Source organism: Aristolochia californica, unplaced genomic scaffold (genome assembly GCF_029961685.1).
Source record: "Aristolochia californica isolate CCGP_79_NKW_82.1479 unplaced genomic scaffold, dmAriCali1.0.hap1 SCAF_13, whole genome shotgun sequence".
NCBI lineage: Eukaryota > Viridiplantae > Streptophyta > Magnoliopsida > Piperales > Aristolochiaceae > Aristolochia > Aristolochia californica.
Window position 1 is genome coordinate 25,315,564 of NW_027181804.1, and position 124,370 is coordinate 25,439,933.

Below are 124,370 nucleotides of genomic sequence, written 5' to 3' on the forward strand. Positions count from 1 at the left end.
CATATTCATGAAGGTAAGTGGAAGAAACAATGTACAAGGACCAATAAAAAGTGCACCTCCCCCCCTCTCAATTCGATATACACTAGAAAGGTACCTTGTGAAACAAGAATCGTTGGATATATATGTGACAATATTATGATGCCAATTATATGTGATAGGAAAGAGAATCTAGATAGAGTTGTCAATCTCCCTACTAGGCTAGGTTTCCTAATGTAGGTTGGACTTCGTGGAAAATTTTAGAGAGACTTGAAGTTGTGACTCGATGATGGCAGAGGAGTGGCTTGAGTGTAATAAAGGGAAGAGAAGACGGAGTGGCTTGAGTGCGATAGAGGGAAGAGAAGAGGAAGTGCCTTACTGATAAAAGATTTAATAGAAACTAAGGAACAAAGAGGAGTGGCTTGAGTGTAATAAAGGGAAGAGAAGACGGAGTGGCTTGAGTGCGATAGAGGGAAAAGAAGAGGAAGTGCCTTACTGATAAAAGATTTAATAGAAACTAAGGAACAAAGAGGACATCATAAAGGTGAAGTGTAGGTGTAGCAGTGGTGGATCCCATTTCTTGGACTTTGGTTTGGGACCAATCTGCTATAAATACAAATTTATCAGTTAGGCATGGAGATAAAGAACTCAAAAGATGGACATTACCTATCAAATGTTTTGGAAGCTCCAGAGTCAATGATCAAAGATGAAGAAAAAGAAGTAGCAGAGACCATACCTGATATAGTGGTAGCAGCAACAGTAGTAGAGGAAGCCTTGGGGGTGGGTACCATCATAGTTTTCAACTTTTGAAGTAATTCAAAGTCATCATCGGATATTGTCTTCTTGCACTTTTGTGACTTAGATTTTTCTTCATTTTTGTCTCCATTAATTGTTGATACTTGATTAGCCATTACCCAATCAAGTTTTCCATTGAGTTTCCAGTTATTAGGGTTTAGGGTTTATGATACATGGCGGATGAAATATCAACATGGGGTGTGGAAGATGGATTTGGAATCCATATCTATGTAGCACATATATCATACAAAAAAGGGAAGAACAATTGAGCTAAGGAGTTGAGTTTTGGCCACCTCTAGATATGGTTTAATATTAGCAAGACAAATAGATATTGCTAATGTTTCCCTTTGTTTCTCTTGAATCAAAATATTAGTTGAATAAGGCTGAATAATTTTCCATTCTTGAATAAGTCCTCTAAATCGGGCGAGATAATCATGCAAGTTCTCCCTCTATTTGGTATTATACATTATTCGAAAAACATCGTATGATTTTTGCAAGGTGTTAGAACTAGAATATAACTTTTGCACATGTATCCCAATTTGTTTAACTGTCTCAAGATCAACTACATTATTTGTAATATGTTCTTCCATGTTTTTAATCAACCAACTAAAGACAAGAGTATCTTCTTTAAGCCACTTGGTGTAAATATTATCTTCCTCATCTACAAGTAGGGGTGGTTTATTCAAGTGTCCTAACAAGCCTCGAGTGATAAGAAAACGCTTAACTGATTGAGACCAACTCAAATAGATTGACAGTACTCTTAAAAGAATAGTAGTAATCTTGAATAAATCACTCTTTCTAGCAATATTCAAACATAAATCTTCAGCCATGAATTATTTTACTAATCAATCAACAAGGTATAGCAGCACTCAGCTAACATGTACGTGTAAAGGTGTTGAGCTCGTGTGGAACTAAGTTAGCAATACACGAATGAGTTCAGTAGGAACTCAATGTCTAGAAGGAATGTAATGATATGCTGGACTATGCAAGGCTTCAATGTTCCATTCATAGAAAGTCTCAATCAAAGAAAAAACAATTCCACTTTCAACAACCAAAACTATCCAAAATTTAGATTAGTCTAAAGAACGAAATTTTCCTCCTTATGCACGTGTTTCACGTGCATCCTAAAGGTAATTTCCATAGCCTTTTCTTGTTCTGAGATTGTTTCCTTATTGTGAACTAAAGTCCTTTGCTTACTACTCAGAACATAAAGTTTCCAACGAGAGGTTGCTTAATTCCAACAACCTTCTTACCAAAAAAAAAAAACAAAGCAACGTGAGCACACCTCTTCTCATTTCAATTGTTTTGTGTTTGAGTGCCAAAACTAGAGAGCATACCAACTACTATAATGTCAATTGTAAGTAAAAGAGGAGCCACACGGAGGCAAACCAAGCATGATCAAGAGCAATTTCTCATTGAGAGGAAGAAAACAAAACCAGAGATAAAAAAATTGTTGTAGTCTTCAAGTCTTACTAAATCAAATAACTCAAGTTTGTAGTAAATTTTGCCATAAACTTATTCTCAAACTTCAGGCACTATAAAATAATCCAACTTAGCTTCTTTTCAACTCAATCTTTGAATGATAAACAACAAAAACACGCATCAATTATGCTATAGTTCAATGCTTGCATTGACAAGGAAAAAACCAAACTTTTTCCATACAATCGCTATGTTGTTTTATATGAGATAACAACATATAAAATTCATGCATAACATGGACATACCAGCATCTTCTAGGCTTCTACATAAACTTAATAATCAGTAATTAACTCATAAAGAAAAACTTATCTTGAACAAGGATGAAGTTGCTTCTGCCAAATTCATCCAAACTTGTAATAGTAGTTGATAAAAAAAAAAGCATAACCTTGTGACATGGAATCCTTAAAGCATCACTCTGATACCATGTTGTTTTCAGGATTCCATGTTATTAGGTTAGACGTGAGGTGATAAGCTAAAGGAAGGAATAAGAAGAAGAGAAAAGGGTAAAGGAAAGACAAAGATGGAGAAGAATAGGACGACTGGTTATGGAGGAAGAGAGAGCATGTTGGAGAGAAAAGCAAGGGGGATTAGGGTTATGAGAATAATGCCTAATCTTCCCCCTCAAGATTTATTTATACAGGTCAAAGAGCAAGAATTATAACCATACCCTTCACCATAATAAGTGAGGATAAAAAGGCAAGAAACTTAAATTTTTACATTCATGTCACTCATGACTATTTATATTTTCTAACAATGATGATTACCATAGGAGAACACTGCAAATAAAAAAATTGCATGTTGGTGGTGTGTGCATATTTACTTGACTTCTTTAATTCACCTTGCATATTTTCACTCAATTTTTTTTCATATTCTCAATTCATTCACCTCTTTAGAAATCATTAGGGCCAACAATTGGTATCAGAACATACCTAAATGCTTTGAAATCCAAACTCTAATTTGATTCCATTCAACAGATTTCACGTCATATCAAGATAAGAAGCTCCTTTTCGAAGGGCAATCCACTAACCATCCCCAATGTTCAAAGGAAGAAACTATGCTTATTTGAAGGTAAAAATGGAGCTCTTCCTTGAATTTGTGGATTGAGGCATTTGGCATGTTATAAAGAATGGACTCTTAAGGTCTCCAAAGAATTTGGAGAGCTCACTAGGGAAGACAAAGAGCAACTCAGGATAAATTCCAAGGTCATTCTCCTATGTGGCTTATGACCAAATGAGTTTAATTGGGTCTCAACTTGCAAAATAACAAAAGTGATTTGGGACTAGTTGGAAGTGACCCACGAAGGAACAAAATGAAATTAGGTTAATCAATTACTCATATGAACTCTAGGTTCACTCATATCATCAATGAGGTCAACAAGCTTCTCAAAGCACTTTCAAAGTGATGGGACATAAGGAAGACCACCATTTGTAGAATACTAACTTTAGGAGTTTGAGCTTGAAAGAGTTGTTAGGTATACTTCTAACATATGAAATGGAACCGAAATAAAAGAAAGAAGAACAACCTAAGAGGAAAAACCTTGCTCTTAAGGTAAAAGGTATTGTGAATGAGTGTACTAGTAAATATAGCTCTAATGTGGTGAGCTTCATTACAAGACACTTACAAAAGATGTATAGGAAGAAGAAACACTTTAGGAAGGGAAAACACAAAATAAAAAAAGATAAATCTTTTAAAAAACTGACATTTGTTTTGACTGTGGTAAGGCAAGATATAGAAGGAATAAATGCCCAAATCTAGAAAAGAAGATCTCCATCTTGAAGAAAGATGAGTAAATCGATAATATCAAGGGAGAGGAGATGACTGGACTTGCTAAGAACCATATAAGTATATCTTTTAGGAGCACATCGAGTTGAAATGCCATAATTATATGCAACCAATTATCAATTGGAGAGCTATCTTAAGCATTCAGAACTCTTATATGGTTTTGGTAGGTGATGAAACTAATTGAACATATCAAATGCAATCAAATGAGAAAATAAATCAAAATATGATAAATCATCTCCAGTGCAAGAACATTAGCAAATACAATCAAAACCTAAAAAATCTTCTTCAATGCAAGCACACGAGCAAATAAAATCTAAATCTAAAGAATTATTCAGAGAAATTCAGATACTTGCTTACACAGTGCATCTCATTGCATCGTATCTCTATAATATCTGAGTCAAGCACATGGATGCCCAAGAATGGTTCCAGGCCATAACTCGTCCTTTTAGTTGCATAAATCAGTTTTAGATTCATGGAAGAGTTTAGATTGTTCGTCTTCTATGCAACTTCCCAGAAATCTGGAAGTTTAGTGCATTAAAAAGAATAACGAATTACTCCATTTTATTGATGTGGATTTGCAGAGGGTTAAGATGAACTATGTAGAATCTAATTAAAATTTTCATTTGTGGCTTGTACGATGCTCTCAATCAAACCTGTTTAGCTTATTAAATGCATCGACATCTACTCCAAGTTAAACTCTTTTTGGAGCATAATGGAAAAAGACACCATACAAAAAAGGAAGAGAAAAATCCGAGCCAATGTAGATTGCTTCTGGTGGCAAAGAAAATTTCTTATGGTGAAGCATTCTCGTTCCAATATTTCATTTGGGTCTTATATAATAGAGTAGATATCTTCACTCAATTCATAAAAAGGACTTTCAATTTAACCACCAACATGAACAATCAATTTAAAAGGCAAACAAAAAAGTCAAAACATCTTGGACCAATTGACATGAGGGGGGGGGGGGGGGGGGGGAGTTGGTTAGTCAACGTTGAAGTTGAAGTTGAAGTTGAAGTTAGACTTCAAATTAAAAGCAATGATTTGATTCTACTTCAACTATTCCTTAGGTGTTAGTGTAAATGAGTTCAAGTGCACTGGAAAACAGATTCTAGTGTTAGTGCCCCAAAATGAAAAATATGATATAAACAAGAGAATGAGTAACTTTTTATTAATATATTAATATACTAAATAATAAAATACTATATTATATTAATTAATTATTACAATTTATAATAAATTAATATAATAATTATGTGTGACTAGAATAAATTTTAAAAAAGTAACAAATAATAGAAGCGAATATAATAATTAAATAAATTATTTTTTAATAATATATTAACATTAAAAATCACTAATTTAATTATAGTAATAAAAAATAAATATAATAAATAAATATTATTTTATCAATAATATAATATATATTTTTACGTATTATTAATTAATAATATATTGCCCCAAAATTTAAAACCATTAGTGTAATTATTTATAGCAATGGGATAATTAAACCAAAATAATTGATCAAATGTTTACTTTAACAATATTTTAATTATTAAATTACTAATTAAAAATAATTAAAAATGAATATACCTAGTAAATAAAAATAATTACTTTATTATTAACAAAAGATAAATTATTTTTAAAAAATAAATATAATGAAGTTATAACGCTGGTTTATTTTTCCTTACTTAGGAAAAATTAAATCACAGTGTCGTCTTCCTCATGGCGTCGATAATGGCAGGCCAACAAGTAACAACGATGAAGGCGGCGCTCCGACAGTACACCAAGATGGAGAAGAGAGCGGGAAATTTTTTTTTTGGGAGAGGAACGTCGAGAGGGAGAACAGGGAGGTAAAGACATGTCCCGTACAAGGCTTCAAGCAAAAGATTTGGAAAATTAGGCTGAAACCCAATTCCACCGTTTTAGCTTGAGTAGATGACCTTCTTTTTTCAAATGAGCACCAACATCATTCACCACTAACAACCTAATCGAATGAACTGTGTAATACGCGTGAACTTCATTTCAAGTTCATTATTGACTAACCCCCCATAACAAATTGATGTACAAAAAATATAAGAAAGACACATGTACATGGCAATTGATGAGGCTACTCTGCATCAATGATCTATCCTACCCAACCTGTCATTTAAAAAAAATAGAAAAATGGAAAGCATTTCAAGCTTGAGATCCATACTTCTCCTTGAAATTTTGTTTTATGCCACTGAAAGAAAGGATTGTAGCATATAAGGTACACAAGTGGTTGGTACTGAAAACATCATCTACTGGTAGAGGTGCCTTGAAACACAAGAGAGAAAGAACATCCATAGAAGAAAATGTAAAAAGAAAGAGAAGAAAAGAAAAGTATTTAGAACTTTATGATAAAAACAATAAAAATTGATGTTGAAAACTTTTTCCTTATCAACCGGGAGAGACTCATGTGTGTTGTAAAAAGGAAATGGAAACAAGATTAATAAATGAAAAATGAAAGAAAATACAAAATATAAACATCATCAAAAGGCTCTTACCATGGCTTCTTGAGCGTCTGCTTCTCTCTTATCTCCACAATTGGTGAGACAACCTAGACCTTTTTTTAAGAGGAGGGGTTGTAAAAGTTGATCCTCATCTCCAAAGAAGGAAGGGACAATTGACCTCCTTTCGGGATTCAACTTTTAAGACTTTCTGCGTGCTTTATCTCTCTTCTTGTTTTTTTTTTTAAGACAAAAAACTATTGTGCCCTTCCGCTCAATGTCCCTACAAAAAGATCCCAACAATGCAAAAGTAATTTTGATTGCTTTGATAAAAACTGTCTTACACAATTACTATACATAATTTTTCTTGTTTAAGAATTTCTTTAAAAAGAAGACTCCATCCCAAAAGAGAGAAATCATTTTGCATTCACCAAATGTTGATAAGATCTAGCGTGGAATCTGACGAACTGTTGGATCCTCCAACCAATGGGAGCTCACCGCCTTCTCCACCCGAATTTGAACAACTTGCATTACCTTTATGAGTCGGTACTTAGCTCCATTTTTTTTCAAAGTTGCTCAATTTAATAATTTTTAAATACATTTTTTTACGTATTTTATATTTGATGAAGATAATGAACATAAAAAATTGCATAGAATAAGTAAAATGTTGTTTGTGATACAATTCATAAGATCTGACTTGGATTCCTAAAATTCTGAATCAATGTCGTGAGAACTCGAGTCAAACTCTGGGCCATTCAGGATAGACTCACCTAGAATAGATGAGGTGAGTCTCACTCAAATCCTTTGTATTGTTTTCTTTCAGGTTACAGTCTTTCGACAATTATCCATGTCATCGGCCATCAAGAAGCCTGTTCTCATTCTATGGTGATTCTTCAATTGGCACAAATCCCATTCTGATGATGTTGGCGACCTTCCTAGGTCTCCAAGGTCTAAGTCTCTCCTGAAAGACCAACTGGCTCTATACCGGTAAGAGAAGACGATTCTTTATTATCCTTTTTTCACTTCTGATGGTTTTTTCTCATATTTAACGTTTTTACATTGTTTTCTTTTAAATTTTGTGATCTCCCTTGATTATGAGTGATCATTTATGATATCTAATGAGTTTAGGTTGAGTGGGAATGCTCCACACCTAGTTGAATTAGATTGTAGTTATGGTTCACTCATCCAATATAGTAATCGATACCATAGCCAATTTGTTCAATGTTGGTTTTTTTTGTGCTTCTGGTCTTTAGCTTTTGGTATTGGATACCTTTTGTCAAATGCAAGAATAAGATTATGTCATTTGATCTAATGACATGATCTAATCTTGAAAATTAATAACCTTACTAATAAAGTTGACTAGTTTTTTTCCATTAAAAGGAACAAACAAGAATGGACAAACCTGATTGATTCTTTTGAGATTGTTGATTTTCAGGACTCCATGGATTTAGCTCATGGAGAAAAAGAGAAAGAGACCCATTGAGAGAAAACAAGAGGAAGAAGAGGTTATGGACTTATGTCCTAACCCTCCCTCTAAGCTCAATTTAAAGGCTGATAAACCTACAAAATTATAATAATACCCCTAGAACTTAAACTAATTACATATGCCATTTCTATGAGATGACTCTTTATTTACCACACTGCCATCACTGTGGTACTTCTTATTGATTTGTTGGCCTTGAGCTCATCTTCCACATCTCTTGGATGTGTGAGCCTTCCATAGTCGTGTGAGCTTGGACCCCTCTTCCAACACTTCCCCTCTGTTGGAAAATGGGCCCAAGCCGACATGACCAAGGAATGCCCACATATCCAAGTGTGTTGGATGATGGGCCTAAGCCCATAAGACCAAGGAAGACCCGCATATCTAATAGTGTTGGAAGATGGGCCCAAGCCCATAAGATATGGGACCCACCATGCTCACGTGAGGTAGCATAAGAAGTCTTACACAATAAGAAGACTTACAGAGCCAGAATTATTGTGGAAGTACTTCTCACAGAGGAGTTTCAGTTTAAATGAGTTTTAGTCATGTTAGTCTTCTATTTATATTGGGTTATTTAATTATGCTAGGATTTATCTTTAAGTGTTAGAGTTTGGGTGTAATTGGAACAAAGGTAGTTTTATTATAATGGGACTTTACTACCTTCCTCTATTGTAAATAGAGGTTCATGTACTTTGATTACAAAAAGTCAATGAAGTATTTCTCTTTTCCATAAATTCAACATGGTATCGGAGCAAACACTCAGTATGTGGGGCTCCACCCAAATTATCCATGTGCCTACACGTGAAGGGGAGTGTTAAGGAATAATCCCACATGAATTAGTGAGATAAAAGATCTTGAGTTTATTAGTTAGCAGAAGAGGTTTCCTAAGATGACTAGTCATTATGGGATGGGCCTTAGACCCAATTTCACATTACAAGGAGAATGTTCTCTTCGACACTTTTCTTTCACTCAATGGAAGGGGGAAGAAGACGATCGACTATACAAAGACGGATCGATCAAATTTTGTTATTCTATTCCATTTCCTCTTTCTACATTTCATGATTATCCTTTCTCTCATAAGATTCCAAGTTGGGAACCTTTTTGATTGCCCTGGTATTCAGGGGGACTATTAATATCTTGCCTCTGTGTTCCTTCTTTTAGGGTTTCCTTTTTGAATTCACATATGTTACCCTGACTCAACATCAATTTTCTGGGACGAGCTGGAGTTTCTTTCACCAGCCATTCTCAGAAGTCCTTTCTTATTTCGTTTGTTCGATTAGATTCTTCGATTTTTCTTCTTCTGAAGAGTAAGTTCTATGAGTTGACTTGGTCAACCCATGAAGATAATGTGATCATTTTCTGATCTATTATCTCTAGCAGTTTAGGTTCTTATTTATCCTTTTTTCTATCCCTATACCCATTATTTGCTTTACATTTTTCACCTCTATACTGCTATTCTATTTCTGAGAGTTTCTGATCGGCGACCGTGACGATCCCTCAATCTGAAGTTTCATTTCAGCTCCGTTCAGTGTCAGGGAAGAAAACGACTATGTTCAAAAATATTTCTCTCATTTATGCTTTACGATCACTTGGACAGTGTTGCTCTAGTTGGAGAGATTTCATATGACTCAGCTGATTTTTTTCTGGGTGCTATTGCGAGCTGATTATACACTTATTTCGAGCTAATTATACCAATATGTTTGTGATCTTTGGTTCTGAAAGACTAGCGCCTCCTCCAACGTTGAAGTCACACCGCTTATGTGCCTACACTATAGGACCCATTAGCGCCATTGTGCAAAGGACGACTTTGGTGTGTTTCTATTTTCTTCTCGTCGGGAAGAGAGGTTTCTATTTCTGACTCGTAGGCTACTTTGGTTTTCTGACTGTTTTCGAACGTTGCAGAAGATGACTGTTGTTTGCTATTGTGGAGTTTTACACAAGTTGTGGAATTGATGATTATCAGCAGACCATTATAAAGAGACTTTTGATTTGTCAGTTCATTGATGTTTCCATCTGAAGCATGAAACCAGCTCATTCTCCCGCTTTATCATCCGAGTTTGATTTTAATCTAGTGAAATTTTGGAAGAAAGTACGATGACTCTACTGATTTCGGAAAGTTCCTTTTCTGATTGATTTTTTGTCTGTTGCTTCTTCGAAGATGTCGTGACTGTCGTATGAAGTCTTGGTGGTTCTCTAGTTTTTAGAACTATTCGAAAGCTAGCATCGCCAGAGAAGACGACTCTGCTTCCGAGACTTTGAGAAAATCCCGTTGCTGCTACTGGGGACGACAACCCTAGACTCTATCGAGTCATCTTGTTGCGATGATACCTCCCCAAAGCAACTTGTGGCTGCCTTTTTTCTAGAATTTTGATCTTGATCATGCTACTGCTTTTTCGGAAACTCCTCCTTGGTGTATCGTCGTCCCGTGCTTTTTAGAAGAGTTTTGGGGAGGAAGATGAAGGCATATTTCTGGATTTAATTCCCAAAGTTAGGTAGCCTGGTTTAATCAAGCGCTTCTGATCGAGACTCAGACCGGGCAGAGTTAACCCAACGTGCTTGCCGACCCAAGCGTTGCCTTTGCTCTACCGATTTAACTCGAGCCAACTCAAACTGAGTCAACTCAGACCGTGTCAACCCAACTTGGCCCACTTATTTTTCTTCCTTGGTATACGTGTCTGGTCCCAAGGTTTATACATATTTTTTCCATGACTCGGCTATATTAGTGATACCTGACTCAGCTTGACTCGATTCTATTTCTCCGACTGGATTATTATTTTGAGGTATTTGAAACATTCTTTGGTCAACATATTATTTGGTGCAAATACTCGCATCGAATTATTTCATGTATCCTTTACAAGGTTTTTTATTATTTTGGTTCGTGTTATATAGGCCTAGACCCATTTCAACGATTACTATTGTGTCTCTTTGGATGAGATGTTATTATTGAAGAAGTGGTGGCCTCAATATCCTATCTTCCTTTTTACCCATTACCTTTTTGTTATTTGGTAGTATTTCTCCTACCATCCTTCATTTGACTCTCACACACCTTTGGCCCAACCCTACATGAAAATATGACTTGGACACTTGTTGCCCTCTTATCTGGGAAACAACCAGTGGACTGTAAATGAGTTTTCACTGTTAAACACAACCCGGATGGCTCCATGGCCCATCTTAAAGCTTGCCTTGGAGCAAAAGGGTACACTCAATGCTATGGTGTCGACTATGAAGAAACCTTCTCTCCCGTCACGAAACTCAACTTGGTATGCCTTTTATTATCTCATGTTGCTAACTCTCGTTGGTTGGTGTTTCAACTTGATGTGGAAAATGCTTTTCTTATTGGAGATATTAAAGAGGAGATTTATATACAATAATCACCTGACTATGTGGTTGAGGGGCAGTTGGTATGCCGTTTATAGAAATCCCTATATGGGTTAAAGCAGTCTCTACGAGGTTGGATTGACAAGTTCAGTCAAGCCATGCTTCGATTCGAATTCACTAGGTGTTTTGTGGACTATTTAGTGTTTGTCAAGCACACTAAGAAGGGTGTAGTCCTACTTGTTGTTTATGTAGATGACATTATTCTGATGGGAAGTGATACACAGAGCATATATCAAATTAAATAGAATATATGCAGTGAATTCAAGAAAAAAAAACTTGGGACTCCTCAAGTACTTCTTGGGTATTAAAGTTCTTCAATCGAGGCATGGAATTATCCTATCACAAAGAAAGTATGTTATTGACTTGTTCAAAGACAAGAATGATGGGATGTCGCCTTGTCGACACTCCAATGGATACAAATGTAAAATTATGTTTAAGCTTTGGTAAAGAAGTTGACGTGGGCAAATACCAAAGGCTAGTCGAAAAACTAATTTATCTTACAGTGACTAGACCAACTATCTCATTTGTAGTTAGTGTTGTTAGCCAATACATGCACAAATTTTAGGTCTCTCACTGGCAGACACTAGAAAGAATCCTCATGTACTTGAAGAAAACCCCAAGACAAGGGCTTTTATATAAGTACCACAATTATCTCAACGTTGAAAGCTTAGATGATGAAGATTGGGCTAGATATCTGAATGACAAAAAATTCACCTCAGGGTATTGTACCCTAGTTGGAAGCAACCTTGTGACATGGAAAAGTTAAAAAAAAAATTGTTGTGGTGAGATCCGGTGCCAAGGTGTTAAGCACCTAGCCAATACTACCCAAAAGACCGGCCTGTTAGGAGCGGAAGACATAGGTACTTAACCCAGGACCATAACATCACACCCCTCCTTCGCGGGCCGACGTCCACGACGGCCCACTTGCGATGGCCCACTCTAGCGACGGCCCACTCCGCCAAGGTCGCCCCCTTCGCACGTGCGGTGGCCTACTCCGTCAAGGTCGCCCCCTTCGCATAGGTCGCCCCCTTCGCAGTCGCCCCCTCCGGGATTCGAACACGCGACGAGGGAGCTAGCTCTGATACCAAATGTTAAGCACCTAGCCAATACTACCCAAAAGACCGGCCTGTTAGGAGCGGAAGACATAGGTACTTAACCCAGGACCATAACACAAGGCAGAATATCAAGCTATGACACATGAGGTAAGCAAACTTTTATGGATCAGATCCCTCATAGTAGAAATGGAATTTAACAAAAATGGCCCGATAGAACTCCACTTCGATAATTAAGCTACAATTCACATTGCCTTCAACCTAGTTTTTCATGAAAGAACTTAGCATATTGAAGTAGACTATCACTTTGTCAGAGAAAAGCTGCAAGTAGGCATTATAAGTCTTAAACAAGTCTCATCTCACAACCAAATTGCGGATGTACTTACAAAATCGATTAGCTCGAAAGTTCTTTCCACTATGACCACCTAGTTGGTGTTATATGACATCTTCTCACCACCAGCTTGAGGGGGAGTGTTAGAACGCACCCGTGAAAGGGTGGCACAATGGGTAAAAAGAAAGAGAACTCCTCCCCCACATCTAGAGGTGGTAAATGGGGTAAATAAAGGGATTTTCATAAGGATGACATAAGGGTGTAATTATGTAAGATGATGTATGTCCATTTATGTCTTTTCTTTCATAAAGTTTGAAGCCCTAATGGCATTGTAGTCATTGTAAACCTCCTCCCACAAATATAAATAAGAGCATGAAGGCATGGGGTAGAGCATCAAGCCTCTCCTCTTCTCATAATTCATCCCTAGCCTATTCTCTCTTTTACTCTCCCTCTTTCTCTACAAGCCATCCCTCTCTCTCTCCTCTCTTCTCCCTTTTCTTCTTTTATTCTTCCTCCATTACCTGGATTGAGGTCTTCCACCATGGAATCCTAAATTCTACAAAACATACTACTAGAACCATTGTTAGCCACCATAGTAGTTTCTTGGGCACAAATTCCAGTGGAAACAAATAATCCTCTCTTTGGTGTATTGTGGTTTGATTAGTTGACCTAGAATAAGATTGAGTATACCTGAAAAATGATCAAATTGACCTAAAAAATTGACCGAGTCAACATGAAAAACTAATTGGGTTGACTTGATCTATCAAGGTACCTTTTTTCATCTTTGCTATAGCGATCAAGTTGATTCAATATACAATGAAGTGACTTGATGTTCATCTTCAACCTCCAATCCATGATTAGGGTTGTCGATTTTGTTTTAGTTGCCTCTAAAACTTCTTCATTTTTTAAAGAGTCATCTTATTTAGGACTTGGGCTTCAAAACGATCAAGAACAAAGTGCTATAGTTCTACTACCATACGTTTGAAATGAACTTTCTCAGCGGAAACTATATATCTTGAGATCTCTCTAATTTCATCTTTTAGTTCGAAAAACAAATCTATATTTATCGACAACTACCCTTACATGAATTAGAAACTAACTCAAATTAAAATTAGCTTAGTTATAAAGCCATTAAGTTAGCTGACTTCTACCTAAACTAAGAGATTCGAACTCTAACAAAGAGACCCATGTAAAGTAGAGTTTGGTTTTTTTCATGTCCTACTAATGAATGATTGGTTGAGTGCATGGACTTGTTGGATCGCACAATTTAACAAATCCAATTTGTGCGTGCCACACAAATTTATAGAGTTTTCAAGGAACAAGTGGTATCATGTTATGAGGGTAATTTCTAAGATATCCCATATTTTCAAATGCAACCACCACTTAGTTGTAGGACTTTAGAGTGGCCAAGTCAAACTGATAAAACAAATTCACAACCAGAGTGTGTGGTGTATAATTGTCTTTTTTGCCTAATCATTCAAAAACCATAGTTTAAGAAAAGTAAAAAATTGTCTACCAAATCTCTTCTCTTATCATTTGGACCTATCTTTATCATGAATCACCAACCCTTTCTCCTTTAGGGGGAGGTTAGTGTGTGTAGAATTAAAATTCAATTCCAGATGAAAGTTGATTCTATAGTTAGTGTGTGCATAATTGGTTGTGATTTTTTTTTTTCAAGCACCAACTTATCCAATAACTCTTAAAAAGGAATTCCAAGTGGGAAGAAAAATATGAAAATTTTAGTTTAGTTATTCTTGATTTTTAATTAAATAAATAAATTGTATTTAAATAAAAAGCAAAAATTTATAATTAATTTAATTTTAACTATTAAATAGTCAAATTATCAAAAAAAAATTATTATAATATATTTTTTATATTTATTTAATGATATTTTAACTTTATTTAAATTAGAACATTCATTTAACTTATTATAATCTCAATATTATAATTCTAATCCCCTCATTTAACTAATATAATGCAATAATTATACTTTTAGTTTTTTAAATTATATAACTTATATAACTACATTGGACTAAATGAATAAATAATATAAAATAAAATTTTAAATATGTTTACTTAAAACTATTTTTTTAAGTAATATAATAAAATAATCTATATGATAAAAATTGTAAGAGTTCTTTTGTTATTATTTTATAAATAAATATAATAAGTGAAAATAAAATTTAAATACATTTATATTATGAAAAATTTAAACTATTTTACTTAAATTATTATTAAAATTTAAATTGTTTAAATAATAATAACTTCTTCATGAGACTATAATAAATTTTTACTATAAATGATATGATAAAAGATTAATAACTATATAAATTATTTATTTTAATTAAATAATATTTATGTCAATTATTTTGATATATCTAATTAATTATAAAAAAAGATTAACACACTAACACCCTCTTAATCCACTTTAGGAGTGTCCTTTTGTTAATTTTAGATGGTTTTAAATGCTAACACATGGAAGCTTCGTTGCAATGTTATCTAGAGCAATAAGTGTTACATTATAAATTGGGTAAGCTTGTTTTACCTTCAACAAGAAGTCCGGCCACCAGTCCGAAGACCTGGTCACGAAGCTATAGATCCTTTTGCTCCTCCGGCCTCATGAATTTTCTAATGGCGAGCGTGTTCGTGGTTTTGTTTAAACAATGAAATGCGTACCTTTCGATCCAACCAAAGCAGTAGTTCTTGGGATTTCCTTCTCAACTCGATCTAAAAGCCGCACAGCACAAGCTTCTCGCCGGCTTATGATACTTGTCTTCCTCATATTGCCATTTCCTGTTCCTGACTTGTGATAATGGTACCGAAGGTAAGTAGTCTCCATCTCCTTCTTGGTGGCTCTGATGATATCTTTCCTTCTTAACTCTTAATGCAGTGATCCGTTTATGATTCCAATCTCAGGCTGCTTGTTGCAGCGCAAAGGCAGTTAAAGTGTCTGTATACGTCGAGAAGCTGCCGCGACGATCGAGTCCCAGTCGTCGCCGCCATCATAACCACCACCTCTACCGTCGTCTCCGTCTCAGTGAAAGACCAAGTTATTACAGGAGAGGTCATGGGTATGATAGAAAGGCAGAGCTCCTACTGTACTCGAGACACCTCAGAGAAGCCGCACGAAGTCAATTCACAGCCAGTACGCCTACTCGACATCCCGCCTCTGCAACCAATGACCCAGAACGTATAATCAAGGTACGGATCCTGTCATCAGCAGTCTGGTGGTTGGAATTGTGCTTATATAACGTCCTCCGCAGATTGTTTCTGCGCAGAGAAAGCAACCGCTGACTTGCTTTGGCGACTTGAAGAGGGTGTTAGTTCCTAGTTCCCTGAGGTCGTACTTGGCCGGCTTCAAAGGGAGGAAGGATGGTAACAGGAGGAAGAAGCAGAACCAGAGTGGATCCACAACTGATAAGATGAACACTATTGTTAAAAGTCCAGAAGTAAGTTCCGGTACTTTCTCGAATTAATTATCCAGTTCTTCCAAAATCGCTAATTCTTGGTACATGTATCAGATGAAGAAGAAGTGTGGATTCGTTTCAAAGATCGTTTCCAGTCTTCAAAAGCAAAGGTTACGATTTAACCCTCGTTCTGAAGCCTGAAAGCCTGGTTAAGTATCGGATAATTAACATTCATTTATATATGTAAGATCTTGTAATCTTTTCGGAGTTTGATAGATTCATTTCTCTTGTTCCAAAGCGACTGATCATTGTTCTTCTGCATTGATGCGATCGATCAGTTTTAATGGTGGTCAAGAGCCTCAAGAACCAAAAAAAGTTTATTCTAATCGAGGGCCTCAAGAGCGTTGATTCCCGAAGTTATAATACCGGTGAGAGCCCTAACAAGATGGTTTCTCTGACCTGCCATCACCATCTCTCCGAATATGTAGCTATTGGTCAAGGACCTGATCACATCCGAACTCTACCTGAAGTCCGAAAGACTAACAAAAACATGACATGTAGTCATGCTTTTCCTCGAGAGATCCAAAGCCACTGAGTAGATGTTATGCATTTTTACCTTGTTTCCATCTTATTTCAAACAATTGTCTGATTATTTCGCAAGTGACTTCTACCTACTCAAAAACATCCTGCCAAATGAGAATGAGTGTAGACAATGTTAAGAAACACCCACGTGTGTAGGGGTGACATGGATATAAATAAAGAGAACTTTCATAGAGATAACATAAAATTGTAATTATGCAAGCTAGTGAATACCCTCTTATGTTTTTTTTTTTTTTTCCTTTTGAAACATGTAGCCCTAAGGGCATTGTAATAATTGTAAACACCTTTACACAACTATAAATACAACCTCAAGGCATGGGATAGGGCATTTAAACATTTTCTTCTTGGCTGAAATTCATCCTTAAACTTCTTTTTGTTTTCCTTTTCTTTCTCTCCTTTGGTTTCTTCTTTCCTCTCTCGCAAGAGCTAGAGTTCATTTCTTCTCTTGTTCCCATAAGATCTCTTGTGTTTATGTGTTGGCCTTAGAAATCAACATGGTATCAGAGTGGGCAAAGATCTAAGATGGAAAAGGAGAAGAAGATGGAGAAGAAAGGGAGGAGGAAGAAGAAGAAGAAGAAAAAAAGAAGAAAAAAAAGGACTTTCTCATTTTTTCTTTATTTTTTCCCGCTTTCTATTTTTCATCGATGTTTCTCTCTCTTACCTCATGTTTCATATAAAAAATTATATACCGTTGGAAAGATCTTTGAGTCTAATTTAAACTAAAAAAGAATCATTGAAATCAGATTTTCCTAGAAAGAGAAATTGATATATGAAGTAACATAGGTCAAACAGCAGAAAAGTTTCGTGTAGCAGCAAAATACCTCATCTTCCAGAACTGTTTGTACCAACATTACTGAGGATTTATATTGAGAACTATATCTCAAAATAAAGCTATGTGAGCCAACTTTCTATCCCAATAAATTGTTTCTCATCCTTCATACTTTCTCCTTCATACCAATTGGGCTTTTATCACTGTCTTTTGAATTACCTGTATTACCCTCTTTAGTGATTAATATCACTATTTTGTTTGAAACCCTTTAATGTTGGTTTTGACTTCTGCTTTATTACCCATATTTTAATTTTTTTGAGAGTCTGTTAAAAGACAATTATTACAACTATTTTTTTTGTTTCCAGCTGGTATCATTGCCATTGCTTTCCAGCTTGAGGGGAGAGAATAGAAGGAGAAATATGAAGGATGAGATTGGAAGTTGAGAGTTGCAGTGGTTGCACCTCCTTCCAAATTGAAATATGGATGTTGTTATCATTTAAGAAGAAGTATAATCTACAATGAAGAATTCCATGTGTTGTGGTAATCAAATTTTATGTCACTCAAATATTCAAGGGAGAGAACAAGATGATAATAAGATGAAGATTATAAGAAAGATGTCAACAAAAACAAGATGAGTCAAAACAAGGCAATCAAAATTTATTTTTCAAGCACACAAGTTTCTTGATGAAGATTATTTGCAAGTGAAGTTACAAACACCAACCTGAAGGAGAGTGTTAAGAGACACCCACATGTGTAGGGGTGGCATGGATAGTAAATAAGAAAAACTTTAATAGAGATGACATGAAATTGTAATTATGCAAGCTAGAGTATGTCCTCCTTTGTCTTTGTTCTTTTGAGGCATGTAGGCTTACATGCAATGTAGTCATTGTAAAAACCTTCACACAACTATAAATACAACATCAAGGCATGTGGTAGAGCATTCAAACATCTTCCTCTTTGCTCAAATTCGCCCTTACACTTCTCTCTCTTTTCATCTTATTTTTCTCATTTGATTTCTTCTCCCATCTCTTCCAAGAGCTAGAGTTCATCTCTTCTCTCATTCCCACCAGATCTCTTATGTTTATGTGTTGGCCCTAGAAATCAATAAATAATAACGAGAGTAGAGGAAAAAATCTCTATACTTGCAACAAAGAAAAAGAGAGTAGTGGAAAAAATAAAGTTTTACTGAGGTACTCCAAATTTCTTTGTTCTTATTATTTTTCTCAAATACATAGTCATTATAAGAAGAGGAATGAAGAGAACACCGGAAGAAAATGGACTTCTAACGGTATTTCGCTAGCGAAAGCTCAAAATTCATTTTTATAGTGAAAAACCATTTGCAGAATTATCTTGCACGGTTCCACTAGAAGAACTTCTACTAATTTTTTTTTAAATTCGTTGGCAAAAATTAAAATCTCTGACAATGAATTTAGAAATTCGCTGGTAGAGAGGCAATTCTTGGCTAGGAATTTTCTAGAGAGGGAGCTCTCTACCAGCGAATTTTCATATTGCTAGCAGAGGGTATTTTATTAAGTTTATAATATTTAAAAAATTGAATTTTGTTGGGAAAGCATAAAAATATAATTTTATTTTTTTTATTAAAATTGATTTTTCCATGTTTAATATAAATATAATAAAATATAAAAATACATACATTCAATTGAATTATAAAATAAAATGTATATAATAACAAAAATATGCAATAAAATCCCAATTGTTTTATAAAATATAAAAAAATAAAAATTATATGAAAATTAAAAATTATATAAAAATAGAAAAAACTATACACCATCTATGAAGGATCTAGAAAGGATGATTCCGAATCTACATCTGTTAAAAGAACCAATGCATATTATCCTCGATGGACTTCATCTTAATTTCATAATCATTAGTAGATTATTCAGCTGCTCTTCAATACGACACCTAGATTCTTGAGCACAACACTCAAACTCATCAACACACATTGTAGATTTCTTAGCTACTCTTGAATTTGCACCATCGCCTTTTTAGTCTACTAGAACTCCTCCTCCATATGTGCAATCGATTGAGACAAAGATGATGGCACCATCTTGAGTATATGCAGTTGAGTTAAACCCAGTCCTTTAATGTACCTAGACGTAACTTGATGAACACTACACTCAATGACACACTCATCAACTTTCTCACTAGCCTCATGTACCTCTCATACCAACTAGCCTTTGCACGTCCTGGGATTCGAACTCGCAACGTGGGAGCCCACTCTGATACCAAATGTTAAGCACTTAGCCAATAATACCCAAAAGACCGACCTGTTAGGAGGGAAGACATAGGTACTTAACCCAGGACCATAACAGATCTCCTCTTCATTTGAATCATGTAAGGTAATTTACTCAGGCAAAATTTCCTCCAGAATTTTTTTTCTCCCGCTCGGCCTTCCTCCCTCGATTTTTTCCCCTCTATCTTCTCCCTCTAGGCCTCCCTTTCTTCTCCCTCTCGACATCCGTCGCAGAGCATGGGAGGCAGAGCCTCTGTCGCAAAGCCTCTCGATCTCCCTCTATTCTCCCTCTCGGCGTACCATCAAAGCGCCGTCATTGCCCGCTGGCCCGCCGTAGTCTCCCGCCATTATCGGTGCTAAGGAAGACAACACACTCAAGGAAGGCGAAGTGGTTTAAAACTTAGAAAAAATTAAACCAGCGTCATAAAAATAATAATTTATATTTTTTATTTATAAAATAATTATTTTTATTTATTCAACATATTCATTTTATAATTACTATATAAAATTAGTGATTTAATAGTCATAATTAAAATATTGTTAAAATAAATATTTGATAAATTGTTTTGGTTTAATTATCCCATTGCTATAATTTATTAAACCAATGGTTTTAAATTTTGTGATAATATATTATTAATTAATAATACGTAAAAATATATATTATGTAATTAATGAAATAATATATATATATATATATATTTATTACTTTATTAAATTAGTGATTTTTAATGTTAAAATATATCTTATGTTATTAAAAAATAATCCATATTTTTTATTTATAAATAACTATTTTTATTTATTCAATATATTCATTTTATAACCACTGTATTACATTAGTGATTTAATAGTCATAATTAAAATATTATTACAATAAATATTTGATAAATTATTTTGGTTTAATTATCCCATTTCTATAATTAATTAAACCAATGGTTTTAAATTTTGTGACAATATATTGTTAATTAATAATAAGTAAAAATATATATTATGTTATTAAAAAATAATATATTTATTTATTTATTATATTAATTTTTTATTACCATATTAAATTAGTGGTTTTTAATGTTAAAATAAATCTTACGTTATTAAAAAATAATTTATTTCTTTATTATATTCCCTTATGTTATTTTTTATGTTTATTAATTATTTATAATTTATTTTAATCACTTGTACTTATGATATTAATTTATAATAAACTGTAATCATTAAGTAATAAAATATGGTCTATCATTAATTAGTTTATTAAAATAGTTTAATACAACACATTAAATCACTTATAAGTGTAGTAACCCTGCTTATTTTGGTTAATTATATGTTTAAGCATATGTTCTATTTAAGTATATTACAAAAAGTTACTCATTCTCTTGTTTATATCATATTTTTCATTTTGGGGCACTAACACTGGAATTTGTTTTCCAGTGCACTTGAACTCTTCTATACTAACACCTAAGGATGAGTTGAAGTTGAATTAATTCATTTAAGATGAATTGTAATTTTCACTTCATTTCAAGTTCATTGTGGAATAACCCCCCCTAAGTCTTTTTACTTCACTCATGTACTAGAGTTTTACACCCTCAAGTCTATAAATAAAGGTGTTAAGGGGAGGGCAAACATTATGTGCCTCTAATCACCCTTGCTCTCTCTCTTGCTTGATCTCTCTCCTTTCCTCTCTTTTTCACTCTTCTCTTCTTCTTCCACCTTCTACCTACAAACCCTAACTTTCCTAAACATGGATCCCTAGACTCTTAACACAGTATCACAGCAGGGATTCTAGGATTGTGAGTTAAAATGTGCTCAAAATAGTTTGAGTATGCAAGGAGAAAAAACTTGCTCCAATGTGTGAAGCAAAGGTGGTATTTTGTAAGGAAAAGATGGTGTTTTTTAAGGAAAAATGTATTGTTTTTCACAAATTTTAATAAGATCTCTTCAGATAAGTGTGTTCCATCCTTGAATACATGTCTTAAACCATCTCAATTCATGTTTTCAACTATACAAAAAATCGTTTTAACACCCATATATGCTTCCTCTGAAAATCGAGTTCCTTTTGCTTCAAAATATGATTGAATTTTGTGTTTTAAGGAAGTTGCTTATTCCTAATGCTTTTGGCTATAATTTTATGCCAAAAATTAAAATTTTCAATTTTGAATAAGTCTTGAAAATTTAGTTCCAAACTCGTTTTGATCAAAGTTGTGTTAACTCTTCAAGTTGATGAAACCTTGAGTTAGGGTTTGAAGGGTTTATGTAGAGGAACCATTGTTCATGATTGATGATCAAGTTACTCTCAAGTATGGTGTGAGTTCATTGCCTAATACTCATTTTTTTCCTGCACCAAGTTGTGGTTTAAGTGCTGGAATTTATAATTCCTATTTGAAGCTTTTTGAGTTGCTCATAGTCTCCACACATACCATGCTCATCCTCTTATTATGCATGCATTATCTTGTGTTTTTGAATGAAAATATGCAGCACAAGTCTATGAGTAATTGACATCTGAAGTCACTCTATATACCAGCAACATCCATTGTTCACCAACTGAAATTTTGCTGATTTTTTTTTTTGAGTCCAAGCATGTTGAATGATTCCTCTCTTTACTAGCTAGTTGTGTAATTTGTTCCTTCAATTTCAGCCATTGTTTGTGTGTTTGTTTTGAAATAAATCCTTGAAATTTTAAAAAACTGTGAAAATTATAATTTCAGCATTGAAAATTGTTTCAAACTTGGCTGATTTCTCAAGTCACTCATCCACCTCTTCATCATATGCTGATTTTGGTAAACATCATCCCTTGAGAATCACTACAATTCCTCTCAAGGGCCTAAGCAACTATGTGCCGTGGTCACAATCCGTTAAACATTTTTTAATGACTAGATCCCTTGCTAGCCATCTAAATCATCCATTAATGTATGAAGACGAGGCTCACAAGTAGCTAAAATAAGATACCTTGATAGCAAGTTGGATGATCAATATTATGGAAGAGGTGGTAGCAAACAATTTCATGCACTTCAACTCAGCCAAGGATATTTGGAACACATGCTCACAATTATGCTCCACTGCTGATGGTCTACAAAAAATTTATGATATATATCAGAAATTATCTAAAACAAAGCATGAAAGCTCCCATCATGAGTATTTTTCCAGGCTGCATGACTTACTTGGATTGTAGTTCGACCTTATTCAATCGATATTGCCACCCAAGCTAAGAGAAGAGGAGATTTTATTTCAGCTATCTTGCACATATGTAACCTTATTTAGAGGTTGCAAAGACTAGTATTGAGCTCCTCAGCCGAACCCTCCCTTACTGATGTATGTGTAGCAATGTTACGTGTACCTGCAAAAGTACCTTCCTCACAATAAGAACAAATTGAAAATTCTGTAATGTACACCCAAGAAAGAAGGAAGAGAGGGGAGAGGGGGTGGGGGATTGAGGGGTGAATATCAAGGAAGAGGCCAAGGAAGAGGTGGTAAAATATATGGCTGAGGTAAAGGAAGAAGTGGAAGTGATTCCAACTTTAATTCCTCTCAAAATCCAGGTCAAAATACCTTTTTGTGGACTTATTAATCACCTGGTTGATAAATTCTAGAAATGACATGGTAGACTAGATTATTTTAAAGCAAATCAAGCAAATCAAGTGTCCACCGCCACATCTGCAAGCAATGAAGTGCCTAGTGAATCCACCAAATGAAAGATCCTTTCAGAAAAAGACTATATACTTTTTCAGAAATTCAAAAGCTCTATGCCAACTCCTTAGAAAGCAACTACAACCATTGTTGCCACCTCAATTGCATTCTCATTAATCTCATATTCTAGGTGTAGTTCTTCATCTTGGATAATTGATTTAAGTGCCTTTGACCAACTCATTGGTCACATACATAACCTATCAAATGTGTCACCATGTACTACAAATCAATTTGTATCCATTGCAGATGGATCTCAAACAAAAATTCAAGGCACCATTACTTCTACCTTATTCTCCTCTCTCTCACTTATTGATGTTATATTTGTACATTAGTTTCCTCTTAGTCTTATGTCTGTTAGTCAATTATTGAAAAGACTCAATTGTTTTGTTACCTTTTTTTTATCTTATTGTGTATTTCAGGACATCAAGACAAAGCATGTGATGGGTGGATGCTGTGAGAAAGGGGGTCTTTACTTCTTACATACTACAAATATGGCAGTTGTTGTAGTTATTGACAAAGAGGTAACACAATGGGAAAGGGGGTCTTTACTTCTTATGTGTTGTTACCATCCTTCTTTACCCAAGTTAATGTCTCTAGTTCCTTCTCTTAGTTCAATTTCTACATTATCATATGGATTTTGTAAACCTGGGAAACATCATTAATCCACTTTTTATCCTTAGGAAAATAGTGTTGTTTCAAAACCACTGCTTTAGTTCATTCAGATGTGTATGGACCTACCAATGTCCCAAATAGCTCTCAATATAAGTATTTCATAATTTTTGTGGATGATCATACTAGAGTAACATGTTTATATTTGATAAAAGAAAGGTCAGAGCTGCTATCCATATTCAATGCCATTTGTGCTATGGTAGAAACTGTTTCATACCAAAATTCAGACACTTCGATTTGATCAAGCCAAAGAGTACTTTTCTACTCAATTTCAGATTCTCTATCAAGAACAAGGCATTATTCATCAAACCTCATGTGTCTACACTCCAAAATAGAATGGTGTGTCTGAAAGAAAAAAAGGCATCTAGTTGAGGTTGTCAGGACAATCATGCTCTCTATGAATGTCCCTCAATTTTATTGGTGGTATGTTTTTCTTACAACTTGTTTGTTAACTAATCGGATGCCATCTAGTGTCTTACATGGTCAGACACCTTTTTCAAAATTATTTTCTGATGTAGCACCGTTTTTGTTGCCCACACGTGTGTTTGGATGCACCGTCTTCGTTCATAATATGGAGACACATCAAAAAAAAAAATTCTCCCAAAACCATTAAGTGTATATTTTTGGGGTACTCGAAAACTCAAAAGCTATGTATGTTACTTTGTTGTTCTTAAGAAGACATTTGTTTTAGCTGATGTTACCTTTTTTGAGGACTAGTCGTACTTCTCGGCTAGCTCTCCTCGTAGTTTTTTCCTTCTGCAAGTATGCCCAAGCCAAGTAAGCCAATCGATCATCACATTCATCATGAGGAGCCACCAAATGAGATTCTTCTCTCTCCTCCTACGAACCACTCATTGTGCAATCTCTCGATTCTCCTGAGGTAAGTTCTCCTCCATCTTCTACAGTTGTGTTTGGCCCACCATATGATACTCATCCTATTGCCCTTCGTAAAGGACCACATGCCACCACTCGTCAACCATCCACTTCACATCCCATTTCTAATTTGTTTCTATTCATTGCTTGTCCTCCGGTTGTGTTTCTTTTATCTTCTATATCATCTTCTCAGGTTTTGAGTAATAATGAAGAAGCATCAATAGATCCAAGATGGAAAGCTGTAATGGATAAAGAAATTCAGGTCATATATCAAAATTCTACCTAAAAATTGGTTCCCCTTCCCCCCGATAAGAAAACAGTCGGTTGCAAGTGGGTTTTTACACTTACATATAATCCAGATGGAATTGTTGCCATATATAAAGGTTATACTCAATCATATGTCATTAATTATGATGAGATATTTTCATTGGTGGCCAAAATGAATTCTAGTCAGGTTCTTGTTTCTCTTGCTGCTAATTTTGAAAGGAAACTATATCAATTGGATGTCTATATTGCTTTCCTAAATGGTGATCTTGAAGAGGAGGTTTATATGGTTCAACCATCTAAGTATGTGGTTGAGGAGGAGCAAGTATGTTGGTTAAAAAGACAATCTATGGGCTCAAACAATCCCCACGAGCCCAATTTGATATGTTTACTATGGATGTCACTCAACTCGGGTTTAAGAGTGTTGGTTTTCAAGATTCCATGAATTTAGCTCATGGAGAAAAAGGGAGAGGGACCCATTGGGAGAAAACCAGAGGAATAAGGGTTATGGACTTGATGTCCTAACCCTCCCCCTGAAGCTTAATTTATAGATTAATTAAACTACTGTATTATCATAATCTTCTGAACTTAGGGTTTAGGGTTTAGGGTTTTAACCCTGAAACTTTAACCTAATTACAACAATGCTATCTCTATGAGATGACCCTTTATTTACCATCCTGCCATCATTGTATGGGCCTGTGAGCCTTCTCCTTGGTCTATAGGCCTTGAACCCATCTTCTACATCTCTTGGATATGTGGGTCTTTCTTGGGCCCATCTTCTAACACACTTGGATATGTGAGTCTTCCTTGGTCATGTGGGCTTGTGCCCTGTCTTCCAACAAAGAGATGTGAGAGTGATCACTCGGTATTTCTCAAAAATACCACTTGAGGGAAGATTCTCATGGAAATATATGTTGATGATATTGTTATCACTGGTAGTAACCTTAGGGGGGTTAGTGCACCACAAGTTTAAGTTCAAGTTCATGTGATTATATGGTTCATTCTCTTGAACCCATTAGTGCTACACCCAGAGCCGGGTTCAAGTGAGTGAACTTGTTCATTCACTTGAACGGGCTCCGGGGTAAAGAGGGTGAACTCATCGGGTTCGAAAATTTTTCTCACGACCTCTCTCTCATTCTTCCTTTTCACTTCTCCCTCTTGCACCCGCTCTCACTCTCTGCTCTCCCTTCTCCTTCTCACTTTCCCTCTCAGCCTCCCATCTCCATCTCCATCTCCGTCACGCTCTTGGCTTACAACAACGCTGCCTCACCCCCTCCAACCTTCCTCCCTCTACATCGTCTCCGACATTCGTCCCCTCTACGTCGTCTTCGACATTCCTCCCCTCTAGCCTCTACCTCTTATTTTCCCCCTTTCGCTTGCTTCTCACTCTTTTTTCCCAAAACAATCCTCCCGATTTCCTTCGATTTCCCAATAAGCGGTTCATCACGTGTTTACAAAGTCTTTGTTGCAAGAAGTTCTCAACATATGTGTCTTTAATTTTTGGCAGGCAAGAACGGCCAAAGAAAAGTTGCTTTAATGTTTAATCCACAAATTCAAAGAAATCACAGATAAGTACACCCCTCGCCTTCATTGTCCATAGAATTTCTTTACTATTAGATTGTTTTGCATCTATATTTGCTTCTGTAGTCTTGTTAATTTTTATTCTTCTTCCTCCATTTTTTCATTTTCTTCTTCTTCTTTCTTTATGGATTCTCAGTGCTCAATCTCTTGTCTTCGGATTTGCCCTATCATTTTAATTTGGCTAAAGATAATGATAAACATACTCGACATGCAACATACTTTTCACACTATTGAAACAGATTGAGGGTGGTTCCTGTTCAAACTGTCGCTGATTTTTCAGAAAACAGATTAACAGGTAGAGTTGAGATTCATACTATCCCCTTTGTTGTTTATTATTTTTCTGAATCAATTTCTTATGTACCCTTTTGGTTTTTAGTGATGGATGTTTCTCAAACCGATTGGGAGTAAGAGCATTGAATTTGTATCAATTGTGTCTGATGCATATTACATGGCCTTCCAACAGTCAAAAAGAGGTATTATGTTCTAGCACTTCATCCTTATTCTTTTTTACCTCCTTCATCATTTGTGGTTTCGCTATCTTGGTGGTTGTATTGGGCTTTTGAGTTGTTGTCTTGAGTGATTGCTTTAGACTCCTGTAGTTTGTATGATAATTAAATGATATCTCATTTTCACTTGTAGTTACTAAATGGGTGAAGGGAAGGCCTATGGAGGAAGTATTCATTATAAAAAACACGTAAGCTGTATTTTTTAAATGTACTATGTTCTTCAAAAAACTAGTACATAAGGCATCTCTTAACATCGATTACATGGTGGTTTTTTCATTTAGAACAATTTTACTCCATGAACTAATAGAAAATTTATATGAAGAAAGTGAACTTTGTGGATGTTTGAGGATGAGAGCGAGGTGAATAAATGTGTTCTTGGGATACTTTATCTAATCACATTTACTACAAGTTCTAGTAAGTTAAGCTATTTTTTTTTCCAAATTTTCTCTGTCTATTGCTGAACTTTATTGTTCACCATATAAATGGTTTTTCTCTTTGCCATAAAATAGAGGAGCATCTACCTTTTTTGAACTCTCTTCACTTCAATTTTTGAAAATGTTGTAGCAGCTATATTTCCATTCATCTGGACTTTCATTTCAATCTCGAAGAGTAATGTGTTTTGGTTGCTGGCAGCACTGGGGATCCAATGCAGTATTTAGGGCACCTTGAATCTAGTTCCTCTTGAAATTTTGTTTCTAAGTTAATGTCTACAACCCTTCAATGTACGAGGAGATGCAAGAACAAAAGCTATTTGAAATTTTTTTTTTTTTCTCATGTTATGTAAATTATGAAGCCAAGCAAATATTCAAATGTTTTTTCAACAACGAGTAACAGAGGTGAAATTGAAGCTATTCTTCCAAGTATATACTGTTCTTTTGGTTTTTGGTATAGTTGGGTGGGTGAAATGACTGCTACTGAGTGGCAGGCGAGACGAAGAGATCAAGATCATACTAGTGCCCGAGAAGACAAAATTGTCAAATGGTGATTCAGTTGACTCAATACAAAAGGTATTGGTCTCCTACATCGATGTAACAGTATTTGATGGCTTTGAAGGTTAGGATAACATGAAGAGCCAGGGAGGTTTGGAGATAGAAATGTCTCCTTAGGTCAATAAAGCAAATACAGCCCCTGCAATATTAGGCTATTTACCTTCTGATGTTCTTTATTGGGCTCCTAAAAATCAATATTAGACAATAAATGTTGAGGAATATGAACAAATAGAATTGGTTGAGGAAACAAAGGAAAATTAAGTTTCCTAGAATTTGGGGTGGAGTGTAGCTAAGCTAAGCTTGTGTATCTTATATTATTAATAAAATAGTATATTTATTTATTATATATATTTTTTATTTATCTATTTTTTTTAAAATTAATTAGAGCACTGTTAATTGTCACACGTAATTATTGTATTAATTTACAATAAATGGCAATCATTTATTAATAAAATATATTAATTAATTAATTAATTAATATTTTAAAATTTATATTAAATTACTTATTAGTGTAGCAACTATGTTTGTTTTAGTTAATTATTTGTTTAGGTATATGTTCTATTTAAGTATATGATAAAAAGTTACTCATTCTTTTGTTTACATCATATTTTTCATTTTGGACACTAACACTGGAAATTATTTTCTAGTGCACTTGAACTCGTCCACACTAACACCAATAAGTACTTGAACTTGAACTAGTTCATTCACTTTTACTTGAACCCAAAGTGCACTAATCTTTCATGGAATTCAGCAAGTCAAAGACGACTTGAAAAGAAAATTCCAAACCAAAGACTTGGGGTTTCTCAAATACTTCTTGGGCATAGAAGTTCTACGATTGAAATATGGCATAGTTATATCACAAATGAAGTATGTTCTTGATTTGTTATAAGAAATCGGTTAGGTGCAAGCCGATCAATATGCCTATGGAGCCCAAAGTTAAATTGTGTTGAAGAGGGTGGTGATGTTGATATTGGACGGTTCCAATGATTGGTTTGGAAATTAATCTCTCTCTCGGCTACAAGACCTACTATATCTTATTCAGTTCGTATCATCAGTCACTTTATGCATCGACCTCAGCAAGCTCATTGGGAAGCATTGGAAAGGATTCTTCGATACTTGAAGAAAAATCTTGATCAAGGGTTATTATTCAAGAGCTATGGACATACCAACATAGAAGGCTTTGCAAATGCAGACTGGGTAGGTTCACCAAATGATAGAAAATCCACTTCTAGTTATTGTACAACTATTGAAGGTAATCTAGTCACCTGGAGAAGCAAAAAGCAAAATATGGTCGTAAGGTCAAGTGTAGAAGCCAAATATAGATCAATAGCATATGCAATAAGTGAACTATTATGGCTCAAATCCTTCATGTTTAAGATGGGGTTCCAAGTCAATAAACTGATGCAACTTCATTGTGATAATCAGACAACCATTCATATAGCAAACAACCCAGTATTTTATTAAGAATAAAACATATTGAGATAGACTATCATTTTGTTCGTGTGCAAACTGCGGTAATATCTATGCTATATGTTAATTTCTATGGCCTACACATAAAAACCCGAGATTTCAAGGGAATGAGAGAAGAAAAAAACTCTAGCTCTTGGAAGAGAGGAGAGGAGAAACGAAGGGAGAGAAAGAGGAGGAAAAGAGAGAGATGTGTAAGCACAAATTTGAGCCAAAAAGAAGAGGCTCGAATTTTCTACCTCATGCCTTGAGGATGTATTTATATATGTGTAAAGGTGTTTACAATGACTATAATGACCTTAGGGCTACATATTTCAAAAGAAAAAAGACATAAGAGGACACAACAACTTGCATAATTACAATTCTAGGTCATCTCTATGAAAGTTCTCTTTATTAACTAGCCATGCCACCCCTATACATGTGAGTATCTTTAATAGCCCCCCTCTAGTTAGTGTTTATAACTCCACTTTGCAAATAATATTGGTCAAGAAACTTATGTGCTTGAAAAGAAATTCTAAATCTTATGTGGCTTGAAAAAGAATTTTTGATTGCCTTGCCTTGATTCATCTTCTTCTTGTTCGCATCTTGTTTGTAGTCTTCATTTGTTCTCATCTTGTTCTCCCCCTTAGATATTTCGTCATATAAAATTTGATTCCCACAAGATGAGGAATTCTTCATTGTAGATTATAATACTTCTCAAACGTTGAATTCAGAAGGAGGTGCAACTACTACAACACTCAAACTTCCAATTACAATTCTTACACAAAAAAAAAAAGAGGACATACATCAAATCAATAGGGTAATAAATGTGTCCCGACTTGATTTAGCTTGTGAAATCATTCAAGAGTCTAAATTTAAAGGTGTTTTAGTCATGTTAATCTTCTATTTATGTTTAGTTGTTCCAAAACTTATTTGTTAATGTTTAACTTTGGATGGAACTCGGATATGGGTAATTTAATTGTAATATAATTGTACTTGTTTCATTTATTATAAATGGAGGCTCATTGTACTCAGTTATAATAAAATTAGTAAATTATTATTTTTCTCAAAAAATTTAACACATGTAGGTAAACTCAATCAATAAGTAAGAAGGGACTTGTAGCAGATAAACTCTTTTTCATTGTCGAATCACCTCTTCTTGATTCTTGAATAATTTCAAATGCACTACCAATATATGAACAATGCTTGTTATTGTTTTGATTGATCGAGTTCACCTTGGTCAGGATCTTCCACCACCGGCGAAATAGACAAAAGAGACATAAAACTGCTTGATAGTCTACTACTTTTTCAATAAAAACACTAATTTTTAATGAAAAGTATTGTTTTGTCATAGAAATAATAGTGTAGGAGTTCTAAATATTTACTATTTTACCGCATGAATTGACAATAGAATGTACGTACAATCTATTTGCTTGAGCTTGCTAGACAAAAAAAAAAAAAGTAAGAAAAAAATAGTGATTGTCAAATAAAAAATTAAAATTTTTAAAAAAATATAGCATTATGAAGAAAACATAAAAACATGAAGATTACAACACAATGTGAAGATGAGAACATGAAACAATAATTATTTTCATAAAATAAAATCTAATTATGTCTGGTTGTTTTCTTCCACAGAGATTGAACTTTCAAAGAACAACAATACAATATCATAGATGCAAAACACAACAAAGGTAAAAGCCCTAATTCTTGTAAAGGTAAAAGTTTAAATGTTCTTGTTTTCAGATATTTGATAATTCTGGCAAGTTGAAGGAGTGGTTACTGTGTTAAGTCTCAGGTTTCTCACCTTGATTGCTTCTTCCCCACTCGGACCACTTTCCTGGACCCAATCAAGTTGGAAATCGTCACGCTGGAAGTGTTCAAATCTGAGCACCAGGGTGACTCAAGGATGAAGTCAAGGCACCCTACACCTGTCGCCCGCCGGACAAATTCGATGCCGGAGCTGGTGTCAGAACATAGGAACTAGATGTAGTGCAGGAATTTGGCGTGAAACACCTCACCCGGGTCCATGGCTCTGGTTGGGTTGGCAAACTAGGAGCTGTAGTCAAAGAGGAGGTTGCTAGTGTGAGTTAGTTTTTACTGATCAGGGCTAAGATGAGTCGTGGTGGTGGTTCTTCATGTTGGCATTAGAGGCATTACTAGATGAGAGCTGTCTCTGACTAGTGTGCGTGCTTCTGCTTGATTAAGTCTCTGCTGCGTTGGCGAAGTGAAGGGTCGCCATGCTAGTCACAGACAAAAGCGCAAAAGCCTCATGCAGAAAGATGAAACAGAACAATTGCCCATACAAGGAGGTTATAGTACACGAAGAGAAAATGAAAAAGAATAGGACTGAAATGCCTGTAATGGAAGGACGGCATTTGCTGTGGAGCTACGAGTGGGTATTGAATGAGTTTAACAGGGAAAATGATCCGACCTGCCCGAAAAACCCCAAGTTTGGGTTTCAGGTTTCACCCTGTGGGTGGGAAATGTGATTAGGAAAAACCCTTTTAGATTTTGTATAAAGGATAGGTTTTCCCAAACCGACCTGCAAGGATGGAACCAGGTTAGAGACGGGTCGGAGATGAGTCAAGTTTAAGTCAAGTTCACAGATATCGTCAAGGTCGGATTTGATATTTCAGGTTTTTTCGGGTTTGGGTTGTGAAGTAGGGAGTTTAGGGTCAGGTTCGTGTTTTAATACCCAGCTCCAACCTGACCAATGCCGAGCTCCAAGAAGCCAGTGGAGGCCTGGGAGATGTTGGTTTGACAAAGACATTTTGCAGAAGACCATTAAATAAACACTTTTAAGGCATAAACTATCCTATAAACCCAGATACCTTCATTAACTATCCTGTAATCTCAACGACCACAGCAGTAAGTATCCTCCACAAATACTCCAAAAAATTGACCTCCATAGTCACTTCCTACTCGGCATAAACTCATTCTTCTTCAACCTCACTCTATCGTCACTGTAGCTAAGAAATCTTTCTCCCACGACTTTCAAACTGTCTCTAATCTATACCTTCAACTAAACAAGAAAGAACATCTTTGAAAGCAAAAACTGAGGAAAAGCACTAACCTTTCTCCATTGAAGAGTTTCCGAGGAGCTTACAAGACTTAAGATTCCAGGATAACTTCCATTTGAGTATACAGAATACCTTCAATAACTTCTCAGCACATAAAATTCAGTTCCCACTCTAATACCATAAAGATTTTCAGGATCTAAACCAAGTTGAGATTGAATAAAGAGAGAAACAAAAGAGAAAGAAGATCCAGAGAGGAAGAATAGGTATTTATGGAAAGACAGGAATATTGCCCCCCTCACGTTCTCATTATTATAAGTGAGTTTAATGATAATTACATGTACATCCTTCAAAAAACTGAAAGTTACATAGAAGGACAATAGTACTTCACACACTAAACTCTCAATGTAGAATTAATTATAGAGTGATTCACATTCTTCTGCAAAATTGAAAATCCACAGCAGCAATATCACATTATAGACATACACAATGTACATGCTTCTGTATTAGATAGTTAAAGCATTCTCTGCTGAACATTTTACTGCTCCATGCCAATTTATTTCATTTATATCAAAACATAAATAATACCAAAATGCTAAACTGATCACACCCCTGATTCATATAAAGATGGAATAACTATGAATAATGAAATATGGATATAATGTAATAAAACTTATGTTACAATTTAATGATTTATCAACAATTACCAACCAAACTTGGAACATGAGAAGCCTTTTAGGTGTTCATACAAGATATTTGTACATCAATGATGAAATAACAAGCAAAAGAAAACATTCTTTAACATTTACACCTGAAGCTTGTCTTCTTTCTCTTCAGTATTCTCCTCCAGATCTCAATTCAAGTGTCTGCATAATCTTCTATATATCTAAACAGAAGTACTACTAGATACTATTTCTTTCATAATATTGCAGATATGATTCCAAAATTTAAGAACTTCTACCTCATAATGTACAAGTGTGGAGTAACTTTTTGCTTATGCTGGTCTTAGGTCTTCCAACTAGACGAATCTTGCCACGTCTTTTGTTATGCTTTGGATGTTTTCCAAAATTTAAGGATAAGATGTATGGCAAGCATTTTGCTTATGCAAGTCATTGGCCTTTCAACAAGACCTAATCCAGCCCTTGTTCCCCACAGGGACCTTCAGAACCTCCTATTTGGCAAATCTTCTTTATGTTAGGATCTCAAGACTAAGAAAACAGATAAATATCTAAACAAGAAAGGCTTAGCACTTTCTACTTGACTATAAACCCAACCTGGCGATATTCATCCCTGCTTTGATCTTTGTTGTCGCGTATATTCCCAGAGAGCAATGGCCCCACTGACATGAACATTTAGTGATCTAACAACCCCCAACTGGGGAATCTCGATGCAAGCATCTAAAATGTGGATTATGTCTACTGGAATACCCTCTTTTTCCCGACCAAGAACCAGAACCTAGACACAGATTATCTTAGTTGGTCATGCTTACACACAGCTGAATAAAACATAAACCAAATTATGAGTGCTTACAGTTTTTGTTGGGAAGGAGTATTTGTCAAGAGGTGTACTGTTTGCTGTTTGTTCTAGACCCAGTATAGAGAAACCTTCTTGCTTCTTCTTCTCTAAGAAAATTTTCATGCTGGATACTGGAACCTCAATGATTGGCACCCACTTCTCAGCAGTGACACTGGCAAAAAAAAAAAAAAAAAACAATGATATTAATATATGATTACATGCAAATATTTAAGACATGTATATTGTTAGCATGCATAGAAGATAAGCACCACACCGGACATGTCTGTGAATTCTGTTGTGTTGTAAATTTGGTAACTACACATCCTTAATCGATAGCTACTTTGGGAGGAACCAGACCCAACTTAACATAGTATCAAAGCTAGGCCCAAGCTTAGTCAATGCCTCATCTATACAGTCCGCATCTCCCCAACCCATTCACCTAACTGTTCCATTGGGTGTGGACATGAGAGTAGGTTTAGCATGGGTAAAAACAAGCCCCACTTCTGAAAGGACTTCAGATTTCTGTCTGGTCATAAGTTTGGACAAGCTCCCAAGTGGCTAGCACGGTGAGATGAAACTAAGCCCAACTTCTTGATATGTTTATGTCTTAGAGGTGATTAAGTCATGAGGTAAATAGTTCTGCTTTGCTATTCTGGTGAAGTCCTTTTTTTGGTAGAGTACTTTGAGTGTGTATTGTGGCATATGTTGATATAGAAAAGCTTCTCTTTTGTTTTTCCTCTCCTTTCCTTAATTCTCCATCCTGTACCACGGGAATCCTCCTCAACAAAGGAAATAACTCTAAACGATTTTCCAAAACTGGCTAATTTAAAGTTCTAAGCAATAGGCCAAGCTACCTGATGAGTTGGAACTGTTTATCATGCACCATACTTGCATCTGCAATGGCTAAACCAGCTGCTTTGAATACCTGCACAGATAGCTAGTGTATATCAATAAAGAAGGTAAACCAGAGAAGATAGAAAATGGAAATCTCTAATGAAGCAGAAGACAAGGACATAAAGTGATAGGCATAAATCATGGCTATTTATCAAGTACAACAATGGCATCTCTGTACTTCTTAGTAACAGACCTCACAGGTCCGAGCCAATCCAGCAAGGTTTGGTATGCGCTCAAGCAGTGATGCAACAAGGATGAGAGGTTGCTGACTCTCTCTTAACTTTTCCATTACTAAACTTCTTGATTGCACCATTGAACAGAGGAGCAAATCTTCTTTTTCCACTTCTGCAGCCAATTTAAAGATCCACTTGGTCAAACCCAGATATGGCTTTCTATGTTGTGATCCAGAACTTGACTATATTTACCATCTCAGAGAAGGAAAATAGGCATCATAAACGACTGACTAAATGGTATGTAACAAGCATTTAAAATTTTTTATTAGTTTTTACTTTTTGAAGAAAACCTGCAAAACCATTTTTACCTCGAAGTGAATCATAAAATTTTTCATTGCCAAGATGATAACTGGTATCTATACTTTGCTTCTCATGCTTATTCAGGGTGATTTTCTTCTGAAAATCCAAATGCAGATCAACTTGGGCAGAACTTTCTCCACTGGCCTTAAATGAGAAAGCTTTCTTCTGAGAAGTAGCTTGAGCTGCTATACTCTCATTCTTAATGGTCATTATATCCTTTGACATAGAACTTCGAAGGTCTTCTCTGACATCCTGCAACATAGGATGACTTGGTAAAGATCATATTAAAAAACAACCAGAATAAAGGAATCATTACTTCCTTTTCTTCTCTAATTGGCACTAGAAGAAAAGAAATAAGCAAGTAACTTACATTTAAAAATGTATTCACATGGTCCACGAGAGATGTTGGAACACATTCGAATGCCGTCTTCTTCAACAAAGAAAAATTAATCCAGACAGTTGCAAAAAGAGGAATCAACCAACAAAAGAAAATTTTCACCTACAATGCGATGGTTACAATAGTAAGGATGATTATACTAACCTCATCCTTGGCAGTAAAAATTCCAGAAGGAGTAGCTGACGTTTTTGGATTGAATTGATCAAGAAAGCCTTCCATTGATGTTCTCAACCTTGTAGAGGCAAGATGAATAAGTATGCAGGCTAAGAACCATCAGAACAGGTACAACCCAGCTCCTAATATCTAGAAAACAATCCAGCAACCTAATATGCAAGTCAATAACAAAGACAGAAGGCCCTTGATAGAAGTTGCAGAATGTGGGTCTGAGTCAAAGCACTCTGAATTAAAGCAATTCAAGTAAAAAAATAACTCCTCAGGCAGAGGTCAAGTGCAATGAGAGCACAATTGCCTGTGATCAATCTTAATTGACACAAGAATTGAGTCTAGCTGTAGCGTTGCTTGCAACTAGTATGCCAAGAATATTTACTGCATAATTCAACATTTGTCTTAAGCAAAAAAAGCTCAAGAAGTTTAAAAACAATGGGAGCATGAGCCAAGTGAATCTTCAACAGTTTAGCTGGAGTTGGATCAAGTTTAAATCAAACTCTGTAAAAGTGGGTCAATGGACTATCATGCCAGAAGACTTGGCTCCTCATGTATCCTCATACACTTAACAATGACAATTTCTATTTTTTCTACCAAATTGGAAAACTTTACTTTCATAGCATTGAGATAAATGTGTACCTCGTGCAGTCTGGGTTTTGTGCCAAATATGATTTCAAATCCATCAAGCAACTTTTTTCCAAAGATTTAGCTTCAGAGTTTTTTAGATCCAACACAGGCAACAGTTTGGAAAGGACTTGATGAACCAACAGCTGTAGCATAATTTATCATGCCAGAGAAACTCATTATACCAGTATAGAAAATCAAAGCAAACATTTAACATATAGGCTACTGACAAAAAATTATACCTGGGTAAAAGCACGTAAACTATGGTGGTGAGAAGTTAAGAATGGAATGATGGGAGGAAGCAACTCATCCAGGTGTTTTAGCTGAAGGGCTACCTCGGGAGCATGAAGGATAACATTGGCTGCTATAAAGACATAGGAAGAGAGTGCCTGCAGACAATGGTAAGCTTAGTGAAGCTCAAAGAAACTTTCCAAGATAAGGTCATCCTTCAAAGAAAGCTTGGTCAGGATCACGTTATCATTTATCAGGTTTACTTCCGTTTTCTATTTCCAAGTATCTCCAAGTTTATTACATACACAGTGATGAACATATCTGCGACTTTTCTCCTTAAGTTGTTTTAATAGAAGACATGGGTTCAAGCCAAGTAACTCAAAATCCTCCATCTTTCAGTTTCTCCATCTTTCTTCTTTTCTCCTCTTCTAGTTACCCTTTTCTCCCCTTACTCTAGCCTCCCTTCTCCCTTCTCCACACAAACATTTCTTTTTTTTTTGTTTTGAAAGGCAAACCTTTCTTATACTGATCTCTCTTTTTCTAAATTACGAAGCTCTAAACATAATAAGTTTAACAAACAAAAAGGCTAACCTGAGGTCTCATTTTATAGTCATGAAAAATAGGAATTAACTGCTCAGATATCTGTCAACAGAAAACAAAACTTAGTCAAACTCAGGATGAAAGAGATATAGTTCTATTTCTATATAAACAAAAAGGGAAGACTAGACAAGCAGTGCGACAGACAAAGTTCATATTTCAACAGTTACAACTAATATAAGATAAGAACTTTTTATTTTATTTGGGATGGATATAAGATAAGACATTCAACACAGAAGTGCAATTGAAATGCTCACCAGTGATGGAAATTTCAAGTAAAATTGCATTGCAAATGTTTCAAGGTATTGTCGAACAGCTGGCAAGTTGTTTCTCTACAAGACAAAGAACAAAATTTGAGATTTTTCTTTAAGTTTATGCATAAGAATAAAAAAATCAAAAGCATAATAACCCAAGTCTCGGTATAACATTCACAGAGTATTAGCTTTTATTAAGAAGAAGCGAGCAGTAACTCCAATGTAATACTGTGCCCAAACTTGATTTTGAACATTTTGTTCCTTGTCTAACATTGATCTAAAGCAGTTAAAATAATTGACAGTGAAATCATTGCTGCTTTACTTGGTTAATCTAACTATGTATTGGCAGTTACTTGCCTACCGCCAATTTACCATAATTATCTAACAGTTCTGTTAGAATTCATGTAAGGGTATTTTGGTCATTTTACCCTCCCAGTATATCTCTCTAGAAGCAGCAGTAAGTTAGGTATTGGGTTCAAAGCATAAGGTTCAATTTTCATAATGTTCTGAGAAGAGAGTTTTAAATAAATAGAAAGGGAGATGATTTTTTTCTCCATTGAGTGCTCGAGAGATGCACTCTTCTCCTCTCCATTCTCTATATTCTTCTTCATTTTTTCTCTTTTTCTCCTACAAGTTCCATTATTAAGTCAACATATCTTGCATTATTATGTTCTCTCATGTTCCTTTGTGCACAAATAACATTATGTGAACAGTTTACTTAGATTTTAATAAACAACTGGTAGGTACTTTCTTCATAAAATGAAAACCATTCACGTTAGTCACTTTGCTATTTCAGAAAAAAAACAGAGGAAAAAGAAAATGGAAAAATATCTAAACTACCCCTCTATAAAATTTCTATACCTAAAAACCCTATTGACTGAATTTCATTTCACCAAAACCCACTAAATGACAAAACTATTTCTCTTAACCTTTTGTTAACGGAATCCACTAACCCAATTCCATTAATCCACTAACCCCTCGAAAAAATTTCTATACCTAAAATGCCTTCTAAAAATTCTAAAGACTAATTTTATATGGTCTCCATTGACTAATAACAACATACTTTACCTAGTTACAATTTTGTCTATTTATTTATTAAGGGTAAAATAACTAAGTATTTATTAGATATGGAAATTGGTTAACGGAATTTTTAGATTTTCTAAAATAAAAATGTTTAGATTTTTTAAAAAATGAGAATTTTTAGATATGTTAATATATAGGTATTTTCTCCTATTAAGTAAACAGTGTAAGTGGATTCCGTTAAAAAAAGGGGTTAAAAGAAATTCAGCCAATAGGGCTTTCAGATGTAATTTTTTTATAGAGGTAGTTTTAGATATTTTCTAAAAGAAAATAAAGCAGAAACTTCATCATGTCAAGAGGTAAGAACTATGAGAATAAACTGACAGGTTACTTTAGGTAGGACAAATAGATGTGTTTGAGTGTAGGAAAATCAGATTTCTACTTCGATTACAAGTCCTAGATAAGATAGAAGAGTGCATTATATTAGTTCTTTTGAATTGTACTCAGACTGGGATTTCCATATGTACAGAAGTTATAAATAAAGCAGTGCTACGTCAAGAGAATCATTGACGTCTATTCTGAAATCTCTTCTTCATCCTCTTCTCTGTTTCTAACTGTTCTTTTCTCTCACTTAAGTCTTCTCTATAATGGGACTTCAGATGTTAACAGAAGGAAGATAAAAAAAAAAAAGAAGCAAATCAAGCTTTAAGCTTACATAGAGACATATATGCAAGCTAGATGTAACTTGGGGAATAATATCCTCCGAAATAAATTGGGACAATATGCATATCATCTGCCAGACACGAACTTTGCGCCTATGGATCTGGTAGGAAATCACAGTTTGGTTAAATGCATAACAAAACGAGCTAGTGAAAACAAAGTCTGGAGGAATATAACAAAGATTCAGACAAACATCATAGAACATATGAACTCACTGCGCTATATTTTTTGTACAACTCCTTTGAGAGGTCCCTGTCGTTGACCTATTTTTTGTTGGAGAAAAAAGCTAGGTCAAATGCTGAGAAAATAGAAATCAAGCCACTACCAGAACCAAATGGACTTCTTCACAACTAATAAAAAATATTGTAAACAACATCACTAAGAGTTCTTACAGCAGCATGAAGAAGCTCTAGAAGAAATAGTTTTCCAGAGAGGACAGCAGCCTCGGCATCTTCATTTCCCTTCTCACACTTAAACTTATCAGCCAAGTCAGCCAGATTGTTGAATAGGACTGCAACAGAAACACGGGCGTACAACTCTGTATTGATAAATACCTGATGCAATACATCAATGAGAAAATTATGTAAAAGCAGAATAGATGCCGCCAAACAATTGATAGGAGCACACAACTTGGACACCAGGGAAGACAGCTTAGCCAAGTAAAGCCCATAAAGTTAGAATGTTATTTAGATATTTTAGAAGTTAATTTTTTAAGAAAGTCTGAAGTTAGCAAGCCTAGTAGTTAGTGAGTTCGTTTCTTCACTAGCTGCTGGAATTCTTTCTATGGCTAGTTTAGAAAGTCTAATTTGAATTGCAATTAGGTAGTAAATCTTAGGAAAGTCTTTATGTTACTTAATTAAGCAAGGTTCTGGCTGAAAGTTAATAGGAAACCATCTAAATCTTGATCTTTGCTTCCAATAGAGAGCAATGATAACACAAAGTTCTTCCATTCCATTGTCTTGGCACACAGAAGAAACCAAACATCCTCTGTCAAGATCAAAGGAAACCTTTCATATGATAAAAATGGGATTATTAATATCTTTTGTCAACTTTTTTACAGATTTGAGATATTCGTAATTTGTTAGATAGTGTTAGATCACATGCTGTGCATAATGCAAACTGTGTAGCCGATTCTTAGCTAGAACAGGAGTTACCCCTCATGACCTTGTAGTAATTGTTTTTTTTTTTTGTTTTTTTGTTTTGTTTTATGAAGGGATGTAAAATTTATAAAAGAGAGAAATATACAAACCTAACTAAGCAGTCCTTCCTTCACAACAAGTGTTGGAGGGAAACACCCTGCTTAGCTTGAGAATCTGCCAAGTGATTGGTAGACCTAGGGATGTGGGTCCAAGTACAATTCAAATGAGATGTTATATTACATATTTCAAAGTAAATTTCCCAATGCCGCCAAGGAGGATAGTTTGCCTTTTCCTTTGCGCACCACTCAATGACAATCTTGGAATCGCCTTCGATAAGGAGGGGACCCACAAGATGGCCAACATCTAAATAGAGGAGTTCTTGCTTAGATCTTACCCACGGTTTTGTAGTCTTTTCGATATGGGCTTGAACGGAGTTGAGTAACACCATTGAACGCATTCTAGGTTCGTTACTTGGTTGCTCAACGACTTCATCTGTTTTGATGGCATTCAATTGCCTCTTTTTCGGACAATCTCATGCCATATTAGAAGTACTTTGTCTGCAAAGTTCTTCTTCTCTCTGTTTTTGGAGTTCGGGTTTCATGATCACTTCTTCTTGTAATTCTCTTTGTGCCCATTTTTATCAAATTTTGTGGATTTGGAGGTGCTTTCGTCAGATTTCCTCTCAAATTCCTTTAGCTTTTCGGCAGTAGCTAGAGTGGTAGCAAGCGTCTTTACATCTGACGCCTCAATTCTTGCTTGGCCCATGGATGAAGTCCCACCAAAAACAAAAATAACCGATCTTTGTCGGTCATAATAGGAATACTTAGCAACAATGAAGTAAAGGATTGGAAGTACTCATAGATAGTTCCTTTTTGTCGTAATGCCCGTAATTCTTTTTGTGCTAGGTTGTTGACATCTTTCGGAAAGAAGTGGCGCCTCAATTCGCTCTTCAAAACTTCCCAACTGTCTACCACGTCTTCTCCATCCTTGGCATCACCCTTTCTCTTCCTCCACTATAAAATAGCATCATCAACAAGAAAAATGGAAGTGGTACTAACCTTTACTTCTTTGTTTGAGAGTTTAGAAGCTTCGAAGTATTATTCCACTTGCCACAAGAAGTTTTGGATCACTTTTGGATCACGTACGCCATTGTACAATTTCGGTTCAGGTCTTTTAATCTTCATTGGAGAAAGAATACCTTCTCCATTTAGAACGGCTCGTTCGAGAATCGCCATTCTCATTTGGATCTCAGTTATTGCTTGTGTCCGCTTTTAGCACAACAATGGTAATATGAACATCGTCCTCTAGCCCTTGAATTGCCTCAAGCCTATATTGTCAGACATCCACCACCTCTTGAATTTTCTCCTCCCAACTCGAGCATTGGAATTCCACCTTCTCGAGCCTAGATTCAATAGAAGTTAACAAGATTCGTTTTTAGAGACTTTCTTCTTACCTTTGTTTGGAACAATTTCCATAGTCGGTTCCGAGGAAACCATGGCTGAAACATTTCTACTCTGATGCCAGTTGTCATGCCACTATATCAGGCTAGGATTCAATTCTAAAGCTACGGTGTGTGGCCTAGCTTACTTTGGGTGAAAAGTAGGTTGATAAGCCTTTGTTTGGAAAGGAAACTAAGCAAAATGAAGAGCAATGAGTTTTGCTAAAAATTGGGTATTCTTGGTACGAATTTCAAGATGAAAGCATCAAATTTATAAGGCCTGTTCATAGGCAAATTAAGGATAATCCACCCTTAACCCAATCTTAAGTCGGTGAGAATTCATCACATAAGCAAGGCAAATGCCCTCTTATTCAAATTCAAAGGAGTCAAATTCCATGTGCCCTTATTTATCTCAAACTACCCTATCCCAATCCCATTTGGGTAGGAGAAACTCAAATTTCGGATTTGAAGCAAAACTGCCATTTTAGCCAGCCAGCCAGCCAGCTACTGGCCACATGGAAGGCTGGTGCTAGCCGCCTGCACGCGCGGGCCTGGGCAACAGCAGCTGCCTACGTGCACCCCAGCTGCTGCAGCCTAGGCTGTTTCATGCCAGATTTGTGTTTTTGGGCCCTGTGAGGGTGATGTTGCCCCCAAGTGGACTTTTTGAGGGCTTGGGGTTGCCATACATTTTTGGTAAACCCTTTCTGATGGTATTTTCAATGCACGCATATTTGGCCTTGCTGTGCATGTCTCCATCCATGGCACTTCCAACTGCGTATTACTGATGCTGTAAAGCAGTCAATGGGCCACCTGTTCACCCATGGTTCATTCAGCCACAAGGTCCTGGGTGCTGTCTTAAGTATGTTTGAAATCCATGATGGGGCAGGTGACAAATATAATGAATCATGATGGAAGCATCCTAGTTGTGTACACAGGCCCCATTAGAACATGTAACTCAAATAAAGCTGAAGCAAGTGCCCAGCTCCAAGGATTGAAACTCTACAACAAGACATTACCTCCCCTCTCATAGTGGATGGGTACTCAGCAAGTGTATTGAGTTGGTCAAGAAAAACTTCCCATCCTCACCGGAAGCTTGCTTATGTTCTTTATGAAATTCTTAATTTGTCAAGGCATCTAGATGTCTCATGGCAGATAACTCCTAGGACTGCAAATGGTGTAGCAGACTCTCTTGATGAGGGCATCTCCTACCAATCCCTTGTTGTATGGATTTCTGTCCCCTTTATATTATAAGGTCTTTCATGCTTTATCCAAAGCAATAAAAGCCACTTTTTTCAGGAAAAAACAAAAAAGGAAACTCAAATCTACAAAGTTTCTATAAATAAGTTGTTATAACTTTGGATTCAAATCGAAATAAATAAAATTCCTTGCCCCTTTGGCTCAGATTTTCTCTTCTTCTCCGTTTCCTTGGTTTAGGTTAGTGATCTCTTTTTTCTTTTTGAAAAAGTATTTATCTCATTGAAAATCCAACTCAAACCTCTTGACTGCATCACAGGTCAAGGAAATGCATTAGTTTACCTCAGTCAGCTCATGATCTGGACTGTGAATGAGCAAGGAGACTTCCTCTCTGGCATCATGGTTTTCAGTTAATTCAGCTTCAAAGTCCTCATCAAAAGCAACTGAAAGTAGAATTTTTGCCAATTATGCTTGAGGTAATGATGAATAATGAACGATGAAATTGCTTGAAATTTCAAAGAAGCACTATGGTTATAAAGCTAAAGGAACTGAAAATTACAAACAATGAAGAAGCCCTATGATAATAAAAGTCTAATACCAGATCCATAAAGTGACAGCAACTTCAACTCTTGTATGTAATACTTGATAGTACTTGGATACAAAAACCACAACCCTGTTAAATGCAGAGCTGCCAGACGAATAGTACGTGGACTTTTTGTACCTTCCTCAAGAATTTTTTCAACAAACTGCAAAACGAAAAAAAGCTTCAGCAAAGCTGAATATTGAAAGAAAGACACAATTGAAACTAAATTATATTATACTAGCAGTAGATATTGACAACAGCTAACAACATATTAATATTTTAAGAAGAAAAGTAAAAAAAGGAAAAAACAATCACCAACCCATTTCAAAGGGCCAGGCTGACCATCTGTTCTTTCATGCATGCTTGGGTAACTGAACAGAGAAAAATGCAAAATTGATGATAAAAGTGCCGCAATAGGTGCAACTCTGCGTTTGTTGCAGCTAACATGCAGTATCCATGATGATTGCACCAACCTCAACATCATCTGTACATAAACAAGACAAGTCATCAAGCAGAAATTGCATGTAGAAACATGTGCTGAAATTCTTTTGCATCAGAATGATTATAAAGGCACCAACAGTGGCATTTATAGACCTAAAACTGGTATTCTATGCATATCACATTACGTGGACAGGGACTGGACAAACCTCAGTACTGATACTGCAACTTGAAGAGGCATTGGAATTCGCATTTCCAGAGCTCAGCAGCCCAATAGCCAATCTCACACATCTTAACATGGGCAAAACTGAAGCTTCACCAGCATTCTCTAGGCTGAAAATCCATTTGAGAGATGAATTAGAATGAACAAGAACATAGAGGATTCATTATCAACCTTGATTGAATATGTTAGTTTTGAAGATTTTAAACTCCATGAGTCCAAAAATAATGGCAAAGTTCACAGACTATAATACCATTCCAAATCTAAGTAAGTTTATCAGAAATAGAAAGTTCAAATGTACTGTTAATTTTCAAATTTCTTACCTCTCAACAATATCAAATAAAATACTTCTGAGAGTTGCATCAGAAAAGAAGGATTTCATACTCTCCAGACAAACTCCATTCTGAATAGCGGAGGAAGGGATAGATAAAAGAGAATCTAAACAGAGCCACTAGATCAATAAACAACAGAGCTTTTAGTTTCAGTTGCAGAATTGAAGGTTATCTATAGTAAATTAAAAAAAAAGTACCTCAGTACAAGAGAAAAAGAAAAAAAATAAAATAAACCTTACAAAATGTGTCAAACAGATTAATCACCTTCCAATTCATCAAAACTGCTCGTCTACTTCGTGTCAATACTCCTGCATCTAAAAGATCATTGATATTTTGAAGAAAACAAAAAACAAAAGAATCCAGAAGTGCTCTGTTTTCTCCATTCACAGGGACTGAATTATTGTTGATTACTATCAGCTCGAAGTCCAATGAGGACAAAGTGATAGAAATTGCTTTCAAAACAGGTGCTAGAGCTTCATAAGCTGCCAAACAAATCTCTGCAGAGGTCTACTCAGGGACAAAGTAAAAAAATCAACAGTTAAAAAAGAATCTGTTTCAAAAAAAGAATCACATAAAAAACTCATTAAAGAAAGGAGTTTTAATTGTGTAGTTCAAAGGTTGGATGCTTCAAGAATTCATGTTCTTAAAGATTCTACTATCCCATATAAACAACATGCTAAAGATAATCATAGGAATTGATGAACACTTAAGACTCACCTCCAAGTCGCATTTTGGAGATGAAACAACTCTCCAACAGAAATTCCACAAGAACGAAATGGCAGATACAGGTACAACACTACCCTTACACCATGATGAGAGACAGGCAATAGTCTTCATGGACAAAATCTGTTTAACAAAGTGACACAGGAATCTTACCAGGAAATCAAAGAAGAACCAAATGCACATTACAGAAAGTGCTAATGAGATAATGATAAGCAAAATAAACCCCCATGATACACAAGGATAAAGGATATCGATAAGCATGTTGAGACCTAAAATAAGTCTACATAATTTGCTTACAACAAAGAAAGGACATCCAAAGTTTGTCATCTGCTCTTCATGAGATAAACTTAAAAGCCTTTAAGGAAACCTAGGGCAGTACAGAACATGTAATTGAAACAGTAGCTTTGAAAGTTTTATGACAATTCACTTCATGAGTGTGTTCCCTTCTGTTTAAAGGTGTGTCTATTTAGTTAGCAACACGGAGTTGTACATGACAGTTCACCGCATCAAAAGCCAATACTGTGATGAGCATGCACCTGTTTAGGTGGCAGATTAATCATATACGTTTCACATGCATAGTTTCGTGCATGAGAGGATTTGATAGTGGATAACAAGTTCCACATCCGATCTAGGCATAAGTTACCATTTCAATGGGATAAATACCCATTAAAACGTATATGATTATCTGCAAGGGAATTTGCCGATCTTGGTGCATTTGACCAAGTACAAGAAATAACAGAAGCAATGTAAAAAATAGAGTACAAATTGTCCCAATGCCTCCAAGGACGAGAAGTCAAGTCGGAGCACCAACCTATGACAACTTTAGAATCTCCTTCAATAAGTGAAGGCCTCAAAACGTGATCCAGCAATACCAGGCAGCCCAGACCTCAGCCGATGTGGAGTTACCAATGCCCATGGGGCCCGAGTATGTAATGAGAGTCATACCAGTGGAGTCTCTGAAAGTACAACGAAATCCAGCAATACCAGGCAGCCCAGACCACTTCCATCAAAGTTGAGCTTAATGACTCCCGAAGGGGGGGGGGGGGGGGGGAACAAACCAGTTAATCCTGAGGGGGACCTCGACGAGGGTTGCAAACTCCTTCCTGGTATGAAGCCAAGAGGAGACGAGGTTGATAGTGTTGTTGACAGTGTCATCAACGCTGCTAGATTTGCCATTGAAGCACCTGCAATTTCTCTCCAGCCAAATACACCGAGGGACATGGGCTAGGCAGGAGGAGATGAGGAGCTTGCCAAGCTGGGGGAGGGAGGTCCCTGGTGCAAGTCGAGTAGTGCCAATGAGGTCATGGTGATTTGGATATTGTAAGGACTATGGGCACTACCTTTCTCCACACTGGTATGATATTGTCGACTTTGGGCCTAAACCCTCATGGATTTGCTCTTGGGTTTTACCCCAAAAGGCCTCATTCCAATGGAGATAGTGTCCACACTTATATATCCATGATCCTCCCCACTTCTAGCCAATGTGGGACTTTGGTCATATACCCAAAAATCCTCCCCTCGAAAGGACCACCGAGCCTCCCCTCAAACAATCATCCATCCGTCCACTCTCTACCAACCCAGATTCTCCGCTCCAATGCGTTAGAAGCACATGCCTTATATGGAGTACTACCTGTCTCGAGAGCTTGCTCTATCCAGATCAACTCCTCTTCACCGTGTTGGGACCAGGACACGTCCATGAAGAATCCAGAGCACACCACCTGTCCAATAGAGCTCATCCACGGATCCCATCGCGATCTAATTGAGGCCCCCCACCTTTGTTCGGCATTCAGAGGATTCATCCACCATGACTAACTCCGGGGCATAGGCTCTGATACCATTTGTAAGGATTGTGGACACTACTTTTTTTCCCATTGGTATGATATTGTCCACTTTGGGCCTAAGCCCTCATGGATTTGCTCTGGGGTTTTACCCCAAAAGGCCTCATTCCAATGGAGATAGTGTCCACACTTATATATCCATGATCCTCCCCACTTCTAGCCAATGTGGGACTTTGGTCGTATACCCAACAAATACCAATGCGATAGAAGATAGCCATCCAAACCTGCCAAGCGTAGTCACAATGGAGGAGGAGATGATCAACAGATTCATCCACCGAGTTGCATAGGGGGCATAGGGGGGATAGGTTGCAAGGATTGAAATTTCCTCTCCTGCGCAAGTTATTCGTGGTTAGGATCTTTTTCCGAATTGCAGTCCAAATGAAGAAGCGGATTTTGGGAGAAGCCAATAATTTCTAGGCAATGGCCGCATCATGGTCAACACCAGAATGGGTCCATCCACCCAAGAGATAAGCTACCGAGGAAACAGAAAAGTCACCATTCTCAGCTGGAAGCTAGATCAATCTATCAGGTAAGTGCAGCCTGATTTTGGTGGAGTTGAGGTCAGCCAAAATGCGGCAAAGGTCAGCAGCTTCAGTGTCGTTGAGACCATGCCTAAGGTGGAGATGCCAGGAATTGGAGCTTCGGGCATCAGAAACAAGCGCATCATATCGAAGAGTGATAGAGAAGAGATGATTGTAGGCTTCCATGACTGGTTTTCCCCCACACCACCAGTCCTGCCAAAATCTAACATTACTCCCATTGCCAACAAAGAAGCGAAATGCCGATTCAAAGATCAGAAGGAGAGTCGGGAGAGATCTCCAAATGGTGGACAGCCTATGCCGGGCACCCTCTTTGAGCTACCAATGGCTGCGCCAACAGAGCTTTGAGGCAACCATGGGGGGGAAGCCCAAGTCCTTGGCTGGATAGAGTATGGTAGAGAAGTACTCAACAATGATGTTAAATAATAGAGGGAGAGGGGGTCGCCCTATTGGATGCCATGAGAGCCCTTGAAGAAGTTGCAGGTGGAGCCATTTACAAGGATGGAGTAAGAAGCAAACGATATGTAGTTGTTGATCTAGGATCTCCATTTTGGGCCAAATCCCATTTTTCCAAGGAGGGAGTCAATCAGGTTCCAAATGACCTTGTCAAAGGCCTTCTCGAAGTCGAGTTTGAGAGCAAATCGGGGCAAGTTGGATCGCTTGAAGTGGTCGATGAGCTCGTTGGCTGCCACTGTAGAGTCAAGGATGTTTCCTCCTTTGATGAAAGCACATTAGCTATGCCGGATTACCAAGGGTAGGAGAACTTGAGGCTATGGGCAAGGAGGCGAACAATAATTATGTACGTGCTGGTAACGAGACTGATAGGCCGGAAATCAGTTGGCTGCTCCCCATTGGTCTTTTGGGGAATCGGTGTGATGAATGAAGCCCCGATATTCTGCTCTATTGGGGAGAAAAAATGTCACTTGGTAAAATGGGAAGAGGTCTGTAAGCCAAAATCTCATGGCACACTGGGTACCCGAGACACTGCCACTGCAAATTCTGCTCTTCTCCTTAAATGGAATTGGAAATTCAATCTTTTTCATAATCTAATTTGGAGAGCCCTAGTTGCTACAAAAGCCAACAAGGTCTTGGGATGGTGGACCGAGGGGGTAAGATACAACCGTTTGTCGCCAACTTGGAAAAAAATATCCTTGCTACTGCCAGATTTTAAGAAAGATGTTAAGTGCTACATTGGCAATGAAACCACCACAAAATTTTGGTCCGATTGGTGGACTGGCCAATCCAGCCTCAACATTAACTAAGAGTCTATCTATGTCCTGGCTAGAAATATTGATGCCTCTATCTCAGATCGCTGGTCTAAAACAGGGGGCTGGTTTGAACCTCCGGAGAGACCTCTCGAACTCTGAAGTCATCCTGGCATCCAATCTCCTTTCGAATATCTCCACAGCCAAACCCAAATTCAATCCTAATACTCTGATCTGGACACATTGTACAAAAGGCACTTTTTCAACTGCTTCAGCCTACAATTTCCTCAGTAACCCCACATCAAATCAGCCAAACCACCCAAACAGCCTCCGTCTGGAACCTCCTTGCCCCGCCTCGTGCAAAATTCTTTATCTGGAGAGTCTGTAAAAATAAAATCCTCACATCAGACTCCCTAATCTAATGGGGAACCCCCATCCCCAATCCTTTTTGCCCTTTTTGCCAAATTACCCTAGAAACGGCCAATCACACACTTTTATCTTGCCACTATGCCCATTTTGTTTGGACCAACCTTTTAAATAAAATTGGGTTTCAATATTGCGCTGCACAAAATCTCCCTTCCACTATCCTCTCAATCATTGGTGCTAGTCTCCCAAAGCTAGGAAAAATGCTTCTCTCATGCTGCATTGGGCACATTATATGTGGTTTATGGAAAGAAAGAAACAGGAGAAAATTCAAATTTAAAACTTCTTCCACTGAAATGTTGTCTGATAACATTATGGGCCAAGTTTCTATATGGCTCCTGACCCGAAAAGAATTCAAAAACCTCAGCAGCTCTAACCTCAAAGGAAATTGGCAGCTAGTCGTTGGGTTGTCTCAGCCTTCCCGCCCACTGATCATGGCTACCTAGGCCCCTCCACCAACGGGCCATTTCAAGTTAAACTTTGATGGTAGCACACTGGGTTGCCTAGGCCCTTTTGGTTATGGAGGGGTCATTCACGATGCAAATGGTTATCTCCTTTTCTCCTTCGCGAGCCGTCTTGGCATCTCCGACTCCACAACTTCAAAACTCTCTGGATTGCTGAACGGAATCAAAGTATTCACTAGCAGGCTCGCAGGGCCCCTCTGCATCGAAGGGGACTCAAAGACTGTCATTTGCTGGTGTGCAAAATCTATCAAACCTTCGTGGCGTCATTGGGATATGTATTTAGAAATATGTAATTTAATTTCTTCTTTAAATTGTAATTAGAAGCACATTCCTCGCTCTGCCAATCATTTGGCAGACATTCAGGCTAAGACGGGTATTTCATTCAAATACCTTGTTGTGGAGGAAGGCCCTCCTAGCTAGGTTTGTTTGTTTCTTTTCCCTCTCTTTTATAGTATATACACCTCATTTAAAAAAAAAATGAAGCCCCAATATTCCTATAAGATATGCCATTGCGGTAGAATTCCCGAGCCATGGAAATGACATCTTCACGGATGATAGGTCAGCACCTCCTATAAAACTCCCCATTGTATCCACCTGGGCCTGGGGCACCATCACAAGGGAAGCTGAGAGTGGCGCTCAATTTTGATTTCTGAGAAAGGCAGCTCAATAAAGGCAGCAGTAGTCGGTGAAATTTTAGCCATTCTGATATTCTGAACTCTAGTGTGATTCTGGCAGTCCTTAGTGTACAAGTCTGAAAGAAGTTCACCAATGCATTAGTAACGGAGGGCTGATCCAAAGTTACCTCATTGCCAACAGATGGCAAAGTAATTCGGTTGGCTCTCCATCTTGTCAAGGCGACAACATGAAAAAACTGTGTTCGCAAAGCCTTAAGTCGGCCACTTGAATCGGGCACGTTGCTTCCAATGAGTTTGGTCACAAAGAGCAAAGGATTGGAGCTGGTTTTGAATGGAAATGCAATTAAAGAATTTAGTGGGGGTAAGACACCTATGCTCTTCAATAGTATCCAGGTCGTCAAGTTGATGGAGGATGGAGGCACGAGCAATAGCATTGGCAAATCACCGACCTGAGGACCAGCTCTTCAAGTGGCTTTTGAGAAGCTTAAGTTTCAAAGGAAGCATCCAGCCAACCGGGCCATGCACTGTGAAGCTACACTATCCATCAAAGAAGATTGCATCAAATTCTTCTTCATTTAGCCAGGTATTATCAAATCTAAAGAGGGAAGGCTCCCAACGCCCAAAGTGGGTGTCAAGGAGGGTGGGCTAGTGGTCGAAGGTCGCTCGATTGAGGACTCTTCTCGTAGCGTTCTCATAGAGCTGAAGCCAGTCGTTGGTGGCAAGAAACCTGTCCAATTTGGACGGGATGAGAGGTCGTTGACTGTTCGACCAGGTAAAGGATTTTTCGGATAATGTGGTTTCTTCTAGTTCGCAGCATCCAATGAAATCGGTAAAGCTCTTCATTGTAGGCGTGATTCGGGTAGCAGGGAGGACTTTTCGCTACAGAACCGATTGACGTTGAAGTATCCCGCAAGGAGGGGAAGGGAGCAGAGCTGATTGAGGTCGAGAAGTTCATCCTAGAATGTCTGGAGGTCACGGTACCTAGTAGGACCATAGACCCCCACAAGGCCCCGAGTGGCAAGAATTTTTATCCACTCTCTAAACAAAAGATAGTGATTCATTGGCAAGTGTAACATGCTTAACTAGAGAAGAGTCCCTCAAAATCAGTAAATAAAGACGACATACTTGACATATGAGTAGAAACTCCTAAGTCAATTACCTAAGAAGACACTGAACGCACAAGTAAGGTGTTCACCTAAGCTAGCAAGGGTAGTTGTAGGAAGTTGAGGCTGAGCAACAAATGCTGACGAGGAAGGAGCTAAAATAGAGACAAATGAGCAATTTACTCAACAAGTTGCTACAAGTCATCTGGGGCTCCTATTAAAATGCCAACCATGTGTCAGGCCAAGGGCCCAATGTTGTCATGAACCAATGAGTTTGCCCAAATGGGCTTGCCAAACTTAATCCAACATTTATTAGAGAAATGATTAGTGTGTCCATAGCGAACACACTTTTTTTTACATTTACCATCACTTCGGCCTCGTCCTCTACCAAAACCATCTCTGCCTCTACCTCAAACATTTCCACCACGGCCTCTAATAGACTCTAACTAACAAAAAGAATTAAATGCAGATGCATTAATACTTCAATTATCTTTGTTTCCTTTAGAAATAAAGGCAATCTCTGTTTGCATAACTGTTCAAGAGCGCACCCATCAATATTGAGCTTGAAGAGGCCAATCGGGGAGGGAGGGGGATGGGGGGACCCTTGCAACCATCCGAAGGGATAGGGTGGAAGTAGAAATCTCAATAATCACCTTGCAGTTGGTGCGGAGGGGGGCACAAGAAAGGCACTAAAATCCCTTCGTAGAGTGCATCTAGGCGGAAATGAGACCCGTGGTAGTACAAGAGACATCCGTAGCCGTGAGATAGGTGTGTTCAAATCTCCTAGCATTCCTCTCCTTCCAGAGGCACCAAGGGATGTGTGCCACACAAGCAAAAAATAGGAGTTTGCCCAATTTGGAAAGGCGCGTCCCAAAGGGAAAGAGACACATAGTGCACAAGTCCTAAGGAATACAAAACTGGAGTCCCAAGTTGCAGAGTAGCGACGACCATACTTGCCAGGCGAAGAAGCAACATAGGAGTAAGTGACAAATAGATTCCTCCTCAGTCCCGCAAAAAGAACAAAGAGGATCCGGCGATGAGTTGTTGTGTTGAAGTAGATAATCATCTATGAGGATCCAGTTGCGGCATGTACTTCAAAGGAAGAATCTAACACGGAACAAGGGGGGGGAGGGAGGGGGGATGAGGCGCCAGGCTGTTGCAGCTGAATGAGCAGTAGGGGTTCTGGTCCAACCCATGAGATTCCAATAGATTGAAGAGACTGAAAAATAGCCATTGTCATCGAGGTGCCAAATTATTCGGTTAGTCACATGGGTCCAGATGGTGATGGCAACAAGATCATCGATCAAGTTGTAAATGGCAATGGCCTCCTCATCAAAGAGATTACGTCTCAGGGGGAAATCCCAAGAACCATTAACCAAAGCATCTACAACATACAGGTTGTGGCATGTAGAAGCTAAAGAAGTGGGGGGAAGGAGGAGGCAAGAGACCCAGCTCCTGCCCACCAATCAGTCCAAAAATTGAGACTTGATCGGTTTCTGTTAAGGAATAGTCCCACATAAATTAGTGAGTACAAAGATCTTGAGTTTATTAGTTGGGCAAGAGGTTTCCTAAGTTGGCTACTCATTTTGGGATAGGGCCTTGAACCCAACTTAACATGGTATCAGAGCAGGTACTCATATGTGGGCCTACACCTAAAAACTATTTACTTGTAGAGACACAAAAGAGGGCCTACACCTAAAACTATTCACTTGTAGAGCCACAAAAGAGGGTCTACACATAAAACTGCCTACTCCTAAATTATCCACTTGTAGAGCCACAAAAGATGGTCTACACATGAGGGGGAGTGTTAAGGAATAGTCCCACATAGATTAGTGAGTACAAAGATCTTGCGTTTATTAGTTGGGAAAGAGGTTTCCTAAGCTAACTAGTCATTTTGGGATAGGGCCTTGGACCCAATTTAACAGTTTCCAACAAAAAACCTGACGATCCCAGGAGCAGATGATGAAATGCTCTCCAAAGAGGAGAGAGATTACGCCTGTTGCCATCAAGAATCCACTTAGCCCCAATAAGACGAAGCTTCGAGGCCACCATCAGTTTCCAGAAAGTCACAGAGCTAGAATTGAGTTTCCAAAACCACTTGAGGAAGAGAGCATCTCCCATATCCTTAGTGCATCTAATTCCCATACCACCCATAGCCTTCGACATACAAACATCGTCCTAACTTACTAGATGATAATAAAACTCATTGCTAGTTTCGCGCCATAAGAAACGCCTTTTGATCATGTCAATACGTCGGTAAATAGAGTTGGCTACATTCTAGGAAGGAGATTGCTTCTCTATCGGGTGTCTCCCTTCGGGAAAATTGGGGTTTGATCGGGCACATGGCGGGCCACTATAGGAATCCGGTTATGGCCACTTGGGATCCTCCCCCTTACGACTGCACCAAACTCAATTTTGATGGCAGTGCTTTAGGCTGTTCTGGGCCGACTGGAGCTGGTGGTGTTTTCAAAGACAACAGTGGAGACCCTATTCTATCCTATGCAGGGCCGGTGGGTATTGCTGGTTCAAATACTGTTGAAGTGAGTGCTCTTCTATTCGGCCTCCAAATCTTTAAAGAGAGGCTTCATGGCAAGCTAATTATCGAAGGCAACTCAAAGACTGTCATCAACTGGTGTTCAAAAGATAGCTCCCCTCCTAGGTGTCACTAGCCAATCACTGATTGTATTGCTGACATTGTGTCATCCATTCATTGTAATTGGAACCTCGTTCCTAGATCAGCCAATTCTTTGGCTGATAAATTGGCAAAATTTGGAACCTCCCAACAATCTCTCATTGTTTGGAAAGGCTTCCCCTCTTGTAATCTGCTCGTTTGGGCTCTCATAATAAAATAAAAAATCATTTCATAAAAATAAAATAAAATACAGCATCATTTAAAAAAAAAATACATCGGCAAATAGGGACAGGGCAATTCTTTCCTTTGTAGATCATTGTTATAATCAGTGACAATACTTTCCCCTCGCTTAAGACTAAAGAGTCTAGCACGTTAGCTCATAGACACGAGACAAATTGCTTTCTTGTGCATATAATAATTGCAAGGACACTGAAGGGCAGACAGTTCGCCCCTTTTTTTGACGGATTAATCTTATGGCCATACCTGTTGTAGGTGCTGGTCTTATTGAGCTCCCCTTTTCTAGCAGAGAAATTGCGAAAGCTACAATGGGGCTCCCTCTGGATCATGCTCTAGGCCCGGACAATTTCAATGGTGAATTCTACCGGCACTGTTGGCCACTCATCGGTGAAGACATAGCTCGCATGGCCCACTCGTTCTACCACAAGGGCATTGCTTTCAAGAGTATTGGGGCTTCATTCATCACCCTTATACCCAAAAAAGTCAGGGCTGAGCTTCCTTCAGAATTCAGGCCTATCAGTCTCACCACCAGCACCAATAAAATCATTGTGCGTCTTCTTGCCCATCATCTCAGAGCGGTTCTTCCGATTGCAATTCACCAAGGGCAGAATGCCTTCACCAAAGGGAGGAACATCCTTGATTCCGCCATGGGCTGTCATGAGCTTTTGCACCACTTCAAGACCTTGAAGCTCCCCAGATTTGTTCTCAAGCTAGATTTTGAGAAGACATTCAACAAAGTCAATTGGAAGCTTCTTGATATTCTTTTTTGGATAGAATAGATTTTGGTGTTAAGTGGAGATTCTGGATTCAAAGTTGCATCTCCTGGGCCAGCTACTCGGTGCTTCTAAATGGTACAGTGTGTGGATTTTTTAAAGGCACTCGGGGCATTTATCAAGGGGACCCCCTGTCCCCTTTGCTTTTTAATGTGGTGGCGGAATATCTCTCTTCTCTGATTTATTCCTCCAAGGATTTGGGGTGGCTTCTACCCACAACGGATATTGCGGATTTTGACATACCAATTCTTCAGTTTGCAGATGACACTATTTGCTTCGGAGTGGGCACCATGGATCATATCAAGAAGTTGAGGGTTGTTCTTGGTCTATTCGAGTTGGCTTCAGGTCAAAAAATCAATTGGAGGAAAACCACTCTATTGGGATATTATATAGATGGAGTTGAGCTCAAAGGTATGGCTGATTTCTTGGGATGCTCTCTGGAGAGTAAGCTTGCTACATATTTGGGCCTCCCCCTCTTTGATTCTCGCCCCACAAGTGGGCTTTGTCCCCCCTTATTGAGAAATTTGAGAAGCGTCTTGCAACTTGGTGCGACAAGCTCCTATCCATAGCGCGCAGACTTACTCTACTAAAGTCTTGCTTGGCTGGCTTGCCAAATTATCTCCAATCTTTTATTAAGTGTCCAGCCGATGTGTGCTCAAAGATAGATGCTATTCGTTGTCGCTTCCTATGGAGAGGATCGGAAGACACATTCCGATATCATTTGGTCAATTGGAAAGAAATCTATATGCCTCATAATAGAGGTGAGTTAGGCATTCAGCCCACAAAGGATATGAATAATGCCCTCCTGCTTAAGTGGATTTGGATCCTCAATGCCAACCATAGAAATTTGTGGAGAAATATAGTGTGCTACTATCTTCAGATTCCAGGGCACTGGTGGAGAGAGGGAGGCACGCCTCGCCGTCTTTCCCCGATTTGGAAATCCGCTTCTAAGTTGCTTCCAGCCTTCAAGGCCGCGACCTCCTTCTACCCAAGAAACAGGAGGACTCTTTTATTCTAGACCGACGGGTGGCGCGGCCCACGCGCTCTATGAGGTATACCCAAGACTATATAGGATTGCTATGGACCTTTCATTCTCAGTAGCCAAATCTTGGAGTAATCATTCTTGGAGTCTTCTCTTCTGTCGGAGCTTGAATGATGATGAAGTTGTTGCCTTCTGCTTGCTTCTTTCCAATCTCAGTGGTACCATCCTCCGGAAGAGTGTGAGATAAGTTGATTTGGAAGCCTAGTATCAATGGAACATTCACAGTGGCTATAGCCTATTCCCACATCAGGAAAGTTGTCCTCAGTCAATTAGAGCACAAAGCAAACCTTGCTTGGAGACTTTCATTGCCTAACAAAGTTAAATTCTTTATTTGGACAGTCATCAGAGAGCAAATCCTCACGGCGGACAATCTCCATAGAAGAGGCTTCACCGCCCGGATGCAACCTGCCCCTTATGTGGCATTTGTGAGGAGTCAGTACAACATATCCTTCTGCATTGTGGCTTCCTCGTGCACAAAATGGAATTCAAATGCACGTGGAGGAAGGAAAGTAATATAGTTGCATATCCTAGGCATCATTACCAATTCTCATAAATGACCCAGTGAAAGAATTTTTAAAAGGCTCCTGTGGCCTTGCAAAGATCCCTTCTTCCCACTATTGCTTAACATAATATAAGAAGTTCTTTGCTCTTTATTCTCGGTGGGATAGCACCATAATTGGTTTTCCCCCTTGATGTTCATCTGTAAATAACTGTTCACCAATTTGTAGATGTAACCTGCTATAGTAAAGGCTCAAATGAGCAGATTATCAATACCAAGGCACTTCTCAACGTCAATGAAGACATGTTAGAGCAAATGTGGAATTATTGAAGTAAATATTAATCAATCAAAGATTACATGAGACGCAGAAGATCTTAAATTGTTTTGTAACTGATCTACCCTCCTCATACTTAGGACTTCCCAAATTTATTGACAGGCCAAGTAGTCAGCTACGAAACCCAATTATTGAAAGATTTGAAAGAAGATAAGCAGCATGGAAGGGGAGATTGCTCTCTATTCTGGGACAACAACTGTAAAAAGGACATCTTTAGTCATCTCCCAAGACTATTTCCTTAATATTAATCCCTTTCTTGCAAGAGCCATCTGGAAGTTGGAAGCTTTGCACCAACATTCTCTGTGGTAGGGAGCCACTGACAAATTCTGATATCCATTAATTAACGGGGAGAAGTTTATCAAAAGAGGGAGGATGGTGGTTTAGGGGTTAAGAGATTAAAGGCAATTAATATCGCCTTCTAAGTATATATAGGGATTTGCATTTGAACAACAAGCATTGTGGAGATAGTTAGTAGCTTCGAGAAAACAGCTAGCTACCCTCAAACATTCCCTTATGCAGAGGAGAGGTTCCAGGATCTGAACAACTATCTATGAGCAGCATGCTATGATCAACACCAAGATCCAAATTAATGTTAAGGATGGGGCAAATGTGAAATTCTGGTCAGGCACACGATTGAGAATTAACCTATTTCTTTTGTTTTCCCAAGACTTGACAGACTTGCTCGAGACCAAGACATCATTGAGCAGAAGTCTTGAAGACCTGAAAGGGAACTCAGTTGGCTGGGATTTGAACCTCAAAAGGGCTCTAATGATGCTGAAGTTGAAGAGATAACTCAATTTCTCAAATTACTAAATATAGCCAATACATCTCATGAGGAAATAGACAAGCCTATATGGTCCAGCATCAAGTATGAGTTTGAAAGACTTTCGACCATGGTTTTTCGACCCAGCGAGTCGACCTGGATTTTTATGGGAGCAGGTCAGGTGATGGGTTGGACTTGCTCCTTCTGTTTTGAGTGAGTCTCAAGCCGACCCAACGCAGCCCACCCAACCCAAGTTAGGTCCCCATTCATGGTAACAAAACCCTGCTCCATACTCATAAGGCATCCTAACTTTGGCCAGTCATGTTGTTGTGAAGCTTGTCCCAATTAGCCGGTGCAAGCCCAATTATGAATTTTTTCTACGGCTTTCTACATATGCTCCATGTCTCAGGTTGATTTGACTAAGAATGGAGCAGAAGTGATGGAGGGCAAATTTCTCATAACTTCGTCGTTTCTATGTGTACTCCAGGTCTGAGTCTGCTTGCCTGGGCCAGAGAGTTGGTTGTTAATGGATGGACGGTTCCACATTGGTTATGGTTCAGAGGGACTTGAGCTGGCAAAAAACCTCCTAAATTCAGCTAGTAACTTTTGGGAAAAAATCCACCTAATTCAGTAGTCTCAAAATCCTGTAGCCTCGTCATTAGCCTGAGAGCAAGTGTTAGAACCAGAATGCAGCTTCTGCTGACCAGAGCAGAAAAAAGGTCAAGAGGTATTAATTTCTCTCAGATTTTCATAAAACAGTAAATGAAGAGAAAATAGATATCGGGGTGATATGGTCAGGTACTATCTTCAACCTTCGGGTGCCTGGTGGAGGGAGGATGGTGCTACTCGGCTCATATCCCCGATATGGAAATCAATTCAAAAGTTCCTCCCAATATTCAGAGATGCAACTTCCTTTCACACAGGCAATGAAGGACCCTCCTCTTTTGGTCGGATGAATGGTGTAGTCCCCCGCCCCTTCTCCGAGGATTTCCCGGGACTCTCTAGGGTGATGAGGGACCTCTTTTGCTCAATAGCTGATTCTTGGAGAGATCGCTCATGGAGTCTTACGTTTTGTTGAGGATTAAATGATGAGGAAACTACTGCTTTTTGCTCTCCTCTCCAGACTCAGCAGCACTACTATTCGTGAGCATGCAATTGATAAACTGACATGGAAGCCCAGCATTAATGGCCGATTCACAGTTGCATCCGCCTACTCTCACATTAGAAAATAAGATTACAGCATACATGAGCACAAGGCAAACCTGGCATGGAAGCTCTCAGCGCCTAATAAAATCAAATTCTTCGTGTGGACGGCCATCAGGGAACAAATCCTCACCTCTAACAACCTCCATAAAAGACGTTACACTACCCCCGATCGCACTTGTCCCCTTTGTGATGTGTGCGATGAGACAGTCCAACATGTTCTCTTACATTGCGGTTTTTTGTGGCAAGTCTGGATGAAGATATTTCAGAAGATTGGTCTCCAAATGGGGCTACATCAGGACCTTTTTGGCACCTTTGAGATGGTTATGGGGATACGCCTTCCTAAGCTGGGCAAGATAATTCTCTTGGCATGCCTTGCACATGTCCCGTAGTGTACATGGCTAGAGCGAAACAACCAGAGATTCAACTCCAAGGTTAGCAACCCGGATAATATAGCTTCTCAGGCAGTGAGCCTTATCTCAAGCTAGCTACATTCTAGGAAGGAGTTTGCTTCTATATCAGGCATCGCCCTTTGAGAAAATTGGGGTTTGATAGCGCACATGGCGGGCCCCCGTAGGAATCCGGTTATGGCCACCTAGGATCCTCCCCCTTACGACTGCATCAAACTCAATTTTGACAGCAGTGCTTTAGGTTGTCCTGGGCCGGCTGGAGCTGGTGGTGTTTTCAGAGACAGTAGTGGAGACCCTATTCTATCCTATGCAGAGCTGGTGAGTATTGCTGATTCAAATACTGTTGAAGTGAGTACTCTTCTGTTCGGCCTCCAAATCTTTAAAGAGCGGCTCCATGGCAAGCTGATTATTGAAGGCGATTCAAAAACTGTCATCAGCTGGTGTTCAAAAGAAAGCTCCCCTCCTTTGCGCCACTGGCCAATCACTGATTGTATTGCTGACATTGTGTCATCCATTCATTGCAATTGGAACTTCATTCTTAGATCAGCCAATTCTTTGGCAGATAAATTGGCAAAATCCGGAACTTCCCAGCAATCCCTCATTGTTTGGGAAGGTTTCCCCTCGTGTAATCTGCTCGTTTGAGCTCTCATAATAAAATTCAGCATCATTTCAAAAAAAAAAAAAAAAAATAGATATCACACATTATATGGGATAAACATGCATACAGCTTGTAATACAGAAGTCGTTATTGAAGAAGGCAAACGTCGCTGGCTTGGACCCCCAAGTTTTCCTCGCATGGAGCTTGGTAAGAGTCTGTCTTCTATTACAGGGCAGGACCAAAATGCTGAACAAGATGACTTCGCAAATGACAAGAGCTCCTCCTGCAAGTCAGGGAAAAGAAGAAAACATGAAGGGATTTATATGATGTTTGTTGGTTTGTTATAAAGTAACCCTTACAATATCCATTGTGGTTAAATTAAACATTAAAAGGTAAAAAATAAAAAATAAAAACAACTACAAAGCAGATCCAGAAAATGCTGCAGAACTTCATACCAGTAAAACAAGAAAAGATGGTGTAAACTTTTCAAACTGATCAAGGGACACTTGCAAACTTGATTGATCAGGTTTACAATTAGCACCAGTTTCCACCTTTCCACCATCAGCAGTATAACAGGCGACTCTATCCCTTTCAATTTGAAGCTCATGAACAAGGTTTAATATAAGAATTAAAAACTTAAGGGGAACTGAGTCCGCAGTACTGCTCTGTGTGCAGAAGTTGAAACCGAAGTGCTGGATAAACTGTAAATGTAAGTGTCATCCGTCAAGCAAAATGAAGCAAAATAGTTGATCAAAGCGTACTGCTAAGATAAATGATAACAAAATATATTTCTAGAACAAAAAAATATATGAAAGAGTTGGACATGAAAGAAAAAGACCGATATGCAATGAGAGAGCACAAGAAAAGAAATAACAAATGACGAGAGAGTCAGAATGCGCACTTCAATTACTGATTCCACGTGATACTCCTTTTCATTTACAAGAAAAAGCAACCTGGCCCACCTCTGTGCCTCAAATCCCCACATTTCCAAGTCCTCATCATCATAACACATCACAGCATCAGAGACACAATCATTCTTTACAAATCTGCCGGGGAAATCATGAACTATCTCCAGACCCAGCAATTCAACACTAAGTGAATCTGTACTGCAATGTTTGGTTTTACTCCTAGCAACCCACTGCTTAACTTTTCTTCTCAAGGGACCTAACACAAATAGTACAAAAAAAAGGATGAAGACATACACAAAGCTACAGCATAGTAAATTAACTGGATTTGAATTCAAAAGAGCCATATTTAAGAAGTTAGAAGGAAGATGTTTAGTGTTTGTTTTTCTTTTTAAATTTCAAAACCAAAAAATCATTCCTCACTGGTTTGTAATGCTGACAGACAGTCCATGACTTACGAGAAGAGAAAGTATCAGTTTTCATGACAAGCAAACACATAGCAATAAACCCTGTTTCCCTAAGTGCCTGTAGAAATTTTACCTCCATAATCAGTAAATTCACGTGGCAGAGCAGAAACAAAATGCAAAAGACCATCAACCTTCACATCTAATACGCAAGTTACAGAAGCAGCAGCCTCCACAACCTGCTCACAAACTGAAAATAATGACACTGATCAAAAAAATTTGCCAAGAGAAAGACCTAAACTCCACCATGAAACTGGATATTAAAATTACAAAGACTAATAAGCTCGTAATGAGAGACCTAGGAGACGATAATTTGGATTAAAATGATGTTTGCATCTCTCAACAATAATCCTCAGTGCATCCAACAAATCTGAGCTATCATTGTGCAGATGAACTTGGTTCGATTTTGGTGATGAACAATTTTCCACGCACTGTGATTCAATTTCATAGTGAATGTCACTTCCTCCAGAAGCAGAAGCAATGCAAACAGCAAGGGTCATCAGTCCAACTCTTCCAAAGGATTCCTGCTTAGCAAGTGAAGCCAATCTGCAGAGAAATCCTAGTCGTTCTCTGTAACCACCATGAAATGAGTGGCAAGGTTAATTTTAGCTGCGAATATCTTTTTATGATGAAAGAATTTTCACCAAATTTATGACTAATAACAGAACATAGAGGAAATATAAAGAACATTAGAGGTACCATCATCTATTCCATTTTTTTTTTTTTTTTTTTTTTTTTTGAGTACTGATTACACAAGCACACCACACCCAAACCCCTTAGCAAGACTTGAACCTAATACCTCATAAAGTCATACTCTAAACCCTCCATGTGGCCACTGAGCCAAAAGGCTCAATCTACATCAGCAGCCAAAAGACTTGAACCTAATATTTCTTGACAATCTAAAAATAAAAGTTCTAAGAGAAACAAACATGTGTAAGATCTGAAATATCATAAATTTTCAGAATTATGTTTTGTAGTAACTGGGTAATTGCATGGCCTTCTCAAACATACCTGAAAATAAACCAGAAATCTTTAGCCTAATTAACAAAATAAAGAGTGATCCATTAACAACATGTACAATGCCGGAAGCAATTTTTGTCAGATTTAAGTTTCATTAGCCTGCAAGTGTCACACCATGGCTTCAGGCCTGATTATCCCAACTTGTTATGTCACCCATCTGCTGTCTGCTGTCTTCCCTTCTTATTCAGAATCCTCCTTTGGAGATGCATGAACACAGAGACAGGCTTTTCTACACCATTGTAAGAACTAAAACTCCAAACCCCCTGATACTTCACTTGAACTTGATAATCTCTCCACCATTAACACAAAATTCTCTCTTTTAATGTCATTTTAGAAGCTTCTGAAGTTTGTCATTAAAATACTACAAAAAGCCACCTGAGAATCGGGGGAGGGACTTCCTCTCCTATTGGAGAGAGGAAGGGGAAGACCAGTTAGGCTGACCAAACCTGCTTGCATAGGTGGTTAAACTGCACATACCAGCTGTTTATTTCCCTTCCCCAGGTCATTCAATTTCACACCAGGAGAAGAGCAGGTCGAGATAAACCCGGTTCAACCAGCCAGTCTGGCCTGACTGTTATAACAATTATGAAAGAAGGCTTCCTCTTGAAACTTAACTATTTCCTCTTCTTTCCAAAAAGATGCTTACTGTCTCCAATCATTTAGAAGGGAATATTTTGCAACAGTATAAGTGGCTGGAACCTTCTAGATCTTTCAGTTCTTGGATAGTGTTGCTAAATTTTTACCACAAACTGTGGTCACATTAAATATGAAGATCATGTTGTTCCTCTAAATTACGACAAAAATTTCATTTTCAAGCTTGTTATAATCAATTTGAAACTCTTGCTGACAAAAATTGCTCTTTCAAAAAGCTGGGTGTCAACTAGTTCCATACCCAATCAAACTTTTGAAGTTCTACCTGCACAGAACCTAAGTCTTTGGCACCAGAGACTAGTGGTAGAATAGATGGATCTTGACATTATTCGTGTTGATGATTCAGTGGACCCCAATCAGATTGTAATTTGAGAACTGTGACCTAAAGTACTCTTATTTAGAGAGAATTACGGGATTGTGTTCATGAACTGCAACATTTGTTTATTTCTTATGGAGCTTGAATGACTGTAAAGCAAGAGACAGTGAAGATTTTATTTCAAAGCAAAGCAAGAGAATACATCAAGAGAGACCTCCCCTAACAACAAGAAATTGAAAGGAAGGATTTAGCACACAAATCAGCAGCCAAATTGGCTGATCTAAGTACATGAGACTAAGTACAAGTTATAGTGGAAACAATATCCATAATATCAAGGAAAAGTTGTCAGTGAAGCCACGGGGGGAAGGAGCAAGTGGAGCACCATCCGATGATGACTTTGGAGTCTCCTTCCACAATAAGCGGACCTCTGAAACAATCCTAAAATATGCAAAGGCTGTGGAGGATCCCAGAGAGCTCAGTAGTAGTCAAGTCCACAATGCCAAGAGGACCAGAATAAGAAATAATAGCTGAGCCTTCGGGGTCAAAAATCACCCCACCAAAGCCAGCTGAACTCGGGTTCCCAAAGACGTTACTATCAAAGTTAAGTTTATAATAACCGGTGGGAAGAGGCGCCCAAACAACAACCCGACAAGGTGCAGAGGGAACAAACATCTGAGCAATAATCTTCCAGTCGGTGCGGGTAGAGACACAAGAGAGGCAAGCAAATTCTATCCGAGTATGGATCCAGGTAGAGATGAAGCCCGTAGCAGTGCAAATCACCTCAGCAGCAGAGTGAGAAGCACAGCCAAACCGTCTGGAGTTTCTCTCCTTTTAGAGAGGCACCACGGGATGTAAGCAATGCATGTAGCTAACAGGAGCTTGCCAAGGCTGGGGAGGCAAACCCTAGAGGAGGAGTGGCACATGGTGCTCAGATCGTGTGTGTGTGGGGGGGGGGGGGGGGGGGGGGGGGGGGGGGGAGGGGGGAGGAGAAAGCACAGTGAGGGAGAAGGTGGCTAATAGTCTCAGGTTCCATCCCGCAGAAGGAGTAGAGAGGATCAGGTGCAGTGTTGCCACGCCTAATAAGGTTGTCAACAATGAGGATCCTGTTGCGACAGGCACTCTAGAGGAAAATTTTCACCTTGGGAGAAGCCAATAGGCGCCAAGCAATGGCGGTCGATTGAGGAGCAGGAGGCCGGGTCCAGCCCATAAGATGGCGATAGACTGAGGAGATCAAGAAATGCCCGTTGTCGTCAAGAAGCCAAATCAACCGTCTAGGGACGGACCTTAACACTACTAAGACAATCAATCAGACCACAAACATACAAGTTTTCTAGATGGTGGACAGAAGGAGGAAGGTATAACAGATTATCTCCTGTCCAGAAAAAGATAGCAAGTTTGTTACCTGTTTTCAAAAACGCTGTCAAGTGTTACATTGAATCTGGCAGTAGGACAAGATTTTGGACAGATTGGTGGGTAGGCCCGGCTAGTTTAAATTCTAGCTATGGTCAACTTTTTTCTCTTGCCAGAAACAAGGAGGCAAATATTTCAATGGTTGGGCAGAATTCTAGTGAGTGGAATTTAAACCTCCACAGAGCGTTAACAGAAGCAGAAACCCTAGAAGCCGCTGAACCCATCACGAAATTATCTTCAATTCGTATCAGAAATGCTCCAGACACCCTGATATGGACTCCATGTCCCAAAGGTACGTTTTCTACTTCAACTGCCTATAACTCTCTTCTCTCTCCCCCCGCTGCTCAATCCTGTCACCCATCTGCTATTGCGTGGTCCTTACACGTGCCTCCAAGAGCAAAAAAAAATTATCTGGACAGCATGCCAAAACAAAATTTTGACCTCTAATTCGCTAATGCACCGGGGAACGCATGTTTTGGATCCCCTGTGCCCGTTTTGCCAGACCTTTACTGAAACTACAGACCATATATGACTGCATTGTAATTATGCTCACTCTGTTTGGACTACACTCATCAGCAAAATTGGTCTACAATATTGCTGATGAGTGGAGTGGTGGTCACTCCGTATATTAAATTTACTGATCAGTTTGGTAATGTTTTTTACTAAGGCCTTGGGAAAGCAAGAGTTTGAGAATTGTTATAACAAGTCAAGGTTTCTTGATATATATGCTTCAATTTGAGGAGTGTTGAATTATACGAATTTTGGTCTTTTTACACTTATCAAACTGTCCCTCAAGAATAGCAGTAAGTTGATCTTTGTATAGGAGTTATAAGTTTCCAGTTTTGTTTTATTATGAGATGTAATTTTTCGTGTAGAAAGATATTTATGTACTATTAACTTATTTTCACTTAATTAAGTATTTAATAGAAGAGATGTCGATTTCTAACCTCTCAACCAGTGCTGGAAATTGTCACTCTTCTCCTCTCTCATGCTCTCTTCTCTCTCTCTTCTTTCTCTTTCTTCTTAATTTTTCACTTTTACATTACAAAAGAAGCTTATCGTTTTTTTTAAATGATGCTGATTTTTATTAAGGCAAAAGCTCAAGAAAGCATATTACAAAGGAGGACAGCCTTCCCAAACAATGAGAGATTACTAGGAAGTTTCGAATTTTGCCAATTTATCAGCCAAAGAGTTGGCTGATCTAGGAATGAGATTTCAATTACAATGAGTAGAAGATACAATGTCAGCAATACTATCAGTGATGGGCCAGTGGCGCCAAGGGGGGAAGTTGTCTTTTGAACACCAACTAATAACCATCTTTAAGTCGCTTTCAATGATTAACTTGCCATGGAGACGATCCCTGAAGATTTGGAGGCCGAACAGCAGAGCACTAACTTCAGCAGTATTAGAATCGGCAATGCCCACCGGACCAGCATAAGAAAGAATAGGGTCTCCATTGTGACCTCTAAACACACCACCTGTTCCTGCTTGTCCAGGACATCCAATAGCACTATCATCAAAATTCAGTTTTATGTAGTCGCAAGGGGGAGGATCCCAGATAGCCATACTCGGAGCTCTGCTAGGGCCAAACATATGAGCGATCAAAGAAGAAACTTACGTTAACAATTACTTCAACTAGAACTCTTCTTTTCATTCTTCCCTTTCATTCTAGTCCATGAATGAGAAGGGTCTTCACAATGTCACAATTTTAGACGCACAAAGAATAGGGGAACTTCAACAATGGCATGAATGGAAGTGATATGGCAAAACTTGAAGAAGGGTAATCTAATGACAGAGTAGAATACTAGAGGCTTCATTTACCCAACCCCAGATAGTTGGCATAGAGATCTGAAGAAGATGATTCCAAGGATAACTATGCCTGCACTCTGTCATGGCTTCTAGAAAGATTAACCTTGAAAAGCATGAAATTAGGAATCAATAAAGAATGCAGAAATAGTGCAACGAATCAGCATACCTTCTAGATAAGTCGCAAGAAAAGTGACGTAGAAATCTGGATGCACCTTTTATTGTTTTAGACAAGTAAACTCCTTTAACACCTACAAAAGAATAATGGAAATTAAGAAGGATCTGTCAAACAGTCCATCACACACCAAAAAAAACTGAACTTTTTTTGAAAAGGATGATGAAAAGAAACAAACTTAGCAATCCAGATTAACAATAAAATGATAAATGGCGAGAAAATATAACAAAATTGCAGCAAGAAAGTTAAAAGGACCTTAAATACACAAGTCTTTAACAAGATATTGGTATATTTTTCTTTTTGTTTTATTGTTGTGCATCCTTATATTCTTTATTCTTTACCCTCCTAGGAAAAGCAACTATATTTAGCACTCAATTTTAATAAGAATAAGTAATAGCAATAGTGAGATTTTTTCAGTAATTTTAAAAGAAGATAACATAAATGAAATTCGGTGAAACTAACAAGACTGTGTGAAGGTTTTTATCCATGCCACAGAATACTTTAAATTATGAAAAGCTTGTCCAACTTGTGTCCACCTCAGTTAGGTATCTGTTTTTTTGTTTTTTTGTTTTTATTTTCCTTGCAAATGGTCTTTGTCTAAGCCAAGATAGTGCAGTCTCAGTTGAGAAAACTGACCAAAGTCTTTATGGTGCACCGCATCATTCAACCCTTGTATGAACGGGCCCAAAATAAAAGTTTCTGGAACCAACTTTGCTCTATTTTGAGGATTTTCCCAGTCAAGGTCCAGAAAGGACTGCATAATCAAACATCTCACTGCAACAAAAAGTCAATTCAAGATGACAAATATGTAAATAATGCTCTGTTTTAATTAAAAGTAGTGTGACCTAGTACCTTGAGGATTTTCATGAGAAAAACCTCGCTCCCACAATATTGGCAACCAGTTGAAAAGACCCTCAAGTGTTTCCATCTGATTCTCAAAAATTCCACCACTGACCAAATTACATGCTGAAGATAGCAACAGAGAGATCTGAAAGTAGTAAGGGCAGCTCATTAGAACCAGCTCAAACAGTGCACAGAGAGCTAACATTGAAATGAATTTTAAATATATAGTACATATTTTTCATTAAAGAACCATAATGATCCTAAACATTTGACTGAATTTTGAGGACACAACAGCAGGTTTGACTGTATCACTGATACAGCTCACATATTGGGCGTGTGGTAACAGATTTTGGAGGAGGCAATACAAGACCCAAGACAGCCAAACTCACACCTTAACCATATATGTAGCTATTTTTTGTCCTGAATTGGGCCAAGGACAGCTCAACATGTTCTATGTCTCATGCGCCTAATATCATGTTTTAAGGGGCCACAATACAAGACACAATAACTAAGACACCCATCCCTGCACAATAGAGTCCGAAGCAACAATATACCTGACTCCTGGAAAATATTCACATACAACATGTCCAAGCTTAATCTAGTGAACATTTGATCAGACTGGCAACCACGTAATATAAAAACAGCAAGCAAAATTTATATTATTGATGAAGAACAGCCTCAAGCAACTGAAGCACCTTTGCCTCAAGGCCTGTGCCGCAACGAAACAAAGACCAATGTCATAGCAAACCAATTAAATTCAACTTTCAGTTAACTTAAAAAACATCTAGAATCAAATTTGGTTAATGTTTATGCTACTAGACAAAAAACAAATTTGATTTTGTAGCCATCTAGATAATAATATTATTTGTGGTATTCGCCCTGCATTTGAATAAATGATATAGGCTCAACTGAAACTAGGCACCTTACAACAAATCGTGGTGACTCAAACTAATTAGTTATGCCAAATGTAGCACACTATGCAATGACAAAAGGTCTAACATAGTTAGGCATCAGTCGGCTTTCAAAAATCATTTTACATAACTGCCACCTTGTTTCAGTCTGAAGTCTTGAGTCAAATTGTTTAACATCAATGCGACTAGACCATAAATTTTTGTTTTGGAGCCTTCCGATAACAATTTCATTTTTTTATGAAATAATGACATCTGGCTCAACTAAAACTAGGCACCTTACAACCGATCATGATGACTTTTTTTTTTTTTTTTTGAAAAAGATGTATATATTAACAGAGAAAATTACAAAGGGGATAGGAGCAAATCTCTAACAACAAACCGATCATGGTGACTCAAACTAACTACTCGATAGTTTATCATGTAACACAAAATTACATCTGCAACAAGATAAAAGACACCAGTCATAAAGCAGCCATAACAGATGCTAGATGTAGCAGACTCTGCAATTACAAAAGCTTTTACAATAGCATCTACTCAAAAATTGAACACAATCAGATCTAGCACTACTTCAGTAAAGGATAGGTGTGATATCCACTTTATAGAAACAAAATACAAGGCCTATACCTGGAGATCCCATGCTGCCTCAACTAAATGAGTCCCAAACTCATCCAGCATCTCATAAAGAAGTACAAATGCCTCCCATTTCTGCCGAGTATTCAAACCCAAATTAGAAGAACTACAAATCTGACCTACACCAAGAGATCTGGCTTCTACTTCAGCCCACTTTCCCCTTTTAGACATGCCACAGATTGCTTGAACCTTCTTATTGTCCACATTGTTTTCAACGATCTCATTTTGACTAGTTTCTCTTTGACCCAGTGATAATTTCAAAATATGTAAAGACTGCTTCCTTACCAACGCATCCTTGTCAATCTACAAAGTGAAAGAACACATACCAAATTAGAGAAACTGAGGAGGCTTTTAATCTATGTAGAGAGATTGAAATGGAAGCAATTGGTTCAGTCTATACCAAGCCCCTCAGTATCTCCTCCCAAAACTCCCTTTCTTCTCTTATGTCAAAGTCTTCTCCACCATTTTTATCACTTTCACCACACTCATCAACATGAAATGATAGACAAAGAGAGAGAAGACTATATGCAGATTGCCGTTCCAGAGGACTGAGAGAGAAGAGGGATCTACAACTCATCCAAATTTTCTTAAAGAAGTAATCCCTGCATAAACAATCCACATTAATGTGAATGAAAAGTTCGCAACACTCATGCCACACATAAATAAAAGCATATTCCTTTTCCTTTGAAGGGAAACTCCAATTTGACTATTCTTATGCATGAAATTCCTCTACAAGCATAAATTTAGCAGATCGTCCCAAGGTTTTTCTTTTTTCAAAACACATGGTCAAAAAATAATATAATGAATCAATAGAAAACATAAGAGTAAAAAAACCAAAGTTGTTTTGCATTTTTTTAAACAGGATATTTTTTAAATGGGGGAGAGTTGTTTATATGTTAAATCTTTCCATTACTGTTAAATATTCAGAACAAATAAGTGGGAGAGAATAGGGATTAGATACTCCTCTCCCTTATTATAACTTAATTAATGGTAAAAATTATAATATTGTCTAAGTTCCTCATAACCACGAGGAATCTAATTTCTATAGGAAAGCACTTTCTTAGAAAGTAAAAAAGAAAAAAAAGAAAATAAACTCAAATTATATCTACAAACACTTTCCCTCAAGTTTGAACGTATAGTTTCAACTCGTTAAAAAAAATCTGCAATGCCCACAGGCCCAGTATAGGAGAGAATAGTCTCACCACTATGATTCCTGAACACCCCCAGTCGGTCCTTGGCATCCCAAAGCACTACCGTCGAAATTCAGCTTAAAGCAATTATTGGGGGGAGACTCCCACTCAGTCATGATTGGCATCCTTTGGGGGCCTACCACCATGTAGGCAAGAAGACACCAATTCCATCGAAGGGAGACACCGGGCTGAGGAGCAAATTCCTTCCTAGTGTGGAGACAGCTGGAAACTATACCCATAGCGCAAGAGACCGTATTATCCAAATTGCTGAACTTGGAATTGAATCTCCGATTATTTCTTTCAAGACAAAGACACCAAGGGATGTGAGCAAGGCAAGCAGAGAGCAGAATCTTGCCAATTTTAGGGAGGCGAGTCCCAAGCACCATCTGAAAAGTGTAAAATAGATCCTGATGGAGGCCCACCTGAATGCCGATTTTCTGAAACACTACCATCCAAACTCTCCAAGAAAAGCTACAATGTAGAAAAACATGTTGTATTGACTCCTCACAAATGCCACATAGGGGGCAGGTAGCAACCGGGGCAGTGAAACCTCTCCTGTGAAGATTGTCCGTCGTGAGGATTTGCTCTCTGATGGCTGTCCAAAAAAAGAATTTTACTTTGTTAGGCGTTGAAAGTCTTCACGCAAGATTTGCGTTGTTCTCTGACTAACTAGGGACAGCTTCCCTGATGTGGGAATAGGCTGAAGCGACTATGAATGTACCACTGATGCTAGGCTTCCAAATCAGCTTATCTAGTACTCACTCCCGGAGGATGGTACTACTAAGACTGGAAAGAAGCGAGCAGAAGGCTACAACTTCATCATCATTCAAGCTTCGGCGGAAGAGAAGACTCCAAGAAAGATTACTCTAAGATTCTACTATCGAGCATGAAAGGTCCATAGCAATCATGTACAACCCTGAGTACTCCTCAGAGAAAAGGAAACGCAATACACGTCAATGCATGGCGAGATAATAGCAGAGAAAAAAAAATGAAAGATTTTTGGCAAAAATGACCTTTGATACTTCTAATACATCTCCTAAAACAGCAGACCACACCCTTCTGCATTGTGAATATGCTCATAAGACTTGGACCGAACTGATGGATAAAATCGGAATCTTATATTGCCCATCGCAAGATTTACATAACACAATTCGCACTTTGGTTAGCGCTCGTCTCCCAAAGTTGGGAAAAATTTTAATCTCTTGTTGTGTTGGGCACAATGCATAGAATTTATGGAAAGAAAGGACTAATCGAAAATTCAATTAGAAAGCTCTCCCTCGGAAAATTCTTTGTGATCAAATTATAGGTCAAGTAACCTCTTGGATTCTCCTTCGAAAAGAATTCTGCAATTTAAAGGGGACAAACATGCGAGGAAACTGGCAAAATATTAAAGGTATGTCTTATCCGGCAAAAGCCCCTAAAATGGTTGAATGGTCTAAACCCCTTCCTGGGCATTTTAAGTTAAATTTTGATGGAAGTGCTCTTGGATGTCCGGGTCCTGCTGGATATGGCGTTGTAATTCACGATGAAAACGCTAATCTTCTCTTCACATATGCGGGCCCAATTGGTATTTCTGACTCTACTTGTGCGGAGTTATATGGGCTGTACAACAGTCTGAAACTTTTCAAGGAAAAAAATGAAGGTGTTCTCTTAGTTGAAGGAGATTCTGAAGTCATTATCAGCTGGTGCACAAAGTCATCCAAACCACCTTGGCGTCATTGGGAGTTATTTGATGAAATCTGTAAGTTAATTTCTGCTTTTCAATGTACGTGGAAACATGTTCCAAGATCGGCTAATCATTTAGTCGATCCTCAAGCGAAAAAGGGCGTTTCCCTCCAACATCTTGTTGTGAAGGAAATGTCTTTATAGCTTCAAGGTTTGTAACCTTTCTTTAGTAATACATTCACACTTTCTTCTCAAAAAAAATACTGATATTTCTCAAAAAATAACTTTGAATCACAAATGGTTTGTTGTAGAAGAAACTAGACTAAAAGAGCTTTAATTTGATAACCAATTTGACATAAAAAGTTTAGTTCTTGAGTCTGTTATAACCACATGGTTTGCTTCATTTTGTAGCATGACCATCACCTACTTCAATGAAAATTTTCCTTCCATATAGATAGATTGACATGAAAGTTACTCCTTCTGAAACTAGATTTCGATATCTTTCATTCAAATATAATATTCCTTCATGAAATATACTTCTTTTAAGAGAGAATCTAATAGATTTCGGACTATGCACTTTGGCCAAATGAGTACGCTCACTTCTTTGGCCAATATGACCATTGACTCTACCGATATTTATTACAAGAAGATGTTACAAATACCTATACCTTACAGAACAAGGCCTTCCTCCACAACAAGATGTTGGAGGGAAACGCCTAATTTAGCCTAATTATCCGCTAGGTGATTAGCGGATCTAGGAATATAATTCCACTTACATTGCAAATGAGAAATTAAATTACAGATATCCTCAAATAGATCTCAGTGCTGCCAAGGAGGCTTAGAAGACTTCTTGCACCAATTGATGACGACTTTTGAATCACCTTCGAAGCAAAGAGGCCCCACCAGTCGTTGATGAAAAAGTTTTAAACCATTATATAACCCAGAAAGTTCGGTAGTGGTTGAATCAGACGCGCCAATTGGCCCAACAAATGAGAAGAGAAGATTTCCATTATCGTCATGGATAACCCCTCCAAATTCGGCAGGCCCGAGGCAGCCCAAGGCACTTCCATCAAAATTTAATTTGAAATGTCCCATTGGAGGAGGAGACCAAGTTTCCATGGCCGGGGGGCGAAAGGAGTAAGACATTTCCGCTATAAGTTGCCAATTTCCACGCAAATTTGTTCCTTTGAGATTTTGGAATTCTTTCCGCATATCCAGGAGGTAACTTGCCCAACAATTTTATTGCTAAATATATTTCTTGGAAGAGATTTTCTGTTGAATTTCCGATTATTCCTTTCTTTCCTTAAGGACTAGACGATATGACCAACACAACATGAGATAAGTAATTTTCCGAGCTTAAGAAGATGAGCACTTGTGACAGTGAGTATAGTAGATGTGAGATTTTGAGAGGGACAGTATTGCAGACCAATTTTGTTGATGAGTTCGGCCCAGCCAGAATGGGCATGATCGTAGTGTAACAGAATATGATATGTGGTTTCAGGAGTGGTTTGGCAAAACGGGCACAAGGGATCCAGAACATTTGTTCCTCAGCAAATTAATGAACCAAATGTTAGAATTTTGTTTGACACGCAATCCAAATGAAGAACTTCGCTCTCGGAGGTACAAGTAAGGACCATGCTATGGTGGCAGGATGGCTGGATTGAGTAGAGGGGGGAGAGAATAGGAAGTTGTAGGCAATAACAGTAGAAAACGTACCTTGTGGACATGAAGTCCATATGAGGGAGTTCGATGCATTTCTGAGTTGAACCGACTATAAACTCGTGACAAGATCAGCAGCTTTAAGAGCTTCGACATCCGTCAGTGCTCTACGAAAGTTTAAGTTCCACTCACCAGAATTTAGCCCGAGCGCAGATATGGTCGCATCTTTGTATCTAGCAAGAGAAAAAATTTGACAATGGCTAGTATTGAAGTTGCTTGGGTCCACCCACCAATTTGTCCAGAAGTTTGTCTGACAACTAGTACCATTGTAACACTAGACGGCATTTTTGAAAGTTGGCAACATCTGTACAATCTTTTTCCACACAGGAGATAATTTATAATATCTTCCACCTTCTGTCCACGCGCCAGAAATTTTTTTCTACTTTGGCCGCAACTATATCTCACCATATCAAGGTCGGTTGCATATTAAATTTCCAGATCCACTTCATAAGCAAGTCAGAATTTGTTGTTGCAGTATCACGGATCCCAAGACCACCCATTACAATAGGTTTACAAACATCAGCCCATTTGACAAGGCTATATTTTCTTTCCCCACTTTGCCCACCCCATAAAAATTTCCTCTTTAAGGAACTCAATTCTATTTCGAACAGAAGCAATGCATCGGTACAAAGAAAGAAAATAAGAAGGAATACCATGGAGACAAGATTTGATAAGTATAAGCTTACTAGCTTTGGACAAAAAATTTCCTCTCCAGGAAGCAAGTCTGCCTTCAAGACGCTCAATGACAGGGTGCCAAGCGGATTTTGAGGGTAAAATAAGGGACAAAGGAAGACCCAAATTTGTTCCCGAAGGGGAAGCTACTTTACATCCCAAATATCTAGCCATAAAATTTAAAACCGAAGGGTCAATATTGAAGCCAAAAATGGATGATTTAGCCCAACTTACCTTTTGTCCAGAAGACAGTTCAAAAAGGTTGAGCAAAGCCTTCATGTGGGAAATCTGACAATATCATCAACATACTGCAAAGGCAGAATATCTTGGTTGGGGTCATCAGAGACGGGATTGAGCCAACCCGAGCCTTTAGCGAACCGGACCATAGAAGCAAGATGCTCCCTGATGAGAGTGAAGAGAAAAGGAGACAGGGGGTCACCTTGTCTGATACCTCTTGTAGCACTAAAGAAACCGCACGGCTTTCCGTTTACAAGGACAGAATATGATGCAGTAGAGATATAATATCTCATCAAAAATTTCCACCTAGTCCCAAAACCCATTCAATCGAAGAGGTAATCAATTAATTTCCAATTTGTTCGGTCAAAAGCTTTTTCAAAATCTAAGAGTCTAAGAGTTCATGAGCAGCCACGGAAGAGTCCAAAATATTCCTATCACGAATAAAAGCACTTTGGCAGGGGTTTATGATTTTGAAAAGGTGGGCCTTAAGACGGTTTGCTAGCAGGCGAGCGATGACTTTATAGTAACTAGTAGTGAGGCTTATTGGTCTAAAATCTAGGGGGAGGGTAGAGGTGGATTTCTTTGGGGTTAAAGCAACGAAAGAAGCCCCTATGGCTTTATGGGTGATGCCGACATGGTGGAAATTTTGAGGCAAGTGAAAAGATAACAAAGACTTGCTCAATTTGAAGAGGATTCTTGACTTTCTTCTTGTTGGATTGACCTCAGTTCCATCCCAAAATGACTAGCCACTTAGGAGGCCAATTTTTCAACCTTATAACACAATCATTTTTCTTAACACTTCTCAATGTGTAACCTTTTTCAATTCAATAAACCCCACCACATCCAAGCTTAAACATGACGGGCCAAAGGCGTAGGCACAAACTCCTAACAGAGAATAAAAACTCCCACCTCATGGAACCCATACACAAATAACTTGAGGTAGACAAGCTAGGCCTAAACCCAAACACATCTTGCTCTGCTAACACTGTTAGATTGAGTCCAATTCTATCCCAAAATAACTTACCACTTAGGAAGCCTATTGTTCAACATTACAACCAAATCATTTTTCTTATTCTTGGCTTCACAACACGCGGCCACACACAGCCTAATTGGCACCCTTGCTACCAAAGTAAAACTCTCCCAAGAAAGAAAAAAACAAAATCTTCTTCTATGAATCTGGTTACAGAAACATATTCGTGAAAAAATTAGAGATACAGAGACCAAGGACAAGGGAGAAAACCAACAAAAGCTTAACGGACACCAGCAGTAATTAAACTGCACAAGAAGTAAATGAATTCGATTTGCGATATTGAACAACATGCCTCAAGTAACGTCAACAAGAAACAGATGGAACAAGGCTGACATGGGTGACAGTAATTCTTCCACTAATGCACTGATCAATAGCCCAAACAACAGAAGACAAAGCATAGTATTTTGTTAGCAAAACAGACACATTATGAATAGAGCTGAACCACTGCCTGATTACAAGTCAGAAATGTTTTGGCAGAAGTAGAGAAATTGCTTGCGCATGCCTCAGAACATCATCCTGTATACTTTGCTTTTCAAGATCCCAGCACTGATATTGTATATGCTGGTGTCAAGAACAATGATGCTCTGGGCAACCTGCCATTACAACTCATGAATACCACCCAAAGATTAATTTAAATAATCTTATCTGTCCCTAACAGCCATTGACTTCTTCGGCAACAATGTGAGAGCAGCACTTCCAAAACATGTTCACAAGTACAAGACAAAGCAGCAACATAATAGAAAAAACAAATAGACTAGGATAAATCAAGGAAAGAGTCTACCACAAAAAATTCACAAAGCCAAACACATGATCAAAGCTGAATGGCAACAACCATTAGCAGGGGGATATACAGAATGTGACATAAGATCCAAAGAAGATGAGACTAAAGACTAGAAGATTGGCGGTAAACCTAAAAGACTTATAACAGAGACTAAAGTATTACTAAGGCAGCAAGAATAGTAAGAGAGAGGAACTATAAGAAAGAGAAAAAGGAGAAAATTAATCTCCTTTTTTTCCTTTTTTTTCTTATTTTTCTTCTTTGCCTTCCTCTTCTTCTTTTCCATCTCCTTCTTTTCTCTCTGCTCTGATGCTATGTTAAATTTGCAAAACAAATTTGTGGGGGACATTAGGGTTTAGATACTCATCTCCCCATATTTATAACTTAGTCAATGACAAGAGGACCTTTGCTTTGATACTATGTTAAATCAAAACAAAGGTGTGGGGGAAATTGGGTTTAGATACTCATCTGTCAAATTTATAACTTAGTCAATGGCAAAAATTATAATATTGTCCTTGCTCCCCTTAAACTCTAAGATCTAGTTTTTAACATGGTTTTCGAACCCAACGAGTCCACCAATGACTTGGCCGGGTAAAGTCGGTTTTTCAATGGGCAGATCAGGTCAGACTCATCCCTTCTATTTTAGGGCAAGTCCTCCTCTCCTAACTTGCCTCAAGTCCAACTCTGGATTTTGGGTAACCTGAGTCGGGTCTTGAAGAACCCAGGTCAGCTCCCAATTCTAGGTCAAAACCCCAAGTTTCTACAAAAAAAAAAAAAAAAAAAAAAAAAAAAAAAAAAAATCCTGGAAAATAAAGAACTAAACAAAATTAAATTATATTTTCTAACAATTATAATCTTAAAACCAATACATTCCATGACATATTCATGATGGTGTACCAAGATACTTTCTCATAACAAGAAAAATACAAACTATTTAATCGAAATTTGAAAACTTGAGAGGTCTCAATCTTTTTATTTCATTCTCCTTGGAAGTACCATCTTAAATTTCAAAAACTCAAAAGAATTATGGAATTTTACATGGACAATATGGACTAAAGTGTACACTTGGCAGAGATGTGGTTTATTACCTGGAAAAGACAAATGAGAACTCATAGACTGAAATTTCATATGAAGGAAAGACACTTAATGCCCGAAGAATGAAAGGAAGAAGAAGATGAATTGCACAAGATCGGTGTTCCAAACATTGTGAAAGCATCCGAAAAGCCATATGAGTGAGATCCCAGAGCATATTTCTTACAAGAATTTCAGGAGAACCACAAGAATCCACTCCCTCAAGTTGTTGTGAGCTTCTTCCTGCTTCACATTCTTTTAAAGCAGAAACCAGTAATGAAGTTAATATGTGGCATATGCTTGATAAAGGCACTGGTCCAGAGACAAGAGACATGACCTCTTGATCTAAATTGGACTCAAGTAGGGATCCCTTTGGTAGTTGAATAAGTGGATCCCTACTCCACTGATATATTGCTGATTCTTCATTCTGAGGCATGCCTACAGAAAGACCAACCAATCTTAGAAGGAATGGTACAAGAGTTGATCCAACAATGTCCCAGGCATGATTATGCATCACGACGTCACAAAGTAATTCTGCAGTCTAGAAACAAAACAAAGAAAGCAAAACTAAAGGGTTATCATATAATGGGCGAATGAAGTACAAGAGAATAAGAGAAGGCTTTACCTGGTTAAGTAACTCAAAGTCATTAGGATTTATTTTCTTCAGTAGTAGGAGCAATCCTTTCCAGACAAACAACTCTAATGCATCAGCTTCAGCTCCTGCAACAATATCCAAAGACAAGGGAATTACTACTCAATCACATGCATGCTATCAGTAATATATACATGCCTGGTTCATAGAAGACATTAAGAGTCTAGACAAAGTGTACTGCCTCCAAATAGTTAAACTTCAAACACGATGTCATTCATATCAAATTTTGTGGCTTAGGCTTCTTCCGTGTCAATGGCATTTGCATGTCTCCCAAGCGTAAACAGGAAAAGGGCACAGAGAATACAACTTACGGGGATTCTTCATGAGATAACAAATTGCAGTCATAAACGAAATGACATAGTTTGAGGGACCGCAGTTCGGTTTCCCACCGACATCCTGTAAAAATTCAGAAGACCTATCTTAGACTTCTCGAGAAAAAAAACGCAGAGAACTCAAAGCGCAGTACTGTTGGAGACGGAAATAAAACACTTAAGCGTTTGTTGGCAAATAAGGATGAAAAATGAAAGCCAGCTGACTTATTTGAGGGTAAAGCAACAAGAAGCGCAAATGCATTTGCAGAAATAATTTGGCAGATCCTACCATAAAAAGAAAACGGTCAAATGACAGAGATGTGCTACCTTCACGAAACTGGAAAAGGCGTCGAGAAGGGAAGAGAAGAGCAAACATGGCTCGATACGGGTTGAAACTAAAATGAAGTCGACGACTGCAGGAACTGCAGTCGGCGGGATGCGCTCAAAGCTTTTCGTCAGCGAGTCAACAGAGAAAGAAATTGATTCGTTATCGGACGCAGACATCGTAGTTTCAGGGATTGAGGTGATCGAAATTTGAAAGTGTTCGACCGAATAACAGGTTTATGAATTGATAACGAGAACCTTTGAGTGGCGCGAAGGGTGTTTTCGAATCAGCTCAGTTCAGTAAACAGCGACTCGGTTTGTTTAGGAGAAAGACGGCGGCCCAACCTCGCGACCAGTCTCTTCCTAACCCTAGTATGGGATTTGGCACGCACGTTTCGGGGAGACGCCTGTTAGAAGCCGAGTTGTGGGGTGGGCCTCAACTCTTCTCTTTAATTTTTCACCGTTACTTTCTAGATGACAAATGTAATAGTTATTAAATTACTAGTTCTAATTACTCTCTTCCAATTTATTTTAAAGTATTTCAAATATTGTATTTAAATTTTACAAATTAAAAAATAAAATTTATTTATTATTTTAAATATTATTTTATCTTAATAATAAAAAATAGGATCTATCATTTAAGGTGTCATTTTTTAAACATTTATTTTTAAATTAATTTATTTAAATCACATAATGCATTTTGTCATTTATTTAAAATAAATAATGTATTTAAAAATTATTTTATTTTTAAAATTTAATTCAATATTGATATTTTTAGTTTATAGCTTTTTTATAGATAAAACTATCCTATAATTTTATTCTTAATACTAAAATTTAAATATTCTTTTGAAAAATCACATTTTCTTATTGTTTGTTGGGTCTCATTGGCAGTGCCTCGCACATGCGCCGGATGCTAACCTCTTGCCACTACAAGCCAAATGCTGGTCTCCTTACTGATCTCCACCTTCTGGTATGGATACCCTTTTGTCTTTCTGTTCTGTTCTTCGGATTACCTATGATTAAAGGTGATTAAAGCGAAGGCAGTGATAAATTCAGTCCGCATTTTGCAGAAGGAAGCACTCACCATTCACCTCTCAACATGCGGAAAGACTGGATTTTTTCCTTTCACCTGTTCCATTTAATGCTGCTTTTACCATTCGGTATCCACTGTTCATCTTTTCTTCCCAAGACTATGAATTGTTTAGCTGTGTATAATTGAACTACGTTTTGTTCCAGTTCTATTACTTGCATATGGCGAGGAAGGATTCTGTTCTCTGCACACTGACGGGGAGGATTGTCAATCTCTGCCACTGTACTGGAAAGTCACAAATCCCACCCTCTCTCCCTCGCACCTTCAAGGTTGGTTTCTGTTGGCAAAATTTTCCCTTCGTGGAATGACAAATAGCACTTTCAAAATTTTACTGTTCCAGAGCATCCTTCTTCACTGGTAGGAGCAGAACCGGTGACAAAAAAAATCCTCCTTTGCTATTTGTTGTGTGAGAAATGGAGGCGCATAATGAACTGGTTCATTTCTTTAACTTTGTTGAGAGACTATAATATTATACTAAATAAACCTTTATATTTTCGATTGTCCGACAAGACTTGCCGGGTTTCACACGTAGCGTTTATAAAAGAGATCACGCTCTAATTACACCTGAAAGTCATGTTTTCAGCCCTCTTCCAGACTGGTATGTTCAATCTGTACTAAACCTGTTTGTCCCTGACCATCTGAGTTCAGGACTTCCGCTTTTTTCCATTTATTTTGTCTTAATCGGCAAATGTATGTATGATTTTGCAGGACCAATACCTTGGCAGCTTACTTGATCACTCCAGTTATGGGCTCGCATTTCGCAATGTTCTTGGCAAAAATGGAGGGTCAGATGTCTAACCGATACTTGTTACCATATGTTCCTTCCATATTATGTTTATGTGAACGTTACATACACGTTTAGTTCTGCAGCGCAACAGTGTCTCTTTTCCTTAAATTAGATTGAGGACAGGTGGTTACTTGCAAATCAAATAGGTTTTATTGTTTCTTCTTCGTTGGTTTTGTAATCAGCATGAGATGACCTATTTAAAAAGTTTGTAATTTACAGTGCACGACGTCCCATTCTCCATGGTACTTTATGCTTCTGTCAGGCTTAATAGCACTATGAGATAAAATTCTACAAATTAAGCTTATGGAACTGTTGATGGAATTTGAAATTTAGAAACATGCGTACATGTGCATAAACCAGCAAATTCATTTCAGTGGCAGGATGATAGTATAAATAGTTTCATAGGATCTGCCCATACTCTCTGTCTCCCTCTCTCTTCTGCTCTCTCTGTCAACAACCTTCCTGTTTATTAATCTGGTTGATACTCGTACTTAAATGCAGAGACTTCTAAGTCAGCACTACCTCCAAAAGATGTTGAAAGGTACACAATTTTTCTTTGTTAATCTTAACTTGTTGTTTAAGTAATAATTACCTTGTTGGTTAAGTTTTTTCAAGGACATCCTTATGAAAAGAAAGTGACATACTTATGGAGGCTCTGCATATATTCTATACCCAGTTGTTTTGATTTTATTCACGGCCTACTGTGGTTTGTACTTTGCTCTTTCCTTCCAAACTAGTTATCACAAACACGTACTCCTGTTCATTTGTAGGTTTTTTTCTCAAATTTGTTGCACTTCTTCTTTGCTTTGATTTTTTTTGAGAAAGAGAGCGCTTTATTAAATTCTTTGCTTTGATTTTTTTTTTTTTTGAATATAAATTCTTTGCTTTGATTTGAAACTACCTCAAGAAAACTGGTGCATTTTATGGCTTTACTATTTGACGGTGTACTTTTAAGTCACCCCCATCTCTTTTCTTAATTAATGTGTTTTATTTGACCATGCCAGGTTCTTGTTTGTTGTTCAGGGTTCTGCAATTCTATCAAATGGATCTGGAACTAGTCACAGATTGCTTGTAAGATGTCGTTCTATTTCTTGATTCTACAAAATATCTTGCTAGTTTATAACACCATTACGTTTTCATATCAAAAGGAGAAAAAAATAGAAGGAAGAAAAAGAAACCGAAAAGGAGGGGGGAGGTCGACTAACAGCAAATTGGCACTAACAATGGGACATCTAATGAGATACAATGAAGAAGTTCCTTGATATTTCATTTTTCGTTCATTGTTGCTTCCATTTATTAAATAAACCCAATTCCTTGTTTCAGTAGATAGTCATGTTTCACATCATCTCAATTACTCAGCATTTGTCAGATCTGTGATCTACCAAATAAATAAACACTTAAGTTGAGTAGCCTGAAGCAAGTCTTAGGACATCTTTTATAAGCTTAATGGAGTCTCCATGTGAAGTTGTTTTTAATATTTGTACGAAGTAATATTGAACTAATTTGTGGTTGAAATGTAGGTGGACTCATATGCATATCTGCCTCCTAATTTTGACCATTCACTCGAGTGCCACTCTGCAGCTACACTTGTTGTTATTGAAAGAAGGTTTTATCTTTTTCCACATATTCATTGGTCAATGCATAAATAGTTTTTATCTGTCAATCTCTGTGTGTTATGTTTTAGTCCTTTGCAGACCTCCATGTATTCTTGAGTTTAGATCCTGACAAGTCCTTACTGGTGAAAATTATAGATATGAGTCTGTGTAGGGTCTCCTTTTGTGTTTTAAGAAGTAGTTGAAATCACTTTTTTGACATTGTTCTCTGGCACTTTATATGGGTGACAATAAATATCATGATGTTTAGTTGCTGCACTATTGAATTGATTTGGAGCTGTTGTATTATTGGAAATTTTATGGTTTGACTTTTCAAAACAAATCCATCTTCATTTTGTGCAAGATCAGACCTCGTAACCTTGTCAAAGCACTGAAAACCTGCTAGAACCATGGGTCACCACTCAAATAGATGCCATGAAAAATCTCAGATTTACTTCTCAGACACATTGTGGCTGATTAAATGAAGCATTGTTCATTATGTATTCATATTTTGTCTATGGAAATAAATAAAATAATTAAAAAATGATGATATCTAATTGTAAACCTTCTAAAGATTCCTGTCAATCTGCTTGTCTTATTCTTCTAACTTTTTTTAATGCCTCTGCTGATTCATTTTTTTGGTACTATAAATTGAGATGCAAGTCATTTCTCTTGTACTTTAAGGTTACATCGAATGATCTCAACCAACATGCTGTGAAGCTAATTACTCATTTCTAGGGTAGTCAGTATTTGATAAAAAAAAAAAGCTAAATATTTTTCTCTTACTGACTAGATACCTCAATTTAGAAAGTCATATGCCTGAACCAATTGTTGGTTCAACAAACATGCAGCCACTTCTTGAAACGCCTGGCGAGGTACTTTGATGTTCTTTTTTGGATCTTCGTTTAAGTTCCTGAAATAATTTTAGTAATTGTAAGATGTTGTTCTTAGTTTTAACTTTGAAGTTTATTTTTAGGTTGCTAATTTGGTGAGTAGCATTCTGTAACTTCTTTGTCATTCATTATTCAGGTTTTTGAACTCAGAAAGCTGCTTCCCACATCAGCTTCCTATGACTTCAATATCCATGTGAGCCAGTTCTAATTTATTATCACACTCTTTTAGCTGTTGTTGCCTAATATCAACTGTATTTATTCGGTCGAGTTTAGCACTTCAACAACATGTTTTAGTCTTGCAATTATGTATTTGTTTCAGTATTATCTTTTTTAGTTGGTCTCTTGGAGGGGTTTCCTGTCAAAATTAGGGATAATTAATTTTGGTGACATTATCAAGATTTAGATCCCAATTTGTCTTATGGGGATATCTTTCATATGAGGAACGTGTACCACTCCAAATCAGGCCTCTTTTACACTAAAAGTCTAACTATGTTGTTTTTTCTTGGGAGCAATTATTATTTTAGTCTTCTTGCATTACTGTAATATTCCTTCTGTATTTTCTCTTTCAGATTATGGATTTCCAACCAGGAGAATTTCTTAATGTGAAGGTTTGTTAAACATGTTCTCTTTCAGGCATTGATTTCTCAATTTTGATCATCTCACTCTTGTCCCATTGAAAGGAGCTAAAGGGCTCTGTCAATCTATTTCTCGCATTTTGTTTTTGTTTCATTGTGTTTTGGTAGTGTTAGATAGATTTGTTAACAAAGTGGAATTAATGGCTCAGGAGGTTCATTACAATCAGCATGGCTTGTTACTTCTAGAGGGACAGGGTATATATCGCTTGGGCGACAGCTGGTAAGGATTTTATTGGACAAGGAAATATTCTGAATGATTTGCTCTCCCCTTCGCCTATGTTGTGGAAATGGATAGTCTAAGTAGTATTGATGTGTTTCTTATTTTTTATTTTTGTATGCTAAATATTGGCTTTCATGTCTTTTTTCCCGAAATTAGGTATCCAGTTCAAGCAGGGGATGCCATTTGGATGGCACCATTTGTTCCTCAATGGTGAGATGAATTTATTTGTAATGGATGGTTCTCATTTTTTCTCAATTAGCTGTGACCTCTTCCTGATAATTGTTGATCCACAACCTGCTTTTCAGGTATGCAGCACTTGGGAAAAACCCTTCACGGTATCTTCTGTATAAAGATGTTAATAGAAATCCTTTGTAATTGTGTACCTTCCAATTTTAATGAATCCTAATTCTGATATAGCATCCATTCTCTGTAATCAAGAGATTTGGTGTACTTGCTAGACACTCTACGAGTTAAGCAAACCTTCTTGGTAAAATTCTGCTTTAGTATTTTAAAATGGCTTCTGTGATTGCAAGAATAAACCGTTGAATCTTGGTTCAGTTGGGTGGCCTAGATTTGAGGTGGTTTTTGGAGTAATAGCTCAATCCATGCTTTTAGTTAAGATTATGTCACAGTAAAATGGTCGTTTAGGGGATTAAGGCATCAGCCGCTACTCCATTTCTGATATAGAATGCGGGTTCTTGAAGCTGAGGATTTGCTTAATTGTTTGCATCCTTGAAATGTTTGCCTGGGATCAACCTTATACTCAGTAGAGAGGCTAAGCTGTGGATGGAGGTCTGCTGGCCTTCTGAGCTGATTGGTAGGGAGAAACACATCTTGATTGAAATCTGGTCTATTTGGTTCTACACCCAAAAAAAAAAAAAAAAATCTACGCCATAATTGGATATTAAACTAATAATGGCTTGTCTTTTCGTTATCATTATCCAATTAGGGGGGGTTAGTACACATGACTCAAGACATGATCTTCATGCGCATTACGCAGTTCATGTCCTGATGTCGTTAGGGAGAGCCAAAATTCATGTCATGTACATGAAGATACATGACTCAAGAGTTCATGTCTCAAGAGTAACGGGCGGAAAGTGTTTTCCGCCCGATTTTGAGAATCATCTACATGACTCTCGCGCGGGCTCTCTCTCGTCGAGCGGGGCTGTCTCTCGGGGGGCTCTCTGTCGCACACCCTCTTTGCCATTTCATTTCCACAGCCCTCTCTCCTTCCACAACCCTCTCTCGGTGTTGTCGGAGCCCTCTCTCTGTGTTGCCACAACCCTCTCTCGTTCCGCAACCGTCTCTCGTTCCCGCAGCCCTCTCTCGGTGTTGCCGCAACCCTCTCTCGTTCCGTCGCCGGCCGTCGCCGTTGCCTACTAGCCCGTCCCCGTCGCCATCGCCGTCGCCCACTAGCCCGTCGTCGTCGCCGTCGCCTACTAGCCCATCGTCGTCGCCATCGTCGTTGCCCTTTGGCTCGCAGCCGAGGAAGACGACGATGGTTTAATTTTTCCTAAGTTAGGAAAAATTAAACGATCTTCATAAAAATTATTAATTTATAATTTTTATTTATAAATAATTATTTTAATTTATTTAATATATTTATTTTACAGTTACTATATTAAAATAGTGATTTAATAGTCATAATTAAAAAATTGTTAAAATAAATATTTGATAAATTATTTTTGGCATAATTATCCGATTGCTATAGTTAATTAAACCAATAGTTTTAAATTTTGTGATAATATATTAATAATTAATAATACATAAAATATATTATATACAAATATATAGTGTGTTAAAGTTATGATTAGATCAATTTTTTCTCTTAAATTATTCATTTTTAGGTTAAAGTATATTATATGTTATTAATAAATTAATAACTCAACGTATTACTTTCGTTTTTGTTATTTATAATGTTATTTATTTATTATTTGTAATTAATCGTGTAGGTATTTAATTGGCTCATGTAATTACCATATTAATGTACAATAAAATATCTAATTCAATTAATAAATATATTAGTATATTTAATTATACATTAAATAACTTATTCGTGTAGTAATAATGGTTGTTTTACCTAATTTGGGGTTTAAGGATTATGTTGTAATTAAGTGCACTGTAAAGGTTTAGAAATTCTCTTGTTTTTTATGTTTTTCTCATGTTGGGGCACTAACACTGGAAACTGTTTTCCAGTGCACATGAAGTCGTCAACACTAACACAAATTCTTACCTGATCTTCATATACATGACATGACATGATCTTCATGTTGGACATGACTTGATCTTCAAGAATCCACTTTGGGGCACTAACCCCCCCTTAGTTTTGCCGTTGACTCAGTTCTCATATGAACAGTCTAGAGTAAGGAAAAAACAACAACTTACCACCTAAAAAGCCACTTTCACTGTTGTTATTTTTGAACTTGGAAAACAATCACAAGCTTTTAACAAATCAAGACAAAGGAAAACCGGAAAGATATATGACAAGTGTTAGAATCTACGGTTTCATGCTTAAAAGAGATTAGGGTTGAAAAGGAGAAAAGAGACGAGGTTAGAAGAAGAGGAGCATGAGTATGAGATGGGAGAAAACTAGGATGAATTTGATAAAAGGGACTAGAATAAGCTAATACATGATAATGAAAAAAACTTTAAAAACACTTCATAATTACAAGTTATGTCATTCTATAATCTTTAATACTCCCCTCAAACTGGTTCAAAGACATCAAATATTTCAAGTTTTGAGCAAGTAATTGCAAGTGGATCAGATGTTACAGACTTCATAAAAGTATCTACTAGCAGATTTTTGGAAGGAATACTGCATAGATATAAAACCAGCTTGTAGCTTCTCTCGAACAAAATGACAATCAATTTTGATGAGTTTTGTTCTTTCATAAAAAAAATTGGATGGACTCCAATATGAGTAGTTGCTTGATTCACAATGAAGTTGATTGGATTTGGTTATTAGGGAACCAAGTTTTGCTATTAGTGACTTGAGCCACAACAAGATATTACTACATGTGCCATGACCATGTATTCTGCCTTAGCACTAGATCTAGCCAAAACACTTTGTTTTTTACTTCTCCAAGTGATCAAGTTGCCTTCTATTGTAATGCAATATCCTGAAGTAGACTTACTATCCTTAAGTGAATCGGCCTAATCTGCATATGCAAATCCTTCAATATTAATATGCCCATGACAATTAAATAATAAACCTTGACCTGGATTTTTCTTCAAGTAACGAAGGATTTTTTTAATGTCAACCAGTGAGGCTGTCGGTTGATGCATAAATTGACCAATAACACTAACTGAATATGCTATATCTGGTCTTGTAACTGTGAGATAAATAAGTTTTCCAAATTAACATTGAAATCTTCCAACATCTACATTGTCCCCAGATTCAACTTATAATTTAATATTTGGTTTCATAGGTATATTAGCTGGGTTACAACCAAGTATCCATGTTTCTTATAATAGATCAAGCACACACTTTCTTTGAGATAAAACAATGCCATGGCGAGATTGGAGAACCTCTATATTGAGAATATATTTCAATAAACCAAGATCCTTGGTCTGAAACACCTTATTCAAATCCTTCGTAACTTGTTGAATGCCCAAAGAATCACTGCCTATGATGACAATACCATCCACATGAACAATCATAAGTATCACGCCTTGTGCAATGTTTTAGTGAAAACAAAATGATCACTCTTACATATTTTAAAACCAAGGTAGACCACATCCTTAATAAATTTATCAAACAAAGCACAAGGTCATTGTTTCAACCCATAAATGACCTTACTACCTTACTGAGGTGATGTACTTTCTGCCCTTCAGCCACATAATCAGGTGGTTGAACCATATAGACATCTTTAGATAAATCACCATCAAGAAATTTAATTTTAATGTCTAGCGAAGAAATAGACCTTTTAGAATTGGTGGCAAGAGAAATTAGAAATTGTACCGGATTCTGCTTGGCCACTAGAGAAAAGGTTCCATCATAGTCAATGTGATAGGATTGAGTATATTCTTTTGCCACTAGTCGTGCCTTGTGTTGAACAATCGTTACATCAAGATTGTTTTTCAAAGTAAAAAAATCATCAACAACCCTCAACATTTTTTGTAGGAGGGAGAGAGGATAATTCCCAAGTGTGATTGTTGTACAGAGTTTGTATTTCTTCATCCATGGCACCTTTCCACTTTGGATCATGTGAGGCCTCTTCCTAAGTGGTAGGAATAGTGGATAAAGACCAAGCTGCCAAACAAGTGACACAACTAGAGGACAATCTGTGAGTAGATAAAAAATGAGTAAGATGGTGAAAGGGAGAGAAGTGGGTTTCGTACATAGAGCAATAGGTCTAGTGTTATAAGGTGGACCAAACACATTAGGAGAAGATGGAGGGGAACTTACCTCATGAACATCAGAAGACTCCACAGGAGAGTGATCAACAAGAGGGGAGAAGACCTCAGTAGGTTGCTCATCATGTAAAATATGTTGCTGTGGTGGAACAAAATGTTTTGGCATCCTTGTAGAAAGTTGAAAACTTGGAGGAGAAACACTAGAATAAAAGGGCTAATCTTCAAAGAATGTAACATTGTTAAAAATAGATGTTTTCCTCGTAGAAGGATAATAACAAACATATCCTGTTTGGTTTTTGGAGTAACCAAGAAGATACATTTAACAACTCTAACATTGAATTTATTTTGAATGATGGAAGTTTTATGCACAAAGGAAACATACCCAAACACACGATGGGGTAACAGAAAAGGAGATGAGTTTGTGAATAATTTGAAAATGGTGTATGATCTTGTAAAACACTCAAAGAAATCCGATTAATAAGAAAACAAGTAGTAAGAACAACATGCCACTAATAATATTGAAGAACATTCATGGACAACGTAATGGTTCTTGCAACTTCTATAATATGCCAATTCTTTCTTGCATAAACATAGTCCATTGGGATGTGTAGGCACAACAGGATTGATGAATGGTGCCCTTCTTTTGACATAAATATTGAAAATGAGAAGAGAAATACTTTGTGGCATGATGAGGCCAAAAAATCTGAATTTTCTTGTTAAAATGGGTTTCAATCATATAAAAAAGGAATTAAAGATGCAAAAAATTTCCAATCTATTTCTCATTACATAAAGCCAAGTTACTCTAGAGTAGTCATCCAAAAAAATCACAAAATCGTTGAACTTTGAAATATTGGGTATATTAAACTGTCCCCTACAACGGAGTAAACCAAAAAAAATAAACTTTAAGCTACTTTATCTTGTCTAGGTAGAAAAACAAACCTATGATGCTTCACTAGCTCACAAAACGCACAACTTAATTTAGTAAGAGACAAGCAAGATGAAAGCAATGTTTTAAAACTAGCCAACGAGGGATGATCAAGCCTATTGTGTCACTATTGTGCACCTTGATTTGTTGTTGCTACGATTATTAGAATTGAAGAGTCCAAGAAGTAGATACTTCCTCTCACATGGCTGTCACCAAGCACTTGTTTTATCTTGATGTCTTGAAATACAAAATCAAAAGGAAAAAATGTTACAAAATAGTTAGTTTTTTGGTCAATTCACTAATAGACATGTGGCTCAATGGAAACTTGGGAACAAACAAAACATTGTCAAGTGTTAGGGAAGAGGATATATGAGAAGTACTTGTACCGTGAACTTTGGTTTAGGACCCATCTGTAATAAGATACAAATCAGTCTATAGCATAAGGAGACAAAGAGGATAAGTTGCCAACTTTACTATTAAGATGTTCATAGGTGCCAGAATCAATGATCCAAGAATAATTGGAACATGAAACAAAAGAGAATGTACCAATAGTAACAACAGTCGTTGTAGGGAGTACTTTGAAGAGCGACCTTTAGGGTTTTGACTTTTGTAAAAAGTAATAGTCCTCCTCTATGAGACTCATCTTTCCTTTAGAGGGGTTTGAAGTGACCTCTCTGCTGGTTTCTAGAGCAGTAGTTGATGCATAGTTGGCCTTAAAACAATCCAATTCTAATGCAAATTCTAACACTTTTTCACCATTTAATTATTGAGGGCACCAAAAATACACTTCCTGTTCTAACTAGAATTTGAGAAGTTAGAAGTAGATTCCTTTGCCTCTACCACCATATCTACCTAATCTTCCTCTTCCTCTACCAAAACTGCTCCCCCTTCCTTGGGAGAACATGTTTCCTACTAGTTAGGCTGAGATGTCGCTCTTTGGCTAAAATCTTGAGCATGATTACACAAACATCATCAAAAGAAGGTATAGTAGAAGGTACAAGAGATTTTATAAAATTGAGGTAGGACTTCAAGTTGGCAAGCCATATGACAGAAACAAGTCCTTCCCTTTGTCTTTCTTGAGTTGTAATGTTAGTGGAATATGACTGTGCAATTTTCCATTCTTGTGGGAGGCCTCTAAATGTAGCAAAGTATTCATAAAGGTTGTCACATTACTTTGTGATGTACATCTCTTGAAATATATCATAAATCTTTTTAAGATTATCGAGTGATATGTAATTTAGAATAAGTTACCCAAACATCTTTGGCTATATCCAAGTGAATAAACTTGTTAGTAATTGATTCTTCCATGCTATTGATCAAGTAGCTTATGACTAAAGTATGTTCCTTTAACCACTTTTGATAGGAAGAATCATCTTCATTAATAGGTGCTTGTGTCAAGCGTCCAACAATACCTCTTATAATAAGAAACTTTTTGATAGATTGGGACCAAGATGAATAATTACTTATTCTATTGAGGGGAATAGTGGTGATTCGTAAAAAATCATGATTGCTAAGTTCAACATAGGAAGAGGAACCCTTATATGAGTTTCTTGCCATATTAGGCTAAGCCACAAACCAAAAAACTTTTTACATGCTCAAGAGGGTAAGGAGTTAACACAACTTGATATTATGTTCGGAGGAGAATCAACAACTTAAAGTAGAGAAACAACAATGGCAAAAAAATTAAAATAAAACTTTTGATAAGAAAATTCCATTAAGGCATATATCAAAATGCATGGCATAGATGAACTAGTGAATAAATAAGATATGGCTAGAATAGATTAGTTACTGAATTAAGCAATAGATTCCCACGAAAATATTGAAAATGTTAGAGGAATCAAAACACTTAAAAGAAGAAAATTTTCATTCAGCCAACTACTCCAAACCCTAACTTAGGATTTAATGATTTTGAGGAGTTAAAAAAAATTCATACACTAATAGCTTGAACTAGTAATGAATAGAGGACTGTACAAAAATCAAAGGAGAATTTTATGGCAGCAATCAAATAAATCTTTGAAGGCATTAACTATCCAACACAAAAAACTACCTTTCAGCCTTCATATGCACAACAAAAATGAACTTTTCTAAGAATAATCAAAACTTAATTTGAAGGACAAACAAGAGGCTTAGATAGAGAATATAGAGAACTAAAAACACAAAATAAAGATGATTTAAGAACCTAAACTCGCCTTGACTCAGCATGACTCATTTTTTGTGTGACTCCGCTTGACTCAATCACTCACTATCAAAGCTGCTATATGTTATCCGCTAGGGTTTGACTTCGGCTTGATTATTACCTTGGATTATTTTCAGCTTATTAAAATGTGCATAACTTTATTATTCAAGGATGGACTCACTGCATATTATTTCATGTGTCCTTATTACTCTTAAGGATTTTCATTATTTACTGGTTGTCTGCTGCTATATAACTGCATATTTAGTACATGTTATTTGGGCATTGGCCCATTATCGCAATCACTATTATGTCTCTTTGATTGAGACATTATTATTGAAGAAGAAATCTTTGGTTGCTTGCCTTAGGTTCATTATTTGCTAAATGTTGTCAGCATTGGTTCATTGGTTCATATGACGAAGAATTTGAATTACTTAGGAAAATAGAGCACATGATGACCCCGGCTTCTTCATGTTATCTTCCTCATCACCCATTAACCTTTTATTATTTTTTAACCTTTCTCCTAACGTTCTTTATTTGACTCTCATATACCCTTTTGGCCAACCATTTTTTGAAGCGTTGCTTTGGTTGGTCCTCTTTATATATATATACGAGTGTTTTTAAGTCTATTGAGACTTTTTATTGGTACCCTTGGATTTTTTATTGCCATCATGTGAATGACATGTATCGCCCACTTTAGTGATTATTATCACTATATTTGTTCGAAATCATTTGATGTTGGTTTCGACTTATATTTTATCACCCATTTCTACCCTCTAAGAGTCTGTACCTGATTTCGTACTTATCCTTCAAAAATCGTGATGGAGGAGATTATTATTATATCTATGTTATTTGTTTGAAGCTAGGATCATTGCCATTACCTCCCAGTTTGAGGAGGAGTGTTGGAAGATATGATGTAATTAGGATGTCATTGATGTAATTAGTTTATGTTTTCTATCTCTTCTTCACTCTTACTAGGGTGAATGGTATAATTATAATATTTTACTTTTATCATTTATAAATAAAGCTTAATGTAGAAGTTAGGATCCCATGAGAAGGACTCTAGGTTACCGTTGAAGAAGAATGAGAGAAGAGAGAGAGAGGAGAGAGGAAGGAGAAGGACATGTGAGAGGAGAGTTTTGATTAAGTGAAGGAGAGAATGCGTCAAGGGAGAAGAGAGGGTGGTTGGATGATTTTTGAAAGAGAGGAGAAGGGTTGAATGCCTTACCTCTTAGCCAAAGCTCTTATTTATAGTGTCACAATGCCTTTAGGGCTACAACTCACTAGATTAAAAAACATAATCAAACAACATATTTACATCTTTGTGCCATCCTTATGGAACTTATCATAAATTATCACTTTGCCACTCCTTTGATGTGTGGGCTTCTAGCCTTGAGCTTGTGGGCTTGAGCCCATCTTCCAACACTCCCTCTCAAGCTGGAGGAGAAAATTCATCATAAATACCCTGCTTGCCATATATATAAGATAAAATTTTGGATGTAACTGGTTTGGTAAGGATATTAGCTACTTGTTCTTGAGATGAAACATATTTAAGAGAGATTATTCCTGCTTGAAACTTTTCCCGTATAAAATAACAATCTACCTCAATATGTTTAGTTCTTTCATGGAAGACTGAATTTGACGTAATGTGAATAGCTGCTTGATTATCACAATGTAGGCCCATGAAGCCTCCTTTATAAAATCCCAATTCGTTAAGAAGAGTTTTTATCCATAAAAGTTCACTTACAGTGTGAGTCATAGCTTGGTATTCTGCTTCAGTACTAGATCATGCAACCACATTTTGATTTTTACTTTTCCATGTGACCAAGTTCTCCCAACAAGGGTACAATACCCAAACATAGATTTTCTATCATCGGGTGATCCAACCGAGAAACCTTCCATATTGAAGTGCCCATGTTTTTTATATTACAATCCTTTTCCTGAAGCATCTTTTAGGTATCATAGTATTCTCTCCAAAGCTTGCCAATGTGTAATTTGTAGTTTGTGCATGGATTGACTTACCATGCTCACAACATATGATATATTTGGCCTAGTTACCGTAAGATAGATCAGTTTTCCTACGAGTCTTTGATATTTTCCAGTGTCAACATTTTCTCCAGTCGTAGCACACAAATTTTTATTTGCATCCATAGGTGTATCAATTGGTCTACAACCCTTCATTCTTATTTCTTCAAGAAGATCCAAAGTGTATTTTCTTTTAAACAATATTATCCTATGTTTTGATTGAAGGATTTCTATACCTAGAAAATATATGAGCTTACCCAGATCTTTAGTCTTGAACTCTTGACATATCATATTCTTCACTTCTTGTATACTATGATCATCATTCCCGGTAAATATAATATCATCAACATACATGGCCAATAATATCTTCCCTTTGATAATATCTTTAACATATACTAAGTGATCCACCGAGCACCGATGAAGGCCAAATCGTAGAAGTGCTTGACTGAATTTATCAAACCAAGTCCGAGGGGACTGTTGAAGCCCATATAAAGATTTCTTTAACCAGCATATAGACTCCCTCTCAATCACATATCCTGGTGGTTGGACCATATAAATTTCTTCTTGTATATCACCATTTAAAAATGCATTGTTTTACATCAAGTTGATATACAGGCCATGATGAGTTAACAACAATAGATAGGATGGAACGTACCGAGTTCAGTTTTGCAACTAGAGAGACAATCTCTTCATAATCTATCCCATAACACTGAGTGTAACCTTTTGCAATGAGTCATGTTTTAAGACGAGCAAGCGACCCATTTGGGTTGTGTTTCACCGTAAATACCCATTTACAACCAATCAGTATTTTCCCTTTAGGGAGTGATGCCAATGTCCAGGTTTGATTTTCATATATGGCATGCATTTCTTCATCCATAGCCACCTTCCATCATGGATGCTTCAGGGCCTCTTGATAGGATTGTGGAATGAAAACAGACGAAAGAGAAGCAAGAAACTAAACACACTCAGAAGATAATTGATGAGAAGACATAAAATTGGCAATTGGATGAGACGTAGTACAAGAACGGTGTTCCTTTCGTAACACAATAGGTCGAGTGTCATATTCAGGCCCAAACATTGGAGGAGGAGAAAAACTTACCTTGGGTGGATCCGACAACTCCACAGGTGAGGGGATCGCCGGTGCTTCAAGGGGTTGAGTAATATCTCCAATAAATGGCATGAGCGGGCATGGAGTGGTAGGAGGAAATGTAAATCCTGGAGGAGCCTCATTCGAGGAGTAGAAGGAAGTGTCTTCAAAGAAAGTCACATCCCAAGATACCATCAACCTCCGAAGGGTAGGATTATAACAAATATATCATTTTTGAGTTTGAGAATACCCCAAAAAAATACACCTCTAAGACCGAGGATCAAGTTTACTCTTTTATGGTGAAGTATCATGAACAAAACATGAGCAACCAAACACTTTAAGAGGAAGAGAAAAATGATCTTCACCATGAAACAAAATAGAATATGGAGTTTGATTGTTAAGCACTGATGAAGGTAACCTATTGATGAGAAAGCATGCTATAAGAATAGCATGAGACCAATAAAAGTAGGGCACCTTCTTGGAGTAAAAGAGGCCCCAAGCAACTTCAAGGAGGTGACAATTCTTTCTTTCAGCAACACCATTTTATTGAGGGGTATATGCACATGATATTTGATGAACAAGCCCATTACCCTCACAAAATGATTTAAACTCATTAGAAAAATATTCCTTACCATGCTCGGATCTGTGGATTTGAATTTTCATCAGTACTCTGATACCACGTTGTTACTGTCCCGGGTCATGGATCTAGTAACACGGCGTGGGATTTGTGAATCCAGCACCGGTACTGAGTTGCTAGACTCGGTAAGGAGGGTTAAAGATCCCTTCTTTGACTAATCTTCCACCCGTGATCAGTCTCCCTTTTTATGAACCCACTCTAGTGCTAAAGTTATAGCTAGAATGGAAATAATTCACGTGGAGAGATAATGGAAGAAGTACCTTTTCTTGCTCACGTAAATCAGGGTTTCAACCCTGTTTTGGTTGTTGCTCGTGCTAGGATTGAAGTCCTAGCTTATGTGTAGCCCTTGGCTCACCTTGGTAGACGTTGATGCTAGGTTTCAGTGATGCTTCCAAGCTAGGAAGGGATGCACCAGATCTTCATGTGAAAGAACCAGAAAATCCTTCATTTTTCTGCTCGTCAAGAGGGTTAGAACCCTTGCTGATTGTTGATGTTGAGAAGGAGGGAAGGCCCTCACTTTGGGCTCGAAAAAGGGGCAGGAAACTCCTCTTCCTATTATGGATGATGAGGGATGAAGATGGACAAATTTGGATGAGGATAGAGGGTGAAGGATAGGTTGGATTTTTGGAGTAAACCCTAAACTCGAGATCAAGAGGTGATCTCAGCCTGTTTACACTAGGTTATTCTAAAATCTCAAAGCTTACCTATTTCATTCATTCTCTTCCTTTAAATAGATCCCATAATACCCCTACATATAAAAGTAATTAGAAATAACTCCTACTTAAAACAATATAAGAAATAAATCCTACTCAAAGTAATATAAGAAATAAATCCTATTGAGTGAGTTGTTGTTGTCTCCTTCGTTGTGTGACTCGGTGTGCTATTGAGTCCACAACAAAAACAAAGATAATTTACATCATTGCTACTATACTAGGATTACATCTTTCAACAATTATACTTGAATAAAATAAATTCATGTCTACTTTATGAGACAATAAGTTTTAATTGATATATGATCTCTCTATATAGAGATATCCCTAAAGGAGTTGAGTATGGTTCTCCTACAGAATGAAGCAAATCAATCATCGAGAAAAGATTCAAGGAAAAAGGTCTACATATCATATTATATACAAAATTAAAAATATCTGAGTCTATTTTCCTGATCGACAAACTATTTGGTATTCTAAGCTATATTTCGTGAGATATCAGCATTGAAATTTATAAAAGTTAGTTCTACCAAATCATTCTTCTCTCTACCTTAAGTTTGGCAAGAATTAAAGGAAGACCACGATAAAATGTTCTGCAAAGAAAGGATAATGAAATGGACAGTCCCATAAAGTGAGGTCGGACTCAAGCAGGGTTCGATGAAGGGAAGGGAGGCCAGGGTCTGATTTACCATCATTTCCCCCTACTGTACCAAAAAAAGAAAAAACAAACGATGAAATGAAAATAATGCTCTGGATGCTAATGGGAATAGGGGAGACAACGAACGTAAAGTATCCTTGTCTGATCTAGGATTCAAATAAATATTCGATACTCGTACTGTTTTTTCTCATTACTGGCAGGGAGGAGGAAGGCGAGTCGTAAAGCCTGATCTCAAGAAAAATGAATACGTCCATTCTCTCTGCCATCTGCCGCCCTTTCTATTGCCTTCCTAAAATCGCCCTCACTGAACAAAACTGCGAAAGGAAGAAGCCAAGACTTCTCTGTCTCCATGGCGTTCGCACAAGTGGAGAGATTTTGAGAAAACAGTTGGAAGTTTGGCCAGACGTCATCCAGAGAAAATTCGATCTCGTGTTTGTCGACGGTCCATTTCCATCTGGAGGAAACTCCACCATCATAGAGAAGTTTCCCCCACCTTATTTCGAGTGGTTTCAGCTAAATAAAGTAAGACTTCTTTCAATATTTTCTTGCTTTGGTTTCTCGGAAGTTCTTACGAGAAGGCTCTTTGTTACGACTGACTTCGCCTTTGCGTTTTAGGAGTATACAGACTTCGAGAACATCGACAAAGGACTCTCCTACATAGAGGAGTTAATGATCAAGCACGGACCTTTTGACGGAATCATGGGTTTCTCTCAGGTCTTTATAAATATGAATTATGTTCTGAACATGGTCACCTTTACGTATTTCACATATCGATTTCTGTTTGCTAAATTACTGGAAAAACATCACAGGGTGCGGTCATGACAGCAATCATTCCTGGGTTTCAACAGCAGGTAAATTTATCTGGTTGGCAGTCGATGGCACTGAAATACAGATAAGGAAGTGCTTCCTTTTCTTCATATCAAACTATTCACAGATAAGGAACTCTTTCAATATCTGTACATCCTTGGAATATTCAGGGTTTGGCTTTCACAAAGGTACCAGAGATAAAGTTTGTGATCATTGTGTCCGGGGGAAGATCAGGTCTCAACAAATATGCTGAGAAAGGGTTTACTACTAAGATCTTAGTACCATCTCTCCACATAACAGGTATCCACTATCAACTATAATTGCCATGCATATGGGATCATTCTTGGTATCATAGGAAAGCAAAATAACCAAAAAGTATCCTTTGACCACAATTTCTTATGGTAAAAACTCCTTAGGAGTAGTTTTTTTTTTTGTGTGTGTATATATCTTCACAAAAGAAAACAAATTTCTCATCCCTTTTACTTTTATTGGCAAGAGGAATTGGGATAAAAGTTTTTATTTACCAAAACTAGCACAAATGATAGAAAAGTTTGATACATTTAGAAACCTTTCTATTTACATATTCTTTTACTATTTTTGTGTTGGATAAACATACCCAACGTCGTACTAATTGTGGATGAAAAAGAATTTCTACAAGTTTTAACTATTAGTAGCTGATTTCTTTTGGCTTCATCAGGTGAAAGGGATTGGATAAAGCCGTTTTCGATTAAGTGTATAGAATCGTATGAGGAGCCTACGGTCATCTACCACAAATATGGCCACATTATTCCAAGACTAGGTAAATAGATCATTATCTCGCAATTGTACTATGAGTGGCATTGGTGCACTGTTGCCCTTGAGACTCCCCGTGAAGTGTTAATTGGTTGTGAAGTGGATTCAAGTCATATATTTTTGTTTAACCACATGATCTCCATGTGAATCAATGGTTTGCAATAGGTGGTGTAGCTTAAGGATGTTTTTAGAAATCCCTGAGTCTCGTTATGTGGGATGATTTCACAAAAAACCCTGCTTTGCCTCGAGATAAAGAATCCCACCCATTACTATGACAATCTCTTAAGTTATTCACCACCCAACAACTAGTTCAAGAGGGCATTGTAGTACACCCAACCCTTAACTGAGTCATTTGCACCACTAACCCCATACCGTGAAATGAAAATCAATAGCTATTTAAAACACTACTATGAAACTATCTTAAAATTTTATAAATGATTTAAGTACATGGGGAAACAAAATCACCTAAGAAAAAGAAAGTTCATTTTATGTTGATAAGGTGATTAACATTTCAACGAGAATATCTCTATGTGTTAGTGGATGCAAATATAGATCATAAAAGAAAATATTGGGAGAACTTTTTTTTTTTACTGAGATAAAAGATGAAATTATTTTACACTAAACCACCTAAACATTATTTGTGGAAAGGATATTCTACCCTTTAAGATGAATTTTCACTTTCTTTCTTTCTATTCATAAATAGGTTGATTCACTTTTTCTAGGTAATTTAAATTTTTACTCAAACTTTCTATGTTCATTGACACTTTTAAATATCATGTCTAGAGAACTCAACATTCTCTCTCAGCTATTTTTGTGCACAAACGTCTTTATCATTATTCTTGTATAATACCGATCCCATATGAAAACAATAAATATGGTAGGTTGTTAATCGGCCAATAATGGGTATTGGTTTTCATCTTATCATTTGAGGTTCCAAATAGTCCTTACACAAGTAGAGCTATGACACATTTATTGTTTTTCTTCAAATTTTTATTACTGATAACTTTTGTATTTTAAATCTTATCTTTGTTTGTTTAGATCAAAGAATGGAGAAGATAATGCTTAACTTCATAGAAAGGATTCAAATATCCTCATCAACAAGCCAAAAGCAACAAACTGCATGAGAAGACTGTTATATAATGATTTTCTATTTAAGCAAGATGTTTTCTTCCAAATGTGTGATCCAATCTTGAGATTTATATTGATCAGTTTGTAATATAGTTGTTGACTTGTGAACTTATTGTTGTAATCGATAACAATATTTGATGTGGTTGTTGATGTATCATGTTTATTGGAACCAATCATAGGTGGCCTTTTAATAGGTGTGGAATGTGGGTTTTTAGTTTCACATGGTGTAGCAAACATGATATTTACTTTCCTTATCCACCATTAAAGTTCAATATCTATCAATTTTCATTGCCCGAGAAATGATGACTACATATAGTATCCCATTTGCTAATAGCTGGAAATACTTCATGATTTTCTATAATTTTTATTTAGCTTCTACCATTTTTATGTGATTTATCCAAAATGCATATACGAGTATCAAAAGACTAGCTTATGCTCATTTCTTAGCAATGTTTGGTTTCAAATATAAAGTAAGCGCATAGTTCAAACATAAACTCCTCATTTAATGGCCATTTAATTACTCTTATTCTTAGAAATATATTTTGAATTTTATCGTGATAAATACATTTAAATTATAAAATTTCTTAGATATTTTCAAGGGTCATTAGTTAATGAACCACATGTGCTACAGTATGTTTAGTATATGATTAGTTGATTATATTTAACTACTACTATTATTATTATTATCTTGTGTCCTCTTTAACTGGTTTTAGTATGTCTATGTTATGATCCCATAGGGTTCAATCTAGGGTATGAGTGTTGAGTTGGGCCTACCTAGTATGAGATAAGTTTAAGGGCCTAGCTTTTCGTGTTCCATCAATTTTGGAGCGATTGGCGTATTAGTTAGGTACCAAACATTTGGTATCAATGCAATGTTCCATGTCATGTATTCAACTCTCAGAGGTGGTGATCTACAAAAAGAGTTACTCGGTGCTAAAGTAAAAGCCATCACAAAGGTGAAATGGCTAACTAGTCTAGAGTGGAGCCATCATAGAGTGGGTCACTGTGGACATCCACACAAAAGTGTGATGGATTGTTATGATCTTGAAGGGTCCAACCTAGGGTATGGGCACCAGGTTAGGCCAACTTAGTATGAGAAAGGTGTAAGGCCTAGTTTTTCACATTCAATAAGTTTTGGAGTGTTGGTGTATTGTTTAGATACCTAATATTTAGTAAGTAATAGTAAAATCCAAAATTATGTAAAAGCACACACATCAAGCCATGAGAGGGGTAAAAATTTTCATTTTGGGATTTTTTTTTTAAATGTCTAGGGGAACCACTTTAAGGGTAAAATTGAAAATTTTGTTTGTTTTTCAGACAATTTAGAAACCCAAAATTACTCCTAAAGAACCAAGAGAAGAAGAGAAGTAGAAGAGAAGAAGAGAAGACTAAAAATAGAAAGAGAAAGATGTGCCACCACAAAATAGAAACTGGAAGTGGTGCATCCCAAGAAACAAGGGGTGTGGAGTGTAGTGCATGAGGGGAAAAAGGTAAAAATTCCCCCTGAAGGGATTGGTCAAAGATAAGTCATACTTGCCTCTTCAAAGTTATCCTTAATTAATGTAGTTTTTTAATTTCCTAAAATCTCTCCTTGATTGATGTAATCTTTTAATTTCTTAAAATCTCTCCCTCAGCTATGTAATCATAATTAATTAAGGAGTTTCCAAAATAACAAAGTGAATTTAATAAAAAAAAATGGTAAAATTAACTACTTTGTTAACATGAGCTTAGTTGACAATCATTGATTTTCTACTCTTGCAAGTCATAATGTGTGGATGCACTTGGGTAAATTATTAATTAGGTATTTTCCTAGAATTATAATAGTCACATGTTGAAGGAAATGTTAGTTTGTTAGAGAAATGCAACCCATGAAATTATGTGTGTTGGCTCAAGTGGCTTCTCAAGAGGGGGTGAATTGAGAAATTTAAAAATTAAAACTTAGTTAGCCAAATTCAAAATTAAAGAAAATATAAAATGGAGATATGCACAAATGACAAGTTAACACAATGATGTTTTGTTATTGATTTTCCCGTAGTGATATTGATCGTACAAGAACCATTGCTTGGAAAATTCCACCAATTAGTTCTAATAGTTGGAATTCATACAAAAGAGGTTTCGACTATCTTTTCAGCCACATGTATGCTCAAATACACGCCTTACAATAATATCCCCTGAGATTAATAAGTTTGATTCTAGCTCTAATAATCTCTTCTATTTAGAATTGAAGTTTAAGATCAACCTATGATGTAAAAAAATAAAAGTACAAAAAAAGAAAAGTTTACACCCTTGAATTTGATAGAGAGGTAACCCTCTCATTTGAGATTTCCAAGCCTCCAACTTTGAAGCATGTTTGAGAATGAATTTGGAGTTTGATGTATTATGGTGCAAGGAGAAAATTCTAGAGAGATGGTGGATGTTGCAAATTTAAGTTACTTTTCTCTAAAAATGGCTTTGGATTGAATTTCAAGTAAGAATGGATTTGAGTGTAGTAGGTTTGAAAATAAATTCTCAATCAATTCTCTATGGCACGTTTGGTGGGGTATATATAATTTCCCAAGCCAAATTAACCATTATATGACCGTTTGCAAAAAATTGAGAACTCAATGATCGATCAATCGTGTTTAATGACCATATTTTTGTCAAGCCTTAGGCTAATTGATCGATCAATGCATGTTTAGATTTGTAGCAAACTTGAATTGATCGATCAATCAACGCCAATTGATTGATCAACAATGATGCTCTTGTTGTGCAAGAGTTAGTATGATCAATCATGCTTTATTTCTGTCTTTGGTATAATTCTCTCTTTGATTGATCAAGACATGGGCATGACTGATCATGCCTTATAATTTTTGAATGCTGGATATGTGCGATCAATCCATCCAACGGGAATGATTCACCATGCTTTCATTCTAGTATAGTTTTGTCTGATTAATGGTGATCATGCTTTATAGCTCATTCAAGCAAAGTTCCATTTGATTGATCAACCAATTTAATTGATTGATCATTCTTTATATTTTCTACTAGATAGCACTCTGGATGATCTATTGTTACCAGATAATCATTGATCATGCCGTAGTCAATTTTCTAAACAAGGCTTCTAAGCATGATGAAAATGATCCTAAGGACTTCTAACAAGTTAAAAACTTTGATATGCATAAGAAAAACATGTTTTAAATGAAATATTTCTTAAAGCTCCAAAAACTAGTTTCTACCTCAAATTTGAAGTTCTTTTTTTTTGCCCTATTACTTGATTAGAGTTCTTGAGACTTTTCTATAGAACTTGGACTTTAATCTTCAAGTCTTCATTTCTTAACTTAGGGGTGCTTCGTCAAGATGACTTGACACATTAATCAAGCTTGAGGTCTTTAGATACATTTGCAAATACCTTGATTTTTATGTCTCTAGAAGGAAAAACATCGGAAATGTAAGATTTACAATTGTTAGCACTATTACGTTTTATTATCATCAAAATATGGATTAGAGTCCATTCTAGATCTACAATGTGTCTCTATACAAACTAATCAATCCTAATAGAAATGGATTAGGACCCAACTAGAAGAAAATTAGATAATCTTAAGGTCTCACTACCATTAGAGTCTCACGTAGCCTAAAATTTGATTGATAGAGAAATCTTAGATGTGTGACTACTTTGGATGCCTTTTGCCTAGTTTATGAAAGTATATTAAAAATATCATAAGCCAAGAACATGAAAAAATTATTAAATTCTCTTTGTATAAAGAAGTTAGTGATTCATTGCCATTAGCCTTACTTGGACATTAAGGGCTAATGAGTTGGGTGTGTATTGAGTTTTAACAATTTTAAACTAAGAGTGTCAAATTGAAATTTAAAGCAAAGTACAAAATATAACATGCACATACAACAAATAACACAAGGATGTTTTGTTATTGTTATTCTCTTAGTGGTATTTACCTTTACTTGGGAAATTCGACTAATTATCTCTATTAGTTGGAATTCACACAAAAGAGATTTAGGTTCTCTTTAAAGCCACGTGTATGCACAAGTACATGAACATAATAATCTCTCCTGAAATTTTCACCTATATTCTAGCTCTCGCAAGCTCTTCTATCTAGAATTAAGGGTCCTAGATCAACCTATGAATAGAAGTATGAAAATACAAAAGAAGAAAAGCTTACACCTTGTAATTGATGGAGAGACAACCTTCTCCTTTTGGAGTTTCCAAGCCTCTAACTTTGAAGCACAAATAAAGATGATTTTGGAGCTTTATTGTAATGTGATGCAAGGAGAAATTTGAGAGAAATAGGATTTTTGCAAAAGTCTCTTGCTCTTTTTTCTTCATTGAAAAATGATTTTGAAGAGCATATATGAAAGAATCTTACATGAATCTCATAGTAAGAAGTCTCATAAAGCCAAAATTAATATGGTAGAGTCTTACAAGAGTCTCAAAGAAGAGTCTCAATTAAAGGTGTTTTAGTTACATTTGTCTTCTATTTATGTTCAGCTGTTTAATTGCTATATGACTTATCTCTTAGTGTTTAATTTTGGGTGTAACTAGGACAAGGGAGGTTTAATTGTAATTAGATTGTACTTGTTTCTTTTATTATAAATAAAGGCTCATTGTACTCAAATTACATCAAGTTAGTGAAGTTTTTCTCTTTTCCAAAAATTCAACATAGGTATGACTGATCATGCTTTATTAATTTTCAATTCTTGGACAAGATTGATCAGTTAGTCCAATGGGATTGATCGATCATGCTTAATAGCACATTCTGGCCAAATTCTTTCTGATCCTGATTGATTGATCATGCTTTATATTTACAGCTAGTTTATATTCTAGATGATCGATCATTGGTAGGCAGTGATCAATCATGCCAAAGCTAGTTTTCTAATCTGGGTTTCAAGTATGATAAAAATTTATCATAACATGTTTAAATCTTGGATATGAATCAATAAAACATGTTTTGAATGCAATACAGCCTATAGCTCCAAAAAGTTCATTCTTACCTCAATTTTGAAGATTTGGGGTTGCTCTCTTACCTGGTTAGAGTTCTTGAGATTTTCTAGACTATTTGGACTTTAAACTTCAATTCTTCATTCTTCGCTTGGGGTGCTTCTTCAAGTTGACTTCACACACTGATGGAGCTTGAGGTTGTTGAAGAACAAATATGGAAGAGTATTACATGACTCTCATAGTAAGAAGTCTCTTAGAGCTAGAATTAATATAGTAGAGTCCAGGAAGAGTCTCATGGAAGAAGGATTCACAAAAAAGTTTCAGTTAAAGGTGTTTTAGTTATGTTAGTCTTCTATTTATGTTTAAATGTTTAATTATTCTAGGATTTATCTTTTAGTGTTTAACTTTAGGTGTAACCGAGATAAGGGTAGTTTATTTATAATTGGATTATACTTGTTTCCTCTGATAAAAATAGATGATCATGTACTCAAATTACATCAAGCTAGTGAAATATTTCTCTTTTTAAGAAATTCAACATGGTATCAGAGCGGGTTCTCTGATTTGACTCGGTCAACCCACAAAGCATATGATTCTATTCTGATTTATTATCTCTACGGTTTAGGTTAATGTTCAATCTTTTTTCTTTTTTTCTTGTCCTAGTACCCATCATTTTCCTGGCATCTATACCTCCATAATAAAATTATATATTTAAGGAAATATCTTCGAGTCTAATTTCCAACGCAAAAATAATTTTGGCAATCAGTGTTTCTACAAAAAAGAAATCAATATTTGAAGCAACAAAGGTAAGACTACAAGAGAGATTCAAGTAGCAGAAAAGGCTTCACTATTTAAGCCCGTTAAACCATAAGGACCAAGACTTTATATAGAGATTTATATTTAAAAATAAATATTTGTAAGTCTAATTTCTATCTTAATAAACCAATTCTAAATCTGAGTTTTCTGGAGGGAGATATCGATTTTACAAGGGTCAATGGTCATGTTGGCCAAAGAAGAAAGAGCACTCAATTTGGCTAGATTACAAAGTCCAAAATCTTTCAGATTCTTTCTCTCAAAATAAGTATATGTTATGAATAAAAATTATACTTGGATGAAATGTATCAAATTCTAGTTTCCTAAGGAGAAAATTTCATATCAATCTGATCTATTTTTAATGAGATATTTGCATTCCTATCGCCAAGGGTCAAGCTACATAATGAAGAAAATCAAGAGGTCATAAAATATTCAAGAACGAAGTTTTTTATGTCAAATTAGGTACCAATTTAAATTTCTTTGAGTATAGTTTCTTGATAAACAAACCGTTTGTGAATTTGAGCTAAATTTTTTTAGATATTGATATTATAAGTACCAAAGGTCAAATTTTCCATAAATCTTTTTTTCCCTATCTTCTCTCCATGCATTGACGTGAATTGAGTTCCTTTTTCTCCTAAAATCTGATTTTGCCAAATTTCTCTTATAATCAGAGAGTTTTGGATAAACTTAATCACTCCATGGTATGCTCATTCAAGGTGTGCAATATCTTATTTCAATATTGTGTATCTTCCGCATAGTTAACTCCGAAAAATTATGGTCACCCCAAAAAATTTATACTTGGTCAATTTTATCAAGTTCTTCCTTTATAGTCTCCCCTATTTTTTTTTGAAAGGTGACTTTGGAAGTATAAGTGTTGCATAGTCGACTGCTTCCAGTTAAAGTTGTTTTCCTCCAGTTTTTATTCAGTTTATTATCTTGTGTTTTTATAACTTAATAACAATTGTTGAGTACCATGGAGCCTGGTCCACACCACTCAATGGGATACAAATGGGATTTTGCATATTCATATTTTGAGTTGACGTGTGCAACTCTAACTCTCCCGCTGATTTATAATCCCTAATTAGGACTTACAGCGTGTGGCGGTTTCCATCGTGAAGAATCGGAAGAGGAGGTTTCGTATGAGAGCAAATCTCAACAAGAGATCCGTAGCCCAGGAGAAGAAGATAAAATCCAGAAAGTTGTATGTGCGAATTGTGCGGGACTTTGATTCTGTTCCCGAAACAGAAACAAAGTGCGAAATAGAGTCTCTCGACAGAAAAAGAGACTTGAGAAGGATGACGCCGTTGTTGTCGCCGTTGTCGTCATTGTTGCCAGAGTTACTGTTCAACACCGTTGCCGGTGCTAGTGGCCGACGCTGTTCGGGCGAGAAGAAGCAGAGGGAGTCTCTCGGGACTGAGAGATCTCCATCGTCATTCTACTGTTGTCGGAATAGGGAAAGACAAAGCTACTGCTCCTCATCTTCGCGTGAAGTTGTGCCACCGCCGTGGGATACAGGGCTTGCTGTAACGGCAAGTAGTTGTGTTTCTGCTGTATTGTGGTTCCTCTAAAGAAGAAATAAATTCCTATGCAACTCCGTGGACGTAGGCAATTTGCCGAACCACGTAAAAATTTTTGTGTCATGCGTGTTTACATTTCACATTATCATCATCATTTTTCATAATAGCAATGCCTAGACCTACCTAAAAAGTAACATCCATTTTGAGTCAAGTCTTTTGTTCGCCACCCAAGAGGTGATTTGTGTTTGAGCTACCCTTAAAAGTAAGTAGTCCTTTTGTTAAGCCCTAAAGTTGGCAGTTTTTCCGCCTTTAAAATAGAGGTGAGTGTTTTAGATTATGACCATTTTGACTTGTGTATGGAGCTTTGTTGTACGCCTAAAAATGATTTTCTTTTCCCACATTGTGTTTTGTCAAAACTAGGTTTATATGTCATTTTTATCCCTAGCTTGAGGGGGAGAAGTAGATGAAGTACAAGAAACATGGTATTTTGTTCCACATGTTTTACTAATTCTTATGTGACCAAAATATTAAAGAAAGGAGGAGAGCAAATTATAAAGATTTAACATCTATAAAAAAATTTTAGCAAGTGAAGATTGAAAACCAAAAATCTTTTTCATTGCAAGCTGAAGTTATAAACTCCGATTTGAGGGGGAGTGTTGAAGAGTAGATGTGGAGAAGAGTCTTTTTTTTTGTATTCCCTTAAACTACTATTGGGAGGTTCATTAGATTTGGGGTTTATGTGTTTCTTTTGTGCTTCATTATTGTATTTGCCTATTCAATAGGCACTTAGTGAACTTATAAGGCTTTTTGTGGTTGGGGCTCGAAGTAGGTATCCTAATTAGGTTTTGTACCCAACTTGTGCTAGGCTTTTGTAGCCTAGAGCTCAAGCTAAAAGTTCTTTTTGCCCAAAGCTATGTTGCTAATGGAGTGGATTGTGTATTCACTTCATCTTAAGCTTTCGTCGTCTAAGTAAGGCCCATCTGTGGCTAGGGGTGGCATCGAGCCGAGCCGAGCCCGAACCTGCTTATGTTCTAGCCGAGCTTGATATTTCGAGTCGAGCTTCGAGCCGAGCCTTGTCTCGTGCCTAAAATTGTTATCGAGCTCGAGCCCAATGAGTTCGAGCCGAGCTCGAGCCTCAACATACATTTAAAACTTTTCAAAAAATATATATCGAATAAAATGTTTATAAAATTATGCATACATTTTACATAAAATTGGGCTTGACCTCTACATAAAATTGCGCATAAATTATATATATATAATACATGTATAAGATTGGGCATAACCTCTACTTAAAATTGAGCATAATCTATACATATAATACTTGTATAAAATTCGGCATGACCTTTACTTAAAATTGGGCATAATGAATATACATAATACCTGCATAAACATTCCATAAAATTGTCTATACACTCCATAAACACTTCATGAAATTATTTATACACTCCATAAAATAGTCTAAACACTCTATACACTGCATAAGATTATAAATAAACTCCATACAATAATCAAACACAACAAAATTAAATAAAATATCATTATCAATTTACAATCACCCAAATAAAAACTATAAATCCTTTAAATAAAATCCTATTACTATTACAAACTTACTAGAAAATTACAAGAAATATTTTAAATTTTTCTTAGGAAAGTTAAATGGACCTCTTATTGCCTTTTCTAAGGAAATAAATAAAAATTAATAATTAATCTAATATATTATTATACTTATCGATAAATTTTTAATCACATAAAATGTCAAACACAAAATTGCTATGAAAATTGCCTCATGCTCAAAGTATTATATCATCAACTGTCAAATACTTATTCAATTTTTTTCTATATGGTTTTCTAACCCATCTTGGCAAGAAAATCTTACTTAGAAAATTATATGATTTTTTAAAAAGAATTTATAATTAGAAAAATATTTTGAAAAAACATGAGGCACTAATGGTCCCTATATTTCTATTAAAATGTCTTTTCAATATTTATTGAAAAAACCACTAATAGTCTCTATAAACGTATTTCTACTAAAATATCTTTTTAATTTATTGAAGAGCTATGAGGAAGGGACAAAGAGTTTTTTTTTCCTTGTTAATGATCTCGCATGTAGGGGTGGCTTTGAATAAATTATATATAAAATTATGCATACATTTTAAAAAAATATAATGATAGGGGAGGTTCAGGATTGAATTTCAATAATGGATTAAAATGCACCAATATTAATATTTTTTACTCCAATTGTTGTCTAGCTTGTTTTGTAATTTTTGAATCTGGCCATAATTTATTATGGCCTCCTTAGTGCCCCTAGATAAAAATTTATATTCTAGGAAAAACTAAAAATATTTTTCCTATGATATATATTCCCAAAAAAAACGTTTAAATAAAATCTTATTACTATTAGTGACTTATTAGAAAATTACAAGAAATATTTTAAAATTTTCTTCGGAAAGTTAAATGGACCTTTTATTGTCTCTTCTAGGGAAATAAATAAAAATTAATAATCAATCTAATATATTATTATACTTATCGATAAATTTTTAATTAAATAAAATATCAAACACAAAATTGCAATGAAAATTGTTTCATGCTAAAAGTGTTACTGCAGCAATTGTTAAATACTTATTCAAAAATTTTCTATACAGTTTTTTTCCCCATCTTTGTACGAAAAATCTTACTTAGAAAATTATATGATTTTTAATAAAAAATTTCAATTAGAAAAATGTTTAAAAATACATGAGACACTAATAGTTTATAGAAACTTATTTCTATAAAATTTATTTTTAATTTTTTCTAGAGGAAAAAGTTTTTTATTTTTTTTTATTTTATGATCTCGCATGTGCGAAATCACACATGCGAGATCATCTTCGCGCAAGGGAGGGGAGAGATTATTTCTCCCTTGTTCTGGTTTTTCGCCGAAACGACTCGGAGGGAAGGGGGTTACGGTGCCGGGGAGGACCTATAGTCGGGGATGACGGCTACGACGGAGGTGGCGGTGACAGAAATAGAGGCGACGGCGAGGAGAGGAAGAAATCGAACGGACGGCCACAGAGGCGGTCGGCGAGCAGCTGCGACGGCGGTAGAGACGGCCGAGAACAGCTGCAACGGTGGTAGAGGCGGCGACAACAACCGATGGGAGGGGTCGGCGGTGACGAGGGGGGAGGAAAAAATTTTCCCCCCCTTGCTCTCGATCCTCTCCCGCTCCCCCGCTCGCTCACGATCCCGATACTGATCCGACTCACTTCGAGCCAGCTCGCGAGCCGACGAACCGAACCTGACTTTGGTCAAGCTCGGCTCATTAAGGTGAATGAGCCAATTTCGGTGCTCGTGCTCGATAGATAACGAATTGAACCAAGCCGGCTTGGTTCGAAGCCACCCCTATCTATGGCCAAATGCTGCTGTGAGGGCTTGTACCCTTACTCTCTAGGCTTGTGTAGCTTAGTTGTGCATTTGTAATCTCATTGTAGGAATTAATGTATTTGAGTTGTTTAACCATTTAATTTATAGTTGTTGTTTGGCTTTTTATGTAGTAGATTAAATTCCAAAGTGTGAAACTCCTTGGAAGTGGATTAGTAGCCTGAATTTGGGCTATGAACCAGTATATCGTTGTGTAGACTATGGTTGTTTAAGTGAGTATGTGTGCTTGCTTGTATTATTTATTTGGTGGTACATTTCTTGTTGCAAAGTCATTAAAGACTAAATTGAGAAAAAAAATCTTAAACTATGATAAATTGAGTGCACAAACCTATTAACACTCCATCCTCTAGGTTTAAGCCTTAGGGACCAACAATTTGGTGTGGGTCAAGTTTCCTAAACCCAACCAAACTAGCTTATTTATCCTTGTTAAAAATTAAAATTAAAATAAATAAAAAGATGAAATATTCTTAATTCTTCATGGTATTATTGACTTACTCGACTGATCCAATATGAAAAATCATTTTGTGAGAAACATGCAAAACGGCTATATCAACCATTGACCATCCAATACAAAAAATCATTTAGTGTGAAACATGTAATTAAAATAGTCGAGCTGAATAGTATACGTTATAACAAATCTGATCCCGTGATGGTCAGCATTAGTCGAGCTTCTACCATCCCTTGGAACATCATCATGGCTTCCACTTTTCAATTCTCTACCCCATTTGGTCAGTCTTCCAAACATGGCATCGATACACATTAGAGCACCACAAAGAACAGGAAGACTGAAAGCTTGTTAATTTGACAAAAGAAACTTCCGTGTGTTGGAGTCAAAGGAAACTGGATGATCCAAATTACTTATCATGGCTTCGTCAAAACGATTGGCTGTGAACTGCGATGATTTGTCACTGTGCCTGCTGCACGGAAACCTAACTGCCTGTGTGTTTCAACCAATTAGAAACGATAGTCCACCTGGAAACGGAGGTGAAGCTCAATCAGAGAAGCTTAAAACTTGGTTGGAATTGAAAGTTGATTTGAGTTATTTGACACGGAAGCTCTGGTTCAATGGTGAAAGAAACGCCTGATAGGCTTCAGACAGGTTTTGTTCCGTCAAGCTATCGAACAGCCAAAGGAGTGAATCTTTTGGGTTTTAGCTGAGTCCTGGAAGAAGAACATTGATAAAATTTTCCTGATTAAGATTTTTCAACTAAGATGGGCTAATTTCCTAGTAAGGCACTAATCAGTGCTCGTTAAAAGGTATCGTGTTTCAACTTGACTACAGAATTACCCTGACACGGAGGAGAATTGGAACGAGGGTATTTTCGGGTTTTTACGGAAGGTCTGCATTTGCTTTCCTACCGAAGTTCCGGTTCCCGAGTTTCTTGGAGGGTTGTCTGAAATCTGAATGACAGAGAAGTCGTCGTTTTCATCCCTTCTCCGAAAAGAAAAATCTGTCTCTTTCGAGTTTTTCACTGTTACTCCGATTCGGTCTATAAGAGACGGCTTCTTCCTTTCTTGGTTGCTGGCAGTCGTTTCATTCGACGTCAAGAACACAGCTTCCTCTTTGCTGTTTTCTCTGTCCAGTTCTTTTTCGTGTTTCCTTGAGTTTCCGTTTTAAGAGTGTTTAGGATTTTATTTTTTGTGGGGGGCGAGAATGAACGCGCTTACAGCAACTAGTCGCAGTTTCCGGAACGCCGCCCGCCTGCTTGGGCTTGATTCTAAGCTCGAGATGAGCCTTTTGATCCCGTTCAGAGAAATCAAAGTAAGATGCTCGGTTTCTGCCTTTCTGGGTGAGAGTGTCTTCTTTGATTTTTATGAGTTGGGGATCTTGATGCATTGGTCTTATGGAGTCTGTGTTTGCAGGTTGAGTGTACGATTCCGAAGGACGACGGAACTCTGGTTTCCTACGTCGGTTTCAGAGTTCAGCATGATAATGCTCGTGGGCCAATGAAAGGAGGGATTCGATATCATCCTGATGTGAGCTTTTATTTAGCATCTTTTTGCTTGTTTTTTGTTTAACTTTCTCTTTATTTGATCTTTATTTGGATCAAGGAAGCTGGTATTGAAAAATCATGGGTCGGTTTCAGTTGTTCTTGAGAATTTTGAAGCGTTAACCATTTCAATCCTTTGTTACGGTTTCCTTAAGCTTGTTCTATAAAATGAATCCAAAACGAGCTAGGAGTGTCTTCTCACAACTATTTTTCTTAGTGGTAGTTGTTTCCGATTGAACTACTGGATTGAACTATCTCCTTTTCAAAACGAAAAGTCAATGGAGTTTGCGAAGAAAGAGGAAAAGCTGCATTTCTTTTCAATAAGCAACCAGTCATCGCTCCCTTCCCCAAATTTTCTTTTCCACAAACTCTCAACAAATAGTTTCGTGATTTCCTATGCTGCGGCCTCGTCATTTCTTGAATTTTCCTGAATGAGCTTGCTTTAAGCAGTTATAGCTCAGATTTCCTACATTTACGCCTTTTAAATTTATGAATGGGATTCCAAATCTGCGGCCTCGTCACTACGGGAACTGTAGCATCAGCTGGTTAAGCTTATCATTTTACGAAGTTTCTCTGCGTAATTCTTCTGGATTTCCTTTTTACATAGTTCTAAATATTCTTTTTTCATTTGCCTAGGTCTTGCCTTAGTCGGAATTTTTCTTTCTTCAAACCTTCTATGTAGGGTAAAGTGACAATATGCTTTTTCTTCTCTCTTCTTCTTTCTATGTGTCTCTGTTTTATCTTCTGACAATATGCTTTAGTTTATTTCTTTTATTCTTTAAAGGTGGATCCTGATGAAGTGAATGCCTTGGCTCAACTGATGACATGGAAGACTGCAGTAGCAGATATTCCCTATGGAGGAGCAAAAGGTGGCATTGGATGTAATCCAAAAGAGTTGAGTATGAGCGAATTGGAGCGTCTTACCCGTGTTTTCACTCAGAAGATTCATGATCTTATTGGAATTCACACCGATGTCCCTGCTCCTGACATGGGAACTAATTCACAGGTTCTAAATCCTGTGAAGAATATTAAAATTTTAGGTAAACTTCATTGCAATTTTTCGTTTTCTTATACCTGATGCTTTTCCTCCTTTGGGTGACTGGCAGACAATGGCATGGATTCTCGACGAGTATTCAAAGTTTTATGGCCACTCCCCTGCGGTGGTCACTGGAAAGCCTATCGTAAGTATTTCATAAACACAGATAACAGTCAGACCTTGAATGAAGGAAAAATAGACAATGAATGAAGGAAAAATATGTTTTAGGATCTTGGTGGGTCTCTTGGTAGAGATGCAGCAACTGGGCGTGGAGTGGTATTTGCTACTGAGGCTTTGCTGACAGAGTATGGAAAATCTATTGCAGGCATGAGCTTTGTTATCCAGGTACCTACAGATCATATTTCTTGTATTTGATTTTTGCAGTAAAAAACAACTAATCTTAGATGGTTTCTCAGGGTTTTGGAAATGTGGGTTCATGGGCTGCACAACTCATTCATGAGAGAGGTGGTAAGGTTGTAGCAGTGGGTGACATTACAGGTGCAATCAGGAACCTGAATGGGATAGATATTCCAGATTTATTTAAGCACAGAAATGAGACTGGTAGCTTGAAGGGCTTCCATGGTGGAGATGACATGGAACTGAATGAGTTGCTTGTACATGAGTGTGACGTTCTCATTCCCTGTGCCCTTGGTGGAGTCATCAACAGGTTCTGTCTCTGATTATATTCATATTGATTAAACATATGACAGGCAAAGCTAGAAAAAAAAATCAGTATATTCAAATGCAATTTCTGAACTGATATGGCAGAGATAATGCTGCTGATATCAAAGCCAAGTTCATCATCGAAGCTGCAAATCATCCTACTGATCCCGAAGCTGATGAGGTATTTGTAAGCGTTTTCCAGTCAAATTTATTTTCGTCTCACGATTTCATACATTTATACACAAATTAAAGTTTCTTTTTTTCTCTGGTCTCTTGGATCGTATCCTCTTATTTTACGGAGGACTTCTTCCTCTGTTTTTACGGAAGACTTCCTCCTCTGCAAGACAGCTCAACGGAGGAAGAAGTCCTCTGGAAGATAGGTCATGCCAACAGTATTTTCATCATGTCTAACAGAAAGAACATTTGTTCAATGAGAAAAGCTTCTGAATGTTCGATATTTTCTTGCAGATTTTATCTAATAAAGGGGTAGTTATACTCCCGGATATATATGCAAATGCTGGGGGTGTAACTGTAAGTTACTTCGAGTGGGTGCAGGTAACCAGACAGAGAAACTAAGAATTCTATTCCTATGAATGCTGTTTTTGCCTGAAATAGACAAGTATTCATTCATGCCATCATATGTCATGACACTTCTATAGAACATCCAAGGATTCATGTGGGAAGAAGAGAAGGTGAACAAGGAACTTCAAAGGTACATGCAGAGAGCTTTCAAGAACATTAAGGAAATGTGCTTTACATACAACTGCAATCTACGTATGGGAGCTTTCACATTGGGAGTGAATCGTGTTGCTCGAGCTACTCTCTTAAGGGGTTGGGAAGCCTAAATGATGCCAATTCTCCCCTTAGTTTATGTCATCAGATATCATTCAAGATGATGAATTGTGTCGCCTACTATAACCAACATTTTCAGAATTTTTTCCTATTATTTTTAGGTGGGAGACTGAAGTTGAAAGTTACTGAATGAAATAAGGAAAACTCAGACTTCTGATATACACTGGCTGTATTTTCTCTTTGTTAGTATACCATGGCCTCCAGTACTCTAAACACCTAAAAAATTTGTAAAGATAATAATCATTCAGAAGTGGCATTCACAGCTTGTCATTCTTCAGAGATTAGTTGTAAGGCATTTCACTATATTTGTTTTTATCTTTCTTATCTGAAGACGTAAAGACATGCCCATGTCAGCTCTGAAGGATAAGCTTCTTTATTTTCAAGTATTGGTTTCTCTCCGTTTTGCTCTGTTTGTAAATTTGTCATGGCCTCCTGTACTCTTTGCTTCTCTGCGAAGCTTCTGTTGTTCTCACCGAGTCACAAAAAACCCAGAAGGTGAAAACATCCAGCAAGGCCAGACCTCTCTCAGGGAGCTAAGTAGGCACACCACACGTAAGGCCTGAAATTGAATGATAGAACACAAAAGCCAGTAAATCTCAACCAGTGGCAGAGGATCAGAGGCAGTAGAAGGTGAACTCATCAGTTGGATAACTCCAAGTTTAAGTGTCACGAGATGGAATAATGGAACTTAGATTCTGAAACAATATTTAACACTTTGCAGGTTAAAACAATATTTAACACTAAAAAATCTGACCTTCAGGTTTATTCATGAAGTTCATTAAAAAAAACTGCCTTAAACGCCTTCGCAAAGGATTATTACATAGTAATGCATGGAAAGTAATACTTGTTTAATTATAGAACTTACCACTTCGGACAAAGTGGAAGAATATTAAAATAAAATTGTCCTCCGTACCACACTCATTTAGAGGTAAATTATTCTGATATTACAGAAGATGTTACGGGAGAAATTTGAAGCAGATAATTTTCACTTGCAATGTCAACAAGCATGTACACATTCTGTTATCGTTGGAGTACTTCTCTTTCGACAAACCCAAGATTTTGGTAACCTCTATAGTTTAATTGAGAAGGTTATTCTCTATGATCCACAATGGTGAGCTTCATATGAAGGTCATGATTCAAAGCCTAATCAAGAGTGGAGCACCTAAGAATATCAATTAGGGTGTGTTGTTACAAATTAGTAGAAGAAATACTCGTTAAGCTTGTTCTACGTGCTGTAATTTGTTTCTATGTTTTCCCTTTTTCCGACCTTAACCTATTTTTGTAATCCCTCCCATGTGTCATTTGGAACTCAAAACACTATATAACATGAAGGAAGTTGGATGAGGTATGCAGCCCTAATTCTAGGTTAAACCTTTTTTCTCTTCTTAGTCTTCTCCTTTTTCTTTCACTTCTTTCTTCTTCATTGCTCATTCTCATTCATGCTTTATCGAGTTTATAGTATTTAATCCAGAGCATTCATTCTGAAGCCTTTCTAGTGAGCTCGAGAAAACGCGTTATGGTGTCCCATGTATGATGTATATGCAGCGTTCTTGCAATATCAGCAAATTTCGATAAAACATTTATTTTTTTTGGACTAAAGAGCCTGAAAGCTACTGAGCATCAGAGACATGCTTGATTAAGGAGGCAGACAAAAAGCTTGAGAAATTTCTGGTCTGGTTCTAATTTCGATCATCTTAACTGCTCTCCCATTTCCTTGCCTTCTTCATTTTTTCTTCTTCTAGTGTCTGCTACAAATAATCAATCAGGAGAAGGAATAGTTCAAGACTCTGCGGAATGTGGTTAGAAGTAGCACCATTAGGAGCACGAAAGCAGTCAGATTACGATCATTCACATCTGTAGATTCTGAATCTCCAAGATTTTGTGAGAAATTATACCAACCTTAAGAGAGGACCCATTACCAAACATGTATTAGAGTTGGGACTTGCTGAAACAGAAAAATTTGGAGTCTCTCACTCACGAGTCTGCGATTGCTGAAGTAGTAATTAAGAAAAAGATTTATGAACAAGCGGTGACAGACAGGCCATGAGTTAGAAAGCTTCTAGTAAGGCTTGTTCAAATGTACACAAAAAGAGCATATGAATCTGATATTAAAAATAGACCAAAAATACAGCTAGTGAACTAGTGCATAAAAGCAGGGCAAAGTCCCTAATCCTTGGCAGGAGGATCATCCTGCCAGGTTGCTTGCCACTGTTTATCATAAAAGGTGGTTTCTTCAAAAAGTTTCTTCAGATTTTCTAAATCTTCATTCTTTCTGACCAAAAGTACGCCAACTACAGCTACGAATAAGAGAGTTTTGCAGAAGAAATTTCCCATCTGATCAACCAGACCCACCCCCGTCAAGCTATCCACAAAGTAAGCCATGAAAAATCCTATCATGGCAGCTCGGCCTACATATATACATGAGAGAGTTTGTTAGTTGATAAGAGCTTTCTGCGAGCATGTTTAAAGATGAGAAAACAAAATGTAGGAGCACCAACCATTCAGTAGCTCGGCTTCGGGAAGATGAAACCTTTTCACCCAAGCCCACCAAGGAACGATGGAAGTGTCAAAGACAACAGGCTCCTCATTGGTAGATGTTTCTGGATTTTCTTCAAGCCATTTACGTCTCCTCACCTCTGAAGAAGATTATTTCACAACGTAAAATAAACCAAATGTAAGCATCAATTGAGTAATATTTTGGGAAGAAAACCAGAGACTGGGTGGCCCAACATGGTACAGAACAACAGCAACTATCATGGAGACAGGAACTTACCAGTGGTAGAAATAGAATTTGAATAAATGCATACCAATACAGAGCTCAAGTCACAATGATCAAAACCAAAATGCTTCAGTAAAAAGAATAAAAAATAAAAAATTTATAAGGTAAGTCACAGTCAGAGACTAATAAAGGGAGATGTCCCATGCAGTTTTCATGGCATCGTTTCATAAGCAGCCTCCGAAACACTATGCAATACTAGAGTCACACTTCAACCTTCCAGGATTTGGAAAAGGGCTTCAATGGGTTCCATTGCAGAAAAGGTTGATGTACAAAAACATTCTCCGACATATCTTGTAGCAGATATCAAACGAGTAAAACGAGCCACAAAGAGAAAAATCCACATTTCATAGAAGACATTATGGGAACTGAACTCACCACTAACAGATGAATACCAAAGCAGTACCAGAAAACATTTAATTTGTTAAACTTTTTTTTTTTTCTTCTATTGATGTTCATCCTTATTCAACAAGAGCCAAAGGAAAAAAATCTTACAGGAAAAGTGACATTTTTTTGTTGAAGTACAGCAATGGCTGGTTCTGGGTTACAATATTAGTCAAAAGTGGGTACTAGTTATGAAGGTGAAAAGAAAAAACACATCTTAGGAATGGAATCACAGCAAAGATATCAAAAGGCTTACTAATGAAACTAGTGTGACAGTTAAGATGTATAAATCTTCCAAGTACTGGTATTTCATTCGAGTGACAAAGAACTACACTTTTCAGCACTGTTCATGCATGAAGAGAAGATACACTGAAATCGGAGAAAAAAGATTGAACTCAACAAATATTAGAGGCAAGATGGACAGCGAGGTCAAGTCGTACAAGATTAAAAGTACTCTCAAATAATTAAAACGAACTACATAACCAGAGAGGAATGGCAGTACATACAGAAACCCTAGTCGAAATTTTCTTTATCAGAGAGGAAAGACGATTAAAGAAATCAGCCGAAAGTATAAAAACTTTGGCGCATAAGATTAAATGCCTCAATGAGAAATCTCACAAATAAAAGCTTAGAATAAGAAGGACGCCGTTCTTACCGGCATCAATAACCGCATCCCAGTCCGTCTTTCCGTCCTTGGCAAACTGAATCAGCTCCCAAGTCCCTCCAACCCACCTGGGATCTCTAAATTTAGGAACCGCGGGAGTTGTCACAGCTCCATTCGACTCTTCCTTCTTCTCCAAAACCGGAGGTGAGCTTTCTTCCTTTGCCTCTATTTTCTCCTCCATAGCAGTCGAATGCACGACCCCTGCTCCATTATCTGTCGCTTTCGTGAGTCTAAACGAAAGATTTCTCTTCGGCAAAGCAAAAAAGCAAGGTTTTTGCGAAAAGAAATTGGGTTTCACAGAGAAGGTAGAGCAAGACGAAGAAAACAATGCCATCGACCCCACCCAAGAATCTAACTAAGCCAAAGGGCAACGAGAAAATTGCATTCTTCTTCGAACCTCAGAAAGCTGCAACAAAAAATTCTGAACCTCAGAATTCCGAACAAGGGTAGGAGAGACGAGTAGTGTGGCGGTGACAGAAGATGACGATGACGAAAAGTGAAGCAGCGCAGAAATGGATAGGTTAGCACGTAAGGAGAGCTAGCAACGCCCCTTTTCGGGAAAAAAAAGAGAGCTAGCGAGGCTCACAGGCCACCAAATGTGGGACCCCTTTGCGTGATCAAGACCGTTAGATTTGCTCTTCCGGATTGCCTTTTTGGCCTTTTCATTTACCCACGTGGATGGATTCATCCAATAGGAACACTTGCTGACCATCACTCCTATCTATGTGCCTTATCTGCGCCTTAATGTTGTCTTCAATGAAAGGTCTAAATTACGAATAGGCACATGAGAGCCTTGTGCTTGAAAACTCTGAATAGAAGCGGCCAAAATAGAAAGGGTGAGTTTAATCCCTCCAATTGATAGCCTTTGGATTTGGACAACCAAAATCCCAACCCATGTTATTGCTTTTTCTTGTCACAAAAATTATAAAAAATAAAAAATATTTTTTTGTTATTCCAACAAAAAATGATGGAAAAAGTACGTCGATGAGGCATAAACATTAGAAAATTGATAAAAATATATTTTAAATAAATTAATAAAAAAATAAGTTTTATCATTTTGTTTTCGTGTGAACAAACAACTATAAATTAAAACGATTGTTAAGAGACACTCACGTGTGTAAAGGCGACATGGTTAGTAAATAAATAGAACATTCATAGAGATTACATAAAATTGTAATTATGTAAGCTGATGTATATCCTCTTATGTCATTTTCCTTTTAAAGCATGTAACCGTGTAGAGCATTTAAGCCTCTTCCTTCTGGCTCAAATTCATCAATACACCTCTTTCTTTTTTTCGCTTCCTTTTCTCCCTTGGTTCTTCTCTGCTCTCTCCCAAGAGCTAGAATACTCTCTTCTCTCATTCCCTTGAGATCTCTTATTTTTATGTCTTGACTCTAAAATTAACAATTAAAAAGTAGGCAAAGATTTTTAAGTGATTAAGATGCTTCCCTAAATCGATCAAACTGTATTTTGCCTTACCTATTTCATAAGAACATATATATATATACACATATATTTACAAACTTCCCTGATCGACAAGATATTGTATAAGAAGAAATACTAATTTTGTGCTTTAGTGTTGTGGTTCCTTTTTTTATTTTTTTCCCATATTTTTTAGTTCTTTTTCTAGTTTATGTGAGGAAGACAAGAAGAAACATAGAAATAATAGTCGACAATTGTAGATTAAGAAAAGAAAAACAAGATCTATTTTAAATGAGTCCATTAAAGAAGGGGGTGAAAGAGATACTTCCTCCTTTTAGTGGATTAGATGAAAATGAATTCTTTTGTCGATAAAAATTTTAGAGAGAGATTTTTACATAGAATCGACTTTTATGTTTAATTTTTTTACGAATTTAGCATTTAATATTCGATTAGTTGTTCTTCTTTTATTTAAATAGGGTTTCCTTTGGTAGAAGGACAAATTCTATGGAACCCATGGTTGCCAAAATTGAGGGTATGTTTCTAATGTAAATAAAAATAGCATACTTTAAAAGATAAGGCATTGGAGAATAAAAATTTTACTTGAAAGATTTTAAAATATGCTAATGAAACGTGAAAAAACTAAAGTTTAAACTTATCCCATACTAGCCGTTTTATAGAGATGGAACTTGGGCGGATTTTATAAGGAACTCGCTCTGCCCTTTGCTACATACAGGACAAATGAAATTTATATGTAAAAAATGAAATTGAAGATGAAAGAAACAAAATAACTATATAGAAAATATTGATAAGATGGTAATTACTATGGAGGGAGTCATCCAACTAGCACGTCCTACATCCATTTTGTAAAAATATAAAATTATACAAGCAAATAATGTGATCGGTTGCAGCGTTAGCCACGTAACCATCAAAACCATAAAAACACACAAATTATCTAGTTTAGTGAGGGGGTGAAGCCACCCACCCCTTTGAATGTTTGCTTCATGAAAAAAGGGACTATCACCCTCCTCTTTATCGTGTAGAGTTCAAAAATAGAGGGAAGGGGGGTGAACCCCCTCCCTTATTGGTTGCCTAGCCATGTGACTTGGTCCCTTGTAGATTCAGTCACATAACCATAAAAACCATAAAAACCCATGAATTGTCTGGTTCAGTGAGGGAGTGAAGCCACCCTCTCCTTTAGTGTTTACTGCATGAAAAAAAGGGACTATCACCCTCCTCTTTGTAGTGTAGAGTTCAAAAAGAGAGGGAACAGGGGGGAGCTCCCCTCCATTACTTTTTACCTAGCCATGTGACTTGGTCCCTCGTAGAGTCACTCACATAACCATCAAAACCCATGAATTGTCTGGTTCAATGAGGGAGAGAAGCCAACCTCTTTGTCGTGTAGAGTTCAAAAAGAGGGGGGGGAGGGGGAGGGTGAGCCCCCTCACTTGTTGGTGACCAGCAAAGCAAGGTTTAAGGATATGGCTTCGGGCTTGGGGCATGCCCGTTTTGGCATGTAACCAGCCCTGCGTTCGTCAATGAACGTCATCAGCTTTTGGAAATTACAGTTGCAGCCATCAACAGACGGAGTTACGAGTTTTAGAGCCGTAATGACTCTAGTTCAGACGAGGCCTGAAAATCGTTATCTTTGCGTCACGGTGTCGTCTCCGAATTTGAGCGCGAAGTATTATAATGTCGATTTCATTTATCAGCTATTTGCGCCTCGTTTCCGCCAACGCTTCACGCTCTCGACCTCCCCGCTCCTCTCTGCAGCAGATGCAGAATTGCAGAGGAAAGTGGAAATCACCTTCTGTCGCTCAACGTCATGCCCTTCCTCTCCAAACCCTCTTTCCCTTTTCCCTCTTTTACCTCCTCCCACGACCCTCCCTCTCCGCTTATTGATCGGGATGTCTCCGACGGAGCCGTTGAGCGCCGCCTTCGCGAGGCCGACGACCGCCTACGGGATGCCATCGAGGAGCTTCAGCGACGTCAGAGGCACACCTGCGGTAAATACCCGCCCTGTGATCATCCTGACGATTCCTGTGTCGCCAATGCCATCGGTAACCTCTGCCAGAGCTTCCTCCTCTCCTACGGCGTTCGAGTGGGGATCGGTATCCTACTCCGCGCTTTCAAGCTTGCTAAGCGGCAGTCCTACTCTTCTCTTCTTGATCTTAAGGTCTATTTTTTTTCCTAATTATTCTCGATTTTCTGTTGTTAATGATAGTTGTTTCCTCTTCCTCTTCCTCTTCTGGGTTCTCTTTATTTGTCTCTTATCGGTGGATGAAATGATGGGGTTTTTTGGGTTTTCGGATTAGGATTTTGAATTTGCTTAGTGATTCACCTGTTTGGAAGCCAATTAACAATACAGTTTTGAAATTTCATATCTTGTAGTGCTTATTGGGGTAGCAGACTGTTTTCCTCTTAATCTAGCAATGTGGAGTGTAATTGTATAATTTACATGCTTCTTTTCTTTTTTCCTTTTTTGTTATCTTCAGTCATTAGGTGAACTGGTTTTGTAGTCCCTTGTTTTCAATTGTAAAGGGCATCTAAAAATTCTTAATCTTTTACTTTTTTCGGGATGTTGATAATACACACCCACACTACACCCCTAGCCTCTGGTGACACTTGAATCCAAGACTCAGACAAGAAACCTCCATATGACCATTGAGCCAAATCTTAATCTTAATATTATTTATATATCAGTCCTTCTTTCTTTCCTATTCTAAATCTATTCCACTTGTTATCAGTGGCAGTAATTAGAATTTTCTGATCTTGTACAGATATATCTACTTACAAATTGCCACTAATTGCATTTCATATCTGTATTCCCATTTATTTTGTATAGCGTACAGTGTCTAGTAACTAATTCGGGGTCCTGAATAGCTGAGTTCCATGAACTAGGATATAGTATCTGTTGACTGGCAGGACCCAGTGTATTCAAAAAGCTTGAAGAGGCGTTTAATGCATTCATTTATTTTGACTGGGTTTCTCCTGGATGCAAACCATTTTTGAGATTTTAAAAGCTAATGAGCCAGGTCTTGAAGAATTTTGGTTATCTAATGATCGATTTACATATATGAATTAGTGTTCTGTACTTCTTTTTATGATAGGATGACCATCTTGTATTGAAATGACTTAGCTTGTCTACTAGGGGTCCCCTTGTGTTTTGTATCAGGGACTCCTCTGTTTTTTCTTTTTTTAATAAATTTTTTGCTTCATAAAATAAAATAAAAAAACTAAAAAAAAACTTAGCTTGTAAAGTAGCTAACAAGAGAATCACCAGCTTTCCAGAAATATTTCCTTGGGAAAAACATGGTATACATCTGCTTTGGGGATCCAGTCTGTGCTGGGATTAGTAGATTATTTTACTCAGCTGTGGTTTGGTGGGTGAAATGGGCATTTTTACTAATAGCCACTGAAGAAATCACCTGTTCTAATCCTGTTAATATTGTTGATGTACTTAGATTCTTTGTTTTCAGTTTTTTTATTTAAAAAAATAGAAGTTACACTAGTTTGGAATTATTGCAATTTTTTACATGCTTATGTTTATTTACAGAGAAGTAGTTTTCCCATACTTCTCTTCCCAATTTTATAATACCCTCTTGTTTTGCCATAGTTTATGTTGTTGGTGAAAGTGTTAGAAACATCTTATTATGGTCAATCTTTTTAAGAGGGGATGCTCTTAAGCTTGAATGTCTGACTATAGCTATTTGATAATGTTTTTCCTTTCTGTAGCAACTTGTATCAGAAAAAGATTTGATTGTAAGAGAAGAAGCATGCCGTATTGGGTTGCTTTTTGGGGGATTTACTGGATCTTATCATGCCATCAGATGTTTCTTAAGGAAGTTCAGGAAGAAAGAGACTCCTTTAAATCCGTAAGTTTTACTTTCATTGTACTGTTGTAATAGATATTCTTATGCAAGTTAATTTTTTACCTTTGATTTTTATCTTTTCGGTTCTGTTATGCATGCAATATGCTGTTCCCATTTTTTATATGTAATCTTCCTTTCTTTTTGTTTCCTTGATTTTTGAGAATGGGTGCTTGCTGATGGTTTTGTGTATAAGTGGTGCATAATGTTATCCAATATAGATGACTTAGTTAAGGGGCATGATGGAGCA

At 37.2% G+C, this 124,370-nt stretch overlaps 5 protein-coding genes across 9 annotated transcripts in view; 3 read left to right on the forward strand and 2 right to left on the reverse strand.

Moving 5' to 3' along the window:
- Positions 1-33,443: 33,443 nt before the first annotated feature.
- LOC137948213 (uncharacterized) lies at positions 33,444-79,544 on the reverse strand. Of its 4 annotated transcripts, none has more exons than XM_068794214.1 (36): positions 79,284-79,544; positions 78,957-79,041; positions 78,619-78,713; positions 78,011-78,534; positions 70,032-70,233; positions 69,626-69,934; positions 68,100-68,235; positions 67,884-68,021; positions 67,242-67,323; positions 62,168-62,439; positions 61,946-62,059; positions 61,402-61,664; positions 60,956-61,201; positions 60,628-60,783; positions 45,797-45,925; positions 45,344-45,586; positions 45,071-45,198; positions 44,737-44,860; positions 44,409-44,573; positions 44,105-44,252; positions 43,849-43,949; positions 40,128-40,289; positions 39,951-39,998; positions 39,731-39,838; positions 37,999-38,073; positions 37,736-37,786; positions 37,156-37,302; positions 36,929-37,059; positions 36,269-36,356; positions 36,098-36,154; positions 35,736-35,979; positions 35,388-35,539; positions 35,155-35,225; positions 34,316-34,472; positions 34,060-34,240; positions 33,444-33,956 (listed from the first exon to the last, which is right to left on the reverse strand). In XM_068794214.1, exons 1-35 carry the CDS (start codon positions 79,458-79,460, stop codon positions 34,070-34,072), a joined length of 5,499 nt encoding a protein of 1,832 aa, XP_068650315.1. In that variant the 5' UTR covers positions 79,461-79,544; the 3' UTR covers positions 33,444-33,956; positions 34,060-34,069. The 4 variants fall into 4 exon arrangements, with proteins under 4 accessions (XP_068650315.1, XP_068650314.1, XP_068650317.1 ...); XM_068794213.1 differs by having other exon boundaries at positions 36,098-36,157; XM_068794216.1 differs by lacking the exons at positions 69,626-69,934; positions 70,032-70,233 and having other exon boundaries at positions 36,098-36,157; positions 78,181-78,534.
- Positions 79,545-80,183: 639 nt separating this feature from the next.
- On the forward strand, positions 80,184-85,029 carry LOC137948570 ((S)-ureidoglycine aminohydrolase). Of its 2 annotated transcripts, XM_068794657.1 has the most exons (14): positions 80,184-80,250; positions 80,351-80,440; positions 80,517-80,639; positions 80,881-80,968; positions 81,079-81,155; positions 81,659-81,698; positions 82,162-82,228; positions 82,678-82,763; positions 83,543-83,624; positions 83,779-83,835; positions 84,212-84,250; positions 84,427-84,497; positions 84,654-84,707; positions 84,803-85,029. In XM_068794657.1, the coding sequence occupies exons 2-14, from the start codon at positions 80,380-80,382 to the stop codon at positions 84,870-84,872; spliced, it is 915 nt and encodes a 304-aa protein (XP_068650758.1). In that variant the 5' UTR covers positions 80,184-80,250; positions 80,351-80,379; the 3' UTR covers positions 84,873-85,029. The 2 variants fall into 2 exon arrangements, with proteins under 2 accessions (XP_068650758.1, XP_068650757.1); XM_068794656.1 differs by lacking the exon at positions 80,184-80,250 and having other exon boundaries at positions 80,257-80,440.
- A 26,898-nt stretch (positions 85,030-111,927) lies between these two features.
- On the forward strand, positions 111,928-115,263 carry LOC137948010 (glutamate dehydrogenase 2-like). Its single transcript, XM_068793909.1, has 9 exons — positions 111,928-112,228; positions 112,330-112,443; positions 113,242-113,463; positions 113,564-113,638; positions 113,722-113,838; positions 113,910-114,160; positions 114,262-114,337; positions 114,625-114,711; positions 114,816-115,263. The coding sequence occupies exons 1-9, from the start codon at positions 112,121-112,123 to the stop codon at positions 114,999-115,001; spliced, it is 1,236 nt and encodes a 411-aa protein (XP_068650010.1). The 5' UTR covers positions 111,928-112,120; the 3' UTR covers positions 115,002-115,263.
- A 1,723-nt stretch (positions 115,264-116,986) lies between these two features.
- LOC137948011 (light-harvesting complex-like protein 3 isotype 1, chloroplastic) lies at positions 116,987-119,329 on the reverse strand. Its single transcript, XM_068793910.1, has 3 exons — positions 118,824-119,329; positions 117,507-117,644; positions 116,987-117,416 (listed from the first exon to the last, which is right to left on the reverse strand). Exons 1-3 carry the CDS (start codon positions 119,164-119,166, stop codon positions 117,175-117,177), a joined length of 723 nt encoding a protein of 240 aa, XP_068650011.1. The 5' UTR covers positions 119,167-119,329; the 3' UTR covers positions 116,987-117,174.
- A 2,653-nt stretch (positions 119,330-121,982) lies between these two features.
- LOC137948850 (uncharacterized) overlaps positions 121,983-124,370 on the forward strand; it is a 5,831-nt gene continuing 3,443 nt past the window's right edge. Inside the window, exons 1-2 of the mRNA XM_068795032.1 lie at positions 121,983-122,427; positions 123,987-124,126. Coding sequence (XP_068651133.1) covers positions 122,077-122,427; positions 123,987-124,126 — 491 coding nt within the window. The 5' untranslated portion in view covers positions 121,983-122,076. The remainder of the gene's footprint in view (positions 122,428-123,986; positions 124,127-124,370) is intronic.

Bases quoted from the DNA above. Each gene is read 5' to 3' on its own strand.
- LOC137948010 (XM_068793909.1), top strand. From the start codon at position 112,121: ATGAACGCGCTTACAGCAACTAGTCGCAGTTTCCGGAACGCCGCCCGC. The intron at 113,839-113,909 runs GTACCTACAGAT...ATGGTTTCTCAG, and splicing joins GCATGAGCTTTGTTATCCAG to GGTTTTGGAAATGTGGGTTC. The intron at 114,338-114,624 runs GTATTTGTAAGC...ATTTTCTTGCAG, and splicing joins CTGATCCCGAAGCTGATGAG to ATTTTATCTAATAAAGGGGT.
- LOC137948011 (XM_068793910.1), bottom strand. From the start codon at position 119,166: ATGGCATTGTTTTCTTCGTCTTGCTCTACCTTCTCTGTGAAACCCAAT. The intron at 117,645-118,823 runs GTAAGAACGGCG...AATCTTCTTCAG, and splicing joins GGATGCGGTTATTGATGCCG to AGGTGAGGAGACGTAAATGG. The intron at 117,417-117,506 runs GTTGGTGCTCCT...GTATATATGTAG, and splicing joins CGAAGCCGAGCTACTGAATG to GCCGAGCTGCCATGATAGGA.
- LOC137948570 (XM_068794657.1), top strand. From the start codon at position 80,380: ATGCGGAAAGACTGGATTTTTTCCTTTCACCTGTTCCATTTAATGCTG. The intron at 80,969-81,078 runs GTATGTTCAATC...ATGATTTTGCAG, and splicing joins TTCAGCCCTCTTCCAGACTG to GACCAATACCTTGGCAGCTT. The intron at 82,764-83,542 runs GTTTTATCTTTT...CTTACTGACTAG, and splicing joins CTTGTTGTTATTGAAAGAAG to ATACCTCAATTTAGAAAGTC.
- LOC137948213 (XM_068794213.1), bottom strand. From the start codon at position 79,460: ATGTCTGCGTCCGATAACGAATCAATTTCTTTCTCTGTTGACTCGCTG. The intron at 61,202-61,401 runs GTGCGCATTCTG...TTACATTTACAG, and splicing joins ACGTGGAATCAGTAATTGAA to TTTATCCAGCACTTCGGTTT. The intron at 45,587-45,796 runs GTGAGTCTTAAG...GTCCCTGAGTAG, and splicing joins CTCCAAAATGCGACTTGGAG to ACCTCTGCAGAGATTTGTTT.